The 144,179-nt window shown below is 45.7% G+C and overlaps 6 protein-coding genes across 12 annotated transcripts in view; 3 read left to right on the forward strand and 3 right to left on the reverse strand.

The window, feature by feature from the left end:
* The first annotated feature begins 4,442 nt into the window (after positions 1-4,442).
* On the forward strand, positions 4,443-74,030 carry LOC137437560 (cyclin-Y). 2 transcript variants are annotated; one of them, XM_068131988.2, is made up of 10 exons: positions 4,443-4,958; positions 40,240-40,410; positions 51,202-51,236; positions 52,426-52,526; positions 52,679-52,714; positions 54,639-54,693; positions 63,794-63,913; positions 64,886-65,052; positions 71,634-71,796; positions 72,088-74,030. In XM_068131988.2, the coding sequence occupies exons 1-10, from the start codon at positions 4,799-4,801 to the stop codon at positions 72,202-72,204; spliced, it is 1,125 nt and encodes a 374-aa protein (XP_067988089.1). In that variant the 5' UTR covers positions 4,443-4,798; the 3' UTR covers positions 72,205-74,030. The 2 variants fall into 2 exon arrangements, with proteins under 2 accessions (XP_067988089.1, XP_067988090.1); XM_068131989.2 differs by having other exon boundaries at positions 4,486-4,958; positions 40,240-40,314.
* LOC137425851 (uncharacterized) lies at positions 25,785-37,044 on the reverse strand. The gene is made up of 4 exons (XM_078766381.1): positions 36,044-37,044; positions 35,741-35,913; positions 35,365-35,608; positions 25,785-25,818 (listed from the first exon to the last, which is right to left on the reverse strand). The coding sequence occupies exons 1-4, from the start codon at positions 37,042-37,044 to the stop codon at positions 25,785-25,787; spliced, it is 1,452 nt and encodes a 483-aa protein (XP_078622507.1).
* Positions 74,031-84,415: 10,385 nt separating the features above from the next.
* On the reverse strand, positions 84,416-89,141 carry LOC137437561 (cAMP-responsive element modulator). The gene is made up of 3 exons (XM_068131990.2): positions 88,913-89,141; positions 85,410-85,560; positions 84,416-85,282 (listed from the first exon to the last, which is right to left on the reverse strand). Exons 1-3 carry the CDS (start codon positions 88,938-88,940, stop codon positions 85,138-85,140), a joined length of 324 nt encoding a protein of 107 aa, XP_067988091.1. The 5' UTR covers positions 88,941-89,141; the 3' UTR covers positions 84,416-85,137.
* A 10,023-nt stretch (positions 89,142-99,164) lies between these two features.
* LOC137437565 (dipeptidyl peptidase 1) lies at positions 99,165-140,695 on the reverse strand. Of its 4 annotated transcripts, none has more exons than XR_013620952.1 (10): positions 140,614-140,695; positions 132,923-133,104; positions 129,202-129,347; positions 124,692-124,852; positions 123,157-123,312; positions 117,383-117,501; positions 112,749-112,880; positions 102,346-102,578; positions 100,481-101,163; positions 99,165-99,989 (listed from the first exon to the last, which is right to left on the reverse strand). XR_013620952.1 is itself a non-coding variant. In XM_068131996.2 (9 exons), exons 2-9 carry the CDS (start codon positions 133,080-133,082, stop codon positions 100,894-100,896), a joined length of 1,377 nt encoding a protein of 458 aa, XP_067988097.2. In that variant the 5' UTR covers positions 133,083-133,104; positions 140,614-140,695; the 3' UTR covers positions 99,165-100,893. The 4 variants fall into 4 exon arrangements, 2 of the variants coding, with proteins under 2 accessions (XP_067988097.2, XP_067988096.2); XR_013620953.1 differs by having other exon boundaries at positions 99,165-100,016; positions 100,452-101,163; XM_068131996.2 differs by having other exon boundaries at positions 99,165-101,163.
* Positions 118,999-120,457, forward strand: LOC137437631 (SCAN domain-containing protein 3-like). The gene is made up of 2 exons (XM_078766382.1): positions 118,999-119,687; positions 120,057-120,457. The coding sequence occupies exons 1-2, from the start codon at positions 119,048-119,050 to the stop codon at positions 120,455-120,457; spliced, it is 1,041 nt and encodes a 346-aa protein (XP_078622508.1). The 5' UTR covers positions 118,999-119,047.
* Positions 140,696-141,127: 432 nt separating the features above from the next.
* Positions 141,128-144,179, forward strand: part of EDEM1 (ER degradation enhancing alpha-mannosidase like protein 1) — a 58,027-nt gene continuing 54,975 nt past the window's right edge. For all 3 annotated transcript variants that reach the window (XM_068131992.2, XM_068131994.2, XM_068131993.2), the window contains exons 1-2: positions 141,128-141,500; positions 141,803-141,875. In XM_068131992.2, the coding sequence (XP_067988093.2) occupies positions 141,205-141,500; positions 141,803-141,875 (369 nt within the window). In that variant the 5' untranslated portion in view covers positions 141,128-141,204. The remainder of the gene's footprint in view (positions 141,501-141,802; positions 141,876-144,179) is intronic.

Here is a 144,179-nt window from a genome sequence, read left to right on the forward strand (position 1 = left end):
CACGAGGCTCGGCAGTGTCGCCCGCCGTGCTCATTTGGCAGGTCGGGAAACGCCCGGGCCGGCCCTCGGTAGTGGCACTGAGCGCCGGCCGTTCAAACAGCCTACTGTTCATAACGGACACCTTATCCGGGCACCGTTACCTGTGCGACACGGGAGCGCAGGTGAGTGTCGTTCCCGCCGGTACGTCAGACAAGCAAACCGCGGGCCGGGGCCCCGCGCTGCTTGCTGCCAACGGTACGTCCATACGCACATACGGAAAACGCTGCCTCTCTCTGTGGTTCGGAGGGCAGGTTTTCCGGTGGTCGTTCGTCACTGCCGACATGTCCATGGCACTGCTCGGTGCGGACTTCCTGCGCGCTAATGGGCTGTTGGTGGACATAAAGCACAGAAGGCTCGTCCAGGCCGAGACGTTCAGCTCCCTCGCTTGCGCGCTGCCCAGCTCGTTGAGCAGCTCACGGAGCGGCTCATCGAGCGGCTCGCCGAGCGGCTTGCTGAGCGGTTCGGTTCCGACCAGGTTGATCTGTATGCTTCCGGCAGTGGACGAATTCACCCGCCTCCTCGCCGGCTTCCCGGCCCTCACGCGGCCCACCTTCTCGGCGGGGGCCGTCAAGCATGGGGTGGAACACCACATCCCTACCGGTCTACGCCCGGGCACGCCGCCTCGAGCCGACGAAGCTCGCGGTAGCTAAAGCGGAGTTCGCTACGCTGGAGCGGCTCGGCATCGTGCGGCGCTCCGAGAGTGCTTGGGCGTCGCCGCTCCACATCGTGCCAAAGCCCGGCGGGGGATGGCGACCGTGCGGGGACTACCGGTGCCTCAACGACGCCACCAACCCCGACCGCTACCCCGTCCCCCACATCCAGGACTTCTCCGCCCGGTTGGTGGGCATGTCCTTCTTTTCAAAGGTGGACCTCATACGCGGTTACCATCAGGTCCCCGTCAGGCCAGAGGACATCCCAAAGACGGCGGTCATCACGCCATTCGGACTTTTCGAATTTCTTCGGATGCCCTTCGGGTTGAAGAATGCGGCTCAGGCGTTCCAGCGACTAATGGACAGCGTCTTGCGCGACTTGGATTTCGTGTACGTCTACCTGGACGACATCCTCGTCGCCAGCGCGTCCCGCGAAGAGCACCTCCACCATCTCCGCACGCTCTTCGAACGCCTGGGCCAGCATGGCCTCATCGTGAACCCCGCCAAGTGCCGGTTCGGCGTCGCCGAAATCGACTTTTTGGGGCACCGCGTCACCAGGCACGGGGCCGTCCCCCTACCGGCCAAGGTGGAGGCGGTGAAGGGGTTTCTGCGCCCCCGCACGATCAAGGGGCTCCAGGAGTTCCTGGGCATGGTAAACTTTTACCATCGGTTCCTGCCCCTCATCGCCCAGCTCCTGCGCCCCCTGCACGAGGCCCTCCGGGGGAAGCCGGGCAAAGGTGACGTTACCTGGACCGAGCAGATGGACGCGGCATTCGTTGGGGCGAAGCTCGCCTTGGCCAACGCCACCATGCTCGCGCACCCGGCGCCCGATGCACCGATCGCCCTCACCACCGACGCCTCGGACTACGCGGTGGGCGCGGTGCACAAGCAATGGGTGCGTGGTGCTTGGCAACCGCTGGCGTTCTTCAGCCGGCAGCTTTGCCGACCCGAACGCCGTCATAGTACCTTCGACCGCGAGTTGCTCGGGCTCCACCTGGCGGTCAGGCACTTCCGCCATCTGCTCGAGGGCCGTGCGTTCATGGCCTTCGTCGACCACAAGCCACTGGTCTTCACAATGGGCAAGGTCACCGAGCCGTGGTCGGCCCGGCAGCAGCGTCACCTCTCAGCCGTGTCCGAATATACGACGGACATCCGGCACGTCGCGGGGAAGGACAACCCGGTGGCGGATTGCCTTTCCCGGTCCGTCGCCCATGCAGTCCACCTCGGCATCGACTATGCCCGGATGGCGGCGGACTAGGCCGCGGACCCCGACGTCCAGGCCTTGCGGACCGCCGTCACGGGCCTCCGCGTCACCGAGGTGCCGTTCGACGGCGCGGGCACGGCCCTCTGGTGCGACATCTCCCTTGGGCGGCCTCGCCCCATCGTGCCCGCGGGCTTGCAGCGCCAGGTTTTTGACGCCATCCACGGCCTGTCCCACCCGGGCACGAGGGCCTCCCAGAGGTTGGTCGCCGACAAGTTTGTCTGGCATGGCCTCCGGAAGGCCGTCCGCGGCTGGACCAGAACGTGCCTCGCGTGCCAGCGCGCGAAGGTGCACCGACACACCCAGGCCCAATTGGCCCCGTTTACGGTGCCGGAGCGTAGGTTCGACCACGTTCACGTGGACCTGGTGGGACCTCTGCCCCCCTCGCGGGGTTTCACCCATGTCCTCACAATGGTGGACCGCACCACCCGGTGGCCGGGGGCCGTGCCTTTGGCGGCGACGACGGCGGCGGACGTCGCGCAGGCGTTCATCGCCACCTGGGTCGCCCGGTTCGGCGCCTCCTCGGACATCTCGTCCGACCGCGGCCCCCAGTCACCTCGGAGCTCTGGGGGGCGGTCGCGCGGGGGCTCGGGGTCCAGCTGCACCGAACCACGGCCTACCACTCCCAGGCCAACGGCCTGTGCGAGCGGTTCCACCGCTCGTTGAAGGCCGCGCTCCGGGCCACCCTCAGCGACGGCAGCTGGGTCGACAGGCTCCCCTGGGTCCTGCTGGGCCTCCGAACGGCGCCCAAGGATGATCTGCGCGCATCTGCGGCGGAGTTGGTCTTCGGACAACCGCTGCAGGTGCCGGGCGACTTCCTCCTCGACCCCACGGCACCATGGTCCGCGGCGCAGGAGCGCTCCGCGCTGCAGGAGACCGCCCGGAGGTTCGCCCCGGTGCCGACGGCGCACCACGGGCACCCACCTACGCACGTCGCCCCGGAGCTTCGCACCGCGGAGTACGTCTTCGTCCGCCACGATGCCCACCGGACACCACTGCGGCCCCCGTACGACGGGCCTTTCCGCATGCTGGAGACCGGGGTGAAACATTTCACCTTGGACATCGGCGGTACTCCCGACCGCGTCTCAGTGGATCGCCTCAAACAGGCCCACCTCGAAGTGGACCACCCACTGCCGGTGGCTCGGCCCCCGCGTCGAGGCCGCCCCCCTGCGGGCGGACCCCTGGCACCGCCCAGCCCCGCCGGCACACCGCCCCCCGGTCCGGCACCCATCCCGGGCGCAGCCAGAGGCATCCCGGCTGGCATCCCTGCACCCCGGACGCCGCCAGTCGCCAGAGGGCGCTTCGGCCGGGTCATCCGTTTGCCCCGCAAACTGGCCCTCCAGGTGCGCGGGAATTCTGGGGGGGCGCGTGTGGCGGACACAAAAGCTCACTGGCGTGATGGCATCATTCCGCGCACCAAGTGGGCGGCGGCCACGCCCGAGGGGTAGGCGTGGCCTCGGGATATACACCGGGTGCGCAGCCTGGAGCACTCCAGTGCTACAGTGGAGCTCTTGCAATAAAGACTCTTTTAACTTACCGCATTGTCCGCTTCCTCCTTGCTAAACAAGTAGCGCTCGTAGCACCGCGCTTCAAGCTTTAGGTATTATTACTTATTTTGTTTAGCTTTAGGGATTGTTACTTGTTTTTTTTAGCTTTATGTATTGTTACTTGTTTTGTTTCGCTTTAGGTATTGTTACTTGTTTTGTTTAGCTTTAGGTATTGTTATGGCATATTCTGTAATCGTGTATGTTTGATGCCATTGACTGCCTGTGTATATTTTGTCATTGACTGCCTGTGTAGATGTGAAGTTATACTGACTGCATGTGTATATATGATTTTGCTGACTGCCTGTGTATGTTTGGTGATATGAATTATTGTGACACATTTTGATGTTATTAACTGCCTGTACAAAATGATAACATGTATTTGATTATGCAACTTATCGCGAATATAAAGACAGTATTTTGCAATTCAAAACCTTTGATTCGTGTCTTACCATTCCCCATAGTACTAATTTGATACTTTCATTGGATTCCTTGTCCCTGAAAATATAGGTTTAGTATATTTTAAAAAGTTTTTAGGGTAATTAGAGGCAGAAATAGAACAAAATATGTATTTTACAGTGGCCATTTTGAAAATCCAAAATGGCCGCCATACAGGTATCTCTCCAAATGTAAACATTGATTTTTAGTTTCCTTATGCTATAACCTTTCCAAAAATGTATAGGTTTGCTAATCTACCATGATTTTGAACGAAATATAATTTATTGACATCGTGAACCTGACTATGGGTGATAAAGGAGAAAGGAGTAACGAAAATATCAAAAGTTAACGGACGGACATCACGACCCATTTCATAACTTAATCTGTTCGAGAATCGAGAGGAGATTACCGAAAAAATTGCTTTCCTCGTGGATCATGCTTTGGGCGGTGTAAGAGGCGTAGTTTCTAATGGTTATGTACAGTGGTTTAAAATTTTTATTATTATAACCTAAGTATAAAACTGTACTGTGTTATTGCAATATATCGTTACAGTATAGGGAGCGTTGTATTATGTAGAGGAAAGCCAAATTGCGTGTTGTCGGATTTGCTTTGCATGATATTATACTTGAACAAAGTGCCGGCAACCAACTGATGTACTCCTCCCGGAAAGGGTACGTGGTGTCGCATTATTGTCCGTTCTGGGTCGCAGCACGTTGGAGGATCTCCACTCAAACGTCCACCCAGACTGTCCATTTCTCCGTTGAGTTCGTCAGTTCTCGGCCGCTCGGTATGCTGCGGTAGCGGATCGCAAGGAGTAGGCCTGGGGCGCTTGAACCGCCGGGGCTCGGCTGGGGCGGCGGCCGGTCATGGGGAACACTGCGTCCTGTTGCGTGGCCGGGAGTCCCAAGACCAGGCGGGGCCGTTCGGGTTTAGGGGTCGATGAGGCGTACAGAGCGACCGGGGAGCTGGGCCGTGACGACACCGCGTTTAACCTGCAGCACATCAGTGACAGGGAAGCGCTGGACGGTAAGTGTAAAGGCCTGAGATGAGGATTGCGTCGTGATTGTGTTTTTTCCCAATGGATGCTCGTCTCCACGTCCCGCTCTTCTTCCCTGACAAATACTCCTCCACGTCCTGCTCTTCTTCCCTGACATTCTCATCTCCACGTCCCGCTCTTCTTCTTCCCTGACATACTCGTCTCCACGTCCCGCTCTTCTTCTTCCCTGACATACTCATCTCCACGTCCCGCTCTTCTTCTTCCCTGACATACTCGTCTCCACGTCCCGCTCTTCTTCCTCCCTGACCTGCTCCTACACGTCCCGCTATTCTTCTTCTTCCCTGACATTCTACTCCGAGTACTCATCCACGTCCCGCTCTTCTTCCCTGGCATACTCGTCTTCACGTCCCGCTCTTCTTCTTCCCTCGCATTCTGCTCGTCTCCACATCCTGCTCTTCTTCCCTGGCATTCTGCTCGTCTCCACGTCCCACTCTTCTTCTTCCTTGGCATTCAACTTCAACTCGTCTCGCCCCGCTCTTCTTCTTCCCTCACATACATACTGTTCGTCTCCACGTCCTGCTCCTCTTCTCCCCTGACATTCTACTCCTACATGTCCCACTCTTCTTCTTATTCCCTGACATTCTACTCCGAGTACTCATCTCCACGTCCCGCTCTTCTTCTTCCCTGACGTAGAGATGAGTTAGGCATTCTACTCGTCTCCACGTCCCGCACTTCCTCCCTGGCGTTCTACTCGTCTCCACGTCCCGCACTTCCTCCCTGGCGTTCTGCTCGTCTCCACGTCCCGCTCTTCCCTGGCATTCTACTCGTCTCCACGTCCCGCTCTTCTTCTTCCCTGGCATTCTGCTCGTCTCCATGTCCCGCTCTTCGTCTGCCCTGGCATTCTGCTCGTCTCCATGTCCCGCTCTTCTTCTTCCCTGGCATTCTGCTCGTTTCCACGTCCCGCTCTTCTTCCCTGACGTGGAGATGAGTTAGGCATTCTACTCGTCTCCACGTCCCGCACTTCCTCCCTGGCATTCTGCTCGTTTCCACGTCCCGCACTTCTTCCCTGGCATTCTGCTCGTTTCCACATCCCGCTCTTCCCTGGCATTCTACTCGTCTCCACGTCCTGCTCTTCTTCTTCCCTGGCATTCAACTCGTCTCCATGTCCCGCTCTTCTTCTTCCCTCACCTTCTGCTCGTCTCCACGTCCCGCTCTTCTTCCCTGACGTGGAGATGAGTTAGGCATTCTACTCGTCTCCACGTCCCGCACTTCCTCCCTGGCATTCTGCTCGTCTCCACGTCCCGCTCTTCCCTGGCATTCTACTCGTCTCCACGTCCTGCTCTTCTTCTTCCCTGGCATTCTGCTCGTCTCTACGTCCCGCTCTTCCCTGGCATTCTACTCGTCTCCACGTCCTGCTCTTATTCTTCCCTGGCATTCAACTTGTCTCACCCCGCTCTTCTTCACTGGCATTCTGCTCGTCTCCACATCCCGCTCTTCTTCCCAGGCATTCTGCTCGTCTCCACGTCCCGCTCTTCTTCCCTGGCATTCATCTCATCTCGCCCCGCTCTTCTTCTTCCTTGGCATTCTACTCGTCTCCACGTCCCGATTTTCATTCCTGGCATTCTGCTCATCTCCACGTCCTGCTCTTCTTCCCTGTCATTCTACTTGTCTGCACGTCCCGCTCTTCTTCTTCCCTGGCAATCTGCTCGTCTCCACGTCACGCTATTCTTCTTTGCTTTCATTCTCCTTGTCGGTCTTTCCTTGTTTATAACTTCTTTATCAGTTCTTGGATTTATATCTTTGCCAGTTCAATGTATTCCTGATGCCCATTGGTTCCAAGTCCAGGATTTGGGTTTCCTCCATGTTGTCCATGTCCTGCTGATGAGGGCACTAAGGCAGTAATGGTACTGTTTGTTGGGATCTCTATGAATGTCCACGTGACCATAGCACACTGCCGCCTGAGAGTGGTGTCCATGGTAACTCGCTGTGGAGACCTTACTCTCTCTCTGCCCTTGTAGTGTAGCAGCATAGCAAACCTGTTGTGCATTTTGTGATACAAGCACCAAATTTGGCACAAATGTACATTAATATGTTGCGAACATTTTCAGATATTGGGCCACTTGAAATTCCGTAATTTTTTTTTTCAAATTTTTTCAAATTTCGTAATTTCAAATTTTTCGGGTGACACCGTCACAATTTCGGTCTTCGAGGCCGGCCGATATAGTGGGGCGGCTTAGCCCAAATATTCAAAAGAATTGTGCATTTTGTGATACAAGCACCAAATTTGGCACAAATGTACATTCATATGTTGCGAACATTGTGTGGTCAGCAATGAAGACGAGAGTCTGAATTACATGTATGCAAAAGACCTTGTGAACCAGTGAAGCAAATACACCGGTAAGCATGAATTAAATCTAGGGCATGATATAATTTCCATGATGTTTACCTCTACACTCAATGGTGGAAGGAGGTAATGTTTTGATCCCAGCTTGTCTGTATGTCTGTTTGTCTGTTAGTCCACAAAATTCCAGACAAAGCTTGTAGTAGTGGTAGTTGTAGTGGTAGTGGTGATAACAGAAATTGTTATATAGAACTGAACTTATATTATTATTATATGCAGAAAATAACTTCATTTCTATATGCCCTGCAGTGGACAGGTTAATTGGTTTATGCACTGAAGGGGTCACCCTGGTGTGCACTGCTGTGTTCTGCCTCACTGAGTTGTTCAGGTATGATGTACTCAGCACAAGCTTCCGGTCGGCCCGGAGGTGGGTGTGCGGGGCCTGTCACGGAACGTCAAAACAAACGGCCTGCCGGGGCCGCCCAAAAGTCGGGCGTGAGGGGCGCGTCCACTAATGGAACGCCTCTCGCTTCCCAGATCGAGGGCCACGTGGTCAGGAGAACCTCGTCCCTTCCGGTCACACTTTGCCTATCGGCCGGCCTCGAAGACCGAAATTGTGACGGTGTCACCCGAAAAATTTGAAATTACGAAATTTGAAAAAATTTGAAAAAAAAAATTACGGAATTTCAAGTGGCCCAATATCTGAAAATGTTCGCAACATATTAATGTACATTTGTGTCAAATTTGGTGCTTGTTTCACAAAATGCACAATTCTTTTGAATATTTGGGCTAAGCCGCCCCACTATTGGCCAATGAAAATGGGTTTGTATTTGACCAATGAGTTAGTTGCCTGTTTGCTCGATTAGTTAAAGACCCGTTTCTTTCTCTACTGACTGGTGTGGGTTCGAATCCCATGGCTGCTCGCCTTCACCAAGATGCACCTGCACACCTGACAAGTTTGGCCAGCCACGGGTTTCGGAGGGAGGTCTTAGTCCTGCCACGGGATGAAATGTGTCTATTCAATGTTGTTGTTTTTTTAAACTCAAATTGTCCAGTGTACAGTTCTCTTGAACACGTGAGGAGGTTTAGCCAAAGCAATCTTGCAACAAGGAATGCAGTAGGTGGTTTGCCATTGCTTTCCACCATGATCTGGATTTGGAACCTGCAATTGCTGGTTTTCCATTGCCGGTCCATTGGTGGTATTGTGAGGTCGTTAGTGTCATATATTGATGGCATTGCTTCGTATCGGCCTGTCTAGGAGAGGGTTCAGTTGGGTTTGTGGGAGTAATGGGGGGTGGGGGGAAGGAGGGTTGTGAGACAAGATGGTGATGTAAGCTTGGAAAGCCTGGAGGGAAGAGCGCCAAACGTATTATAGAAACGCATTTTATTTTTCCATATCCAACTGAATTAGTGTTTTTGTAAATAAATTTCAAGGTGACTGTTTTTAACTGTGATGACCTTGAACTAACTCGATCATCAATTCCTTTTTGATAATAAAGGTGAACCAAGTGTTCTCCATAAACCTTTACATGATTTCATCGGGCAGGGCCGCCTGCATTTAAATGGAGTCCGGAGACGTGACCGCTCCAGCACACGTTGCAATGTCTGTGCTCCGGTTTCTGACAAAGCCCGACATTCCACTCGCTCTAGCTTTGTCTGCCCTCGGACAGGGAGCGAGGCGAGTCGAGACTTATTGTTTTTCCTTCTTTCCCACAATTACAATTGTGCCCCATTCCTGCATTTCTGAGCCAATTCTCTTTGAATTTGGCATGAAAATGCCTTGTCCCAATACACCAAGACTCATATTTATTTATTTTCGATTTGGGTCCCTGTTCTGGTTTTGAGGGGATAAAGGTGAGTGGTTAGGTTTAGGGTTAGTTAACACTAAAAAGACGCACATTTTGCCCTGCCATTCCCTTGCATTTTCAGAGTTGATCGCGCTGGAAGTTTGCATAAAGGTTTCCTTCAAACAGCTCATACAGGGATTCTTAGAAAACCTTCAGATTTGAGATGCATCGGTCTGGTGTTTTTTCTATATACAGGGTCAAAGGTCGAAATCTGATGTGAAATGAAGATTCCCTGGGTGCCAAGCAGCCAAATTGTCCTAGCGGGTGGGGGCGGGTTGACCCCCGGTCAAAACACCAGACACGTTCACTTATTTATTAGATTAACCTGCCATTATTGCTCGCAGGATCGTCTAGAGGTATGCGTGTTTGCTTCTAAGCGGTTCCCAGCCCGGCTACAAACTCTCATCCTAGAGTTTCACAGGCAGGGTGATTCATCAATGTGCATGCCGCCTCTCAGATGGACATTAAACACGCGTTCCGTCTGCCAGAATTAGTTGGTGGATGTTAAACCTCCCACGGTGCCCTTCGCAAAGAGTAGGTGGGCTACCACTAGCACCCTAGAAACAGATTCCAATTTTTGCTCTAACCTACAGGGCCACCATCAGCGTACTGGTATACATTGCAATATGTTTGCATCGAAACATCCTCGCAGCAAAATCTGTCTATTTTTATTTATTTATTGTTTTTAATAATAATGGTCTTTTTCTTTTTTCCTCGCAGAGGGGAGGGCATGGAGTCGGGAATAATTTCATTTTTCATTTCTAGTACAATTGAAACTTTGCAGTGGAGCAATTTGGATCCCTTTAAGACATAGCAATAGTGCCTATGCTCTGCGGGCATGCTTACCTGCTGCTGTAGTCATGTTGTGAACACGGTAGTTTGTGGGCGATATTGTGAACTGTCAGTGGTGCTAATGGCCTGCTGACGGTTAAAAATACCTGTGATGATAGTTTAACGTGAGAAATAGGTTAGTCACATTGCTTTTGATGTAAGCCAGCATTCAATGCCAATACCAGAATACAGTATCGTCTTTTCCAAATCGATGATTGTTGTTTTTGTATTTTCTGCCTTTTTTACATCTTTAAGATATAATATTGGATTAACTCTTTTTTCGGTGGCAGAGGTTATGTTTTTACTCCTGTTTGTCAGTCTGTCTGTTTGTGAGCAGGGTGTTTCAAAACATTCTGCATGTATTTGAACGAAACTTGGTGACAGGTTGGGTGTATGACAAGAACGAATTGATTAGATTTTGGTGAAGATCGGGATCTGTATATGAGAAGTAAAAAAAAAAAAAAAAAAAAACATTCGGTGATTCTTCACCATTGAGAGATGGGGACCAAAAGCGATTATATAGCACGTTATTTCAAAAAGTTGTGGACGAGTTGTGACAAAACTAGGTGGATGAGTTAGTTGACAAGCCGATTCGATTTTGGTTCAGGTCCAGATCCGACCTATTAGTGCGATACAAAAGCAAACTGTTCATCTTGGCGGAGGTATGCGCCCCACCGAGTGCCATTTCGAGTTTATTCTTATTTTCACTTGCATACAACAGGATTTGCATTTGCATTTGTACGTTGTGGTTTGGGCTTGCATGTCCAAGCACCACTTACCGGTTTATGTTTACCTACCAGTGATTATGTGGTTTTGTAAATGAGCCGTCAACACGTCACTCCTTTTGAAAACTCTGTAGTCCATTATTTACTACTACTAAAATTATTCTCACCTTGTGGGGTCAGCCAGGGAATAATTTGGGCCCTAGTCTTTCAGAAACCAGGTGGGCACACCTGATGTTTGACTGAAGGTCAATTGGGCAGTAATTTGTAATTTGCTCAGAGTGCCGGCAATAACTCGCCTTCGCTTCACTCTGTCGTAAAGTCCTTCTTCGCGTCCTCACTACGAAACACCTCCCTTGTAACTGGGTAAAGATTTGAACAAAGGCAGCTCAAAGGTGAGTGCACACACTTCGAAGGTATAGGCTACCCTACCAGCCCTTGGAGCACATAAGGTGATCCAACATAAATTTCCACATTTTCTCACCAACCTCTTTCACATGCCTGCCAATTTTATGCTAATCTTTTTTTTCCTTTTTTGTATACAAGATCGAGGCTCGTGAAAGAGCTAATATTAATCACACAAAAATCAAACAAACAGACATAAAACATATAATAAGGGGAGCAGTAGACAAGATGGGGAGAGAGGGGGAAGCACACAAACACAACATTTGAGAGCAGGGACATCGGGAGATCTGTGGGAGGGAGAGGGCTTGGGGGGAGGAGGCGTGGGATGGGATGGGGTGGGGGGGGGGGGGGTGGGGAGAAGTATAAAACACATGGACACTGCAAGGACTTCCAGGAAAGAAGTTGGTATTTCAAAAATTGGATCTGGGGTGAATTTGCATGGGTAGAGAATATCAAGGTTTTGGATGGGGGAAGATAAGAGATGGTGATGAACAACTGTTTTAAAGACCTGGAGAGAGGAGTGGGATTGAAGAGAGTGAGGGAGTTTGTTCCAGAGGCGGGAGAAAAGAGGAATACAACAACAACAACATGCATTTTAAGGCCAGCGGGGGTTAGCCTTGCGGTCCCCATGACAATCTTCTCCATCTTACCCTATTTTCTGCATCTCTCCTTGTTAACCCCCTTGCCCGCATTTCTTCTTCCGCCATCTTTGGCCAAGTCTTTCTCGGTCTTTCTCGGTCTTCCCCGTCCTCTACTTCCTTCTACATTCATTTCCATCACTTTTCTCAACCAGTCACTTTCATCCTTCCTCAACACATGACCAACCCATCTCAACCTGTTCCTCTTCACAACATCAATCACAGGCTCTATTCCCATCATTTTTTGCAATTCATCATTTGTCTTCCTCTCTCTCTCAACGATACTCCGCACATCCATCAAACCATTCGCATTTCCACCCTTTTCAACCTTCGTTGCTGCTCTACGTTCATTACCCATGTCTCGCTCCCATAAATCATAACACTTCTCACACATGCAGCATACACCTTTCCCTTCAGCTTCAACGACACTCCCCTCCTTATCAGCACGTCACTCAGTTCCCGAAACTTCTTCCATGCACATCTCACTCTAGCAACCGTTGCCGAGTCTGATCCACCTTCTCCATTCAGCATGTCTCCGAGGTAGCAAAATGTTTTCACACCTTCCAGCTTCACGCCGCCTCCAAGATCCAACTCAACATTTCCTCCATCTGCAGCTCCCTCTGTGCACACCTTACATTTGAATGTAGCTGCCACACTGGTTAATGACCCTCTCAGGCCACTACATTTTTGATGAACCCACTCAGCGCACATTGTACATTGAATGGAGTTCGCTCCGACACCCTTCCTGCACACAGCACAGAGCCACTTCCCAGTTCTTTCCACCTCATCACATGCTTTACCACTTGCCATCACCTTCGTCTTTCCGATATTCACCTTCAGACCTTTTGTCTCCATACATTCCTTCCACTTGTTCATCTTTTCCTTCAGTCCATCCATACTTTCCGCAATCAACACCAGATCATCTGCATACAACAACTCCCACGGTAAACCCTCCTTTACGTTCTGAGCCAGCACCTCCATCATAGCTACAAATAGTAGTGGACTTGGTACCGACCCCTGATGCACTCACACCTTCACCTCAAACTCACCACTGTTCCCGTCCTTCGTCCTTACAGCTGTGCACGCTCTTTTGTACATTGCCATCACTACTCTGATCAACCATTCCTCCACTACTAACTTCCTCATTGCCCATGTCAATACTTTGCGTGGAACCCTATCGAATGCTTTCTACAGATCAACAAACCCAAGAAACAACTTCTTCCTCTTCTCCATGTACTTCTCCTGCAACTGCCTCGCAATTAAAAGCACGTCTGTCGTTCCTCTTCCTGGCATAAATCCAAACTGCATTTCGTCGATCTTCACTTTCTTCCTTATCCTCCTCTCCAACACCCTTTCCAATACCTTCATTCCATGCTCCAATAACTTTATCGCTCGGTATGAGCCACACTCTCGAGGGTCACCTTTCCCCTTGTATAGAGGGACGAGAGTACTCAGTTCCCAATCCACTGGAATGCGGCCTTCTTTCACCGCCAGATTACAGATCTCTGTCATTCTCTTCACACCCCAACTTCCTGCTGCCTTCAACATATCTCCCACAACTCCCGTCGGCCCTCCCGGTTTTTTTTTTTTTTTTTTTTTTGTATACAAGATCGAGGCTCGTGAAAGAGCGAACATTAATCACACAGAAAGACAAACAGATACACAAAACAAATAACATCGGGAGCGGTAGACAAGATGGGGAGAGAGGGGGAAGGACACAAACGCAACATTTGAGAGCAGGGACCGAGAGACATGGAGACATCGAGAGAACTGTGGGAGGGAGAGGGCTTTGGGGGGAGGCATGGGAAGGGGGGTGGGGGGGTGGGAGAGGTATAAAACATATGGACACTGCCAAGACTTCCAGGAAAGAAGTTGGAATTTCAAACAAGGTGGATCTGGGGTGAATTAGTGGGGGTAGAAAAGATCAAGGTTTTGGATGGGGGAAGATAAGAGATGGTGGTGAACAGCTGTTTTGAAGACCTGGAGGGAGGAGTGTTATTGAAGTGAGTGTGGGAGTTTGTTCCAGAGGCGGGAGAAAAGAGGAATGAAAGAGTGAAGGTGAGCAGAGAGCCGAGATTTCGGCAGTTTAACCATCAGAGGGTGGCTGGCAGATCTTGTGTGACCTTTCGGAATATTTGGGGGACAGAGCACAGAGAGAGCTGGGGGAGCAAGGCCGGAGAGGATTCGGTAGAAGACAGAAAGACCACCTACCTGCCTGCGGTGAGTGAGTGAAAGGCCCTCAGAGATAGCTTCATCGCGGGAGATTCCAATGATTCTGAAAGCTTTGGATTCAACAGCGTGAAGCCGAGCCAGGTGTGAGGCAGGAGCACCAGCCCATAGGGGAGAACAGTATTCCATTGAGCTGCGGATGAAAGCCTTGTATGTGGTGAGGAGCTCAGGTGTGCCTAGGAAGGACTTCGCACGACGGAGGATGCCCAGTCGGCGACTGGCTTTGGAGGCCAGCTTGGAAATGTGGTTTTCCCAAGAAAGATCATGGCAGATGGTGAGACCCAAAAGCTTGAGCGACAGAACTTCTTGGAGAGGATTGTTGAGAAAGTAGATGGGAGGGTTGTCCAGTCGATCTTTTCGGAGAGACATAGTAAGAGTGTGAGATTTGTCAGGATTGAAAGACATGTTCCACATGTTTGACCAGTCTGTGATTTTGTCCAGGTCTTCAGAGAGTGAGGAGGCTGCAGACTGCCGATCTGAGGGAAGAGGAATGGAGCGGCAGAGAGTGGAGTCATCAGCAAAGAGATACAGAGGATTTTCCAGAGAGTCGGAGAGATCATTGATAAAGACCAGAAAAAGCACAGGGCCCAGCACACTGCCTTGGGGAACTCCAGCCTGAACGGGAAGGGGAGATGAGAGAAATCCATTCAGGGCCACACGTTGACTACGACCAGAGAGGAAGTCCGCAAGCCATGCATGGAGATATGCATGGCTTGCGGACTACTCTTCATTGCTTTTATCGCTTCCTCAACTTCCTTCTCAGTTATCTTCTCTGCCGGTCCTAACACTGGGTTACTCTCTATGTTGCCATCCCATTCATTCTCTGTATTCAACAGCATTTCCAGATATCTTTTCCATCTTCCTTTAATTCCACCTGGGTCCACAACGATTTGTCCCACTTCATCCTTCAAGCAACTCACCCCCATCACATCACACCTCTCTTTCGCTATCTGCTTTGCAATCCTGAATACTGCTCTCTGACCCTCTTCCGAATCCAAGCGTTCTCCGAACATTTTCCTACATGCCTCCTGCGCCTTTGCTACCTCTTTCTTTGCAGCCTTCTTGGCTGCCTTATAACTTTCATGCTCTGCTGTTTCTGCTCCCGTACCCTTCGCCTTCTGCCACTCCTTGAACTTCTTCCTCTTCTCGTCAATCCTCTTTCCAACTTCATCATCCCACCACCATGTTTCCGAGTGCCTCGGTGGTCCTTTTGTCTATCCACATACCTCACCAACGGCTCCCAACAGACTAGCTTTCATTGACATCCAACCACTTTCACGCTCAACCACATCATCCTCTACCCTACTCAGCCTCTCTTTTAATGCCTCCCTTACTGTCGCCTCTTTCAACCTCCACACCTTCATTCTCGGTTGGTACTTCACCTGCCGAGCTCTCCTCGCACCTTTCACCCTTATGTCGCAGACAACCAAGTGGTGCTGTGAAACAGCCCCCTCCCCCGGGATCATCTTTGTGTCCCGGAGGTGCCCTCTATCTCGCCTACGCACCATCAGATAGTCAACGGTTGTCGTCGACCCACCTGACGTGTATGTAACAAGCTTATTATCCTCTTTCTGGAACTGAGTATTACAAATCAGCTCCATCAGCAAACTCCAAAATCCTTTCACCTTCTCCATTTCTCACACCTCTCCGTAACTCCCATGAACTCCCTCAAAACCATCCATACTCCTTCCCACATGTCCATTTAGGTCTCCTCCGACCACAACAACTTCCTCATCTTTCACGTTTTCCATCGGCTTCTCTATCACACACCAGAACTTGTCCTTCTCTTCATCGCTCCGACCAACCTCCGGAGCATATCCCGAGATGACGTTCACCAAGAGCTTTCCAATCATTTTCACCATCATCAACCTATCACTCACTCTAGTCACTCACCACACTGTCTACAAACTCCTCAGAAAACAGGACACCAACACCATTCACGCCCTCCAGGCACCCTTGCCACACAAACTTGTATTTCTGTCCCTGCCTACCCTTCACCATTCTCACACCACTTCCCTTCCATCTCGTCTCTTGCACACAACATATGTCCACTCTTCTTCTGACCAATACTTCCACCACTTCTCCTGATCTCCCTGTCATTGTCCCTACATTCCATGTCCCAAACCTCAGAAACCGATCTCCACTTCAGGCTGTACCCTGCCCATATGTAGTTGTAATTGTCATGGTTCTCTTTTTGAGGCAATGTTTTTATGGCCGGATGCCCTTCCTGACGCCAACCCTCTTAGTCGTCTCTTACGACACGCAGGGATATGGTGTACCTATTCGAATCCAGGGTACACACTGGGAAACGTTTAAAACATGGAAATTCTGGGGGGGTGGGGGGGGGCATCACGGCTGCGGGGGCCCCGTCAGCACCATGCCACGTTCAGGGGTCGAATTACTCTGTAGGGAGGGCACAGCAATGTTTGCCTTTGATGACTTCAAATTTTTTGGAGCACCAAGGCATTTTATTTTGGGTTTGGAGGGCACCAAGGCATTTTCTTTTGGGTTTGGGGGGGCACCAAGGCAATCAATAATTATTCTTGTGGGCACAAAGTTAAAGTGTGTCGGTAACTTAAACAGGCTGGGAAATGTTACTGACAGAACAAGTAAATCAACTTAAACTTTTTAATAATGTATTTTTAGAATATAAACAGTTTCAGAAAACTCAACTCAACTCAGAACTGCATTGTCATCATGGCCATGTAACAAAGTTTAACCTTTGACAGAACAAGTAAATCAACTTAAACTTTTTAATAATGTATTTTTAGAATTTGAATCTCAATAACAGTTTCAGATTTCATATCTCTCAAAACTCAACTCAACTCAGTCAGAACTGCATTGTCATCATGTCCATGTAACAAAGTTTAACTTTTGTTTGACAGAGTTGAACTTTTTTCATCATCATCATCAGACATCATCTTTACTCAATACTGATTCAGTCTTGAGTCAGGTATACATGATTACAATTCAATCACCCTTGGGGGAGAGGGGTGTAGTATCAGGCCTACGTCCAAATGCACTCATAGAATGCCACCTGGCAACGCTACGTGTAGGATCAAAGTCGTCGGGGTCGGGCCCTTCTGTGCTGATGCGCAGAAGGTGTTCCTGCATACCCAACCCCAGTTTTAGCCTCCAATCCCCAAGAATACACTTCACTGCTGAGAACTGCCACTCTACATGTGATGTTGATTTGAACGGAATAATTCGATCATTGATTTGAAAAGTGCTGAACACAAGCCAAACTTTCGAGCCGATCGTATAACAGAAATTGAAGAGGTCTCGTGTAAATTCGAAAACGAGGTTAGAAGCGCGAACAATTCCACTACATCATCGGCTATGACGTACGCGGAAATACCCTCCAACCGCCAATGCAAAACCTGCATTTCCTGGAGATCCCTACAGCCTCTCGTAGACATGTGCGCACAGGTTCAGCGGCAGATGTACACCACCGCTGACCTTGCGGGATTGTAACATACCTATAGTCGGGACGGAAGCAATCGGAAGGCCGTCCCAACCATGAGTATTACCCCCGCTAATACAGCGCGGTTGGTAGGCAACGACGTGGGTGTGCAAACATCGGCAATAATAGCCACGCTGTAATTTATGCGCTCATAGTAGCCCATAATGCTTTGCGTTTCATTGATGATGCTGGATGACGTATGGGATGACGAATGGTCGTAGGCGGGGCAAATAGAAATTATGGGATGCCCTTGAACCTCGTTTCCCGTACCCAAGGACGATAGTAGGACTGCAACATTCTGTATTCAGTAAGAGAACGGGAAACGAGGTAGCCTAGACAATGTATATGCTTACTACGCTAATGTTCCGACATGCACTGAGAAAACGAAAGCTGACGAAGACAGTTTGTTGTTTTCATCATTACTTTATTCATACTTTGGTCTCTATTATTATGCTTTATTGACAAAAAGGGCACAGCAGCAACTGAAGAAAAAGGGCACTGCAACTCTCTGCCGTAGTGATCATGAAAAGTTCGGGGGCAGCACGGCAAATAGCTTGGGCACGCCAGCTTTTGCCGTCGATGCCGTCGATAATTTCGACCCCTGCACGTTTGCCCGGTCAGCACCACGCCCTTGGAAAGGACTTCGATGCACGTCGGCCCAGAGCCTGGCGCGAAGTCCAAGGACATCAGCACGTCATCCGAAAACAGCTCCGGTTGGTGCGAACTACTCGGTCAATGGCGCGAACCAGGTCCCGACACGCCCTTGCTCGCTTGGCCCCGATGAAGGCCTCGCTGGGTGTTCTCCAAACAGGGGCAAAATCGCCCAAGCCGCGCTGGATTTCGGCAGCGGAAGCCTTGCTCGCTCGGCCCCGATGAAGGCCTCGCTGGGTGTTCTCAAAACAGGGGCAGAATCGCCCAAGCCGCGCTGGATTTTGGCGGCGGAAAGCAGCCACGAAGCGATGATATTCGGTCGGGCTTTTCGTTGTCTATGCTGCTGAATATCACACACGTCGGCCCGGTCGGCCCAGAGCCTGGCGCGAAGTCCAAGGACATCAGCACGTCATCCGAAAACAGCTCCGAAAAACTCTTCCTCCGAGCTGCTCTTGAACCTCGTCAGGAATCGTCCCAGTTCGTCTCAGGCCTCCACGTCCTAGCGCAGGAAACCGCAAGCTGCACTGAGCTGCGAAAACTGATACCAGCCACTGAGCCCGCACTTTTCTCCACTTTTTCCCGGGAGAAAAGAGGAATGAAAGAGTGAAAGTAAATAGAGTCTTGATTTTGGCAGTTTTAACCATAAGAGGGTTGCTGGCAGATCTTGTGCGACCTGTAGGAATATTTGGGGGACAGAGCCCAGAGAGAGCTGGGGGAGCAAGGCCGGAGAGGAGTCTGTAGAAGACAGAAAGACCACCAAACCTGCCTGCGGTGAGTGAGTGAAAGGCCCTCGGATTTAGCTTCATCACGGGAGATTCCAATGATTCTGAAAGCTTTGGTTTCAACAGCATGAAGCCGTGCTAGGTGTGAGGCAGGCGCACCGGCCCAGAGGGGAGAACAGTATTCCATTGAGCTGCGGATGAAAGCCTTGTATGTGGTGAGGAGCTCAGGTGTGCCAAGGAAGGACTTCACACGACGGAGGATGCCCAGTCGGTGACTGGCTTTGGAGGCCAGATTGGAAATGTGGTTTTCCCAGGAAAGATCATGGCAGACAGTGAGACCCAAAAGCTTTGAGTGACAGAACTTCTTGGAGAGGATTGTTGAGAAAGTAGATGGGAGGGTTGTCCAGTCGGTCTTTTCGTAGAAGCATAGTCAGTGTGAGATTTGTCAGGATTGAAAGACATGTTCCACTTGTTTGACTAGTCTGTGATTTTGTCCAGGTCTGCAGAGAGAGGAGGCTGCAGACTGCCGATCTGAGGGATGAGAAATGGAGCGGCAGAGAGTGCAGTCATCAGCAAAGAGATAGAGGGGATTTTCCATAGAGTCGGAGAGATCATTGATGAAGACCAGAAAAAGTACAGGGCCCAGAACACTGCCATGAGGAACTCCAGCCTGAACAGGAAGGGGGAGATGAGAGAATTCCATTCAGGGCCACACGTTGACTACGACCAGAGTCCACAAGCCATGCGTGGAGATTTCCATTGATACCATAGGAGGAGAGTTGGTGAGCAGAGTGGGGTGCCAGACCGTATTGAAGGCATTATTAATAACAGGAAGTATGAGTGCATACCTCAGCTTGCATTCAAGCACTCATCTGTTTTTAGTGAGACATTTTAGTGAGACGCAACAAATAACATTATCTGAAATATGACTTTCACATCAATTTTGAATCCTTCAGAATCTTCAGTAAAATTATTGTGAAATGCTTCTATTATGACTGATTTTTTTTTTTTAGTTTGGTTGCATGATATTGCTAACATGACTAAATACCACGTACCTTATATTCTTCTGTACATGAACTCCGTTCACATGGTGATACTAGCATGATACTCGATTGATAAACAAACTGCAAGGGTCCAATGGTGCAGTCGATGGATTTGTTTGGAGTCCATATTCACACTGCAAGACAAACTATTATGATCTTTATTGAAGACCCTTTTGTTCTCAAATGGGTATACTGCACAGGGCATGCTGAAAAGTGATGCCTCTTATTCTTTTTCTCCAAAATAGGTAAAGATATTTGAATGAAACAAACAGGTACTGTCTTTCCCTCGTGGTCCCCCTGTACTGTCTTTCCCTCGCGGTCCCCCTGTACTGTCTTTCCCTCGCGGTCCCCCTGTACTGTCTTTCCCTCGCGGTCCCCCTGTGCTGTCTTTCCGTCGCGGTCCCCCTGTGCTGTCTTTCCGTCGCGGTCCCCCTGTGCTGTCTTTCTGTCGCGGTCCCCCTGTGCTGTCTTTCCCTCGCGGTCCCCCTGTGCTGTCTTTCCCTCGCGGTCCCCCTGTGCTGTCTTTCCCTCGCGGTCCCCCTGTGCTGTCTTTCCCTCGCGGTCCCCCTGTGCTGTCTTTCCCTCGCGGTCCCCCTGTGCTGTCTTTCCCTCGTGGTCCCCCTGTGCTGTCTTTCCCTCGTGGTCCCCCTGTGCTGTCTTTCCCTCGCGGTTGTCAGATCTTTCACGAGCCTCGATTCAGTATACAAAGATACGAACATCGATCTTTATTACCTCTGCCACCAAATCTGGATGGAGGTTATATTTTCACCTCTGTCTGTCTGTCTGTTTGTCTGTTTGTCGGTTTGTGAACCAAATATCTCAAAACGTTGTGGACCGATTCGGACGAAATTTGGCAGAGATGCAGTGTATGTGACAAGGACGAAATTATTAGATTTTGGTGAAGATCCGGATTCGGATCCGGCTACTAGAATTTTTAAAGTGGTTCTTCACCATTGGGCGATAGGGCCAAAACGATATACGGCAGGATATCTCAAAAAGTTGTGGACGGATTTGGACGAAACTTGGTGGAGAGGTTGGGTGTTTGACAAGGACGACTTGATTCGATTTTGGTGAAGATCTGAATATGGATTTGGATATGAGAATTATTTAATTTCTTAAGTGATTCTTCACCATTGGAAGATAGGGCCATAAACGATACATCGCAGGATATCTCAAAAAGTTATGGATGGATTTGGACGAAACTTTTTGGATAGGTTGTGTGTGTGACAAGTAAGAATCGATTCAATTTTGGTGAAGATCCGGATACGGGTCCAGCTAGTAGAATTTAAAAAAGTGATTCTTCACCATTGAGTGATATGGCTAACCAGGTGGAGGTATGCTCTCTACTGAGTGCCATTCTATTTCTACTATTCTAGCATAATTAATTTTCATTAATCACCACAATCTTTATATCTACCATGCTTGAGTGACACATTTGTTTGCTTATCACACTACTTGATCAGTGGTTTTCACATCACCATGGGAAGAGACATGTTCTCCACAAAGGTGTTCTTTAGTTTTGGGGAAGAGATGAAAACTGATGGTCAGGTTGAGGCTGATGATCCACTGTGGCGGTACTCCAGATCATAATGATGCACTCGAATCTCTTCCCCTGTCGGTCATCCCGACTCTCGTCCCCCAGTCGGTCATCCCGACTCTCGTCCCCCAGTCGGTCATCCCGACTCTCGTCCCCCAGTCGGTCATCCCGACCCTCGTCCCCCAGTCGGTCATCCCGACTCTCGTCCCCCAGTTGGTCATCCCGACTCTCGTCCCCGTCGGTCATCCCGACTCTCGTCCCCCAGTCGGTCATCCCGACTCTCGTCCCCCAGTCGGTCATCCCGACTCTCGTCCCCCAGTCTGCCATCCCGGCTCTCGTCCCCAGTCTGCCATCCCGGCTCTCGTCCCCAATCGGCCATCCCGGCTCTCCTCCCCAGTCGGCCCTCCCGGCTCTCCTCCCCGGAAAAGGCCAGTGATAAAAGATTGCGGAACGCCAATTGGAACCACATAATTAATGGCCTTTACTGTCTATACTTCAGCACGTCATGCATCCCTCATAACTTTTTACATTAATATTTTGGTTCTTTGTAAGTACTGAATGTATTGAAACATGCATCTCGAAACGTGCATCTCGAAACGTGCATCTCGAAACGTGCATCTCGAAACGTGCATCTCGAAACGTGCATCTCTAAACGTGCATCTCTAAACGTGCATCTCTAAACGTGCATCTCTAAACGTGCATCTCTAAACATGCATCTTTAAACATGCATCTTTAAACATGCATCTCTAAACATGCATCTCCAAACATGCATCTCCAAACATGCATCTCTAAACATGCATCTCTAAACATGCATCTCTAAACATGAATTAGGTACATGAACAACTGTCAAGGAATATATTGCTACGTTTGTGGGGGTAGGCAATGATTACCTTCGAGCCAGGTAGAATTGTATGGATTACCGTGCTCCCTCTGTCGCGATGAAGAAGAAGAACCCCCCATGTTCCATAAGTAGGGAATCCGTTTAGACGATGTCATGTAAGAGTGTATAATTGTCCCCATGACAAGGAGTGGGGGTTATGTTAATTAGTTAGGGATTAAGGGTAATTAATCCCCTGTATGTAATCGCCTCTGTTATTTCCCCTCTGTTCCTTATGACAATACAGCACACACACACACACACACAAAGCCAACAATCATGCATTAAGACACTAAATAAAAACTAACCGGAAACAGGACATTGAGCACCACCGATGATACCACTGACCTAGTGATCACAAAGGCACAGGAGGGGCGGGAGGCCATGCCCCCGCAGAGCAGCGATTGGTTAGGACGGTTATGGAATGAAGAGATGGACTCGCTGGTTGGAGCAGGCACGAGCGGCGTCGGATGATGTAAGGGCCTGGTGAACAAAAGACTGTGTCCTGGCATTCTCTCTTTTCTTTGGGTTCCAAGCTGATGAAAAGGTGTCACAGTTCGTCTTCTTCTTGGTTCTGGATTTCATTGTGAACAGTCCCATTTTCCTTGTCTTGCGTTGGGACAGGGACATTGGTGTCGTGCAGTCGGACATTTGCGCTTTTTGGTCCGGGTGATCGGTTCGAGCGGCCGCATTTTCTTTTCCCTGGCTCGGTGCTGACGGTGTGGCAGCTGTCCGCGCTGAGACAACGGTGCTGTGTGGAGCAGACAGCAAGTGGACGGGCGCGGCCTGCTCACTTCGCGCTCGGCGGTTGGAGGAACGAACTGCGCTCAGACATTTTCCCGCGCACGGACTTCGCGCCAGGGCGTGTGTTTTTCCGTGCAGATACGCCGGACCTTCGATGGTCACGGACGCCAGGCGGAGTGCAGGCAAATGCACCTCACAAACACTACACTTTATTTTCACATTTATTTTATCATCCCCTTGTGTTGTATACGGGTCTGCGTGGGGGGCGCTCCATTAAGGAATTTTAGTTTTGCTGTGCATTTTTTTTTGTTACCAGCATTTATTTCATTAAATCCGGTATTTTTTGTATTATAATTCCTTGTCAGTTTGAGTTGACTACCAGGGTCGAAGACATCCAGTGGGATCCGTACAGGTAAGAGCTTTGCTACCCTTTGCTGCCGTCATCCCCCGTGCGTATTCACACTGCCATTGGATTGAACGCCTCGGAGTGTAAAGCTCGATCAGTTACCCGTTACCTTGGAGGATCTTAATCCCCAGGAACACGACAATATAACCGTAACTCAGTGGTTAAGGTGTGTGTGAATCCTATTATTACAATGGGATGTGCAGCGAAATGCAGCGAAACTAACACCTCAGTTATTGCTATCTCACTCTGAATCACTCGCAAAACACTCATAATTCTCTCGAATGTGTTTCCGTCGCTAATTTTGTCTCCAATAGTTTCTTCAAAATACAACTCATCAGTTTCAACATACAGAGAAACTTCAGAGTTGGTAATGACGGTGAAATCGGTATCGGAATCCGAGCTTGACCTGCACTGTTTCTCTATCTTAATCGCCATTCAAAATAGGTACTTTCTTTCTTCTCAGAAACTACACATGCAATTCTGATGAAACTTGACCACAACCTTAATCACCCGTGTTGTACCAAAGTGTGTTCCTGGCATTTAAAAAATCTGGGTCTAAGGTGGTCTATGGTGGGTGGGGGGAGGGGGGGGGCTTGCCTCCCAAAATAGGGTATTTTTTGTTTGTTTAAAGTCTTATGATTATGTTAGTATGATTCTACATGCTGCCCTGTCTTCTAGCAAGCATTGAAATTGGTTGAAAAGACCTTTAGTCAGTGCAGTGCACTGTTTATACATAGTCGAGGTTCGTGGAAGATATAGTACACTGAGCAGATCAAGATGTAATGGACAAAACCATGATGCAAAACATGCATGCATGGGCTTTTTCATTTTTGGCCTTTAAAAGCTCACAAATTCTTCAAGCAGTCTATCTGAGACATGCAGGCCTGCCTCTCCCTCTAGCGGCCTAGCCCCTCTGCTCTGCACCCGACCATTAGTGTGCATACATTATTTTATCAATGTTCTGTATTGACTTGTTTAATTTTAGTTTCTAATTTCACATCGTCCCTTATTCATGATTGCTGTGGTTGTACGTTAACAAACTCGTATGAAGTTATTTGATCAAACATATTGACGTCTTATTGCTCATCTGGAGTTACTTTAACATAAACTAAATCACTCGCCTCTGCTCACCTACGATAACATTTTGGAGAGTGATCACTTACTCCCTGCATATTGCTCATGTTGAGCTTTGTTGCATCATGTGTTGTTGCAACTCCAAAGGTGGACGTATTATTCATATAAAATGTGCTTTCATACTCTGTGAAGTAACTTTATTACTTCTGCCATCGAAGATGGATGGAGGCTATGTTGTCACTTGAGCAGTATGTATGTATGTATGTTTGTCTGTAAGCAGGATATCTCAAGAGGATATGGTGGACAGATGGGGTGTGTGACGAGGCCAAATTTTTTGCTGGAATTGTGTGTACTGTAATTTTCCATGAGTTGCCAAATACCAGCATGTTTTTATTCTGCTCCATCAGGAAATGTTGGTGTAAGATATGGAAAATATGTCAGTGCAGTGTGCCATTAGCTCCCAGTGTTCTCCATAAAAGCCTGTGGTTTGCGTACCCCGACTGAACAGTGTACCACCGGCTGTTTTTTTTTTTTTTGCCGAGTTAAAGAAATATGTTGAATTTTGTTTCCAAAATTATTTGAAAAACCTTGTTTTCATTTTTAGCTCACCTGGAACGTAGTTTCTGGGAGCTTATGGGATGGAGCGTCATCTGACAGTCTGTCAGTCCGTAAACACTTAACTTTTTCTCTGAAATTGTTGATGGGATTGTGACCAAACTTGGCTAAAATGATATTTGGCATGTTGCGACTAGTTTGTTCATGGCTAAAATATCGAGGTTTAAGGGGGTGTGCCAGACGTCAAAGTGGGTCCAGGTTTGAACCCCACAAAATAGGTATTTGCTTTCTTCTCTGAAACTACACACACTATTTCGATGAAACTTAACCACAACCTTCTTCACCCATGATTTACCACTGTTTGTTCATGGCATTGAATAAATCTTGTCCTGCAGGGGATTTACAGGGACGAGGGGGTGCACCTATTTTACTTTCTGTAATTGTACAAGGATGTAAAAGGTATCGTTTTGTATAGAAAGTACGATTGCAAGAATTGTATAGGAACAGTTTACGTGGCTCAGCATTTGTATTTCGGACATTAGCAGAATGGACCGATCTGAGGTGTAGATCATCGGGGATTTGTACGAGTCCTGGATATGAGACCCCATTCACTAATTACCACTTTGGTCCATTTTTATTTCGCTTGGTGTCTTGAAGCTTGGATATTTTGTCATAAAAGGTGTGGGTTTTAAGTGGTTAACCAACTATTATTTGTTGTTGATGCATTGAAACATTGTTCCTCTCAGCAAACTCCTGATAATCATACTTTTTCAACATGTGATTGCTTCATCAAAACTATGCAACCTGAACAACGATTGGGAAATGTAGAAAAATGGTTACAGCTTTCCAAATACAGTAAAGCAAAAATATAAATGATCAGTCGATCAACATTTCCAATACTGACTTTTTTTTTTCTTTTCTTTTTTGTATACAAGATCGAGGCTCGTGAAAGAGTGAACATTAATCGCACAGAAAGACAAACAGACACATAAAACAAATAACATCGGGAGCGGTAGACAAGATGGGGAGAGGGGGGGGAAGGACACAAACACAACATTTGAGAGCAGGGACCGAGAGACATGGAGACATCGAGAGAACTGTGGGAGGGAGAGGGCTTTGGGGGGGAGGCATGGGAAGGGGGGGGGGGGTGGGAGAGGTATAAAACATATGGACACTGCCAGGACTTCCAGGAAAGAAGTTGGAATTTCAAACAAGGTGGATCTGGGGTGAATTAGTGGGGATAGAAAAGATCAAGGTTTTGGATGGGGGAAGATAAGAGATGGTGGTGAACAGCTGTTTTAAAGACCTGGAGGGAGGAGTGTGATTGAAGTGAGTGTGGGAGTTTGTTCCAGAGGCGGGAGAAAAGAGGAATGAAAGAGTGAAGGTGAGCAGAGAGCCGAGATTTCGGCAGTTTAACCATCAGAGGGTGGCTGGCAGATCTTGTGCGACCTTGTGCGACATTTGATCAAACTCGGACATTTTGAAGGTTGTTCTGGATGCGGCAAAATCTAGTGTTGGTTTGAGTAAAAGGCAAAATCAGGACTGGTTTGATGATTATTCGGAAATTCAAAACTTGTTAGAAATTCGTAATGTGTCACGTCAAATAACTATTACTTGTGCAAGAAGAACAGCAACGAACGATTTCCATGTGGCGCAAAAAAAAAATCTTCAGTGCTCCACCCGTTTTACAAAAAAAATCTGTGGTGGAAAAACAAAGCAATTTAAATCCAACATCTCGCCGATTCTGGCAGTTTACAGTACTGTGCTACGAATTTTTCCCGAGCAATAAATATATATTTGGTCTGCTTAAAAAAAAAAAAATCAAACTCCTCACTGAAAATGGTGATGTTTTAACAGGAAGTCTCAAATTTTGCTGGAATGAGCATTTCTCCAAGCTTTTCAAAGCTAATGATTTCTCAATTAGCATCTTGGACTCAATCTCTCAACATCCTGTTGTAGAGTCTAGCCATTGCACCATTAATCTCTGAAGTGAATGATGCAATCAAGCAAATGAAAAACAACAGAGCCAGTGGCCCTGATTCTATTTCAATGGAATTTTGGAAAATTGCCCACTTCCAGACTAATTTCCTTTTTCGTCTTTTCTCTGCTTTTTGGGTTCATGAGTTTTTACCAAGCGATTTCAAGAATGCAAATATTATTACGTTTTTCAAAACGGGTGACTGGTTGAAGCCAAGCAACTATCGTGGAAATAATAAATAGGAAATCAGCTGCTGTAAAAAAAATTTGTCAAAATGATAGTCGTTCGTCTCTTTCAGCGAAATAATCTTAAGTGAGTCGCAGTATGGTTGTCACAAAATTTATTCGACTATTGATGCAATCTTTCTGTTTGCGTCAAATCCAGGAGAAATGTCGAGAGCAAAACCTTCCTCATTTTGCCGCTTTTATTGATTTTACCAAGGCTTTCATTGATCTAAAATTTGGACCATCGAAAGCTTTGGTAAATTTGTCACAATAAAGATCGATTCAGACTTTTTTTTTTTTTTTTTGAAATCGATCTTTATTGTGGCAAATTAGGGTCGATTTTTTTTTTTTTTTTTTTTTTTTTTTTTTTTTTGTTTGTATACAAGATCGAGGCTCGTGAAAGAGCTAACATTAATCACACAAAAAGACAAACCGACACAAAACACAAAAAACAAGGGGAGCGGCAGACAAGATGGGGAGAGAGGGGGAAGGACACAAAAGAGAGGGGGAAGAGGGGGAAGGACACAAACACAACATTTGAGAGCAGGGACATCGGGAGGACTTGGGGGGAGGTGGGAGAGGAATAAAACATATGAACACTGCAAGGACTCTGGGGTGAATTACCGGGGGTAGAAAAGATCAAGGTTTTCGATGGGGGAAGATAAGAGATGGTGGTGAACAGCTGTTTTAAAGACCTGGAGGGAGGAGTGGGATTGAAGGGAGTGGGGGAGTTTGTTCCAGAGGCGGGAGAAAAGGGGAATGAAAGAGTGAAGGTGAGCAGAGAGCCTAGACTTTGGCAGTTTAACCATAAGAGGGTTGCAGGCAGATCTTGTGCGACCTGAAGGAATATTGGGGGGACAGAGCACAGAGAGAGCTGGGGGAGCAAGGCCGGAGAGGAGTCGGTAGAAGACAGAAAGACCACCAACCTGCCTGTGGTGAGTGAGTGAAAGGCCCTCGGTGTTGACTACATCGCAGGAGATTCCAATGATTCTGAAAGCTTTGGCCTCAACAGCGTGAAGCCGAGCAAGGTGTGAGGCAGGAGCACCAGCCCAGAGGGGGGAACAGTATTCCATTGAGCTGCGGATGAAAGCCTTGTATGTGGTGAGGAGCTCAGGTGTGCCAAGGAAGGACTTCGCACGACGGAGGATGCCCAGTCGGCGACTGGCTTTGGAGGCCAGCTTGGAAATGTGGTTTTCCCAAGAAAGATCATGGCAGATAGTGAGACCCAAAAGCTTGAGCGACAGAACTTCTTGGAGAGGATTGTTGAGAAAGTAGATGGGAGGGTTGTCCAGTCGGTCCTTTCGGAGAGACATTGTAAGAGTGTGAGATTTGTCAGGATTGAAAGACATGTTCCACTTGTTTGACCAGTCTGTGATTTTGTCCAGGTCTGCAGAGAGTGAGGAGGCTGCAGACTGCCGATCTGAGGGATGAGGAATGGAGCGACAGAGAGTAGAGTCGTCAGCAAAGAGATAGAGAGGATTTTCAAGAGAGTCAGAGAGATCATTGATGAAGACCAGAAAAAGCACAGGGCCCAGAACACTACCTTGGGGAACTCCAGCCTGAACAGGAAGAGGAGATGAGAGAAACCCATTCAGGGCCACACGTTGACTACGACCAGAGAGGAAGTCCGCCAGCCATGCATGGAGATTTCCATGGATACCAAAGGAGGAGAGTTTGGTGAGCAGAGCAGGGTGCCAGACCGTATCGAAGGCACGTGAAATGTCAAGGGAGACGGCTCTAATTTCCTGTTTGGCATTGAGGACCTCCATCCATTGTTGAGAAAGCAGAAGCAGCATGTCCAGAGTAGAGTGACCAGGTCTGAAACCAAATTGATGATCAGAGATCAAGCCATTGGAGAAGAGGAAAGATTTAATATCTGAAGCAATGATGGATTCCATGACTTTGCTGATAATTGGGAGAAGGCTGATTGGTCTGTAGTTGCTGGGATCTGTTTTTGCACCTTTTTTGTGCAAACCGGTGATGTTGGCTGATTTCCAAGCAGATGGCAGATGACCTTGAGCAAAAGAGAGGGTGAAGAGAACAGAAAGAGGGAGTGAAAGAGCAGAAGAACATGATTTTAGGACCCGTGGGCTGATGCCGTCAGGACCAGTTGCAGAATCAGAATCAGAGTCGAGGGTTGACAGAAACTTTTCCACCTTGTCAGGAGGAAAGGACACAGAGTCCAGGAGCAGCTGGGTACGACTAGGTACGGTGGGTACAGAGAGGGATGGGTTTGGGACACAAGATTTAGAGGCAAACACAGAGTTGAGGCATTCAGCTTTTTCACGTGCGGAGTCAGCCGTTAAGCCGTTTGAGGTGAGGGAGGGGATGGAGGGGGAACAAACACCAGAAACAGATTTGACCAGACACCACCAGGATTTGGAAGAGGGAGACAGATAAGAGAGTTCGGTCTTGAGAATGGTGAGATATTGTTTCCTGGCTCTCCTGAGGGTGGACACACACTTGTTTCGGGCTTTGTGAAAGGAAATGAGATTTCCTTCCGTTGGATTTGCTTTCCAGGAGACGAAAGCAAGTTGTTTCAGGGCAACAGCCTCACCACAAGATTCCGTGTACCATGGACGGGAGGAAGGGTATGACAACTGAAGACGAGATGGTATAAATCTGTGCATGAGAGAGAGCAATTTACTTTGAAAGAATTCCCAGGATGAGTTGATGTCAGAGGCGGTAGAGATGGGAGACCAGTCCAGATGATTGATGACTGCTTGAAGACCGTGCCAGTTGGCCTGAGTGAAATGCCAGACTCGTCGACGCTGAGGAGGCTCTCTGAGAATGGTCAGAGAGATGTCCACTTTGACAAGCACATGATCAGATGAGCAGATTGGAGCAGAAGAAGCGCAGCAGACATTTTCAGGGAAGTTTGTCATAAACAAATCCAGAAGAGAAGATGCTCTGTTGACTGAGATCCGGGTCGGGAAATTGACAGATTGTGTCAGTCCCAGTGAGTCGCAGAAGTCCTTTGCTGAAGAGCCATGGCTGGTGAGAGAGGTACCCACACCCAGCCAACTGGCATGGTGACAATTGAAATCACCACATATGAGGAAGAGAGAGAGTTGGGATGGGTAGATAGAAGTTGGTCCATATTATCAGACAGTGAGATGTAGATGGAGTCATCGCTGTTTGGTGGACGGTACAACACACATATGAACAAAAGGTGGGAGCGAAGGGGAAGCCGTAGCCAAAGGTATTCCTGGGGGTGAGGTGGAGAGAGGGCAGTGGAGGGCGAGTGAGGAAGAGTTTTTTATAAAGATAGCAACCCCACCTCCAGGACGAGGCTCAGGTCTATCATACCGGAGGAGGGAGTAACCTGGGAGAGATACCAAGGCATCAGAGACATCATGAAGGAGGAAAGTTTCTGTTAAGCAGATCACATCTGGTTTGTCAGAAGCAACCTGAATGGAGAGGTCAGTCAAGTTTGAGCGAAGGCCCCGGATGTTTGAGGTCCATACCGTTAATGAAGAGGAAGGGGGAGCATCGGGTCCAGAACGGGGGGGGGGGGGGGGAGGGGTAGGGTAAGATGTGGAAGAGGAGGAAGAGGTAGGGAGAGCTGTTGAAGGTGTGTCAGAGATTTCAGAGATTTCAGAATAGCTTGGAGAAAGGGAAGAATGGGCCGGACAAACGGTTTGATGGAGATTGGGTGAGGCACAGTGAGGTGTTATTTGAGGAGGGGGAAGAGCGAGGCAGAAGGTTTGGGGAGATGAAGGTGAAAGTTGGAAGGGGGAAGAAGCAGGGAGGATGCTTTGAGGAGGAGGGGTGAGAGGGGAGTCTAGGAGGGGAGGAGCGAGGGAGAGTCTCGGAGGGGAGGGGTGTGGGGGGAGTTTAGGAGGGAAGGGGCAAGGGGGGAGATTTGAAAGGGATGGGTGATGGGGAGGATTTGGAGGGGAGGGGTGAGATTCGATTTTGAAAAGTGTACGATTCATGGGAAACGAACATTTTTTGCAAAATGAGTTTGAGACCTTCGAGTCAAAAATACGTTTGAGGACACTGGAGGAGGGGTGGAGTTCTGGATAGTTAAGGGAATGTAGAAAGGAGGAACTGTAAGAGATGGTATTATATATATTTTTTGGAATGAATAGATTTGGTGAGCAAGACGAAAGCATCCTTTTGTAGGAAAAGAAGAAAAGGGTGTTATAATATATGAGAGAAAATAGTTGTTCAGGGGAGAGATAATACATTTCTAACCGCGTGATCGCGAACGAAGAACGAACGAACAAAAAGAACAACAAATAAACGAATAAGACCTGGGAAGGAAATGTTTTTTTTGGGGTTTTTTTTTTTTTTTTTGTGAGTACAGATATTAAACAAGGAGGTACGGGGTGAACGACTGGTACGAAACGGAGAACGAAAAATAATTTCAGCGCATTCGACGAATCGCTGAGAGAAAAACGAAACCACAAGGTCGGAGACGGTACGGTAGTCTAAGCCTACGAGTACTACTACTAGGCCGCAGAATACTCGATACCATTAACCGACGATTGTGTATACATGTACGAAAAATTTGCACCGAAAATTTTCCAAAAGATACGCTCTAGGTACACACACCGAAAGATAGATACAGTCTCGACAAAAACACGATTGTGATAGATCACTTAGCTTCGAGAGCGTGAGCGCATGGAGCAGCTTCGAAAAGACGTGACCTCGCCATGATCTCGCGAGATTTGGTTGTCCTAGCAATTTCTTCGTTTATTTCCGAGTTGATCGTAGTTTAATTTCCTAGCAAGTGGCTTAAGCACTTCAGCAAACACAATGGCTGGCTTGGCAAGCGATTCGTACTTATGAAGATCAGGCATTCAATGATTTGTGCTTGTAGTTCACTTGTCTCGTTGCTTTACTCATTGTAATTCTCCCATTATGTCCATGGTTCTTTTAATTCAATCTTTGATTTGTTTTGCCTTCCAAACTCTGGAGATTCCCCCATGGAGTACCTAAGCACGGCTGAGGCAGCCTTCACGATAATCCTGCTGGTTAATTATTTTCGTTGCCCTCAGTAAAGTTGTACTTTCGGCATATTCTTTAATATTTTCTTCACTCAATATAATTGTGGGAAGAGTAGGAAAGGTTAAGTTTAATGCTTTGGTAATATGGAGGCGGAAGGACAGCCCTGCTTATTAAAGCTTAGTTGTAAGATACGCACTTGGTTATAAGAATCAGTAATCCTTACTATAATTCATAGACCAGTGTTTGTTTGTGTGTTTGCATGTTTGCCACACTACTCCTCTAACAGTTCTGGGCCATTTCCATTCAGACTTGCTACATAGGATTGGCATGACCCCAATTAGTGCATAGGGGTGTTTTTATCTTTGCTGGTGATCTTGGGTGTGGAAGGGTGGGGGCTGGAGGGAGACGTAAATTCTCTATGTAAATGTGTCTCATTTCGCGCCTCTTTCAGGTGTGAGAGGGTATTACAAGTCCCTACCCTTTGCAATAAAGTATTCCTGTCCCCACATTTTCCAGTGCAGTGGGGTGTTTTGAATTATGCAGCGAGAGGTATTTTTGAGAGGTATTTTGAATTGCACGTTTGAATTATGATAATAACATAACCTAGCTGGCTGCTCTCATCAGGAGCAGATGCTTCTTGTTGCTTAACATTTACAGATTTCACTCCAGATTTTGGCACTTATTTAGTCCTGGAGATCTTGTCCTCAAATCCGAACCCAGATGTCGATGATATACTTTAATTTGTCCGTGGGAGTAGATCGTGTTTCCAAGGCCGAAGCAAAATTCACGTTTGAATCGGCCGAAACAGAATGGCAGCTTAAGGTGGGTTTTCACGGGACACGCGAACGGTTCACGAAGGATACGAATGTCGAAAAAATGGCAAAGTCCAACATTCGTATTTTAGGCTCCAAAAGTTCGCCAAACATGCGTGGGCGTTCGGAAGCGTCGTCAATTGTTCGCAGGAGTCGTTTTTTGTTCGGCGGGTATTTCAAAAATGTTTGAAATATCTTGTCCATTTCCGCTTTTATTTGAAATATTTGAAAATTTGAAAATGTTTGAAATATTTTGAAAAAATTGAAATTTGAAAAAATTTCTTTGAAAAAAATTTTTTATTTGAAAAAAATGTTTGAAATACCCGCCGAACAAAAAACGACTCCTGCGAACAATTGACGACGCTTCCGAACCCCTGCGCATGTTTGGCGAACTTTTGGAGCCTAAAATACGAATGTTGGACTTTGCCATTTTTTCGACATTCGCATCCTTCGCGAACCGTTCGCGTGTCCCGTGAAAACCCACCTTTAAGAACCAAGCAATGTGACAGAGAGGTTACACCATTCTGGTAAGGCTTATTTTGATGTTTTTTCTGATGAGCATCCTCTAAATTATCTTTATCTGGCTGGCCTGCACAGAGCCCTGACCTCAACCCCATCGAACACCTTTGGGATGAATTGGAACACCGACTGCGAGCCAGGCCTAATCGTCCAACATCAGTGCCCGACCTCACTAATGCTCTTGTGGCTGAATGGAAGCAAATCACCGCAGCAATGTTCCAACATCTAGTGGAAAGCCTTCCCAGAAGAGTGGAGGGTGTTGTAGCAGCAAAGGGGGGAGGGGACCAATTCCATATTAATGCCAATGATTTTTGAATGAGATGTTCAATGAGCACATACGGGCTTGATGTTCGGGTGTCTACATACTTTTGGCCATGTATTGTATATTGTTGGACGTTTTAAAAAGTTATTTTTTTGGTTGTTAATCTTTTTATGCACACAATTGTTTTGGTGATTGTTGGATTATAACGACGTGATTTTGAATGCCTTTTGTACATTTCCATCATGGAGTAGAGGCTGAGATCCAATTGATGTGATGCAAAATGGAGGCTTAGTTTGTCACGATCAAATAAAAGTGCCTTTGCCTGTCCCCTCGCACTACATTGCTGGTGGTTCTTTATGATAAGAAAGAGAAGCATTGGCTGCTATCTTCCCCATCGCCTTATCCTTGGAGAGGTTGGAACATGTACGGATGGATGGCTTGATATTCGATGATGATTTGAAATAGGAGAAAGATCACTCAGGCCAACAAACGTCCACAAAGCTGTTCTCTGTTTATTTCTTTAAAAACTTGTGCGTATCTATAAGCACATTTGCTTCCTTTATTTTATTTTTTCTCTCTATTGGCAATATTCACCACTCTATGATCAGCTAGATTTGGCATGAGTATATCCAAAGAAAGCAAAAATAGGAAGACTATGATAAACGTATTGAGAGAACCCCTGGTATAAGGTATAGCACAGAGGTGAGCAACTTCAGAGGGCAGCAGGTCCAAACCCTCGAACAACTCCAAGGGCCCCAACACCTCCCTCCTATCCCCTAGTTGTAAAAACTGGGCTAGCACTCGGTGTATTGCTTTTAGGCATTAAAAAAAAGACCTAGCCCCTATGGCCGGTCTACAATGCTCTATAAGTAAATTTGTATCGTATAGCACCACCTGGTGGAGGCCTGTATTACAAGTCCTAATAAAATATACCAGAGACATAAAAGTGGGAAATGAACCCGTCCGTAAGGACAGTAGTCTAGTAGGAAGACTAGGTCCCCCTGCACCCCCTGGAGATATACTTCTAATCAGTGTTTCTAGATTGGAAAAAATGTGTAGAAAATGACTAGCTATGGCCCCAAGCTGAAAAAATGTCCCACATACCATTTTTATGCAAATTACTGCTGCCATTATCAAAAAAACGATTTTTGACATATCTCAGCCAATATTGCAGATAATTGAAAAATGAAGGTGTCTAGACCCATGTTTTGAAGGGCATAGATCATGATAGAACTATTCATAACATGATTACATGTGTCTATGGTATACTAGTATGCTAATTAGTGCTTTATTTACAAAATAATCACAGTTTTACGAAATAATAGACTCATATTAAGGTCCGTCTACACAGACGTTAACACAAAGTTTTATTTTTCTAAATATTACAACTGTCAAAATAGTCCTAGCACTCAATGTGACCACTCTTCTCTTGCTTGTTTTAGATAAACATCATTAGCATTAGTGATTCTACACTGAGTCAGTCATCATCATTTTCATCGAAATCGTCAGAGTCAAACTCTTCTTCTCCTTCCTCTTCCTCCTCCTCTTCGTGCTCTCCTGTGTTCAGAAGATCCACCAGTGAGGTTGGTAGGATGGGACCAATCAATGATGGTGAACGGATTGGTGAAGTTCTTGATAGTAGTTAGGGTTCGCTGAACGGCCTCCTCGCCTTTTCTGATCTCTGCCTTCTCTAGTTCACGATGTCTCCCTGCTCTTGGGCAGTCTGGGTCATCGATGAGATCCACCATCTCAAGGGTCTTTTCATAGAACTGTGCCCGTGCTGTGGTTGTTCGGCACCATCTCTGGTATGCCCCAAACTGACTGTACAGGCCAGCAAAGCCACCTGAAAAGTGAACATATTTTAATTGCATAACCCAATCATTAAAAGGGAAATGTTTTGTAAGAGCAGTTTACATCATATAAAGCTGGTTTCTACAGTTTCAAATGTATAATGTACTGAAAGAAAATGATGTACCTGATGATTTAGCAAAGCGCATGAACGTTTCTTCCATTGTCTTGTCGACAGCACTGAGTGCCCCTGGTATCATCGAGCGAGCCACTGCGATTGCACCCATAGTAAGCAGGTCCTTGGCCCCTGGGTGCGTGCTTTCCAGATTTGTCAGGTGGACTTCCAGCCAAGTCAGATATCTGTAAAGTACAGAGAGGGAAATACTGTGGACATTTATTGGAATAGCTCCTCTCATAATACATGAACCCAAGTATCAATTAAAATCTACTCAGTGATGGTTATACATTTTACCATGTATGCTACACAAACCTGGAGTAGTTGTGTCCGTCAAAGGCGAAGAAGATATCTGCCATCTCTCCGTTACACTTGTGAAACAGCTGGAGGTTGTTGGTCTTCACAGAGTGGAGGAGCATGAAGACAAGATGGCAGTGGGTAATGAACGACATCCAGAAGGCAGCTGTCTTCCCCAGGTGGCCCTTGCGCACCTTTTCCTCAAAGGCATGGTACTTTTTGATGAGGAGTAGAGTTGAGGGGTCTTTGAGGGCTTCATCGAGGTGCTCTCGGTTGCAAGACTGGGTCATTCTGAGAAGCACAGCAGGGTCAGAGATCATGATGTTCTCCTCCTCAGTGAATCTCTCCATCAACAGCCTCTCCATTGCCTCACACACTGTTTTGAGGCAAAAGAGGGACTTTGCGTAGGCCTTTCCACTGAGAACACCTTTGAGAGATCCACTTGTTACTAGTTGTGCCTCAAAGAGAATCTCTGCATATCCAGAACCACGCATCTTGTGTCCAGTGAGCATCCCGATGTAGTTCATGGATGTGTGGAAGGGTCCAATCGTTACTACATGACTAGCAAATTCATTTGGCCAGCGCCAGATGATGGGAAGGGCTTTCATGCAGACACCCAGATCAAATGTATTCAGGACCCATCTCTGACCCACCTCAGCAGTTGCTGCCTCGGAACGCTTCAGTAGCTCATGAACAACTGCGTTGTCTGTGATCGGTTGGTGGATAGGCGTGCAGTAGTCGACTGTTGATTTGCTGGGTGGGGGAGAACCAGTTGCAGAGGTGAAACCCCCTAGCCCAGGCACAGGCTGCAGGCCACAGCTTCCGATGTATCTGATGAAGAGCCAGATGTAGTACTCTTGCATCGTAGTGGCATAGACTGTGTCATTCTCTGCTGGCGGTGTGAATGATGAGCCTTCAGGGAACTTCGGGCCAACGCGAGTAAAGTGCAAGGGTGGGAGAGTTTTTGGTGTGTCGACCTTCAGGCTACGCTGTTGTGACCTATTGATGGTAGGTAGCATTCGGTCCTTGCTGCTCTCGAACCCGGGCTTGACCTCCTGCACCATGATTCCTCCAGCACTGTTTACAATGTTGCTGCCGTGCACACTGGTAGTGGTTTTATTCAAGTTGTCCCACTCACAGTGGAATACAAGGTTGCCCTCTCCTGTCACAATTTGTGGTGTACGATAAGTTGAGACTTCATCCAGGACCTTGGCGAGAGCAGTTTCCAACTCCAAGGCGAAATCGTAGCTCTCAGAGTGTCCAAGCCTGTGTAGTATTGTGGTGAGCTGTTTGCTTCGGAACAGGTGCCTTACAGTCACACAGAGGAGAATGTGCTTTGGTAACTTCCATTTTCCATCTGACACTGCACGGCACAGATCTTGTCCAATGGAGAAGACCAGACGCTTCACCTTTTCTGTCTCGATGCCCTCCTTGCCAGTCATTAGCACGCTGAGAAAGCGGACAAGGTCTGGAGGTAGGATGTCTTCAGGATTGAGCTCCATGTCTTCAGCTGTTGGTGGCCATGGTTGGTCTTTACACTCTCTGAAAGCCTGTAGAATACCCTGGCGAAGTTGGAGGGCAACATTTTGGTTCTTGTTTGTGCTTCCGAGTGTGAATGCTCGTGCGAGAGCATTGGAAACTGTTATGTTTGAGCTGTGCACAAGCCAGAAAGAAATGACATCACATTTGTCATGATCAACCTTCGTGAAGTGGATATGCTCCTTGATTGGGTCATTCTGTAGGCGTTTCAGTAGTTTCTCTGACCGATAATTTGAGTTCTCATATCCATTCAGTTTCAGTTCCTCGACATAGAGCAAGCGCAAGGAAGAAAGCTGTAGAACTTTATTCTGCTGGATGACCTGGGTTTGAATGTGTTCCAGTACTGAGTTGAATGCCTTTTCATGGGCGGCTGACATGCAAGCCTGCTCCTTTGGTGCTTCGGCTCTGTGAATCGCACGCTCATAGTTGTAGAATGCTGTGCGGAAAGCTTTAAAACATGACGGATGGTGTTTGGCCTCACATGCAAAGAGGTCTTTGTTTTTCACCTTTCGATGGAGTCGATAGAGACCCATTTTCTCAGCCCGTGTTTCGATTTGCTCCCATGCATTTTCTTTGTTTTTAAAGGATGGGAAGGTTGTAGGCCTCTCAGTATTGCGATGAGCATCTTTGGTCTCAACTTTCTCACAAAATATACACTCTGGCGGGAAGATGGGTTCAGCAGAACCTCCTGGTTTACGAGGAGAGTGATGCCATGATGAGGTTGATGGCCCTGGTTCTGTATCATCTCCCAGACGATGAAAGTGGCGGACAAAGTGCTTATAACACTTGCTGTGATATCCTACTCTTTCTAGGTCATCAGGAAGAGTTGCCGGGATCTGATCACATACTGATTGCATACGACATGGGGAGTCATGCGGTTGGTTGAGACGTCTATCCCGGATCTTTTGAAGCAGTTGCAGTTTTTCTGAAGCAGATCCTTTAATTTTACGGAGGGGCGTGAAATCCCCATGATCAGACATGGATGGTACATGAAGGATGCATGTAGGAGGAGAGCTTTGGGCTGCAGGTTCTACACTCCGTTTTCTTTTGGGCATGCTTGCTGTCGATGTCTACCATCACTGTTAAATGACAAATAAGAAATCACGAATGATGTTAAAAGTGCCTGTGAAAGGAGGCTCTGAGTTTTCAGTGAGGTAACAGAGGTTCTGAGTCATGTTCTACACTAGGGTACTTTTTAGCTGACTAAACCATGTTTAGTGGCATCAAAAGTGCTAATAGCTAAAACATCTAAATTCTTCCACACTAACGTTAGCTATCTAGGCCAATGAAACATTGTGCTAAGTTACTGTAGCTAGCTCAGCTGTCGTGCCTCTTTCTGGTTCAATTCATATACAGAAGTCAACAGATATGTCTCATGTTTGGCATTAACAAAAGTTTAAGTTACACCGACATTAGGAACATACTGTACATAGATGAGGCTAGCTTTAACGTTAGCTAACATGGTGCTAGCTGGCTCAGCTGTTATTCTGCCTGTTTATGATTTCATGCAGAAACTGAAGTCAAGAGTGTGAGTAACATTATAGTTAGCATCTTACCTGGCTAGATTGGAGGATGAATACCAAGAACAACACACAGATGGAATGGAAGACTGAACTTTCAACTGAGGTATTCAATAACATCAACGTTACCAATTGATACGAGCGCGCGACATTACCAATTGATACGAGCGCGCGAGCGCGCATGTTACATGGATGGAAATGTAAAATGGCAGCTATAGCAGCACTAATTTGGATCTCTAGTCTGTCATTTCTGCACTGTGATTGGATAACATAAAAAAATATGTTTGGGAGTTAACAGCAGGAGTTGGTAGATTTTACGTGGGCTGGGTGAGAAACCTTTAAATAAGCAAGTGAAAATCTCTCGCAATACAAAGTCAATGGTGGGAAGAAAAGTTGAGTGGTACCAATGTTACTGCCAATGTCCCGCCCCTATGCAAGACTCAGGAGCATCTTGTTGACATTTAACCTTGAAAATACCTGGGTTTAGACCCCTTATGTACCATGTTAAGTTATCTGCAGTATTAACGTATCCTTATCATTTGTAAAACTGATTATTTTGTAATTACAGCATTAATATGCATACTAGTATACCATAGACACATGTAATCATGTTATGAATAGTTCTATCATGATCTATGCCCTTCAAAACATGGGTCTAGACACCTTCATTTTTCAATTATCTGCAATATTGGCTGAGATATGTCAAAAATCGTTTTTTTGATAATGGCAGCAGTAATTTGCATAAAAATGGTATGTGGGACATTTTTTCAGCTTGGGGCCATAGCTAGTCATTTTCTACACATTTTTTCCAATCTAGAAACACTGATTAGAAGTATATCTCCGGGGGGTGCAGGGGGACCTAGTCTTCCTACTAGACTACAGGTTCTTTGTTAATCTGGTTAATCTATGTACATGTCTCTCCAGGAGCCTTGAAATTGGGTACGGTATTCCATTTTCAAACTTGTATAAGAAAATATTTTTCAGTCTTTGCATACTTTGTTGTTTAGGTTTAATTTCCAATTTCACTTGATATTCTTTTGCAACAAAAAATGAAATAAATATTTTTGTACTGTTCCAGGATCATTTGTTAACCTTTATCTCACCCCCCCCCCCCACCCCCCCCCTCTTCCCACATGTATGGTTGTTGTCTGACAGACACTGGGGCCGAGTGCAACCCATCTGATCACGCACGGGTCAGCACCATCTTTCTGAGCAAGTCCCAGACAGACGGTGCGAGCTCTGGGTGCACAATGAAAAACCATATTCTACAATTGAAGGCACACAAGGTTCCTGGGCTGGATGCAGCTGCAAGAGCAAGGCTTTCTGGTTATAATGTTAGCTTTTATGCAAACTTGCAGGAATTGCTTCCTTGCATTCTGAGAGTTTGGGTTTATTACCAGCTAGTTTGTCACCACAAGGACCTGCCACTCCATTAGCTGACATTTTGGAGCTCTGCGGTAGTGAAAATTAGAATATCAGGTGCAAAATATATCTCAATTTGTGATTGCAGTTATTGAAAATGGCATGTACAAGTACAGATACATTTAAAGTACACCGCTCCATGCCAAATAAATAAATATGCTTACACCGCCCCCATGCCAAATAAATAAATATCCTCCAGCGCGGCATTGCCGGGGCTCCCCAGGCGCCCGGCAGTGCCGCTGTGCAGCACATAGATACGGTATTGAGAGGGAGAGGTGTACGATAAGTGATTGATTAATTGCATAATTAAAATAAAAAAATAGTAATAAAATAATTTCCTAATCAATTGGCTAAAAGCATACATACCTTGACCACCAGTGTTTCATCCGAAGCTGTAACTTTTAGAAAATTGATAAAATGAGTCATTAATCGAAATAAATAAATAAATAATGAATCAATAAATAATAAATCGATTAAATGATTAATCAATAAATCAAAAATATCCTTTATAGCCACATCACTTGGTCACTGTCGTGTCCGAATATCAGCTTCACAGCTCAAAAGGTGATTGAGATATTGCCCAGATGAGACAGAAAATAAATAAGTGATTAATAATGAAAATAAATAAATAGTAATGGTAAAATAATTAAATTATTAATCAATTGGCAAATAGAATACCTAAACCACCACCATTTCATCTGAATCTGTAACTTAAAAAAATTAATTAATGAAGTCATCAATCGAATAATTGATCAATTAATCAATAAATCAAAAATACCATTTACTGCCAAATCACTTGGTCATTGTCATGTCCAAATATCAGCTTCTTAACTCAAAAGGTGCCTGAGATAATGCCCAGAAGAGAAAGGAAATATATAAGTACTTAATTAATCGATAATAATTAAGTAACTAATCAATTAATTGATTTATCAAAAATGCGGTTTTTGCCAAAGCAGTTGCTCACAATTGTGCTGAAATTTCAGCTTCCTAGTTAAAAGGATGGCTGAGATATCGCCCGGACAAACAAACAAGTAAACAAGAAAACAAACAACCGGAGTTAAAACTGAGTTAAAACTAAAACTCACGCTGCCTTCAGTGCCTGGCGATGACGTCATGCAGCGCCTGGAGACAGAATTGGAAAGGAGCGGTGTACAATTACTAAAATACCATGATTTGAGAAAAATTAACTTGAAGCGATCAGCCAGAAAACTTTATACTTGTAAAGACGATAAAAAATTGTATTCAACTCAGGGGTTTTACCGACACTTGGACATCAGCAGCTTGTTCCACCAAATTAGTTAAATGTCATTGTGGTGAAGAAGTTTGTGGTGCTGCAACAACCATAACAGTTTAGGGTTGGAGAAGGTTTGACGAAGGACTGCTTCCGTTCTGTGGACAGTAGTAGATCTTCCAGGGACTAGTCATGCCTAGGAGAACCCAACTCCACAGGCCCCTTGTAAAAATGAAGTGTTCATAGCAGACTCGCATCCGTCATGGTTCGGACTTTCTACAGGAAGCAGCAGGTTAAAATTTTCCATATTAACAACTTTGAGGCTTCCTCTTGTTTTAGCAATTCCGCAAGGTCTTTAACATCCAAAAGAAAGTGCAAGTAACGGGACAGTTCTCCCAGCCCCACACTTCCTCCAAATAATTACTCTATCCCACAATGCATTGCTCTTACCGTCGCATCACAAAGCCCGTTTTGTTGTAAAATTGTAAGCCAGGCATCTATTTAAAGCATTGTCTCTATTTTTTGTATGTAATAAGCAGGTGCGACTGTTCTCTGTGTGGCAGACTGATTGACTTGGTGTGTTTCATTGATTGATCCCTCTTGTTTTAAAATTTTAACTGGTTGGAAATATTGCCACTTGTCATCACCTCCTCGTTGGATTGAATGATCGAGTTAGGCAATGCAGTGGTGGCCAACACCACTTAAAAATTTGTCATTTTCAAAAAAAATCCCCAAAACACATTGCTTCCATCTCTTGAGTATGTAACCAGGCCTGGAATTTTCAACCTTTCACTACAAGCTGAATGGTTAACTGTCAGTTCAATTGACCACTCTCTGCAGGTGAAATGTCTTTGTCAGTCAATAAAATATGTAGCACTTTGAATCTTTATTCAGCAAAAGCCCCTTTTTTTTTTTCATTGGATAACTTATGGTTGCATCCACCCACTCCATTGGTTGTGTTTGTGCATGCTCAAGGTGCGTTCAAATATGAAGGTCTCCTATTTTGTAATTGCCGACTGCGTGCATGTGAACTGAATGACAATCAAATACGTTTATTAAGGGAGCGTTTCCCGCATCATTGAATGTGTGGCAGTGGCGTATGTCATGCGGTGTGTCGTTGGTGGCGTTTTATGTGCAGTGAATAGTTGTGCACTGGAAAATGGCCGCTCTCTGCTTGCATGAGTCAAGCTTTGTTACCCTCGCCAGAGGAGAGGGTATTGCATTTGAGTCTTTTTGTCTGTCTGTCTGTTTGTCTGCACAGAATAAATATGATATTTCTCTATCAATAAATAAATAAATATGAGCCAGGCCAGATGGGAGAGCAGTATTCCATCAAGCTGCGGATGAAAGCCTTGTAGTTTGATAGAGGTTTAGGTGTGCCAAGGAAAGACTTTGTATGACAGCATGCCCAGTCAACTACTGGCTTTGGAGGCCAACTTTGAAATGTGTTTTGCCCAAGAAAGACCAATGCTGAGAGTGAGACCCAAGAGTTTGAGTGACTGAACCTCTTCGAGGGGATTATTGAGAAGGTAGACCTTACAGTGATAGAGGGAGAGAGCGATGGAGAGAGATGGAGATGGATAGATTTCTCAGGATTAAAAGACATATTCCAAGTGTTTGACCATTTTGTGATTATTGCCAAGGTCTGCAGAGAGGGAAGAGTCTGCCAGTCTCTATCTCTTTTTTGATGACTCCACCCTCTGCCTGTCATGGCAGAGGGTGGACTAATCAGCAAAGAGATAAAGAGGATTTTCCAGAGTCAGAGATCATTGATGAAGATTAGGAATAGGATGGGGCCTAGAACAATGCCTTTGAGCACTGCAACCTTGCCCTGGGGCAATGCAGGGAGAGGAGATTAAATGATTCCATTGAGAGCCACATGTAGGCTACGAGAGTGGAGAAAGTAATCCAAGAGTGGAATTGACTTTAGTCACCATAGGCAGAGAGTTTGGAGAGCGAGGCCAGATGTCTGACTATTGAAAGTTTAACATATGTCTGGAGAGATGGCCCTGATCTCATGTCAGACATTGAGGGCCTCCATACATTTTAGGGAGAGTCGTGGCAGGATGGCTTAGGTAGAGTGACCTGGTCTGAAACGGAATTGGTGATGTAAAATGAGATCATTGTAAAATAGGAATTATTTTGTGTCAACTGTGTGCTTTGTGTGCTTCCCCTTCTCTCCCCATCTCGTCTTCCGCTCCCTCTTTTTTGTACCCCGTCGCTCAGCGGAGCGAAAGGGGGACTATGGCTTTCCCCTCCGTCCGTGCGTGCGTGCATGCGTGCATGCGTAAGCGAAGGACCGCATTCGAATTTGGTGTGTGGGTGCAACCCACGTCCAAATTCAAGATGGCCGCCGCCATGTATGTCTGATGCCATGTATGTCTGAACCTTGTAACCTGCATATCTTGAAAAATAAGCGAAGTACCAACTTCTAATCTGGTGTGTGGGTGTATCTAGGCATAAGGAAGAACGCTATTGAAAATTGGGTCGCCACGTCAACATCCAAGATGGCCGCCGCCATGGATGTCTGAACCTTGTGAGATAAATATCTTGAAAAATAAGCGAAGTACCATCTTCTAATTTGGTGTGTGGGTGTATCTCGGCATAAGGACGAACGCTATTGAAAATTGGGTCGCCACATCAAAATCCAAGATGGCCGCCACCATATATATGTCTGAAACTTGTGAGCGAAATATCTCGAAAAATAAGCGAAGTACCAACGTCTAATCTGGTGTGGGTGTATCTCGGCACAAGGAAGAATGCTGTTTAAAATCGGGTTGCCACGTAAAAAGCCAAGATGGCCGCCGCCATGTATGTCTGAAACTTGAGATGAATATCTTGAAAAATAAGCAAAGTACCAACTTCTAATCTGGTGTGGGTGTATCTCGGCACAAGCAAGAACGCTGTTTAAAATTGGGTCGCCACGTCAAAATCCAAGATGGCCGTCGCCATGTATGTCGGATGCCATGTATGTCTGAACCTTGTAACCTGCATATCTTGAAAAATAAGGGAAGTACCAACTTCTAATCCAGTGTGTGGGTGTATCTCGGCATAAGGACGAACACTATTGAAAATTGGGTCGCCATGTCAAAATCCAAGATGGCCGCCACCATATATATGTCTGAAACTTGTGAGCAAAATATCTCGAACAATAAGCGAAGTACCAACGTCTAATCTGGTGTGTGGGTGTATCTATTGGGTCGCCACGTCAAAATCCAAGATGGCCGCCATGATGTATGTCCGAACCTTGTGAGATGAATATCTTGAAAAATAAGTGAAGTACCAACTTCTAATTTGGTGTGTGGGTGTATCTCGCCATAAGGATGAACACTATTGAAAATTGGGTCCCCACGTCAAAATCCAAGATGGCCGCCACCATATATATGTCTGAACCTTGTGAGTGAAATATCTCGAAAAATAAGCGAAGTACCAACTTCTAATCTGGTGTGTGGGTGTATCTGGGCACACGGAAGAACGCTGTTTAAAATTGGGTCGCCACGTCAAAATCCAAGATGGCCGCCGCCATGTATGTCTGAATCTTGAGATGAATATCTTGAAAGATAAGCGAAGTACCAACTTCTAATTTGGTGTGTGGGTGTATCTCGGCATAAGGAAGACCGCTATTGTAAAGTGGGTCGCCACGTCAAAATCCAGGACGGCCGCCACCATATATATATGTCTGAACCTTGTGAGCGAAATATCTTGAAAAATAAGCAAAGTACCTTCTGGTGTGTGGGTGTATCTAGGCATAAGAAAGAACGCTATTGAAAATTGGGTCGCCACGTCAAAATCCGAGATGGTCGCCTCCATGTATGTCTGACCCTTGTGAGCGAAATATCATATCATTGCATGTTTTCTGCGTGTTCCACTTTGTCAACTCACATCACTTCCCCGACGGGGGACCTAGGCGTAACGCTTGTATATATTTTGTTTGTCTGGTTGATTTGTTTGTGAAGTAAATGTTAGCTCTTTCACGAGCCTCGATTCAGTATACAAAAAAAAACAAAAAAAAAAAACTGTGAGGATTGATTGATTCCCTGTTCTTGCTGATGAATGTGTAGAAATTCAGTTGTGCAAATTGTTGTACACTGTATGCTGTGCTATAACAATCCAGACATAATAATTCCAACTCACCACAAGTATGAAGTTCAGCTAACCCGTGGTCGAAGATCCAAAGATGTAGCGAAAAGATGTAGCGAAGCACAGAGCAACTGATTGGTGTCCAACCGTGGTCCTTCATTGTGCCTAATCCTGTCTGTGTGGCGATGGTCAGGAAGAACTTGATATACAGATACGACATCCAGTTCGCTGAAAGCAATCGACAAAAATAAGTCAAATTAATGGTTCTTCAAATTAATGAGTATTACCCACGCCAAAAGGCGGCAAAATCAATCCAGGATGGTGGAGTGTCCGACGAAGCACGAACACGGCAGAATGTTAGTTTGGTTATATATAGAACAGAATGTAAAAGCCAAATACATGAAGCCCCCTCATTGTTCACTTAATAAGAACAGCTCATGGAATTTGAAATAAATCTTGTAAAGCCTTCATCAAAATGCTGCCGAACTGCAGAAGCTTCACTCCCTGTGTCCGAGCGTCCAAGAAGCAACTCTCTCATTGGTTGTGACATGGAACCAAAAATAATTGTCTATATGAGACCGGCATGTGATGTACGGACCGTATGGCTTTACTTATGCTCAGTGTTGTAAGCCAGTCATGACAAATGGAGGTAACCTAAATGGTCTGGAGTTAAAGGAATCGGTTTTTGCCCCCTTTTTAATGCAATGCAATAATGTTGGCTGACTTCCTATCTGATGGACAATGACTTTGGGCAAATGACAGGGTAAAAAGTGCAGCGGAGCAGATTTTTACCTGTGAAATATCACAGGTCCACAGGAGCTACAGGTGGCTGTCATGGATGAGAGGTGTCAAGTTAATCTTTTAATAGCGCATTAAATGCGTGTTTCCCAATCGGCCCGTTATTTTGTCACAGGTTATGACCACGGTGCGGTCATTCTTGTTAGGTCACATGAGCTGATGCTGTCCAGTTCAGTTGCAGTATCGGCGAGGGGTTGCCAGAAACTTCACCTTCTCAGGTGCAAAAGACAGAGTCCAGGAGCAGTTGGTTATGACTGGGAAGGGGTTGGGTACAGAGAGAGGGGGTGTTTGGAGACGCAAGATTTTGAAGCAAACGCAGAAACAAGTCATTGGGTGCTCTCATGAGCAGAGTCTGCTCTGGTGCTATTTCTGAATAGGGAGTGGATGTAGGGGGAGCATACACCAGAAACAGACTTAACAAGGTGACACCAGGTTTTAGAGGAGAGAAAAGTTTGAAAGTTAAATCTAAGGTTGGACATATGTTGTTTACTGGCTTTCCTGAGAGTTGGCAAACACTTGTTGCAGGTTTTGCAGAGTTATCTTAGGTTGCTTTCTGTTGGATTTGCTTTCCAGGAAGAGAATGCAAGTTGTTTCAAGGCAACTGTCTCACCACCGGATTCGGTGTACCATGGGTGGTAGAAGATGAGTGTGATAACTGGAGAGAGCATTGGATGAATCTGTGCGTAAGTGAGAGAGCAGGTTACTGTGGAAGAATTCCCAGGCTGTGTTAATATCAGGGGCGGTAGATATAGTAGACCAGTCCTGAAGTGTGATGGCTGCTTGTAGTCCCTGCCAGTTTGCCTGAGTGAATTTTCAGACTTGTTAGCACTAAGGTTGTTCTCTGAGAATTGCTGGAGAGATGTTTACTTTTACAAGGACATGATCGGATAAACCAATTGGGGCAGAGGAAGAGCAAGAGACTTTTTTTTTTTTTTTTTTTGTATACTGAATCGAGGCTCGTGAAAGAGCTAACATTTATTTCACAAACAAATCAACCAGACAAACAAAATATACAACAAGAGGGAGCGGAAGACAAGATGGGGAGAGAAGGGGAAGCACACAACCACAACATTTGAGAGCAGGGAGAAGTGTGGGAGGGAGAGGGCTTGGGGGCAGGAGGCGTGGGAGGGGGAGGGGGGGCGGGGGGGGGGAAAGGTATAAAACACAAGGGGACCGAAATTAGCGGGGGTAGAAAAGATCAAGGTTTTGGATGGGGGAGGATAAGAGATGGTGGTGAACAGCTGTTTTAAAGACCTGGAGGGTGGAGTGGGATTGAAGAGAGTGAGGGAGTTTGTTCCAGAGGCGGGAGAAAAGAGGAATGAAGGAGTGAAGGTGAGCAGAAAGTCTTGATTTTGGCAGTTTAACCATAAGAGGGTTGCAGGCAGATCTTGTGCGACCTGTAGGAATATTTGGGGGACAGAGCCCAGAGAGGGCTGGGGGGGGGGGGGGGGGGCAAGGCCTGAGAGGAGTCGGTAGAAGACGGAAAGACCACCAACCTGCCTGCGGTGAGTGAGTGAAAGGCCTTTGGAGTTAGCTTCATCGAGGGAGATTCCAATGATTCTGAACGCTTTGGTTTCAACAGCGTGAAGACGGGCTAGGTGTGAGGCAGGAGCACCAGACCAGAGGGGAGAGCAGTATTCCATAGAGCTGCGGATGAAAGCCTTGTATGTGGTGAGGAGCTCAGGTGTGCCAAGGAAGGACTTCGCACGACGGAGGATGCCCAGTCGGCGACTGGCTTTGGAGGCCAGATTTGAAATGTGGTTTTCCCAGGAAAGATCATGGCAAATAGTGAGACCCAAAAGCTTGAGTGACAGAACTTCTTGGAGAGGATTATTCAGAAAGTGGATGGGAGGGTTTTCCAGTCGGTCTTTTCGGAGAGACATCGTAAGAGTGTGAGATTTATCAGGATTGAAAGACGTGTTCCATTTGTTTGCCCAGTCTGTGATTTTGTCCAGGTCTGCAGAGAGTGAGGAGGCTGCAGACTGCCAATCTGAGGGATGAGGAATGGAGCGACAGAGAGTAGAGTCGTCAGCAAAGAGATAGAGAGGATTTTCAAGAGAGTCAGAGAGATCATTGATGAAGACCAGAAAAAGCACAGGGCCCAGAACACTACCTTGGGGAACTCCAGCCTGAACAGGAAGAGGAGATGAGAGAAACCCATTCAGGGCCACACGTTGACTACGACCAGAGAGGAAGTCCGCCAGCCATGCGTGGAGATTTCCATGGATACCAAAGGAGGAGAGTTTGGTGAGCAGAGCAGGGTGCCAGACCGTATCGAAGGCACGTGAAATGTCAAGGGAGACAGCTCTAATTTCCTGTTTGGCGTTGAGGACCTCCATCCATTGTTGAGAAAGCAGAAGCAGCATGTCCAGAGTAGAGTGACCAGGTCTGAAACCAAATTGATGATCAGAGATCAAGCCATTGGAGAAGAGGAAAGATTTAATATCTGAAGCAATGATGGAATTCCATGACTTTGCTGATAATTGGGAGAAGGCTGATTGGTCTGTAGTTGCTGGGATCTGTTTTTGCACCTTTTTTTGTGCAAAGCGGTGATGTTGGCTGATTTCCAAGCAGATGGCAGATGACCTTGAGCAAAAGAGAGAGTGAAGAGAACAGAAAGAGGGAGTGAAAGAGCGGAAGAACATGATTTTAGGACCCGTGGGCTGATGCCGTCAGGACCAGTTGCAGTATCAGAGTCGAGGGTTGACAGAAACTTTTCCACCTTGTCAGGAGGAAAGGACACAGAGTCCAGGAGCAGCTGGGTATGACTGGGAAAGGTGGGAACAGAGAGTTCTGTTCGCTTTTTATTGTGAGGCAGTTGCAGGAGAAGTACATGGAGAAGAGGAAGAAGTTGTTTCTTGGGTTTGTTGATCTGGAGAAAGCATTCGATAGGGTTCCACGTGAAGTAGTGACATGGGCATTGAGGAAGTTAGGAGTGGAGGAATGGTTGACCAGAGTAGTGATGGCAATGTACAAAAGAGCACGCACAGCTGTAAGGACAAAGGACGGGAACAGTGGTGAGTTTGAGGTGAAGGTGGGAGTGCATCAGGGGTCGGTACTAAGTCCACTACTATTTGTAACTGTGATGGAGGTGCTGGCTCAGAACGTAAAGGAGGGTTTACCGTGGGAGTTGTTGTATGCAGATGATCTGGTGTTGATTGCGGAAAGTATGGATGGACTGAAGGAAAAGATGAACAAGTGGAAGGGATGTATGGAGACGAAAGGTGTGAAGGTGAATATCGGAAAGACGAAGGTGATGGCAAGTGGTAAAGCATGTGGTGAGGTGGAAAGAACTGGGAAGTGGCCCTGTGCTGTGTGTAGGAAGGGTGTCGGAGTGAACTCCATTCAATGTACAATGTGCGCTGAGTGGGTTCATCAAAAATGTAGTGGTCTGAGAGGATCATTAACCATTGTGGCAGCTACATTCAAGTGTAAGGTGTGCACAGAGGGAGCTGCAGATGGAGGAAATGTTGAGTTGGATCTTGGAGACGGCGTGAAGCTGGAAGGTGTGAAAACATTTTGCTACCTCGGAGACATGCTGAATGGAGAAGGTGGATCAGACTCGGCAACGGTTGCTCGAGTGAGATGTGCATGGAAGAAGTTTCGGGAACTGAGTGGCGTGCTGACGAGGAGGGGAGTGTCGTTGAAGCTGAAGGGAAAGGTGTATGCTGCATGTGTGAGAAGTGTTATGATTTATGGGAGCGAGACATGGGTAATGAACGTCGAGCAGCAACGAAGGCTGGAAAGGGTGGAAATGCTTATGGTTCGGTGGATGTGTGGACTGTGGAGTATCGTTGAGAGAGGGGAAGACAAATGATGAATTGCGAAAGATGATGGGAATAGAGCCTGTGATGGATGCTGTGAAGAGAAACAGTTTGAGATGGTTTGGTCATGTGTTGAGGAAGGATGAAAGTGACTGGTTGAGAAGAGTGATGGAAATGAATGTAAAAGGAAGTAGAGGACGGGGAAGACAGAGAAAGACTTGGCTAAAGATGGTGGAAGAAGAAATGCGGGCAAGGGGGTTAACAAGGGGAGATGCAGAAAATAGGGCAAAATGGGGAAGATTGTCATGGGGACTGCAAGGCTAACCCCCGCTCTTGCAGGGAAAATGGCCTTAAAATGCCTGTTGTTGTATATAGTCAATGCGGCGCTGGTGCAAGGCAGTGTTTGCTGTCACAGGTAGGCATACCTGGAATTGAGGTGGTTACATCCACGTTTGATCCCTATGTGAAACATTCAACCGAAGCAGCATTACATCTTGACGTCACAATGAAATGGACATGTAATTAATTATTCAGCATTTATTTTTTAAGAGGTTTGTACCTCATGTGTGTCCATAGTGTCAGGTAAATAAATCGCATCAACAACTATCACATGTTCGGTTTTTTAATGGCAGAGTGTGTCCTAGGAGACCTTTTGTATTTTAACGCACCTCGTATATCCAGCAGAAAGTTCATTGTTTAATACAAGTGTTTTGTGTTGAGCACCAACTGTTGTAAATGTACTGAGCATAATGGGTGAAGCACTGTTGGGAGCTGTTGATCTTGTTTTAATGTGGTTGGGGTTTTTTCTTCTTCTTCTTCCAGTGAGAGACAAGCGAAGAAGTGCACACATTAACCACGTAAGTTTCGAATTTTTATTTTTGTTACTGTCATGTTACTGCAGTGTCCAAAGGTTACAATGTTGCGGTTCAAGTCGATGATCACCTCAGCCAAAAGAGCCATTATGTGTCGTATACTTCCGATCATCCAAATATTGAGTTGAGGGAATGAAACCCCTCTTTTCCCACCCCCTCATTCTTTTCCCCAGAATGGTTAACACCTTTGGCCTATCATGCCTGTATATTATTTGCTTAATTTGTGCATCCCATTATGACAAGTACAGTATAATGAGACTTTTTTTTTTAACGTGGAATTTTGTTTTATGTATTTAATTTTACATGGTCTTTCAGGGCTCAACATTAACTTTTTTTTCCCCCAGCCTGTCCATGGGACAGGTAGGTTTTAGATTTTACCTGTCTTGTCAACCATTGTGATTGCACCAGTTCAACTATTCATACTGCGATAATGGGGGGAGCGTTGGGAGGGGGGAGACATCATTGTGTTTCCAAATTTTCGCCCGCATGCCGGGGGTTGTCAGGTCTAATAAATTGATCCTCTTGGTCGCTGCTAATCAACGCGGCTTTACCACGAAAATAAACGACTACATTTCAGGTTATGATATGTCAAGTTAAACTACCTGGTGGGAAAATTTACCTGCCCTTAGGACGGGTTTATTGAGGTTTTCAACATCAACAATTGCCTGTCAGACAACTGGACAGTCAGACAACTATTGATGTCGAGCCCTGTCTGTGATCACAACACTGAGACCACCTATTTTTATGTGAACAGTGCTTGTGTATTACCTGTATGATTGCAGATAGGTGTGTTAATGCTCCCCCTGAGGATGACGTGATTCACAGTGCTGAACACAGCGTAATTATACTGCAGCAATTTTTTTGGCTAGACTATTCCAAGCATTTAACTTGGAACGAGATCCTGGATGAGCCTCGATTTGTATCTTTTAATATTCTGAAATGTTTCATGTTTATACTGTCAAAACGTCGGTCAGTGCTTCTAGCAGTTGAGGCAAAATAGGCCAAGATTAAGATTTCACAACTACAGACCATGTGTAAATACAGCTGACATTTTCATTTGCACACCAAATAAGCCCCAATAATGTTTGATGATTATTTAAGCAATTTAAGTGTTTATAAAAGTTTGTTTCCGTACACATTACCGAGGGATCACATTTCCATATCTTTGGGCTAGGTTTTGGAACCTCCACTGTTGAAAAAAAGCAGCTCCTGCTCAACAATATACCTGGATGACAGCACCGTGAGCCAGCCAAACCTGAAGCACACCATCAAGTGGTGAGTTGAATTGCACCCGCCACACCAGCTTGCACGTGCATTGCGCAGGTGTTTTGCTATCACTATATCACACTGATTTTCTTTTGAGTTTTTCTTTTGAGATTTTCTTTTTCCTCTGTCCTCATGTAGTTTTACCCTTTTTTCTCTTCCAGTGTGGCATTGGCAATATACTACCACATCAAGAACAGGTACCCTCCCCATCCCACCCAAATCCCATATGTGCACTGTTTTGGGTTTGAGGTTAAATGTTGCAGAAAACTGTTTCCTTATTCTCTTTACTGAATTATATGTCTACTTTCTTCATTCTGAATGTGCTGTATTAGTTTTATGGTTTCAGCCCGAACACCTCACCAATTGGAACTAAATATTTGCGATCGCCAAGGGCATGCCTCCCTGACCGGGGGAGGCTTACCTTTGGTGATTGCCTGCGACTTCCCTTTGACCCACGATCCAATGAAGGCCATATGTTTTTTTTTGGACCACAATATGACCTTGACCTTCAAAATTTATGAAAAGTGGGCAAATTAAGAAAATGGGTCCCATCTTCAATCGATCCATAAAACTCAACATGAAAATCAGAGGAAAAATTATTCAGGTTCTGATCAAAAATGTATTTTTTTGGGGTTAATTAGATCACAATCTGAAAAAAGTAGATCAAGGTCATGAATCAAAGAACAGGTGCACAACTTCAGTGTAGATCCACTATTAAAATGCAAGAACATCTTTGAAGGCCAAGTGGTCTTTGAGATTCCGCATTGGAAAAATAGAGCGATGACAAAAGACGTGTTTGAGTGCCATTTGACCTTGACCTTTAACCCGAAGGGGTATGATGTAAATGAAGCCTCAATGCACCTTGCTCTGGGCCATTTGTTCCGATCAGATAAGCCTTAGTCGAGTTTTGGTGAAAAATGTTAAAATTACTAATTGTCATGACCTTAAATTAGGTCAAGGTCAAAAAATTATGTCAACCCCACGTACTTTCTATTGACATTATTGATGCAAAATTTCATTCGGAAAGCCCCAGTCAGCTTTGAGATACAGCTCGGAAATTGATGCACTTTAGTACTTGTAGGGATCTAAGAAACTCTGTGGTACTATTAAAAATTGTGGTGCTAATTGTCGAAACAAACCATACAACAGCTGTAAGCCTTCCCCTATACTATATATTGGGAGTGGTGGTGGGGGGGTTAATGACTGGTTCACACATATTTGCCAGGTGAGTATTTTTGATTATCTGTGCATTCAGGTAAATTTATATATATATACTGAACATCAAAATAAACTTATCATTTTCATTTTTTGAAATGTGCAGCTTTACAAACACGTTTCTTCAATTGTAATGGCTGATTATGTAACAGGAACTTCACTTCAATCACCTGGTTGATCAACAATGGCATGCTTGAGTGGTTCTGTGTAGGGATTTTTCCCTTTAAATAATGACCCTCATAATGAAATCCTTCAGTTCTCATGGTTAGACATTCATTTACTGCTGTCTATAGTCACTCTGGAGGCTTCTGACAGGGAAAACAACAAGAAAATTCAGATGCCACACCTGACATCTGAACAGCGTTTAAGGGCAATTGGGATGCTTTAGGCTGGTGTAAACCAGCGAATAATTGGTTGCACGTCTTGGTTGCTCCCAGCTTGCAATTTCTAACCTGGCCAGGTGTTATGGTGAATTATGTTACGGTGAATATGTCTTAACCTCTACCTCTTGTGCTTAACCTCTACCCTAGATTTGCACATCTTGAACACAATCATAGCTCCTTTAATGCTTCCTTTCGGAGCTAGGAGTTGTGATGATGGTCAATTTGTGCAAACTGAGGGTTGAAGTTGAAAGCTGCCATTTAAAATAAAATGTAATTTGTTGATGTTTCCATTATTAGACTTGCCCATGACGTTTATTGTCAGTTTTGGACTCTTCATTGCTGTAATCTTAATGAAATGAAGCGGTGGCTGAGTTGGACTTGAAAATATACTCGGAAGAATGATTCACCACTTGACTTAAGTTGTGCAAAGATAGTAATTGCTTCCTTGCTCAGGGAGCTATTTATGTTCCATACGCACCTGGTCCCAGTGCTCACCGTTGGCTCCATCCCTTCTCCATCACAGGGACTCAGATGTACGGTTACTCGACATATTTGATGAAAAACTTCACCCACTGTCGGTACGTTTTCCTTTGAGGCTGGACGCTGGGAGTTGGTATCTCTTGTGATTATGGGTGGAATATGGTCCTCATTCGGAGCTTGAAAGTGCTAGTCTTCATGTTTACCATAGTTATGTTTATCATTGTGTTGATGCTTTGTTCTGTGCCACTTTTATAGAGTCATGGTATCACTGATTTATCACATTTGGCTTCTAATTGGAATTATTCTGAGAGGTTAAAATTACCTGCTCTTTTGTTAAATCGTTTTTCCTACTTTTCTCAACCCCTCCACCTCACTCTCCTATTCTCCATGTAAAGTCGAAGGGAAGATTGCTGATATATGTGCTAATTGTACAAAGCAACAACTCGATACAATGCACACAAATTCTGGATGACATACCATAATATTTCCCATGAAACCTAACAGGAAGCAGTTTTGGAAAAGCTGTATGCAGACACAGTCATATATGCTTCATGGTTGAATGAGAAAGTAAATGTACATAAAAAAATTTTTAAACCATAATTGTGAATAATGAAAAAATTCATACCTTCTTTGTGTTTTAAAGAAAAGTTTGAGTTTTGTAAAATACAGTACCTATAGAAAGTCTACACCCCCTTTCAAAATTTTCACCTTTTGTTGCCTTATAGCCTGGAATTAAATTGCATGAAGCAAGACTTTTTACACCTTTATTTGCACATCGTAACCCACAACTTCCAAGTGAAAAACAAATTCTACAAATTCCAGAAAATTAAAAATACAAAACTAGATATTGTCATGCGACTCCCGGTTAACACCAGAAGGTCGCGGATAGGCCTAAACAGTTTATTCAGAGGCAACAACCAAACACGGATTTTACTATGTCGCACAGGAGGAAGAAGGAAAATGGAAGCTCGCAAAAAGCTTACCTTGTGCGCCGACTGCAGCTTCAATCCTGCAAGGAAATTAATTCAACCGGGCACAGGTTTAACAGGGAATGGAAAATAATACAAGGGTTTATTGCAAAGAAAATCGGGACAGGGAAAAGCACGTGTCGGTAATAAATATCCAAATCGGGACATCCCCACACACAGATTTCAGAAACAAGACACAGGAAGATGAATTAATAAAAAGAAAAACGTCCGTTATGTAATTGTAAAATGTTCTGCGGATGCGGCCTTATCTCGTCTGTCGTCTTGCGTCTCCAAGCTCCGCCGCACACCACGAGGCCCCTCGCTCCAGCACCACAGCACCGCGAAGGCCCGAGCCAACGCCCACTCCGTTCGCACACGAGGCCCCAAAGCAGGAAAAGCACCGCGCGTCCAACGCAGGCTAGCGGCTCCAAGCGAGGCCAATCGTCACACACGATCGGCCGGCCACGTCCCAGTCAGCTCTCCCGAAGCAAACGTGCAAGAAGCCAGCGAACTCAACTCGGGCTATGACTCAACTCAACTCGGGCTGCGCAAGACGAAGACGAAGAGGAGGAGAGAAGAGCTGCAAGACTGAATGATGTCCAAACACCAAGAGAGCAAATGGCGTTCGGGGCTCCCTTAAATAACCTTGTCGGTGACGTCGGCCATGGCGAGCTACCAACCAGCGACTTCCACCGAACCTTCCAGCTTCGCGCCTCTCGCACTGGTTGGCTGGAGATTCGCGCCCGGCGCGCCGACCAATCACTGGACCGTAGCGTGGCGATAGCTCGTAGCATGTAGTGTGGTGACAGCACGTAGCGTGTAGCGTGGTGATAGCACGTAGCGTGTAGCGTGGTGATAGCACGTAGCGTGTAGCGTGGTGATAGCGCGTAGCGTGTAGCGTGGTGATAGCGCGTGGCACTCGATGTGGTTAGGCCTGTCGGAGGTGTAATTGGCAGCGGCCATCATCGGCGGTGTCTTGGCTTGGTTTCCTTGCCTGTTCCTTCCGAAGTCACTGTCAGGGAAGGGCGTTATTTCGTGTTGCGCTAGGGACCTATCTATGGTGTCTACAGGTGTGCATTGCCATAAGGGACAAAGGTTTGGCTGACCAGGTGAGACATACAGGGGCTTTATTCTTTAATCCCTACTCTACTTATCACTCGAACATCCTGGTATGCTCACAGGTATACTCTTAACCGACAAAATGCCTACACATGAAACTTATTACAAGATAGATTCCTTACCGCGACAGACGAAGCACGTTACCTACACAGATCTATCTGGCTCTACATATCACTACCCTACCGACATAACAATATCTTGGTTGGATAAGTGTCCACCCCCCTTATACAAGCAATTGTAAATTAGCTGAGGTGCAACCAATCACCTTCAAAATCGAACACCAAGTTAATTGTTGTCCACCTATGTTAAATTGGAGTGATTATGACTATTTCAGAATAAAATCAGCTGTTCCTCTAGATTTCCTCTGCTGGGTAGTGCATTTCACAGTAAAGAATCAACCATGAGCACCAAGGACCTTTCAAAAGACTTCTGAGATAAAGGTGTGGAAAGGCACAGATCAGGGATGGGTATAAAATATTTCAAAGGCGTTGAATATCCTTTGGAGCACAGTCAAGATGATCATTAAGAAGTGGAAGGTGTATGGTACCACCAAGACCCTGCCTAGATCAGGCCATCCCTCCAAACTGGTTGACCAAGCAAGGACGAGATTGATCAGAAAGGCCACCAAGAGGCTAATGGCAACTTTGAAAGAGCTCCAGGCCTTTATGGCAAAGACTGGTCACTGTGTGCATGTGACAACAATATCCCAATCACGCCACAAGTCTGGCCTGTCCTGTACATTAGGGTGGCAAGAAGGAAGCCATTACTCAAAAAGCCCACCTTGAGTCCCGTTTGAGGTATGCAAAAAAACACTCCGGATATTCTGAAGCCATGTGGCAAAACGTTTTGTGGTCTGACGAAACCAAGATGGAACTTTTTGGCCTAAATGAAAAACGTTACGTTTGGCGCAAACCCAACACAGCACATCACCCAAAAAACACTATCCCTACTGTGAAGCATTGTGGTGGCAGCATTATGTTATGGGGATGTTTCTCATCATCAGGGACTGGAGCACTTGTCGGGATAGAAGGGAAAATGGATGAAGTAAAATACTGAAAAACCATAGAGGAAAACCTGCTGCCCTCTGCATGAAAGCTGAAATTGGGACTGAAGTCATTATCCAATCAAGTGCCCACCCGCCATTATCTAAATCGAGACACTTATCCAATCAATATATTCTAGTTTTGTATTTTAAATTGTTTTTCTGAAATTTGTAGAATTTGTTTTTCACTTGGAACTTGTGGGTTACGATATGTAAATCTGTTTATCTGTAAATCCGATATGTAAAAAGTCTGATTTAATGCAATTTAATTCCAGGCTATAAGGCAACAAAACATGAAAATTTTGAAAGAGGGTGTAGACTTTCTATAGCCTGTACTGTATATATACAGTCATACCCCGTTTTACGCCATTTCGACCTATGTCAAATCCGACTTTACGCCACTCTTCTAGAGTAAATTTCAGTTCAGCGAACGTCATTATGTGCAACTTTACGTCACTCCTACGGACGTGAAAAAAATTAATTTTTCCTTAAAAATATATTTAAAATAAATAAAATAGTACATAAATTAACAATAAAAGAAGCTAAAAAACAATTTAAAATACAATAAAAAGCACATTTAAAATATTTTAAAATGTACGTACAGTATACTGTACGTACGCGTAGCTGCTGGTTCTCATTCAAAACAGAGGCGACGTACAGTATTCCTTTACTGTGTCTGTGTTAGCCATGGGTCCTAAGAAGGATAGTGCTCGTGTTTCCAAGTGTAATGTGGTTACGATGGAAGATAAGTTAAATCTGATTAAAAGGTGAAAAAGTGTCGGTGATAGCGCATGCCTTAGGGCTGCCATGGTGGACGGTATCGACCATCATTCATGATAGGGAACGTATTCTCGCATACGTCACTGAAAAAGCGCCGCCGGCTAAGACTGCTGTCATGAATGTGAAGAGGGGTCAGATTTTCGACGAGATGGAGAGACTCCTTTCGTTGTGGATCGAACGCCAGACCCATGAACGCATACCAACGAGCCAGCTGCTGATACAGGAGAAGGCGAAGTCTTTGTTCCAGCATCTTCTGAAGAAGTACCCGGAGGATAAGGACACAACCTTCGTTGCAAGCTCTGGATGGTTTGCACGCTTTAAACGGCGCTTCAGCTTGCACAACGTCAAGATTCAGGGCGAAGCCGCAGCTGCCGACACCATAGCCGCCGAGGAATTTCTTGCCACATTGAAGAAGATCATTGAGGACGAGGGATTCTTGCCCGAGCAGATCTTCAACGTGGACGAAACGGGCCTTTTTTGGAAGAGGATGCCCGACAGATCCTTTATCTCGAAGGAGGAGAAGACCATGCCAGGCTACAAGGTCACGAAGGAGCGGCTAACGCTAATGCTTGGGGGTAATTGCACCGGCGACTTCAAGCTGAAGCCGCTCTTGGTGTATCATGCGGCGAACCCCCGGGCACTTAAGAACATCCCGAAGGCGTCTCTTCCCGTCATTTGGATGAATAATATGAAGGCATGGGTAACCGTCATAATTTTTGAAGAATGGTTCATCAATCATTTCATCCCGGCTGTCGAGAGCTATTGTCGAGAGAAGAAAATTCAATTTAAATTAAAATTTATTTAAATTAAAATTTTTAAAGTTCAAGACCAGCCTCATCTCCATCTCATCTGCTCCATCATTTGAACACCTGGCTTTTAAACTCTCTGGTCACACACAGTCAGTCATGGCTGTCGTCTACCGCCCTCCCAAATCACACCCATCATTCCTGTCTGACTTCTCCTACTTTCTGACCCAGCTCTGTTCCCTCTCCCCCTCAATCCTCCTCCTCTGTGATTTCAATATCCACATGGACTCCACTGACTCCACAATAACCACCGACTTCACTGATTTACTCACCTGCTTTAACCTCACTCAACATGTCAACTTTCCTACCCATAACCGTGGTCACATTCTGGACCTTGTCTGCTCTACTGGATTAATTTTGCACCATCTCTCTGGCTCCGACCTCACCCTCTCTGACCACTTAGCCATCACTATGATCATCAACATCCCCACCCCAGCACCAAGGCATTATCGCACTATCAACTTCCGTAAGCGAAACGCTCTTTCACCTACCTCATTCTCATCCACCCTCTCTGAAAAAATGTCCACTTCTCCCTTCGTTGACCTCCACACCCCTTCTGACCTCACTGACTACTACAACCACACTCTCTCCTCCTGCCTTGACCAGCTTGCGCCTATAAAAACCAAAACGGTTTCTTTCACCCATTCTGCTCCCTGGTTTACCCCTGAACTCCGCCTGATGAAAACTCGTGCTCGCCAACTTGAAAGACTCCGCAATAAAACAGGTCTCACAATTCACTCCCAAGCCTACAAGGACCACCTACAACACCACAAAGATGCCCTCCCCCGTGCCCGCTCCGCCTACTACTCTCAAATTATCCACTCTGACTCCGGAAACCCAAAAGCACTCTTCTCTACAATAAACAAACTCCTCAGCCCCCTGAACACCACCACCCAGTCATTCACAGTAGACAACTGCATCTCCTTCCTTTCATTCTTCCAATGCAAAATTGACAACATCTACAACAGCTTAACCACCACCGCACCCGCTCCCCCTCAAACCACCTGCCCCCCCTTATCCTGCCAACCCCTGTCTCAATTCTCCCCAGTCTCCCCTACTGACCTCTCTGAACTCCTCATAGGAATGAAAACTGCCACCTGCACTCTTGACCCCATCCCCTCCAGCTTTGTCAAGGCCTCCCTTCCTGCTCTCTCTCCACTTATCACTGCAACAATACACTCCTCCCTGTCTACAGGCATCATCCCACCATCCCTCAAAATTGCTGCTGTTACCCCCATTCTGAAAAAACCTGGACTCAACCCTGACACCCTAAATAACTTCAGACCCATCTCCAACCTACCCTTTCTGTCAAAAGTTTTGGAACGCGCTGTAGCCACTCAACTCAAACATCACCTCTCTGCCAATAACCTGTATGAAACATTCCAATCCGGATTCCGCTCCAACCACAGTACTGAAACTGCTCTCCTCAAAATCACCAACGACCTTCTCCTCTCCTCTGACGCTGGCAACCTCAACATTCTCATCCTCCTCGACCTCAGCGCCGCATTTGACACCATCAATCACACCATCCTCCTCACCCGACTTGAAACCACCTTTAACATTACCCGCACTGCCCTCTCTTGGATCAAATCATACCTCTCTGACAGACGCCAGTTCATCTCCATCAATAACTGCAAATCCCCCACTGCTCCCCTCCCCCAAGGTGTCCCCCAAGGTTCAGTTCTTGGCCCCCTCCTCTTCATCCTGTACCTGTCCCCCCTTGGTCACTTAATCCGCCGTCATGGTCTCCAATTCCATGCTTCGCCGATGACATCCAGCTTTTCATCTCCACCAAGTCCATCTCCACCGCCACCCACTCTATCCTGACAAACTGCATCACTGAAATATAATCCTGGCTTCAAATCAACTTCCTCAAACTTAACTATGATAAATCTGAAATAATCATCATTGGCCCAAAAACGCTCACCAAATCCACCCATAACTTTGCCCTCAACATCGACGGTTTCCCAGTATCCACCTCCCCTCACATCCGGAATCTTGGCATCATCTTTGACCAAACCCTCTCCTTCGACAAATACACTAAACAGATCACAAAGACAGCCTTCTTTCACCTGAAAAACATCGCACGTCTCCGTCCACCCCTCTCCTCCACGGTTGCAGAAACCCTCATCCACACCTTCATCACCTCCCGTCTGGACTACTGCAACAGCCTCCTCTATGGTTCACCCTCAATAATCACCAATAAACTCCAATACATTCAGAACTCCGCTGCCCGTCTACTCACCCATTCCCGGACCTGTGACCACATCACCCCCATCCTTTACAAGCTTCACTGGCTCCCCATCCCCCAGAGAATCCAGTACAAAATCCTCCTCTTGACCTACAAAGCCCTCCATAACCTGGCCCCATCCTACCTGGCTGACCTCTTCTCCAGACACACTCCCACCCGCAACCTCCGCTCTGCTGGTACCAACCTCCTGACCCCCCCCCCCCCCCCCATCCGGACCAAATTCAGATCCTGGGGGGACAGGGCCTTCTCCATCGCTGCTCCCACCCTCTGGAACTCACTACCTCACACCATCAGAGACTCCTCCTCACTCACCACATTCAAAACATCACTCAAGACCCACCTGTTCAACACTGCATTCAACATTTAACCCACAGCATTTAACCTCTGACTATCTCTTCTCCTTCTCCTTCCTTTTGCTTTGATTATTTACCTATTGATTTTTGTCTTTTTGCACTCGTTTTTTGTACTCTGTCAAAGCGTCTTTGGGGTTCTTGAAAAGCGCTATATAAAATAAATGTATTATTATTATTATTATTATTATTATTATTCTTAAATTGCTGCCGATTTTGGACAATGCATCTGGCCATCTCACTAACCTCGGTGATTTCGACCCCAATGTGAAGGTGGTGTACTTGCCACCCAACACCACATCGCTCATCCAGCCTATGGATCAGGGTGTGATAGCGCTTTTTAAGCGCTACTATCTCCGCTGCACTCTTCGTCAGGCTGTCGATGCAACGTCGGAGGAGGAAGGCATCAACATCCGGCAGTTTTGGAAAAACTATAACATCTACCAGGCAGTGCTTAACATCAATGCTGCATGGTTGGAGGTTACGCAGTCGGCGATGAATGGGGTGTGGAAGCGTTTGTGCCCCCACCTTGTTAATGATTTAATGGGGTTTGATGCGCCAGTCAGGGCTGTGTCTAAAAACTTGGTTTCCCTCAGCGCTGACCTGGAGATGGACTTGGAGGAGGAGGATTTCGACGGTTTGATCGAGGCAGACAAGCAGCCTTTAGCTAATGAGGACTTAATCGTGTTGAAGGAAGAGCGCCGCGAAAAGGATGAGCTCCAGAGCCAAGGAAATTCACCGTAGCCGAAATGCAGAAATGTTTTTATCACCTTTCCAAGTGTCTTGCAATATTTGAGGCACAAGGCCCAAACGCCGAGCGTTTCGCAAAAATGATGAATGGCACCAGCGACCTTTTTCTCCCGTATAGGACCATCTTAACTGAGAAGAAGAAGCGCACAATTCAAGGGACTTTGGATCAGTTCCTACTTAATGTTGAGAAACGCAAGGCCTCTACTAGTTTTGATGAGTCGCCGAAGAAGCCCTGCACATAGTGTTCATTACTCTTTAAAAAATATGGCTAAAATGTGTTTTTTGTGTTCAGAAGAGACGCCATGTTTAAGGTGAATAACATAATCTTATTAATTTTATTCATTATTCTTTACAAATTCATTTATTAATTGTGTTCATTACTCATTAAAAAATATGACCAAAATGTGTTTTTAGTGTTCTTTAAGGTTTAGCGATAGTTATATACTTTCGCGAGTTGTTTACTCTAGTTTTACGGTGTTTGTCTTCATTTTAAGGCATTTTTAAGACTACGCCCGGTTTACGTCAAAAACCGAGTTACGTCGTGGCTTATGGAACCAATTAATGACGTAGGCCGGGGTATTACTGTATGTGTGTGTGTGTGTATATATATATATATATATATATATATATATATATATATATATATATATATATATATATATATATATATATATATATATATATATATATATACACACACACACACACACACACACACATCAGTTGCTTTTTTGATTTTATAAAAAGAACTTGAAAGCAGCATTGGTAAAAACACTGGCTCTTTGATGTGAACTAGCTAGAATCCCATTGCTGAACCAATTACAATGAAAATTTCTAAGACTAACTCCCCTTCCTCCCTCTTCCCTTCTTCACTATTGCCAATGGGCATGGAGATATTGGGTTTATTATTATTTTCAATTTTAATTGAATTATCAAGCAAATGAAGATAAACTGTGCGGCCAATGGATGGCTGTTGGCATGCACGTGTTGCTTTGTGTAAAGTGAAATGGCGAATCATTAGGATGCTGACGTAAGCATGACAGTGTAAGTGGATAATGGTGATTGGAAAACTACTGTGCCTTTTGTTTGACGCTTTGATCCGGATGAAATGCCATGATCTGTGTTTGTACAGAAAAGTGAAGTGCCTGGGGATTATGACAAACATGAACCAGACCACAAACAGATTTACCGGTTTGTCCGTACACTATTCAACGCTGCACAGCTGACTGCGGAGTGTGCCATCGTCACATTGGTGGGTGAGAGAGCTATAGATAGAAGGGTGGAGGGAGTGGAAAGAGAGGGGGGGGGGGGGGGTAAAGGATGAAAGCAGATAGACAGAACAGAGGATGGGGTGAAAGAAATGGGCATGAGCAGGGGAGGGAGGAGGTAGGTGGGCATGAGCAGGGGAGGGAGGAGGCAGGTGGGCACGATCAGGGGAGGGAGGAGGCAGGTGGGCAAAAGCAGTGGAGGGAGGAGGCAATTGGGCATGAACAGGGGAGGGAGGATGCAGGTGGGCATGAGCAGGGGAGGGAAGAGGCAGGTGGGCATGAGCAGGGGAGGGAGGAGGCAGGTGAGCATGATCAAGGGAGGGAGGAGGCAGGTGGGCATAAGCAGGGGAGGCAGGTGGGCACGATCAGGGGAGGGAAGAGACTGGTGGTCATGAGCAGGGGATGGAAGAGGCAGGTGGGCATGAGCAGGGGATGGAAGAGGCAGGTGGGCACGATCAGGGGAGGGAGGAGGCAGGTGGGCACGATCAGGGGAGGGAGGAGGCAGGTGGGCACGATCAGGGGAGGGAGGAGGCAGGTGGGCACAAGCAGTGGAGGGAGGAGGCAGTTGGGCAGGGGAGGGAGGATGGATGCAGGTGGGCATGAACAGGGGAGGGAAGAGGCAGGTGGGCATGAGCAGGGGAGGGAGGAGGCAGGTGAGCACGATCAAGGGAGGGAGGAGGCATGTAGGCATGAGCAGTGGAGGGAGGAGGCAGGTGGGCATAAGCAGGGGAGGCAGGTGGGCACGATCAGGGGAGGGAAGAGACTGGTGGTCATGAGCAGGTGAGGGAAGAATGCAGGTGGGCATGAGCAGGAGGACAAGAAGAGTTTCAACTCAAAAATACAATATTATATTTCTTATTCCAAGAGTCAGATTTGTTAATTCTAATCTTAATTTCATGCAAAATATATATATATATTTTTTAACCATTCTGTCATGTCATTTTCCTTTTTGACAGGTGTATTTGGAGCGATTGCTAACATATGCAGAGCTTGCATTGAGCCCAGCTGCGTGGCGCCGAATGGTGCTGGGGGCAATCCTCCTCTCATCCAAAGTGTGGGATGACCAGGCTGTATGGAATGTCGACTACTGCCAAATCCTGCGAGATATCACGGTGGAGGACATGTGTGTCTTGGGTGAACGAGAGGGGGGCGTAGCTCGGGTTGAACCATGATTTGTCATCTACAATGTTATTGTTAGAAAATGATCCTTACAAGTTTCATTGAGAAAGGTGCTTTTTCTGTCAACAATCGATTCTAAGCTTGTGGCAGTAGTTTCCGTAAATATTCTTACTCATTATAACTCCCTACCAAGTGTTTCTGCTGCTATCTTAACTGGTTCCTTCCCCTGCCCCCCCTCACCCCCCCCCCCAACTGAGACAGTTAATCTATCTATAATTCCAGTAATCTCTGTGTGTATGTATGTATGTATGTATGTATGTATGTCTGTGACCGCTGTTTCTCGACAACCACGGGTCCGATATACTTTAAACTTGCCAGGTATATTGCTGGGGACCCGAGGATGTGCCTTTTCAAGGTTTCATATTAATCGGACAAGTAGTTACCGAGCTATGTCCAAAAAACGATTCAACCAATCAGAGAGCAGCGAGCTATCACGTGTGCCGAACGTGGCGAACAGACTCTGCCTCGGACGGCACATTTGAGAGCGTATTCATTTATTTCACGTTGGAAAACTATGTTGCCGTTAAACTATGTTTTAAAACTAAATAAAACTAATTTGCGATTCATCGTAACTGCGATTTGCGACCTTCCGGACAGTGAAGACTTCACTTCCGGCAGCCAATCACAGAACGCGTTGTTGCGAGCCGAGCCGAGCGCGTGCGCCATTACGGTTCGTAATTCGATTTCTTCCGGAGAAAATAATAATTTCTCGATTTCTTATGCGCATTATTTCTCCCAGAGCGAAGGGCGGAAGCGAAGAACGTTGTTTTTTTTGTTTACGGGCGTACGGGCGTACGGGCGGGGTAGAGCGTACGGGTAGCGTTTTTGTTTTTTTTTGGCAAGGAACGGGCACCCACGTACGGGCATGCCCTAGTCTATCTATAATTCCAGTAATCTCTGTGTGTATGTATGTATGTATGTAGCCTATGTATGTATGTATGTATGTATGTATGTATGTCTGTGACCGCTGTTTCTCGACAACCACGGGTCCGATATACTTTAAACTTGCCAGGTATATTGCTGGGGACCCGAGGATGTGCCTTTTCAAGGTTTCATATTAATCGGACAAGTAGTTAGCGAGCTATGTCCAAAAAACGATTCAACCAATCAGAGAGCAGCGAGCTATCACGTGTGCCGAACGTGGCGAACAGACTCTGCCTCGGACGGCACATTTGAGAGCGTATTCATTTATTTCACGTTGGCAAACTATGTTGGCGTTAAACTATGTTTTAAAACTAATTAAAACTAATTTGCGATTCTTTCGCTTTCCTGCGCGTTTGTGCACGTTATGGCGATTTCTTTACCAAACTCCGCAAGCCGTTCGCTTTGGACCAAACCATTTCATGTAAATAGAGGGGGGGGATTGTCACCGTACTCGCAAGCCGTTCGCTTTGGACCAAACCATTTCATGTAAATAGAGGGGGGGGATTGTCACCGTACTCGCAAGCCGTTCGCTTTGGACCAAACCATTTCATGTAAATAGAGGGGGGGGGGGATATAATTTTAGATATACAGTATATATAGTACGGGCATGCCCTAGTTATTCAAATTTTAACAACAAATCACCACTGCTTATTGGCAGAACTTGCACTCATACTATCTTTATTTGTAGCTTGGAGTCCAGCATTTGCCAATAAATCTTCATTTAGGAAAATGTAGTTGAGACAGAGCACGAGTCCATATTGCCAATGACTAGCCCTCACATACGTAGGTGTTGATTGTAAGCAAAATTACTCGTGTAGGCTACTTCTCTTTTCCCCACACCACTCCCCTCTCCCCCCCCCCCCCCCCCCTCTTTCTAACTTTAAAACATTACCTGCATGTGCTTGATGACTTCACATTTGTCCTATTGTGTGAGTAGCAAATTAAAACCACTAGCAACGGTACCCGCCCTACGGGTGGCGCTTCAATTGGGAGGCCCAAATGAAAAGGCAAAATATCAGAAATTGAAGGCTTTTTATTTTATTTTAAACGATTTATATAAACATCCGTTAAATCATATCACACGCAAATCATCAAAATCTAAACGGTATTTGTAGAATTTCAATAAAAGCCACATCACTGTTCATATCGGTAAATATTATTCCATCGTGTTTGGAAAAACTGGGAAAATTGGAAATTGGAAAAACAATCTAGCCTATTTTACTCCAGGAGGTCCCAGGATTACCCACCCAAAATTTCGCTGCGATCGGTTCAGCCGTTTTTGCGGTACATTGGAACAGACGGACAGACATTTGGTGACTTGTAGTAAGATGCTGGAGAAATGAGCTGTAGTGCTTTGTGTAGCCTTCCGGACTTAATTCATTATTGGAATGTTGCATCATCTTATTCTTGAAATGCCTGAGGTATGACCAATCATTATTGGACGTTTAATATCATTTTTATATTATTGGTTTCAGTCAGTTGTGTGATACTCTCCAATTTGTTCTTTGGCATCGGGTAACTGTTTCCTTGTAGCCAGAATGAAGCTTATTATGAGGAGCCAAAATCACAAACTTCCCATGCACACTATTCCATCTGACAGACATGGTTTTCATGACTCGTCTCTGATCCTGTGAGCAATAAAATTTAATGGATTCAACCAGGGACAGCAAAACAGTCTATTATAACGAGAACAGACTTGTGGTATCTGTATGGAGGACATCTCGTAATCCTTTATTTATATATATATATATATATATATTGTCGCGCGGACCCTTCGGTTAATACCAGGGCTCGCGGATGGACCGAAACGGACTTACTTGAGGTGACGATCAATACGGATTTTACTATCAAAGGCGGGAAGAGAAGACGGGAAGAGGAAGAAGCGGGAGCGCATAACTGTGGAAGGCGAATGAACTCAAATGGCACAAGATTTGCAGGGAACGGAAAATAATGCAAGGGTTTATTTGCAAAGGTCGGGACAGGGAAAATGCGATACTAAATAAAAGTCCTAAATTGGGACGTCCCCACAACTCACTTCAGAAACGAACAAGGGAAGATGAATTAATAAAAGGAAACGTCGTGTACTTGTAAATGTGGGGTGTGGGTGCAGCCTTATCTCGTTTGTCGTCTTGTATTGTCTGCCGTCCAAACACGGCTCTGTTCGGCCCCGCTCGCGCGCCACCAGGCCTCGCTCCAAGCTCCAATCGATCGCACACCACGAGGTCCCTCACTCCGAAAGCACCGCTCCAAGCACCATGCGGATGGCGAGCCAAGACCACCAGGACCTCTCAAGACCAAGAGAAAAAGCGCAGAGAGCACAAGACAGCCAGGGAGGGGCGTGCTGTGCAAGAGAGTTCGAACTGCCAGAGAGACGTGCTGCGCAAGCAAGAAGAGCGGGATGTGCAAGACGAACTGCTGGATCTGCAAGAGAGCAAGAGCGAACTCGATGTGCCAGACTTGCAAGAGTGAAAATGTCGTTCGGCACGCCCCTATATAACCTCGCGGCGGTGACGTCAGCCTTGGCGCGCCATCCAATCAGTGCCCTCCACCGAATCGCAGGCCTGTAGCGTGGTCATAGCTCATGCTACTCGAGGCCTGCCGGAGGTGTAGCTGTCTGCGGCCCATGCGGCGGTGCCCTGAACTGGCCTCTTGCCTGTTTTCTTCCGAAGTCCTTGTCAGGGAAGGGAATTATTTAATGTTGCGCTAAGGGCCTGTCTCAGTGTTTAAATGAGTGCATTGCCAGAAGGGACGAAGGTTTGACTACCAGGTTTGACACACAGGGACTGTTATCTTTAATCCCTAACTACCTAACACTCGAACATCCTGGTATGTTCACAGGTATACATCTTAACCCGACAAACCGGACTACACATGGAACTTATTACAGGCAGATTCCCTATTGCGACAGACGAAGCATGTTACCTATTCAGATCTACCTGGCTCTAGATATTCCTTTACCCTACCGACATAACACAATATATATATATATATATATATATATATATATATATCTATAATTCCAGCAATCTCTGTGTGTCTGTGTGTCTGTGTGTCTGTGTGTCTGTGTGTCTGTGTGTCTGTGACCGCTGTTTCTCGACAACCACGGCTCCGATATACTTGAAACTTGCCAGGTATATTGCTGGGGACCCGAGGATGTGCCTTTTCAAGGTTTGAAATTAATCGGACAAGTACTTACCGAGCTATGGCGATTTAGCCGTTCGCCGTTCGCTTTGGCGTTGCGAATGGACCAAACCATTCATGTAAATAGAGGGGGGGGGGGGGGGGGGTTCTGTGGTCGTTCGCTTTGGCTTTGCGAATGGACCAAACCATTCATGTAAATAGAGGGGGGGGTTCTGTGGTCGTTCGCTTTGGCTTTGCGAATGGACCAAACCATTCATGTAAATAGAGGGGGGGTTCTGTGGTCGTTGCGAATGGACCAAACCATTCACATCGAATCATCGAATCACATCGAATGGACCAAACCGTTCGCTTTGGACCAAACCATTGCATGTAAATAGAGGGGGGGGGGTTCTGTGGTCGTTGCGAATGGACCAAACCATTCATGTAAATAGAGGGGGGGGGGGGGGTTCTGTGGTCGTTACTGCCACGTGGTTTCAAAGTTTTTTTTTGTTGTTGTTGTTTGCACGCATGTTTTTTTGCACCCACGTACGGGCACGCCCTAGGATGTTTACACACACACACCCCTACACAAATTTTTTTTTTTTTTCTTTTTTGGCAAGGAACGGGCACCCACGTACGGGCACGTCCTAGCTTATATATAGTACGGGCATGCCCTCGTATATATAATATATATATATATATATATTTATATATATATATATATATAATGAAATTGATATGAAGAAATTAAGCCTTGTGAAATATAATGAGATTAAGCCTGGTGTTGGCTTAACAGTTAAGGTGGTTGGCTTGAGATCTTCGGGTTTTGAGTTGGAGCCCATGTTGTGCCAATAACTGAACACCAGGTGGGTTGACTCAGCCTGCCATCCTTTCGAGGTTGACAAAATGAGTTCCAGCTCGCTGTAAACGGGGAACTGCATCGGCAGCACAGCCGCACTCCCAGGAATGATGCAACCAGCAGCCACAGGCTGCATATGAAATGACGAGAAGGAAACAAAATACTTTTGATACATTTTCCATGCACTTATTGTACAGTCAAATGCACTGCTTATTGCTAGAATATCACGTGGGTACTGACACACAATGGTGTCAATCTTTTCACAAAATATACCATGCGATATTTAACATCCACCTCCTAAATGCAGATGGGACAGCTGGTGTTTTGCACAATGCAGCACTTTGCTCCTTCCTCAAAAGAACGGCAGTACTTTATTTAGATAATTCAGAGCTACCTGGGCTTTGCCTCTACTTGATGGCAAGTGATTCATTTGCTGGAACAACTGAACTGTACAGAGGTTCTGTGTCTAAACTACGAAGAAATAACCCCGAAATATACGCCTTATACCGTCTATATATCCCAGCTAATATATTTCTGCATCGGCCTGCATGTGCTGAATTCTCAAGGCATTGCATTTTGGGTTGATGCCATTGAGTGTGGTTTTCGGTTGAACCCTAACAGCATGGAGTGGCAGGGATGCAACAGAGGGATTTAGAATGACTATTTGCACACAATGGGAAGTTGAGGATTAGCTAACGCAGTGTGGGTACAATACCACCACGCTAGCGGAGATGATGCGTCATTGGCAAGCATACTACCAACTGTTATATCCTGCCACCTGTTTGTTTATCAGGCTGAAAACCCATAATAATGGCATTTTGTTGTTTTATTTTACACTCAGAAATCCAGCTTGGAACAGACAACTTAAAAGTGAACTATTCCTGCCACTCCCAGTACAACTTTAGTGAAGCAGCTTTTGATGTACAATGCTTAACTGATAAGGACATAACCAACTAGAACAGCACCCGGTAGAGCGCATACCTCCGCCAGGCTGAACAGTTTGTTTTGTATCCCACTGATAGGCTGGATCTGGATTCGGACCTGAACCAAAATCGAATCGGCTTGTTCTTGTCACTTACCCAACTCATCCACCAAGTTTTGTCATAATCTGTCCACAACCTTTTGTAATATTATGCTAATTCCTTTTTTGGCCTCATCTCTCAACGGTGAAGAATCGCTTAAAACATTCTCGGAGCCGGATTCGGATCTTCACCAAAATCGAATTGATTTGTCCTGGTCACACACCTAACCTCTCCACCAAATTTGTCCGAAACTGCCTGCAACTTTGAGATATCCTGCTCACAAACAGACAAATAAACAGAGGTGAAAACACAAGCTCCATCCTCCTTCAGTGGCGGAGGAGGTTTTTTTCAGGATGGTCCCCGATTGGTCCTGATCATAATTGCAACCTGAGAGGTAATGCAATGCAATGCCACTCGTTGCAATGATAATGAAAACGTTAAATGTACTGGAAAGCAGTTTGAGAGGTTCACATACCAGGTAGACATAACCAGCCCACCAAAGGACCGTGCAGGTATTCCTCTGCTGGTAGCAACAAGAACGCTATACTGCTTTGTCTGGAGGACGAACAATGATGCTCCTTTTGTGTTCTTTTTCAACAGGAATGAGCTTGAGCGCCAGTTCCTCGAGCTATTGCAGTTCAACATCAACGTGCCAGCGAGCGTCTACGCCAAATACTACTTTGACCTGCGTTCCCTCGCAGGTGCCAACAATCTGAGCTTCCCGCTTGAGCCATTGAACAGGGAAAAGGCACAAAGACTTGAGGTGGGTTTGGCTGAGCCTCCTTCCAACACTAGGGCCCTCCCACTTGTAACTCATGAATTAAGCTCCCGCCCCAATTGCCTCACCTTTCTTGTGCGCCATTGTTTTCAAATACATTGTTGAGTTGAATGGGCTGATGCAGGAAAATCACTGGTTTCCTGTCATCTAACCGTCTGTGTTGGCGGTCTGGCAATAATGGGATTTCTATCAGATAGGTTCTGTTCATTCAACCCATTGCTGTCACACTGCTTTCTTTTCTTTCACACACACTTTCTAAACCCTACCTGCCCACAGGCCATCTCTCGTCTTTGTGAGGACAAGTACCGAGACTTGAGCAAGGTGGCGGTTAGACGCTCTGTCAGCGCGGATAATCTCATTGGATTACGGCATACGGCTGTGGTTCTTTCCTAGATGTTCTGGATCCACTGCTCCAATCTCATTGTCTCCATGAGGACTGCTTTTATGCCTCTGCAACTTGCCGGACCTCTGTTCATGTTCTTCATCATGAACGACGTCGATTTCACCTCTGAAAACGTTCCTTTTAAGTAACATTGTTTTTATTCCTTTTAAGTAAGTCAGGATGATCAAAGCATCAAATGCTTTGATTGGCTGGCAGCCAGGATGAGCAAAGCATCGAATGCTTTGATTGGCTGGCAGCCACGATGAGCAAAGCATGGAATGATTTGATTGGCTGGCAGCCAGGATGAGCAAAGCATCGAAAGCTTTGATTGGCTGGCAGTCAGGATGAGCAAAGTATCGAATGCTTTGGCTGGCAGCCAGTATGATCTGGCTGGCAGCCAGAATGAGTAAAGTATCAAATCTTGATTTGCCTCTGTTTCCAATAATTAGTAATTGTGTAATTGGTTGCTGTGTAGCCAAAGGTGTATTTGGAAGATGGAAGATGGAAGATGCCTCAGCCAACATCCCATGAGGTGATGTCCCTATCAATATTGTCCACTTGGCATGGTAGGGCAAGGCCGGGCTCGGATGAACGTAGGAGACTCTCATATTCTAAAAACATTACTTTTTATTGGGCTGTGCGGACACATCACTGGCTCAACCACTCCTCTGGGAATAGTTTGTGGTGTGTGTGTATGTGTGATTGTGTTATCTTGGCACTGCAACAACATTGGTGATTTGTCTTATGGATCATATTAGGTTGCCCGGCCATCACGATCGGTGTCATCGGTGAAACCTCCGTAAGCTTTCGCGTGACGTAATTATGTCCAATATAATTTTTGTTTTTGTCCATCTCATCGGTAAAGCAACTTGGATTGGTGCTCTTCCACTCATGTAAAATATCGTTTGACATCACCAATCAGAGTGCACCACCTCTCTCCACGCACTTCGGCCCAGTATGATCATCGTGCCAAGATTTCGCAATCCATTCAACACTTTCCAAACTTCATACGGTTGCACCTGCTCAAACGATGCCTTTTTGTTTCGCACGTCTCCCTTGTTTGGAGCCTGAGCAGATGTGGCCATCATCCGTCTTGTGGATCGAAAAGGCAACACGGCCTCATTCGCCCCTTTGTGCGTACCTCTCGGCACCCTCTCCACCCGCACGCAGCGCCTATTGGGGTCGAAACCGATGAATGTTGCGGTAACACTAAGCTGGAGAGTTGTTCAGCATTAAACCTCAATGTAACGTCCGACAACCAGTTTTTTTTTTTGTTTTTTTACCATTTTTATTTTCAACTTTGAAAGCTTCATTTGTCTTGGTTTTTATGTTGTAACAAATAATGTGAAATCTTTTTTATTTTATTTTGTTTGTTTTCGATAACTGCTGTGATGCGGATGTTATAAAGGAGTCCTAAAGTCACATATTTTGAATCTGCATTGCAAGTCCGCAGTGTGTATCGTGCCACAGCTTGACCGCATCGTCGGTGAAATGAGGGGTGGCTGGTCGGACCTCCCTCATTGTCTTGTGGAGGAGGTGAGGAAATGTGGTTATCCCTTTAATTTGTTAACTCCAGCAACTGCCATGCAGCCCTTGCTGGTTTGACAGCATTCTGAGGTCAGTGACTCGAGCTCTCTCCTGTAATTTAATGCCATCTTGGTCTCCTTGTACTTTTGTCCTGTTTGGTTTTTTTGTTTTTTTTCCCCCCTTGGCTTTTTATAAATGAGTTATGGATGGTTAAAATTGGCATTTTCCTGCTTCATGACAGTATTCCTGGATATAAAAGTATTTTTGTGTGAATTTTGGGTATTTTATTAAAGATGCGTTGTCAAAGCAATGACTTTGGATTTGGGAGAATTGTATGAGTTGTGTTAAGTTTGATACGGAAAGCAATGGCACTTGTTCATCCATCTACGATATCAGAGAGATTTCTGTCTGTGTGTGTGTGTGTGTCCGTCTGTCTGTCGGTGTCGCCATTTTTCTCAGAGATGGCTGAACGGATCTTTGTCAAACTTTCAGAGGTTCATCAGTGAGTGCCTGGGAGTGTTTTAGGCCAAAAAAAAATTTATGAAAATAAATAAATCGTTTTTTTGGAGTTTAAAGAAAAAAAAGCTCGATAGTGCCTAAGCTTTTTTAAATTAATGACAGTTACATACAAGTACATATTCGCATAAATAAATACAAAACAATTACCAGACATTTGAACACAAATAATCAAACAATTCCGGAAGTGTACGAAGTTGGTAGTACGGCTTCTTATTCTTCCTGATCGGCATCACACTTAACTCAGAAACGTGATGAACGCCACATTCACTCCATTCACCTACCAGCATATATATTGTTGTGGATATGAGAATGTTGTTTTTTTATTGTTGTGTAATGAATTGTTGTAAAATGTCACCCTCCTTCCTGCATTTGTTGTTGTATAAAGGTCAAAGGGCGTTCCCGTAGTTAATTCCATAAAACATACACGAAGGACACCATATATCCCTGTTCAGTAGTTATATCCTTATTATGTGTATTAGTGTAAGGCTGTGTCTTCCATTAATTTAAATACTCCATTGCACCAAGTGAAATAAGAGTAGATCCCCTTTCATTCCCATTCCCAAAGCCGCAATTGCCAACTGTTCCCTCCGCGACTCCATTCGCCACGAGGTAGGCTCGGAGAAGAAGGGCGTGTCTCCACCTCGTCATAGAGGGGAGGAGTGAGCCAGCCCCGAACAACCAACCAAGCACGAGGGGTTTGGTTTGAGAGGGCGGAGGAAGAGCGATCGGGGAGGTTCGAAAAGGTTCAAGGGTGGGGCTATATATAACCCATGGGAGACGCCCCCACAGATGAGTTCTGCAAAGAGACGAGCTTCAAACAGAAGTGCACAAGGAGGGAAGAAAAGCGAAAAGGAAGCCTTTAACAGAAGTGCGCAAGGAGGGAAGAAAAGCGAGAAGGAAGCCTTTAACACAAGTGTGCGGGGGAAGCCTTGAGAGAAGTGCACGACGTCACCCTGCTCGCTCCCAGCCTGACGAGGCCCGGCTTGCTGTGCGCCCTGCAAAGCCCTCCAGCTTGTGGTCCGAGCTGAACCTTCCTCCCGGTCCAGCCAATCGTTCCTGCCTCCATTCCCCATTCGTGTGAGTCCGTCTTTGTTTGTTCTGTCCAGGGTATAAGTTAAGCCTGTTTAGATAAGCTAGAATTTCACTGTCACCTTTCCTCTTCTGTATTTTATTTTCTTATCCTTCCTTCTCCTTGGTTTCTTTGATTGTGTAAATAGTAGGAATAAATTTAGTAGCATTTCCAACCTTTTTGCTTTGGTGTTCTTCTTCTTCACATCCTTCGTTTTAGTCTTTTCCCCATTGAATATCTGTGGCGCGATTCGGCCAACGATCAGGAATCGGGTTAGTCGCCAGTCGGGGTAACTGTTCGGGCACGGCGGCCATCCGCTCGGCAAACAACATCCTCGCCGCGGTCACGTAACAATTGGTGTCGGGAGCGAGATTGGACCCGAAGCGTGCTTAACGCGCTCAAAATTACGAGCGGCCGAAATTGTTTTGTTTTGTTTTAGAAAAACCCGAACTTTGAAATCGTGCCATGGCTAGTCAAGGCGATCGGATGCAGGTGGGTGAGCTAGAAGAGGGGTTAGGGGTAACACAGGACCGCAGGGAAGAAATGGAGGAGAGCAATGATGATGTGGTTGAGGAGGTTTCGGGCGCGCAAAATGGCGCCCTCGCGCACGAGGTTGCGGGCGCGCAAAATGGCGCCTCGCACATGGTTGCGGCGGCCGCACCCGCTGCACAAGTGGGAGGGATGACCCAAATGCAGGCCCTCATGGAGCAATTTATGGCACAAATGCAGGTGTCCCTGAACCTGCAAGGGGATAAATCAAGGGCGGAAAGCAGAGACATGGGACAAATGATGGAAAGGAATAGTGAGCAAATGGGAGCAATGAGGGACGAAGCGAGGGGTACCGGTGAATGGTTAAACAATAAATTTGAGGGGCTCGGAAGCAAATTGGAGGGACTTGGAAGCAAATTGGAGGGGCTCGGAAGCAAATTTAAGGGATTCGGAAGCGGATTAGGGGACAAACTGGGGGGCATGGTTGGCCAAGCCAAAGAAATTAATGAGGGGTTGGAGAGGGACAGAGACCGCAGGTTGAGCGAAACGGTCCCAAGGGTGCACGACGAGGTAAAGCAGGTCGAGGAGCACTGGTTGAGCGAAGTGGAGAAAAGCACGGGTAACTGGACCGGGGTAGAAATCGCGACCCGGGGTAAAGGGCAGCCGGCGACCGTTGAGGTAGAAGAGGGAATTTTATTAAAGCCAGCGGTCGTCGTGGTGAATAAAGAGAAAGCAAAAGTGCTGGGAATTAAAATTGTAGAAACGACAGACGTAGAAGAGCAACAGTCGGAGGAAGGAATGGAAACTGCTCAAAGTCTGAATGCACATCCTGATGCCGTACTTGCTAATCCTTATAAAGATTTGCAGGTGCGCGTGGAGAAGGGAATCCCCCAGGTGAGTCGTGCTGTGTATTGTGCGGGGAGATTTTGCAGGAGGATGTTTGACGACAAGAGAATTGTCGCGCGATTGGGATCGAGGAAGCACCCGGGCGTTGGTGAAGGGTCGCGTGTGAAAAAAAAGTGTGCGTCAAGGGGTGAGCATGTTACGAAGCGCGAGTGTGATACCGAGTGCGAGCGAGAATGCACGTCGGGGTGTATGGAGTGTGACACAGGGAGTGAGAGCAATACGGAGTGTACGTGTGAGGGTGAGTGTGACACGGAGAGTAAGGTGATGGTGGAACGTGTGCGAGGAAGCACACCTGAGTTGGTCGTGGCGCGGGTGTGGGAGAGCCCATCTGAGCACGTTAGTGGGTGGATGCAAGAGTGCACGCCCATGGTGAGTGGTACGGGGTACGTACCGAGGGGGGAGAGTGCGCAAGACGGTGCGCGAGGTGTGTTAAGGGAGTGTGCGAACGGCGAGTGTGCGCGAGAGGTGTGGTGTGTAACAGGGAGTGCGTTGGTGGAATGGACGGAGTGTGTGGAATGTACGGACGGCGTTGGAACGCCGGGTTTTGTGAGTGTCAAAAGGGTCGCGTGTGCGTGTGGGCATGCGAGTAAAGCATCGACGTTGAACGGGGCAGCGTTTAGGGCGACGGATAGCCGATGCGAGCACTCGGGGCGCGGTGCGCTTTGTTGGATGCCAGGCCCGGCACGGATCGATGCTGCGTCGCTTCTCTTCGAAGCGTCGTTGCTGATTCGGGCTTGGCCCCGCCCTGCACGGTCGAGTCCGGGCCTTGTCGGGCGAGGCGACCGGTCTGGTTCAAGGGCGAGTGGGAGGAAGCGGAACGGTGCCCCCTGGCGGGGGCGGGGTTCCGACCGGGCGAGCCTCGGTCATCGGGCCCGGGACCGCAAGGTACCGCGCCGAGATGGTGCGTGGAATCTCGGCCCGACCAAACCACCTCCCTTGAACCGAAAGCCGGACGGATTCAACTTGCAGGCGACCAAACCACCCGAATTCATTGCTCGGCTTTGCGAAGCCGAGTTTAATGAAGTCATGACGCACCGAGGCTAGGATATAGCGGACTGTGATGATGGTGATACTGATAGTGTTTTTGGATTCGAAATTTTGGAATAGAAAATTTTTGATTGGTTGGAATTTGGAGAGCAAAATTGGTAGTGGAAGATGCCCGATGTGGTGGGATGGCAACTTTGCCATCTCTCACAGCGGGGGCAAAGGAGCAATAGAGTTATGGGGTTTATGGCAGTGAAAACTAGCCCGGGAGGGTTAGGATATTGTGTGTAGGGACCTAGAGAAGATGACCTTAGGTAACGTTAAGATTAGGTAGTGACAATGATACCTGTAGTGGGGACGCAGGTAGATTAGTTTGGATGATAATGACGTGGTATGTGCTTAGTTTAAAGGGAGGACGGGGAGCACTAAGTTAGCAGGGCAACAGGTAGTGCAGATGATGCCGTGTGTGTGGTTAAAAGGTGTGATTGCACAGGTGTGCAATGACAGGTGTATGGAAAATGGTTGTGTGGAAGACATGGAGTGTGGAGTATATGGAGTATTGGAATGGATGGTCGTGGAGTGAGTATGGTGAAAACTGTGGAGTGGAGTGGATGGTGCGAAGGTGTTGATGGGGGAAAGGAGGATGGACCCCCATCACGAATACCCGGGGAGGGTAGTGTAAGAGTTAGGTAGAGGGTACAGGTAAATTGGGGTTGGATATTGGCATCTGTGGTGCGTGGTGGAAGAATGGAGTTTGGATGGGTGCATTAGTGTTGTGGAAATGGCTGGGCGTGTAGCCTGTTAGTATGTGTAGTTGATTGAGCACTCCACCACTGTGAGGATGTCGGCCAGGTGAGGCCGCAGGTGGGCTCTGAGAGCCGGTAGAGTTGTTGTGGATGGGGCCCGAGGATCCGGAGAACGGACCCGGGTAGCCCAGTGCCAGAGGGCACCAAGGGGTGACAGAGCCAGGAGGGGCCTTCCCCAATTAGATAGGTTAGGGTGAGGAGCTAGGTAAGCTCGGGTGGCAACTACAGTGGTGGAGGTGTGCAGGTGGGTAGACCTGCTGGGAGAGCTACACGACCCAGCCCGAAAATTGTGCAAGGGCACAGGGAGATGAATCGGGGGAGTGAGACCCCAAATTGAGAAGCACCACAGTTTGGTCAATGGGAATTGGTTTTTAGAACCCATAGTGTAAGTTGGCCAATGGATTGGCAGGGAAAGACCCCGGGTAGTGTAAAGTGTGTTAATGTCATTTAGAAAGTAGTTAGGATGAAAATCTTAGGATCTGTAGTTTACTACAGAACTACTACAGATCTGATCTGTAGTAGTTTTTTAGGATGAAAATCTCCTTGCACCATCTACATCCACTCACCTGAGGTAACGATGGTACTCCACACCATGCCAAGTTGTTTTTATTATTTTTATTGATGCAAATGTTTGGAATGTGAGACGCATCATGACGTGGGTGTGACATTGTGCTGATGTTCCATCTCTTCCTCCTTATGAGGATTGATGATGAATTGGGTGATGGCAAATTTTGGTTAGAGGGATTGTGGTGACGAATTTGGTATAGGAGAGATATGGGGAGACGTGACAGTAGTGACGAATTTGTAAATGTGTAGATTTTGTACATATGGGGTAAGGGCAAGGGTAGTGTAGGTGACAGGGGGGGGTGACGTACGGTAGGGACGAGCTTTTCTCCGCTCCGTCTCCATACGCACCTCGCCTTGCATTGCCTTGTTTGATGTGTACCCTTGTGACCTTACTCCTCGCTCATCTGTCTTTTCCCCCCTTGTCTCCCACATGAGGACTGTGCGCCACTGGGCGCCGAGGAGAGCGTGCGTGAGTCCGCCATTGGGCGCCCGAAACTCTCGCAACCACAGCTGTCTGCATCGATGCACCACCTTATGGACCACATGTCTGTGGCTGAGCACCACTGATGGACCCCATGGGTTGGGGCATGGCCCCTCTGCTGGAACCGGCCATGAAGGCCCGAGATCTTGCTGGCGGACCTTGGCCACAGGGCACCTATGCCCCACAGGTGAACCACACTAGTCGGCCCTGTGGGCCCTAAATAAATGAAAATGGACATTGGACACGTTCTGTGCAAGTTTCATTTTATTATTGCAAATAGGCCGCCAGCAAAGAAGATGACAACACCTGGAAGATAGCAAGAGCCAGCAGAGGGAGCCGAAGAGCAAGAGACCACCAGCAGGGTTTGGGGTTGTTTGTTGTTTTTATTTTATGAACTATGATGACTGTGCACCGATTGGTGCTTGAGGGTGTTTTGGTGCGTTTTGGGTGCTTTCTGTTGCATCGATGCAGGGCAGACTGTCTCCCCCCCCCCCAAAAAAGAACGATCACAGGTCCTGGGTTGCGTATTGTAAATAAAGTAGAGTCATTGTAAATAATGCGCCCCCACCGTAAGTGTTTTAGTTTGAAGACAATTCCGCAATTCGGTTAGCTGTGGGCGTGAATCTGTTAGGTAGGGTGCAATGGAGCAGCGGGACATATTTATTTATGTTTTAAAACTGCCACACTCAGGTTCAGGTTAAATGTAGAGGGAACTACACCTACGTGCCACACTAAAAGCTAAAGTTCATCGGCCCGGGACGTGCCTAAGGGGAGGAGGGTGCAGTGTTGTGGATATGAGAATGTTTTTTTTTTTGTTGTTGTGTAATGAATTGTTGTAAAATGTCACCCTCCTTCCTGCATTTGTTGTTGTATAAAGGTCAAAGGGCGTTCCCGTAGTTAATTCCATAAAACATACACGAAGGACACCATATATCCCTGTTCAGTAGTTATATCCTTATTATGTGTATTAGTGTAAGGCTGTGTCTTCCATTAATTTAAATACTCCATTGCACCAAGTGAAATAAGAGTAGATCCCCTTTCATTCCCATTCCCAAAGCCGCAATTGCCAACTGTTCCCTCTGCGACTCCATTCGCCACGAGGTAGGCTCGGAGAAGAAGGGCGTGTCTCCACCTCGTCATAGAGGGGAGGAGTGAGCCAGCCCCGAACAACCAACCAAGCACGAGGGGTTTGGTTTGAGAGGGCGGAGGAAGAGCGATCGGGGAGGTTCGAAAAGGTTCAAGGGTGGGGCTATATATAACCCATGGGAGACGCCCCCACCTCAGATGAGTTCTGAGTTCTGCAAAGAGACGAGCTTCAAACAGAAGTGCGCAAGGAGGGAAGAAAAGCGAAAAGGAAGCCTTTAACAGAAGTGCGCAAGGAGGGAAGAAAAGCGAGAAGGAAGCCTTTAACACAAGTGCGCGAGAGAAGCGTGGGGGAAGCCTTGAGAGAAGTGCACGACGTCACCCTGCTCGCTCCCAGCCTGACGAGGCCCGGTTTGCTGTGCACCCTGCAAAGCCTTCCAGCTTGTGGTCCGAGCTGAACCTTCCTCCTGGTCCAGCCAATCGTTCCTGCCTCCATTCCCCATTCGTGTGAGTCCGTCTTTGTTTGTTCTGTCCAGGTTATTAGTTAAGCCTGTTTAGATAAGCTAGAATTTCACTGTCACCTTTCCTCTTCTGTATTTTATTTTCTTATCCTTCCTTCTCCTTGGTTTCTTTGATTGTGTAAATAGTAGGAATAAATTTAGTAGCATTTCCAACCTTTTTGCTTTGGTGTTCTTCTTCTTCACATCCTTCGTTTTAGTCTTTTCCCCATTGAATATCTGTGGCACGATTCGGCCAACGTTCAGGAATCGGGTTAGTCGGGGTAACTGTTCGGGCGCGGCGGCCATCTGCTCGGCAAACAACATCCTCGCCGCGGTCACGTAACAATATGAACCCCCTTCCTCTCCTGCCTCCCCCCCCCCTCCCGTTCCCCCCCCATCTCCCCCCTCCTCCCTCCCCCTTATGCCCCCGCCCGGCAACGCCGGGTACTTCTGCTCGTGTCCAATAATCAAGGATTTGTTTTTAATGCTTGTCTGACTGGAGTTTTAATTCTTCCACAGGTTAACTCATTTGCTTTTCTTGACCAGCTTGTTGATACCATTGGTATCAACTAGGGCATGCCCGTACTATATATATATCTAAAAGTATATCCCCCCCCCCCCTCTATTTACATGCAATGGTTTGGTCCAAAGCTAACGGCTTGCGAGTACGGTGACAATCCCCCCCCTCTATTTACATGAAATGGTTTGGTCCAAAGCTAACGGCTAGCGGAGTTTGGTAAAGAAATCGCCATAGCGTGCACAAATGCACAGGAAAGCGAAAGAATCGCAAATTAGTTTTAATTAGTTTTAAAACATAGTTTAACGCCAACATAGCGGCAACATAGTTTGCCAACGTGAAATAAATGAATACGCTCTCAAATGTGCCAAAAAAAAAAAAAAACGCTACCCGTACGCTCTACCCCGCCCATACGCCCGTAAACAAAAAAAACAACGCTCTTCGCTTCCGCCCTTCGCTCTGACTGAATTGGGAGAAATAATGCGCATAAGAAATCGAGAAATTATTATTTTCTCCGGAAGAAATCGAATTACGTACCGTAATGGCGCACGCGCTGGGCTCAGCATCAGCTCGCTCTCACATCGGCCACGCCTACGCAATAACGCGTTCTGTGATTGGATGCCGGAAGTGCAGTCCTCACTGTCCGGAAGGTCGTATATCGCAGTTACGATGAATCGCAAATTAGTTTTTATTAGTTTTAAAACATAGTTTAACGGCAACATAGTTTGCAAACGTGAAATAAATGAATACGCTCTCAAATGTGCCATCCGAGGCAGAGTGTGTCCGCCACGTTCGGCACACGCGATAGCTCGCTGCTCTCTGATTGGTTGAATCGTTTTTTGGACATAGCTCGGTAAGTAATTGTCCGATTAATATGAAACCTTGAAAAGGCACATCCTCGGGTCCCCAGCAATATACCTGGCAAGTTTCAAGTATATCGGACCGGTAGTTGTCGAGAAACAGCGGTCACAGACATACAAACAAACAAACAAACGTACAAACAAACATACACACAGAGATTAGTGGAATTATAGATAGATGTCCACTGGATAACACAAGTATAACTCAAAAATTGCTTTTGATGCCGACAGTCTCTGGAGGCATAGATTTCGGGTTGGAACGCTGAATGGATGAAGAACAGCTGAATGGATCCAAGTCAAATTTGGTAAAAGTATGTATAACGATACAAAAGGTAAACTTATTAGTTTAATGGGTCAAAAGATCCTTTTCAGTAAAAATTCTATTCCGGCGCTAACTTGTGAACCGGTGATGTGATTTTGACCAAACTATGAGTATTTATTGTGATTCAAAGATGAACTGATTCGATTTCGGCGTCAGAGGTAACGTCAGGTAAAAATGTGATACTTGAGAACAGTTGAAGGGGTTTAAATCAAACTTGGTACAAGTATGTATAATGATGTAATAATATGGACAGAGGCATATTGGTCGACGTCGAAGAGTGCTGCTCTAGTTACCCTGCACTCGCGAAGCGAAAAGTGGGACTAAGCATTCAGTTACAAACGTACGTGTGCCGTGTCTGCATTTTAAAAATTCATTTTCTCGGTAAACGTTGGTCTGATTGAGATGAAATTTTCACCATAGGAGCGCCTCCTCCTGTATAATATTTTAATGATCATGGCGTCATAGCTCACGTGGTACAGGCGCCATCTTGGAAAAACTTCACACCTCTATATCTCTGAAACCACTCCATGGAAAAAAATTGAGACCTGGCTCATTGTCGACTACTCCCCATGGGGAATAACATATGTTAATGATGATGTCATCGGTGCCTTAGTTATGACATCATAATTCGAGAAGTACAACACTTATCCATCCGATCATTATTTAAAAAAATTTCAGCAACTGTTGGTCTGATGGACACTAAATTTTCACCATAGGAGTGCCTCCTCCTGTAGAATCTTTTAATGATATTCATGACGTCATAGGTCATGTGGTACAGGCGCCATCTTGGAAAAACCGAATGTTGCCCCTCTATCTCCAAAACCGCTGCATGGGAAAATTGAAACATGGCTCATTGTAAAGAACTCCATATGGGGAATAGGTGTTGTTAACGATGACGTCATTGATACCATAATTATGACGTCATAATTCGACAGGGAGAACGCTTAGTCTGATCAGTTTGAAATGCATTGCAACATTGAAATGCATTGAAGCATTGAAAGGAGCATTGAAATGCATCTATGCAACAATTATATTAGACAATATAAATTTATGATGTCATCACTCACGTGGTCTGGCAGCCATATTGGATCAAAGGAAAAAAAATGTTCAAAAACAGAAGAGTTGGCTCGCTATGTTGACTGCGCAGGGTAAGTATTCTATGAATACCATCTAGTTATCATATATTATCTGGTTTGGGGACCAATGAACAGTTATCTTAGAGCGCCGGTGCTGGCGAAGCAGTTTCTTGGAAAGGTTTATACTGGGTGGTTTGCCATTGCTTTCCCAGCAGTAGTTTGGGCAGGAATATGTAATTTGCTCACCTACTCTTCGTGAAGGGCACCGTGGGATCTTTAACGTCCACCAACGATTACCGGCTGACGGGCCACCGAGGTCAACGTCCATCCGAGGGACGGCATTTTGAGGAATCACCCTACCTGTGAAACACCAGGATGAGAGTTTTCTTTTTAATAGCTGGGCCAGGATTTGACCTCGTCTAGACAGCTTCGAGTCGAGTGTGTGTTCCTCGAGGCAATCCTCCCAACCCATCGACACATTACCAATGAAAAGGGGAAAGAAGGCAAAGTTAGCACTTTGTTCTGTTTTCTCATTTAATGGGAAATAAAACTGATAAACTGCCAGGTAAATATCTCTCCTTAACGTAATGTACACTTTTTTGTTTATTTATCACAAGCGATCGACGCTCAAGATAAAAGTAGATCAACTATATGGAATATGAATGTAAAAATGGCAAAGTTCAAGTAAGTTTGTGGTGTTTTCCAGGGTTCGAGGAAGGGTGGGTACAGGTGAGCAAGAAGTTTGATTACGAGTTTCTTTACTTCTGTTTCGTCAACGAAATCGTCGTTGTGCAATCGGAGCGAGGTTCGAAACTCGTTGCGTGTCCAAAATCATCCAGGACTCCGCATACCGATGCTTTAAAGCCAGGTAGATTTAGACGTCCGAGAGGATGGGACAAAGGTGTGCAAAATGGGTCCTGTGACTGTGCAATTAAATGCCCCAAACAGAAACATTTTCACCCCTGTCTGTTTTTTTTAAAATATACTTTGCTCCGATACCAGTATTCCATTAAAAAAAAAACCCTAAATCGAAACGCCATGCACAATGTGTTACCTTCTGCAATACGGATTGTTTTTGGAAGAATAAACTGCAATGCTCTGTTTCTGTACCCAACTGGTTAACCCTGTCCGAATTAAGAGGCGGAAAGCAAGTCCTGCAGTCCTTCCATCAGGAGGGAAATGGGAGGGGGCGGACATTTGTATGAAGTGCTGAGACGTTCCTCCTCCATCCTGACACGTTACTCTCCCTTGGAGCAGTAGGCCTCCTTCAGTGCTTGCAGCTCCTCTATCAGCTGCTTGTTTTGGTTCTCGAGCACGCTCACTCGATTCTCCAGACATTTCACATATTCCTTTTTCCTCCGACGGCACTCCTTCGCTGCTTCCCTGTACGACACAAGCAACGTTAGTTGCGCAAGACTAACGCCTGCACACGTAAAGATAGGCCGAGTGTCCCAAGCGACGCGCCTTTTGTTTCCTGCCCTTTGAGAAACAGCTGTTCAAGGGTTAGTACCTGTTTTTCAGCAACCGGAGCTCGCGTTTGCATGTTGTGTCATCCCAAACGTGCTGTCGGCCTGGCAGGCCTGAGGGTTGGTGGATGACCACGCCGATGGATAAAGGAAGGCCGCCCTGGGGGCTCCGCAGATCATATTCCTGGGGGGATCCTGCAACGGGAAGGTGAGATGGTAAGAGTCTGGGGATCGGGATCTGACATTATGGGGTCACCTTTATTGTTTAAATATTTTAAGATTGTCTCTCCGACCCCCAGTCAGTTAAATTTATCAAGAAACGCGTTTTTTGAGTTCGAGTTGGGTTTTCCTGTTTATTACAAACTCATAATTACTCCCGCCAGGGAGTAATGCATTCGATCGTGTCCGTGTGTTCGTGAACAAGATATCTGGAAAAGTTCTGCACGGATTTGGATGAAAGTTGGTGGGATGATTGCCCTTGGGATAAGGAAGAATTGATTAGTTTTTGGTGAAGCTCACGATATTATTCCGGATCCAGGAATTTTTACCATTGGAAGATAGGGCTCAGCAGTGGCCACCCACGGCGGGAGTATGCGCCCTACTGAGTGGCGTTCTAGTTGTCTTTGTGAAGCTCTGGAGCCAACTTCAACTCTCCCAAGAAATCATTTCTCCATTGTTTGTAACTCCGTCACCAGTGTCAAAGCAACCTGCAACTCCCGACCCCTCTCCCCCAACCCCCCCACAACTCCAATTGCCAACCTCCCCCACCCACTGTCGAATCACCCCTCAATTCCCGAGCCATCCCCAACCCTCAATTCCCGACCCCCATCCCCGCATCAATTCACGACCCCCATCCCCACTCTGCCTCAATTCCCGACCCCCATCACCGTCTCAACTACCCACCCTGCCTCAATTCCCGACCCCCATCGCCGCCTCAACTCCCCACCCCGCCTCAATTCCCGACCCCCCCCCATCCCCACCCCACCTCAATTCCCAACCCCCATACCCACTCCAACTCCAACTCCAGACCCCACCTCAATTCCCGATCCTCGACCCCACCCCAACTCCTGAACTCCCATCCCCACTCCAACTCCAGACCCCACCTCAACCCCTGACCTCCAACCCCACTCCAGACCCCACCTCAATTCCCGATCCTCGACCCCACCCCAACTCCTGAACTCCCATCCCCACTCCAACTCCCGACCCCCACTCCAGACCCCACCTCAACCCCTGACCCCCAACCCCACTCGACCCCACCTCAATTCCCGATCCTCGACCCCGCCTCAACTCCTGAACCCCCATCCCCACTCCAACTCCTGACCCCCACTCAACCCCTTACCCCCATTTCCACTCCAGACCCCGCCTCAATTCCCGATCCTCGACCCTGCCTCAACTCCTGACCCCCATCCACACTCCAACTCCGCCGCCCCCCCAATTCCCGACCCCCATACCCACTTCAACTCCCCACCCCACCTCAATTCCCGACCCCCATCCCCGCCTCAACTCCCCACCCCACCTCAATTCACGACCCCCATACCCACTCCAACTCCCGACCGCCATATCCACTCCAACTCCCGAGCCCCATACCCACACCAACTCCCGACCGCCATACCCACTCTAACTCCAATTCCTGAGCCACCCCCCCCCCCCAATTCCTGACCCCCATACCCACTCCAACTCCCGACCGCCATATCCACTCCAACTCCCGAGCCCCATATCCACACCAACTCCCGACCGCCTTACCCACTCTAACTCCAATTCCTGAGCCACCCCCCCCCTCCCCCAATTCCCGACCCCCATACCCACTCCAACTCCCCACCCCACCTCAATTCACGATCCCCATACCCACTCCAACTCCCGACCCCCATACCCACTCCAACTCCAACTCCAATTCCCCCCTCAATTTTCGCTCTTTCACGAGCCTCGATGTTGTATACAAAAAAAAATATATATAATTCCCGAGCCAGCCCAACCCTCCATTCCCGACCCCCATACCCACTCCAACTCCCCACCCCACCTCAATTCCCGACCCCCATCCCCGCCTCAACTCCCCACCCCGCCTCAATTCACGACCCCCATACCCACTCCAACTCCAATTCCCCCCTCAATTCCCGAGCCAGCCCAACCCTCAATTCCCGACCCCCATACCCACTCCAACTCCCCACCCTGCCTCAATTCCCGACCCCCATCGCCGCCTCAACTCCCCACCCCGCCTCAATTCACGACCCCCATCGCCGCCTCAACTCCCCACCCCGCCTCAATTTCCGACCCCCCATCGCCACCTCAACTCCCCACCCCGCCTCAATTCCCCACCCCCATTGCCGCCTCAACTCCCCACCCCGCCTCAATTCCCGACCCCCATCCCCGTCGCAATTCCCGACCCCCATACCAACTCCAGACCCCACCTCAATTCCCGATCCTCGACCCCACCCCAACTCCTGAACCCCCATCGCCCATCCCCACTCCAACTCCCGACCCCCACAACCCCTGACCCCCATCCCCACTCCAGACCCCGCCTCAATTCCCGATCCTCGACCCCGCCTCAACTCCCGACCCCCAAACCCACTTCAACTCCCCACCCTGCCTCAATTCCCGACCCCCATACCCACTCCAACTACCCACCCCACCTCAATTCACGACCCCCATACCCACTCCAACTCCGGACCCCCATACCCACTCCAACTCCAGACCCTGCCTCAACCCCCGACACTCCATCCCCACTCCAGACCCCGCCTCAATTCCCGACCCTCATCCCTACCAACTCCAGACCCCGCCTCAACCCCTGACACTCCATCCCCACTCCAGACCCCGCCTCAATTCCCGACCCTCATCCCTACCAACTCCAGACCCCGCCTCAACCCCTGACCCCCGACCCCCATCCCCACTCCAACTCCGGACCCGGCCTCAATTCCCGATCCCGCCCCCCCACCCCCCAATTCCCGATCCCGCCCCCCCACCCCCCAATTCCCGATCCCGCCCCCCCACCCCCCAATTCCCGCGATCCCGCTACAAGCCACCACCCCCCAATTCCCGCGATCCCGCTACAAGCCACCACCCCTCAATTCCCGAGCCCCTCGAGAGCTCCCACCCCAGCTCCATGCAACTCCTGGCCCTCCCCCAACTCCCGAACTCCCTACCCCGCACACACAAACTATCCTTTATAGAAATCGCAGCGGCTCCGACCTTACACAACACCAACGGTCCAATGGTGTCCTTCGTACTCGGGCGTTCGCTACTCGGTACCACTTGGTCTTGACACGATCGTTTGTGAGCAAGTGAACGTACATTTCCAGGACACCGAGAAAATCAATCCAGACGTGCGGAACTGACGACTACCGACGTCTCGCACAACCCGAGCGTTCATCATCATCACCAATCGCAGGGAAAGCAACAGCGACGTAACAGACGCTCAACGGGGGTTTAAATACAAACTTTTGGAGCGTTAACAAACAGTTTTGGGGAGGAAGATGCTATCCGATCACGTCATCGTGTCCCGCTGGAGACGCGACGGGTTGTTAAGGTTAAATGCGTCCGGTAGAGGCCTCACCCTTCTCCCAATCCTGCGTGACGGCCATGGCGGCAGGTGACGATCGGCAGAGCAGCTTTCGAATCCCGGTTTACCGAGGAAAACGACTTTAAAACGAACCCGGCCCGGCCTCGCGCCAAATGTCATTGAGCGCGCTGGTGACGTCATTCCGGGGAGCGTCAACCGACGTCACAGCGCGGCCATATTTAGCAATCGGTGACGTCACTTCGCCACTACGCTAACGTCACGTAGCCTTGATTGCTTGACGACGGGTAACACTGTTTTTTTATTTATTTATTCATTCTCACAATGGAACATTTGGAAGAAAACAAGATTGTACATGTTAAATATTTCATACAATGGTGAATAAGTCATTCTAGAGCTGGATCGGAAAATATTGTGCATTTCATGACGAGATCACGGCGCGGTCGTTGTGGTTCGACATTAACGGTGTTTACGAAATACGAACAGAGCACGGATTATATATCCGAAGCCATTCAGGGGATTAAAAAACCCAATTCGCCATATATCATTTACATACATGATGTGATTCACGGAACGCAGTGTATTTAACTGTGTAAACGTTTATTGGTTGTAGGTTCGAATTGTTAAATTGCAATGCAAGCCGACATGATGTACAATGGTGGTAGATCGTTGTCTCTTGGGTTGTACAACAACCTCCATTCCCTGACGAGGCAAACACTTTACAACTACAAGGGGCGTTGCCACCGCAATGAGCTCCGCCCGCTCCAGCTCCCCATTGGCCGACGCCGTTTATCGCGTTTCCCTATTGGCCACGCGCACAGGCAAAACGGAGGAAAATGTGTCCGATGTTTCCACGACTTTTCCACAGCACAGCACTTCGGACGACGCACGTTGTGGATTGATTACACGTGGGTCGTGGGGTGGGGTGCTGTAAACCGGGCAACCTTGGCACGGCTGGCACAAAACACGTGACGCATCGATCAGGCCGACTATAGATTGGGCAGCGTTAGGAAATTCTAAGGAAATGTCTCTCCAGTCTCCAGTAAGTGGCCTTAACAGATAAAGTATTGCTTCGACAGACGGGACATTTTAGGGGTCGTACACATAGTACATTGACGCATTGTGGGAGTGGGTTTTTACCGGAGTGTCACGGGAGGGGACGTTTGGGTCTTTTGGGTCCTCGTGGATTTTGGGGTGCTCATGGATTTTGGGGTCCTCTGGGTCTTTTGTGTCCTCGGGAACTTTTGGGTCATCCGGGTCTTTTGGGTCCTCGGGGACTTTTGGGTCCTCGTGGATTTTTGGGGTGCTCATGGATTTTGGGGTCCTCTGGGTCTTTTGTGTCCTCGGGAACTTTTGGGTCATCTGGGTCTTTTGGGTCATCCGGGTCTTTTGGGTCCTCGGGGACTTTTGGGTCCTCAGGAACTTTTGGGTCTTCGGGGTCTTTTGGATCTTACGGGGTCTTAAAGGGTCTTCAAAGGGCGAAGGGGTCTCAGCAATCTAAAGAGTTAAAAGTACATTTCAATAGTACGTAATACGTAATTAATGAATAGAAGTACGTAATTAATAGACACAAAAGTATAACACACACTTTTTTTGTATACAACATCGAGGCTCATGTAAGAGCTAACATTAATCACACAAAAAAACACAAAAAACACAAGATAAAGGGAGCAGGAGACAAGATGGGGAGAGAGAGGGAAGCACACAAGTACAACACAGTAGAGAACAGGGACATCGGGAGATCTGTGGGAGGGAGAGGGCTTGGGGGAGAGGTGGGGAGGAGGCAGGGGAAGGGAGGAGGCAGGGGAAGGGAGGAGTGCGAGAGGTAAAAACAAAGAGTTACTTGTAAGATTTCGATATTAGTGGTCAATAGAACAACATGCAAACCGAAATATCGTTAACTTTCTCCTCTGCTAACACTGAAGGCCTGCCAGGCCATAAGGCATCCACAACGGAACCAGTCTCATGAAATGTGGAAACTAACTCCCATACGGTGTTACGATGTGTAACATCACTGTCAGGAATTTTTCTGCAAACTCCTGTATTACCCTCAGTATATTCACCTGCACTACAAAACACAAACACACGTTGTGTGTGCCTCATGTAGCAAAACCGTTTTAGAACCCAATCCACTTACTTCTTAAAAACAACTAGCTTACAACAATGCAAAGGGCGGCGTGAATTCCTGTTCTGGCTAAATTGTGAAAGAGGACAAAGACCCTTGGCTGAGCGTTGAGATAGCTGATCAGGTCCTCAGAGTGCGTGTTATGTTGCTGTAAGATGAACACTTTGCTCTGAACAAGTGTAAACGCCATTCAGTGATTCTTATTCATCGTTTATGCCGTGAGCCTGGTCTGGCTGGACACCGGGTTCGTGTCAATAACACACCGCAGTAATGGACCAAGTGGAGTCTTGCTGTAGTGACACAAACTTGTTCATCAGTTAGACTTCGGCTTTGTAAATACACCGTCACTTGTTCCTAGTCACTGCAATCATCATCATCATCATCATCATACTAAAATACGCCATTTGTGTCTGTCTGTCTGATGAATTTTTGACCCCAATACATTCTGTCGTTACTTATCCAATCTCAACCAAACTTGACACGATGACCAAGGGTTACATAATGAAGGTTGTAGCGCATTCATTTGCCCCCCTCCCCAAGGGGGTTTTCTCCCCCGAGCGGCTTTTCCCTGCCATTGCCGTCAATGGGTTGCGTGTTGAGGTGCATATAAGTGTTAAATTAGCTTTATTGTCGCGTTTTTCCAAAGACGCTTTTAATAACAAAATTAATGATAATCGCATATTGTTAATGTTATTACAAAACAATATTAATACTAATAATAATGTCCCACTTCCCCAAGGCGTTTTTCCTGCAGTGATAACGTGTATAAATCGCTTATCGTTATAATGGCGTTTCTGTGGGAGCAACGGCTTCTACAGGAAGTAAAAATATTATAAACCACAAACACGTATGCTTAGCTTTTAAAACAGTTGCTAATGCTCTTTATAACACTAAATGAAGAAATTTGGAGGAAACCAGACATCCGTGAAGTAAGGTTTACTTACAGAACTGAGCGAAGATCTACTGTACTCTATATAACCCACAAATGTTGGGTTAATAACATGGCCCTTTCTGCCGCGACCATGGCATTTTTCGTAGCGAACTTTTGAAACTTGCTCCTGCTGTTTCATATGAAACTGAAAGGGAGAAGTTCGGGTTGTGCTCATTTACCAAGCAGCTAGCTAGCGCTTGCCAAGCCAGCCATTCCTTAACGGTTTTGAATGGAGTGCTTGCTCAAATGCGTGAACCACTTGGCGATCTCTCCAAAAGAAACTTGGTAAATGAACACACACCCAATGTTCTTGAAACCCGATCATAGATCGACTGTAATCTATGTACCCCAAAGAGGATTGACTCTTCCTGTCCCTCCCGGAGTCTACGGGTGTACTCGTCACTGAAATGTAACAACTGCCAGTTGAATGTATACCTTATTCAATTGAACACTTTCAGATGATACTCTCAGATGTCAAAATTAATGGATATGTGTATTTCCAACACTTAATTAGATCCAAATGCACAAGGGAGAAAATCCAGAACCAGAGAGGTCAGAGGGGAGCAGCTACAATCTGAGGTATCCATTCCTTCAGCCTTCCATGGAAGTCTCCCTTCCAAGTACTCAACGGAATCCACGGACAGCATGTTGAGTTTTGCCAAACAAACTGGGGCTTGTCTGGATGTTCCCGAGTTGCAAAAAACTGGTTGTAGTTGAGAAGATGCACATTCAAAAATGAAAGCACCATCATCGAGCACAGCGTCCATATTTGTCTGGGCATATACCGAGTAAAGCTAACTTTCCGTTATGATTACCGTATTTCCGGTGTATTGACAGTGCTTTTTATCTGCAAAAAAGTTAGAAGTGGGGATGCGGCTAATACACCGGAAAATACGGTAGTTATACAATAAGTATAAACTGCATTTGTTTTTTGCTTACATATTTGTCTGTGCAGAGGCAGAGTAAAGCCAACTTTTCTTTGATTACCGTATTTTCCGGTGTATTAACCACGCTTTTTTATCGGCAAAAAAGTTAAAAGTTGGGGGTGTGGTTAATACACGGTTGTGGTTAATACACCGAAAAATACGGTAGTTATACAATAAGGATAAACTAAACTTGTTTATGGTGGTTATACAATAAGGATAAACTACATTTGTTTATGGTAGTTATACAATAAGGATAAACTACATTTGTTTACGGTAGTTATACAATAAGGATAAACTACATTTGTTTACGGTAGTTATACAATAAGGATTTATGCCAGTTTAGATTTATGCCAGGAGGAGGAACGACAGATGCACTCTTTATTGTGAGGCAGTTGCAGGAGAAGTATATGGAGAAGAGGAGGAAGTTGTTTCTGGGGTTTGTTGATCTGGAGAAAGCATTTGATAGGGTTCCACACAAAGTATTGACATGGGCAATGAGGAAGTTAGGAGTGGAGGAATGGTTGATCAGAGTAGTGATGGCAATGTACAAAAGAGCGCGCACAGCTGTAAGGACGAAGGACGGGAACAGTGGTGAGTTTGAGGTGAAGGTGGGAGTGCATCAGGGGTCGGTACTAAGTCCACTACTATTTGTAGCTGTGATGGAGGTGCTGGCTCAGAACGTAAAGGAGGGTTTACCATGGGAGTTGTTGTATGCAGATGATCTGGTGTTGATTGCGGAAAGTATGGATGGACTGAAGGAAAAGATGAACAAGTGGAAGGAATGTATGGAGACAAAAGGTCTGAAGGTGAATATAGGAAAGACTAAGGTGATGGCAAGTGGTAAATCTGTTTCTGGTGTTTGTTCCCCCTCCATCCCCTCCCTCACCTCAAACGGCTTAACGGCTGACTCCGCACGTGAAAAAGCTGAATGCCTCAACTCTGTGTTTGCCTCTAAATCTTGTGTCCCAAGCCCATCCCTCTCTGTACCCACCGTACCCAGTCGTACCCAGCTGCTCCTGGACTCTGTGTCCTTTCCTCCTGACAAGGTGGAAAAGTTTCTGTCAACCCTCGACTCTGATTCTGCAACTGGTCCTGACGGCATCAGCCCACGGGTCCTAAAATCATGTTCTTCTGCTCTTTCACTCCCTCTTTCTGTTCTCTTCACCCTCTCTTTTGCTCAAGGTCATCTGCCATCTGCTTGGAAATCAGCCAACATCACCGCTTTGCACAAAAAAGGTGCAAAAACAGATCCCAGCAACTACAGACCAATCAGCCTTCTCCCAATTATCAGCAAAGTCATGGAATCCATCATTGCTTCAGATATTAAATCTTTCCTCTTCTCCAATGGCTTGATCTCTGATCATCAATTTGGTTTCAGACCTGGTCACTCTACTTTGGACATGCTGCTTCTGCTTTCTCAACAATGGATGGAGGTCCTCAACGCCAAACAGGAAATTAGAGCTGTCTCCCTTGACATTTCACGTGCCTTCGATACGGTCTGGCACCCTGCTCTGCTCTCCAAACTCTCCTCCTTTGGTATCCATGGAAATCTCCACGCATGGCTGGCGGACTTCCTCTCTAGTCGTAGTCAACGTGTGGCCCTGAATGGGTTTCTCTCATCTCCTCTTCCTGTTCAGGCTGGAGTTCCCCAAGGTAGTGTTCTGGGCCCTGTGCTTTTTCTGGTCTTCATCAATGATCTCTCTGACTCTCTTGAAAATCCTCTCTATCTCTTTGCTGACGACTCTACTCTCTGTCGCTCCATTCCTCATCCCTCAGATCGGCAGTCTGCAGCCTCCTCACTCTCTGCAGACCTGGATAAAATCACAGACTGGTCAAACAAGTGGAACATGTCTTTCAATCCTGACAAATCTCACACTCTTACAATGTCTCTCCGAAAGGACCGACTGGACAACCCTCCCATCTACTTTCTCAACAATCCTCTCCAAGAAGTTCTGTCGCTCAAGCTTTTGGGTCTCACTATCTGCCATGATCTTTCTTGGGAAAACCACATTTCCAAGCTGGCCTCCAAAGCCAGTCGCCGACTGGGCATCCTCCATCGTGCGAAGTCCTTCCTTGGCACACCTGAGCTCCTCACCACATACAAGGCTTTCATCCGCAGCTCAATGGAATACTGTCCCCCCTCTGGGCTGGTGCTCCTGCCTCGCACCTTGCTCGGCTTCACGCTGTTGAGGCCAAAGCTTTCAGAATCATTGGAATCTCCTGCGATGTAGTCAACGCCGAGGGCCTTTCACTCACTCACCGCAGGCAGGTTGGTGGTCTTTCTGTCTTCTACCGACTCCTCTCCGGCCTTGCTCCCCCAGCTCTCTCTGTGCTCTGTCCCCCCAATATTCCTTCAGGTCGCACAAGATCTGCCTGCAACCCTCTTATGGTTAAACTGCCAAAGTCTAGGCTCTCTGCTCACCTTCACTCTTTCATTCCCCTTTTCTCCCGCCTCTGGAACAAACTCCCCCACTCCCTTCAATCCCACTCCTCCCTCCAGGTCTTTAAAACAGCTGTTCACCACCATCTCTTATCTTCCCCCATCGAAAACCTTGATCTTTTCTACCCCCGGTAATTCACCCCAGCGTCCTTGCAGTGTTCATATGTTTTAATCCTCTCCCACCTCCCCCCAAGTCCTCCCGATGTCCCTGCTCTCAAATGTTGTGTGTGTGTCCTTCCCCCTCTTCCCCCTCTCTTTTGTGTCCTTCCCCCTCTCTCCCCATCTTGTCTGCCGCTCCCCTTGTTTTTTGTGTTTTGTGTGTCGGTTTGTCTTTTTGTGTGATTAATGTTAGTTCTTTCACGAGCCTCGATCTTGTATTAAAAAAAAAAGAAAAAAAAAAAAAAAAAGCATGTGGTGAGGTGGAAAGAACTGGGAAGTGGCCATGTGCTGTGTGCAGAGAGGGTGTCGGAGTGAACTCCATTCAATGTACAATGTGCGCTGAGTGGGTTCATCAAAAATGTAGCGGTCTGAGAGGGTCATTAACCAGTGTGACAGCTACATTCAAATGTAAGGTGTGCACAGAGGGAGCTGCAGATGGAGGAAATGTTGAGTTGGATCTTGGAGGCGGCGTGAAGCTGGAAGGTGTGAAAACATTTTGCTACCTCGGAGACATGCTGAATGGAGAAGGTGGATCAGACTCAGCAATGGTTGCTAGAGTGAGATGTGCATGGAAGAAGTTTCGGGAACTGAGTGGCGTGCTGATGAGGAGGGGAGTGTCGTTGAAGCTGAAGGGAAAGGTGTATGCTGCATGTGTGAGAAGTGTTATGATTTATGGGAGCGAGACATGGGTAATGAACGTAGAGCAGCAACGAAGGCTGGAAAGGGTGGAAATGCGAATGGTTCGACGGATGTGCGGAGTATCGTTGAGAGAGAGGAAGACAAATGATGAATTGCGAAAGATGATGGGAATAGAGCCTGTGATTGATGCTGTGAAGAGGAACACGTTGAGATGGTTTGGTCATGTGTTGAGGAAGGATGAAAGTGACTGGTTGAGAAGAGTGATGGAAATGAATGTAGAAGGAAGTGGAGGACGGGGAAGACCGAGAAAGACTTGGCTAAAGATGGTGGAAGAAGAAATGCTGGCAAGGGGGTTAACAAGGGGAGATGCAGAAAATAGGGCAAAATGGAGAAGATTGTCATGGGGACCGCAAGGCTAACCCCTGCTCTAGCAGGGGAAATGCCCTTAAAATGCATGTTGTTTGTTGTTGTAGTTATACAATAAGGATAAACTCCATTTGTTTACGGTAGTTATACAATAAGGATAAACTACATTTGTTTATTTTTGGTAATTTGACACTTCATAAGCTGTAAGTGGGTTATAGAGATTTATACCACCACATGTTTATTTCACATATGTGATATTTCTATCAAACACATAACGACGAGTTCCAAGATGAGTTCTGGTATGTCTGAATTACACAATAATGCGTGAATTAATCAAATTGGTAGAAGCTTTGAAAAACCGCTGTGTGTTGTGGATGCAATATTGTTCCTCAGTCAAGGGCAGAAACTGTCATGACCCATATTTATTATCCGGTACAATAATACATGATACTTTATCCATGATTCTGTCCCAGGAAATAATTGAATCTCATCCAATAAGCACTAAGCATGAAAACAAAACTGTCACCGGATCATGTTTAAGTGAAGGCAATTATTACAAAAATGGAACAATTGGTTCACAAAAAGAATGCAAACAGGTGAAAATAATTGTTTTGAAAAAATTAACAAAATAAAGATGTCTCACAATACTGCAAAGTAAAGCAACAAGGAAAGGATACTTGCTGAATAACAAGATTCAACACCATTTGCATGTATTACACTGACAGGAGTAGCAGCAGCACGATGATACTGTGCTCCTAATTCTATTATGTATTATGTATATTGTTATATTATATTATACAGACTTGGCATTTAATATGGAATATTTTTTTTTTCTTGACTTGGGTTTACTTTCTGAACTCGGTATATCAATCTGGTGAGATTCTTTTACGCTTCGGTGATTTCTTTGTTAAAAGAACCATGTCACTGATTGTCTGTCGCAGCAAGAAGTCAATAACAGGATTATATCACAGGTGGCGTGACAAAATGTACGGACAGACCGTACATTTGACGATTGGCTTCACAATCGGGTATATAAGGGTTGTTGCATTCTGTATTAGTGGAAAACAACTGCTGCACGTCTACAAAAGTTATTGCCGCTTCCCCTGGAGATGGTCCGTCAACTCGACAATGCTGTTTGTCATTTAGTGGTGGCTTTACGAAATTCCGGCATGAAACAGCGTGCTATTGCTCGGCAGTATGGCATCACTCAAGGTCAGGTATAAAAGATCCTGAAACGAAATGCTCAGAGGGGTGTCCCTACTCCAATACCGAGGTCAGGATGTCCCCGCAGAACCACAAGGAGGGATGATCGCCAGCTGCACCGGTTAGTCCGCAATAGCCATACCAAGTCAGCTAATCGGCTTAGGGCTGAGTGGCAGCAACTGACAAATGTGCCTGAATCCAGAAGGCTAGTCAACCAACGACTGGTTCAAGCAGGCTATCGTGCCAGGCATCCCCTGAGAAAGCCACGTCTGACCAGACAACACCACCAGCGCCGATTGCAGTGGGCCAGAGAGCACCGTCAATGGCAGCCAGGACACTGGAATCACGTGATCTTCAGTGACAAGTCTAGATTTCTGGTCTATCGTCAATATGGTCGCGTCCGAGTGCGCAGACAAGTGCATGAAGCCTACAACGAAGATTGTATAGTGCCAAGAGTCCAAGCTGGAGGTGGTGGGGTGACCATTTGGGCTGCTTTTCATGCAGGGGGCAAAACTGACCTGGTTGTTCTGAATGGAAACCTGAACCAGTTCAAGCACAGGGCCATTCTGGAAGAAACATCGCTTCCATTTGTTCGTGGAGCCTTTCGAGGAAACTTTGTCTTCCAAGATGACAATGCACGGCCTCATCGTGCTCGCATGATCCAACACTTTCTTGTTGACCGTGGTGTAGTGCATATGGAGTGGGCTGCCATGTTCCCGGATATGAATCCGATAGAGAACTTGTGGGCAGAATTAACGCGTCAAATCGACAACTTGGACCAGCAGCCTGCCTCTGTGCGTGAATTGCAGCAGGCTATTGTAACTGCATGGCAAGCGATTCCTGTCCAAACCTTGGCAAATCTCGTGAACAGCATGCCGCAACGTGTACGTGCTCTCCTGAATGTTCGTGGGGGTTACACGAAGAACTGAACTGTAATTTTACTGTCCGTAATCCCAGTCGTAATTTAACTTTTGTTTAAAAAAAAAATTTTTTTTGGCGAATGTGCAAAATAAAGAGATACTTCTGGAAAACGCACAGAAGTTTAACACAGTACTGTCCGTGAATTGAGTTCGATATCAGTTTACATCACTTTCAAGGATCAATTTATTTGCTTCGAAATGTCAAATGTGGTTTTTGTTTCTTTTAAAGGTCACATCAACAAAATCTCGAATAATTTCAACATAATTCCAATGAACTTTTGGTTCTAAGTCATCTTGAAAAGTAAGTTCACCCCCACAAAAAAAATATTCCATATTAAATGCCAAGTCTGTATGTTATGCTTGGACATGTTTGGGTACCAAAGACAGCTTTTACTCTTGATGGAATAACTGTAAACTTTACGATAAAGAGCATGCAGCTTCTTTTATGGGGTTCCTGAGGAATGAGACTTTTGTTTTTTCTCCGGAAGAGTGATGCTCATGGAAGAGCAAGGCTTGTAATAAATGCCGTGTTTCGAGGAAAAAAAACTCAGCAAAAGATGTGAAACAAGGCAGAAAATGTCTAGTACTGAAAATTTATTTTTTACAATGCACAGAAAATGAAATATCTGCGATCACAAAGCGAACTTCAATGGTAAGCCTCCCCCGGCTGGCACCTGCGATCCAATGATGGCCATATTGTTTTTGGACCGCCATATGACCTTGACCTTCAACATATAGAGATTATGTATTATGGGAGACAAAATGGCGTGTTGGATTTTGCCATTATGCAATTATCGATCCCTTGTTTCTTTATGTTTTGGCTTTGAGAGCAACCCCGACATGATTTTAAAAACAATTTTGTTACCTTAATAAAACAGCTTATCCAAGCTAAGGGCACAAATGCAAAAACTACGCAAAACAAGCAAGTTAATGGATAAGGTAAATGCAATAATTCCAAAGCCAATGTAGTTGCGATATCAGTAACATTAATCTGATTGGAGCAGCTTTAATATCCTTCAAACATCAATCACTGATGAAACTCATATTTCCCCATTCAAAAAACATTTACCGTACTTTTCCCAAATATAATGTGCACCCCTATATTTGTTATGAAATTTGTTTGTTACCATGTATAATACGCACCTCGACTTTTCCAACACTGGTCAAAGTAATCCTTGGATGACAAGACTGTTAGTGTCTCCATAAATTGCTAATTGCGAGTTCACCTTTGCGCTTGCTATGCTTTAAATTGTGGCAAATAAACGTTCTTAAATATCTATTGTAACATTTCCTCACTACATTGGTGTAAAGATGGCTGTTTTTATAAGGCCGATTGAAAAAAATGGACCAATAAATCAAAGCCTTTCCCTCAGGTAAAGCCGTGTTGGCTGTGTTGGAGGAATACTCAAGGGTCTTACCTCAAAAGACCACCTGCTCAAAAGTTCATTGAATCGTTTTATTAAAATATTCATTCAAAAAAAACATTGTACCAATCAACAATGTAGACATATGAGAGTTGAGCATGATGTCTGCTTAACATCATAGCCCGCTCTAACTAACAGTCTCAAGAAGCAGTCTTTATATCCCTCATGATCCCAAATAGGGAGGGGGAAGGGATATTTGTATAGCTGTTTGGAAAAGCACATGTTTGGTTTTCACCACATGTTTGTAAAGGAAAGATATGCAGATTGCAAAACAATGGGCAGAGTAAGGTTGCATTCCAAGTAATTGACCTCTAAAAGTTACAATGGTCAGTTCGACCTTCATCTAAAAGTTACTCAAACCTGGCTGCATCATTTTTTTGAATGAATATTTTAATAAAACGATTCAATGAACTTTTGAGCAGGTGGTCTTTAGAGGTAAGACCCTTGAGTTTTCCTCCAACAACTGTTTACAATCAAGTACTGAAACTTTTTTTCGGTCCTGTTTTGATTCAAACTTCTTGATCATTTTATTTCTAAAATCCTGTTTAAAGATACTGAAAAAGAATGAAAACAGGAGACAATTCTCGTATTGCATTAGAAACAGGGAGCATTAGTAAGAAATACCATCAAAATGTAACATTTCCAGTAAGTATGCATTATCGTTTACAACGTGTGTCGTAAATGATGTTTTGGTCTGGTGGCAAAAAAAAAAAAAACATTTAGATTTGTTACCCCAACTTATAGATAATATTTTCGTGAAAAAAATGCGTATTATATTTGGAAAATTACGGTACAATACTTTACATTTTCAGATTTCTTTGATTTCCCAACGCCACTGCAGCTCAATGCTGCCAGGATCACCATGTTCCGCCGCCTTGACCTTTCTACAATAACTGTGGAATGGGTGTTGCAGCCATGGCCAGACTTTCAAAGGCGCATTCATCATTGCCTCTACGGATACGGAAATACCCATCCTCGCCCCACTCCTCGCCCCAGCTGTTCTTCACTGTCCAGAAGTCCAGGCCTGATGTGCTATCATGACCATAGCCCACGATCAACACTGCATGGTTTGTTTGCTCAAATGGGTTGAAGACGTCACGAAGGCCTGTATGGTGGTAAATTCCACTGGAGTAATACATGAAGTCATCATAAACCTAGCACAGGAAAATGAGGGTTAAGTTTTACGAAACACAATACCACTACATTTGAGATTAATCACGTGTGTAATGATTACCATCAAAATGTGAAAATCTAGATAGAAAGGAGACACCATTGTATAAACCTTCCCCTGCAAGTTTGTCATGGATCGACAAGATCTACACTTTGGACAGCAGATTGGCCTCAGAGCTGAACTGGCAAGGCAAGGCCAAACATGAGTGAGGCGCACACATTCAGTGTAGCCTCAGCACCTGTAGACTGGCCGAAAAAAACATAGGCTAGCACCTGCACCTACCTGCCTGGTTGCAATAGCTGGTGGTTCAAATTCAGCTTGTGGCTGCATTATTTCCTGGGGGAGTGGCTGTGCTGCTGAATGCATTACCTATCTGAATTTCATTAATCGAGTATTTTGTTACTTTAGTTTTAAGCTGATCAGCTATTGCTACTGCACCTATTCTTCCAAGGAAAGGTTTCCCTCGGAGGGTGAAATAAGCTGTCATTACACCTTCCATCCGGAAGTTAAAAAAAAAAAATCGCCATTGGTTAAAGCACTTGCACTATTCCACACGTATAGATGAAAATTGCAAGTGGTCTCTGTATCCTCCTCGCAAGGGGGTGGAGAGGGATTCTTTTGTGCCCGTGACTTGACCCTGGGTATCCCGATCACGTAAACAAAATTTGGTGCAGATCGATCGAAGCATTTTCGATTCAAGATGGTTCAAACATAAATACCCACCGAGAATTGCCAAATTTTAGAACGATGGATGGATAGAAGGAAAGGGGTAACTTTTCCGCCAGAAACCAAAATGCACAAAGACTCTGATGTTTCGGGTGTCTGAACTTTATCAGAGCAAAATGTAGTAATATCAGCTTTTATTACATCTTGCTCCACATTATATCTCAATATTTTTATGAACGGTAGACACCCAAAAAGTCAGCACCTTTTAGCCATTCGTTTTGCCTGGAGAAAAGGTTAGGCCTTTTCAACCGTTAACCGACCATTGCGGTCTGCCAATGCCGCTTGCTCACTTTTGTGAAAGTATCCTTGTTTTCTAAAAATAAAAAACAAACCCCCCTCATCTTGGTTCCATTATATAACCAAGCATTTTTGTCATATACAAGTTAATTGGTTATAAATCAGTTATCAAGGATGTATCCTTTCCTTTACAATTTCTTACCTGAAAACCAACAGCCACAGGTCCATTCTTGACGAGCTCCAATCGCATTAATGCCTCATTACAAGCTCCATAGAATCCGCCGACATATTGGTAATCGGAGGTGAAGTATCGAGCATGAGGCTGCACTTGACATGGAGCATCTTCCCCTTTATAAGGGCAATATGCTTCTTCAAGCATACCAAATTCTTGGGCGTATTTGCCAGCAATCAGGTATGGGAAGCCACCATCACAACCTAAGAATTTTTAGAAAGAGGATGTTATCGTGAGAGTTGTTAGGGTTCACAATATTTATGCAACAGACTTAGGGTTCAGGATATCAGACTGCTGGGGCAACAACATTTCAACTCGAGAGCCCACCACTGCCTCATGGTCTCTCCTATTTCACTATTGACACACAAACCCTGCACATACCATTCTCTTCCAATTCCCCTCCTTGCGTTGGGGTGCATCTGTTTATCGTCATCGCACTGTTTTCCCTTTTCCTCATTTCGTCTGTTGCTGTATTGCCCCCATCGTTCTGCTCTTCCATGAGCCTCAAACCTGTTATGGGTGCATCACTAACCGGTGTAAAGCCATAAGGCTTCACAGTCACTAAGTTGGAACAGCAATGTGTTGCCCTGACGAGCCCCAAAAAATGACGAAATTAGTCGGTAGCTTCCTATTTCATCTGCTTGGTTGACAGCATTTGATCTTGGCACCTTAGCACTGCAAGAGGCCCTTCTGGGGCTGCAGTCATGACGTCGTCACGATGTTACCGTCACGGAATTCACCTAGGTCGGATAACTCAATTATTCATCTTCATTGAACTCCTAACCACGACATGTAATGGAGATGCGCTTCCTTGTTGGACAACACTGTTATAAAATGTTGTGCTATAAAATGCAAAATAAATTACATTTACACATAGTGATCATTTTTTCTGGGACATATGTACTTGTACGGATGGTTTGGCGGACCACAATGTAAAGTTTCTCGGACTTAAAATACCAAATAATCAAATTAGAAGTTTTTGACACACACACACACGATTGGCGGGTGGTGAAGTTAGACATTTCGTCTGGAATGGAGAAGACCGAAGACTGCAATGACTACATTAGTTTGGAAGGCAGTGAAGACTGACCCGAAAATAGTACTAGCTTTGACGAGACGAGATGCGCACAAGGTGCCCGGTGTCGTGTCATCCAAAATGCAATTTGTGACGCGATCTGGCCATGCAGCTTCGTGGGAGTTGTGGCCCCCATGCTGTCGGGAGGGTAGGGCCCAAGCTTTGGCGGACATCCTCTTGCAGGACTTCTACATTGAGTATGAGAGAGATGAGATCGAGGAACACGCTAATGGGATCAAGTAATGCGCCAAATACAACGGCATTGATGGGAATGAGAGCCGAGCCATGCAAGACAGCTTTGGTGAGGCAAATGGATGTACAAGTGGCGCCCGGAGTCGTGCGGATCGTCTGGGACGTGGCCTGGCCTTGCGACTTGTTGGATTTAGCCGACCCCATCATGTTGAGAATGAAAACCCGAGATTTGGCGACTCCCTTATTGCCATGTTCTGCCTGCATGGAGATCTACCTTCGTGGTATGCAGTACCATGCCGAATACACCGGCTACGTTGGCAGCTTTGGTGGGGGAGGAGTGCGACTGTAGTTGCGTCGATGGACATGCATTAGAGATGCGGCTTGGTGACCTGGCCTTGCCCAGCAGCTTGCTGGGTTTTACCGATTCTATCCCGTCGGGGAGGGGCAAGACAGAGAATAGACTATTGGCCTGTGGAAGCCTGCTGTGAAGAGGGTGAAACGTCGCCTGAGACCGGGTCTGCTCTTGCTTATTTGCTCATTTGCTTAGTTTTTACTTTCTGGTTGGAAGTGCCTTCTTTATTTACAAAAACTTTATATATACTGTGTATAACTCGTATATACTAGTACTCGTATATACTAGTGCTGGGCGATAATCGCGATGGCACTATAATCGTGCTTTAGATTTACTATCGCGATAACGATAATGGAGATTAATTATCGCAATAACTGCTTTTCATGCTGCAGAACGTAAATCACACCTTGAACCCAAATATTGACGGTGTATTGACTGCATTTAGCTTCTCTCAAAAGATATACCTGCATTAAATGCAGCTCTATAAAAGAAAGAAGGTGATACAATGTCGAATGTATATTCTCCAAGATGTCATTTAAATTGTTAATCATTAAACAATAAACGTCGAAACAAAAACAACTACTTGAGGTGCAACGGTGCTTCTGGTATCGAAATGGGTGATCCGTTTGAGTTCGCTTTGTCTGTGTGTGAAGTTAAGCACTGAAGGCGAAATCATCTCAAATATCGAGAAGGTGAGCGCACTCGGGGTGTGGACCTGCACTTTAGTCTGGTGAGCTTATGCAATCGAACAGTGTCCGTAGGTAAGTGAGTGAGTGAGTGTGAGTGAGTCTGTAAACACTTCAGTCATTATCGCTTGAACCAAACACACAATTTTGATGAAACTTGGGCACAAGCTTCATATCTGATGTCGAATGAAGGTGTATTTACCGCATCAAAATCTGCGCTCATTCACGGTGTCTACGGGGAGGAGAGGGGGTGGATTTGACCCCCCCCCCCCCCCCCCCAAATAGGAATTTGCTCTTTTTTTTTTTGTATACAGAATCGAGCCTCGTGAAAGAGCTAACATTTATCACACAAACAAATCAAACAGACAAACAAAATATATCAAAAGAGGGAGCGGGAGACAAGATGGGGAGAGAAGGTGAAGCACACAAACACAACATTTGAGAGCAGGGACATCGGGAGATGTGTGGGAGGGAGAGGGCTTGGGGGAGGAGGTGTGGGAAGGGGGAGGGGGTGGGAGAAGTATAAAGCACAAGGACACCAAGGACTTTCAGGAATAAAGTTGGTATTTCAAAAAAGTGGATTTGGGGTGAAATTAGCGGGCGTAGAAAAGATCAAGGTTTTGGATGGGGGAAGATAAGAGATGGTGGTGAACAGCTGTTTTAAAGACCTGGAGGGAGGAGTGGGATTGAAGAGAGTGAGGGAGTTTGTTCCAGAGGCGGGAGAAAAGAGGAATGAAGGAGTGAAGGTGAGCAGAGAGTCTTGATTTTGGCAGTTTAACCATAAGAGGGTTGCAGGCAGATCTTGTGCGACCTGTAGGAATATTTGGGGAACAGAGTCCAGAGAGAGCTGGGGGAGCAAGGCCGGAGAGGAGTCGGTAGAAGACGGAAAGACCACCAACCTGCCTGCGGTGAGTAAGTGAAAGGCCCTCGGAGATAGCTTCATCGCGGGAGATTCCAATGATTCTGAACGCTTTGGTTTCAACAGCGTGAAGATGAGCTAGGTGTGAGGCAGGAGCACCAGCCCAGAGGGGAGAGCAGTACTACATTGAGCTGCGGATGAAAGCCTTGTACGTGGTGAGGAGCTCAGGTGTGCCAAGGAAGGGCTTCACACGACGGAGGATGCCCAGTCGGCGACTGGCTTTGGAGGCCAGCTTGCAAATGTGGTTTTCCCAGGAAAGATCATGGCAGATAGTGAGACCCAAAAGCTTGAGTGGCAGAATTTCTTGGAGAGGATTATTCAGAAAGTGGATGGGAGGGTTGTCCAGTCGGTATTTTCGGAGAGACATCGTAAGAGTGTGAGATTTGTCAGGATTGAAAGACATGTTCCACTTGTTTGCCCAGTCTGTGATTTTGTCCAGGTCTGCAGAGAGTGAGGAGGCTGCAGACTGCCGATCTGAGGGATGAGGAATGGAGCGGCAGAGAGTGGAGTCATCAGCAAAGAGATAGAGAGGATTTTCAAGAGAGTCAGAGAGATCATTGATGAAGACCAGAAAAAGCACAGGGCCCAGAACACTGCCTTGGGGAACTCCAGCCTGAACAGGAAGAGGAGATGAGAGAAACCCATTCAGGGCCACACGTTGACTGCGACTAGAGAGGAAGTCCGCCAGCCATGCGTGGAGATTTCCATGGATACCAAAGGAGGAGGGTTTGGTGAGCAGAGCGGGGTGCCAGACCGTATTGAAGGCACGTGATATGTCGAGGGAGACAGCTCTAATTTCCTGTTTGGCATTGAGGACCTCCATCCATTGTTGAGACAGCAGAAGCAGCATGTCCAGAGTAGAGTGGCCTGGTCTGAAACCAAATTGATGATCACAGATCAAGCCATTGGAGAAGAGGAAAGATTTAATATCCGAAGCAATGATGGAATCCATGACTTTGCTGATAATTGGGAGAAGGCTGATTGGTCTGTAGTTGCAAGGATCTGTTTTTGCACCTTTTTGTGTAAAGCAGTGATGTTGGCTGATTTCCAAGAAGATGGCAGATGACCTTGAGCAAAGGAGAGGGTGAAGAGAACAGAGAGAGGGAGTGAAAGAGCGGAAGAACATGATTTTAGGACCCGTGGGCTGATGCGGTCAGGTCCAGTTGCAGAATCAGGGTCGAGGGTTGACAGAAACTTTTCCACCTTGTCAGGTGGAAAGGACACAGAGTGCAGGAGCAGCTGGGTACGACTTGGTATGGTGGGTACAGAGAGGGATGGGTTTTGGGACACAAGATTTAGAGGCAAACACAGAGTTGAGGCATTCAGCTTTTTCATGTGTGGAGTCAGCTGTGTAGCCGTTTGAGGTAAGGGAGGGGATGCAGGAGGAACAAACACCAGAAACAGATTTGACCAGACGCCACCAGGATTTGGAATAGGGAGACAGATAAGAGAGTTCGGTCTTGAGAACGGAGAGATATTGTTTCCTGGCTCTCCTGAGGGTGGACACACACTTGTTTCGGGCTTTGTGAAAAGAAAAGAGATTTCCTTTCATTAGATTTGCTCTCCAGGAGACGAAGCAAGTCGTTTCTGGGCAACAGCCTCACCACAAGATTCCGTGTACCATGGACGGGAGGAAGGGTTTGACAACTGAAGACGAGATGGGATAAATCTGTGCATAAGAGAGAGCATTTTACTTTGGAAGAATTCCCAGGATGAGTTGATGTCAGAGGCGGTCGAGATGGGAGACCAGTCCAGATGATTGATGGCTGCTTGAAGACCGTGCCAGTTGGCCTGAGTGGAATGTCAGACTCGTCGACGCTGAGGAAGCTCTCTGAGAATGGTCAGAGAGATGTCCACTTTAACAAGCACATGATCAGATGAGCCGATTGGAGCAGAAGAAGAGCAGCAGACATTTTCAGGGAAGTTAGTCATAACCAAGTCCAGAAGAGAAGATGCTCCGTTGACTGAGATCCGGGTCGGGAAATTGACAGATTGTGTCGGTCCCAGTGAGTCGCAGAAGTCCTTTGCTGAGGAGCCATGGCTGGTGAGAGAGGTACCCACACCCAGCCAACTGGCATGGTGACAATTGAAATCACCACATATGAGGAAGAGAGAGTTGGGATGGGTAGATAGAAGTTGGTCCATATTATCAGACAGCGAGATGTAGATGGAGTCATCACTGTTTGGTGGATGGTGCAACACACATATGAACAAAAGGTGGGAGCGAAGGGGAAGCCGTAGCCAGAGGTATTCCTGGGGGTGAGGTGGAGAGAGGGAAACATACTCTTGTCCGAAACTCTTGTCCGAAACAACACATACGATTTCAATGAAACTTCACCACAACTTTCATCGCCCATGATGTACTAAAGTTTGTTCATGGCATTAAAAATATCAGGGTCTGTGGGGGGGGGGTTTGTGACTGTTGCTCCTGATCCAGGTGAGCTTCAGGAACCGCTGTCCTATTTTTGTCTCGACATAGGATTGCTTGGCATTTATTATTCGCGAAGTTCCACATTCAAAGACAATATTTTAAATGTCTGAAGATAATCATGTCTGACTTTCTCCACAAATGTCCCAATTGGCAAGCAGCTTCCTCAGTGAGTTCCGTTAGCAAGCAGCTTGCTTGGTGTGTTCCATTATCAAGTAGCTTGCTATCGCTTGCCAAGCCAGACGTTCCGCATAAACCACTTTACAAACTGCTCGCCCAGTCGCTCGGCAAACGGAGCAAAGCAATTTCGTCCTGGCAAAATGAGGTTTGACTTTAAACAAATTACAACAGAATTATGAAAGAGTACGACCAAACACACATACCTCGATGGGTATTCAGGTCGTTTCTATGTGTATTGTTATTGTATACTACATGGCTCTCAAGGTGCTAATTACATTATTTATATTAGGCCAAAAAAAATATTGCTGGTCTCTGGTCAGACCAAAGTTCCAGAATGATGCGGCGATGCGTTTTTTTTTTCTTTTTTTGAAAAGCATGGATTGCACATATAAAGGTGTTTTTGTGTCCTCATGCCTTGCGGTGCTCCTCATCTGCTGTGGCGCCGTCCAGAGAGAAATTAAAGACAGCCAATGGGACTTGTCGGCCTTTTTTTTTTTTTGTAAATAATGAACACAAGCTTAAGTTATTTTAAAATGTATTTATTCTGAAAATCATTAAGTTCTTCAAGCATATTATGGAATGCCATTTCGTTCTCGAGATCGCCTCGCCGTACCGTCAAACATTCCAATGCGTCGATCGTATCAACACTGTGCATGCGCAAGTGGTCTAACAGGCCGATGGTCTCCCACGATCTCTTCTCCCAGTCCACCAGATTATCACAGATACTTACAACTTCATGACAAACGAGATAGGATCCAGGCCTAACTAACGAGACCACCCGCAGCTCTCTAGGCCTTCTGGTTGCTTCACACGAACCCGACAAAGAACGTCTTCGTTTCAATAAATGACAATATTTAGCCGATAGAGGCCTTGCATCGCGTGAGCGTCGTCCATGGCAACCGGTTCCGGCCGCCATTTTGGGTGGCATAAACAACATGGTGGGAAAGCTGTCGTTTGATCAGACGGACCTGTCAGTTTACGCCCGTAGCTTGCCCGTTGAGGCGTTTTCGCGGTATTGCGAGAAACTGAGGCTGTGTCATCTGCCTGTGGACCCGTGTGGACCCACAAGTACGCCACACACACTCCACAGTCCACACACACTCCACACGTATGCCACAAGTACGCCACACACACTCCACAAGTACGCCACACGTACGCCACACGTACGCCACACGTACGCCACACACACTCCACACATACGCCACACGTACGCCACACACACTCCACACGTACACCACAAGTACGCCACACACACTCCACAAGTACGCCACACGTATGCCACACACACTCCACATGTGCGTAACCAAATGCCTAATCCTGCTTTTCGCTTCGCGAGCGAAGGTAACAACCTCATGAGCCATATGCTCACCTGAGAGCTGCAGTCAAGGCAGCTATGAATCCGTTTTCGCATTGTGTCGTTCGGAAAACGGTAGAATGACAAGCCCGATCCCTTATGAAATCGGGCTGTACATCCGACAGCACAACAACTCTTTACCATCGTGTAGGGGGCAATTTATATGTGAGACGAGTTTCAAATTGCCGCCATTACGTATGGTGGCATAAGCAATGTTTTGCCACCCAAGCGGTCACGTGACTAAGACGGTGACGTCACATGCAACTTCCCTATTGGATTCATGACGTCACGGCACACAAAACTACTCATATCTTTGGAACGGCTGGTTTGATCTGGACAAACTAAACGCAGTTTTGTAGGGGAGAACAGTGCGCGAACGTCGATACCAAATAAAAAAAATAAAAAAATTTGACGCGCAGGGTCAAAATCGATGCGCGCGCTGACCAGAACCCGGAAATATACTTTTCTCGGCCTTATCGCGATAATCGTGATAATGAGGTCCATTATCATGATATAGGTTGATACATTATCGCCCAGGCCTAATATATATACAGTATATATATATATATATATATATATATATATATATATATATATATATATATATATATATATTGTTACGGTTTTTAGAACCTTCACTTTGTAAATTTTGGTAAATGTTCCCTTATAAATAATCCCCTGTAAATATTCCCATTTTTGGTAAAGGTTAAAGATCGCACCCTAGTTAGTCCATGTACAACACGTAGAACACCATAGGGCCTCTCTGTAGTTATTTCATTATTATGTGTTTTAGTTAAGGATCTGTTCCCAATAGTTGAATCTGCGTTGCATTAATCAAATAAGATAGGCCCCTTCAATTATCCCCAATCATCTCCCTCTCTTCAAAGTGCAGTAGCGGTAGGGCAGCGTTCGCTGCCCCTTGTCTTGGTTTGTTTGCTGGCCCCAAGCCGCCATTACGCACGCGGTAATCTGGAGGAAAAAGGGGAGGAGAGGGTTCGAGCACCAGGAACTAGGCGTGGCCTGTCAATGTCTCCTCAAGAGGTGGATCCAGCGAGCCCTCGCCGGCCAACCAGGGCCGAGGTGAGCCGACCGGTAGGCGTGTCCTAGGAGCCGGCGGCTGGATACAAGAACGCCCAATAAAAGCGGCTGCGAGGGACTGCTTTGAGAGATGAGTGAGAAGGTCCGAAGTACGAGGTACCAGAGGAGAACACGACGAATCGTAAGGCAGGAGAGTGGGTCCGTTGACGACGACAATACCGCAGAATATACGCATTGTCCGACTGCGTGAAACCGATACGTGCAGCTGCCGCCGGGTTTCGCCTCAAGCCCGGAGCGTGGACTGGAGCGTGGACTGGAGCGGACCTCGACGCTGCGCATCTGCCCGGACCTTCCTGCCCTGCCATCTGCTTGGACCTTCTCCCCCTTCCAGCCATTCCTTCCTGCTATTCCCTATTCGTGTAAGTCTGTTTGTTTGTCCAGGGTTGTAAGTAAGACTGTATAGTTAAGCTTGCCCTGTGTCCTTTTGCTCTGTATATTGCTTTCATTTCCTCTTCTTTTCGGTTTTTGTATATAATTAATAAACCCACTCTTTGTTCTTCCCTTACTCTGGTTTCCTCTCATTCGATCGCCTCCGTTTTTTCTTCTAATTGAGTGCCTGTGGCACGATTCGGCCAACGCTCGGAATCGGGTTTAGTCTTTTGTTAACGGCCCGAGTCGCAGCTCGCTTCGCTCGGCGCATCCATTCACGCTGCGGCCCGGGTGGGAGTATCTCCTCGCTTACGGCCGGTGGTGGTAATTAGGTAGTAGGACGGATTGGGCTTCCAACCCTACTCACCACCGACCGGAAGTGACGTCATACCCCCAGGACCGGCGGACGGCCAGCTTAACAGGACAAGGGGATTAACCCCCCCCTTGCTAACGGGAGTGCCGTCCCCCGGATCCGTAACAATATATATATATATATATATATATATATATATATATATATATATATATATATATATATATATATATATTCCAATCAGGTTTTCACTTGCCGAAAGCATCCTGATCAACAAGAGGCAGAGACACTTGATTCACTTTCCAGGGGATGCATACGGCAAGGTCAACATTTGAGTGCACGTCGGGGCCCAAATTGTCTCCTTCTTCCCTGCTCTTTGTCTCTAACTCTGTTGTGGCCCTGACTTTGTTAAAGGTGGGGGTACACCATCCTGGATGTGGGGGATCTCTGGGTCGATCTTGGGAGATCAAACGGCTGTCTCCGTCCCACGGGCTTGTTCAAGAGAACTGTCTGGAGCTATACAACTACAACAATGACTTAATATTTTAAAATATTTTTGGTCTTTCTTTTGGTCTTTTTGGTCTTTTTGGTCTTTCCCTCGCAGTCCCCATGTGCTGTCTTTGTCTTTCCCTCGTGGTCCCCCTGTACTGTCTTTGTCTTTCCCTCGCGGTCCCCATGTGCTGTCTTTGTCTTTCCCTCGCGGTCCCCATGTGCTGTCTTTGTCTTTCCCTCGTGATCCCCATGTGCTGTCTTTGTCTTTCCCTCGCGGTCCCCATGTGCTGTCTTTGTCTTTCCCTCGTGGTCCCCCTGTGCTGTCTTTCCCTCGCGGTTGTCAGCTCTTTCACGAGCCTCGATTCAGTATAGAAAAAAAAAAGAAAAAAAAAAGAAAAGTTAAGCGATGGACTTGAAGCACTTATGGATACCATCATCATAATCAGTGAAGGTAATGAACCCTGACAGAAAATATTGGTGAGGATTGTTTAGAGATCCTTGAGTTTTGTGTCCAAATGGGATGGAATGAGAGAGAATTGGGGAGGTAGGTAGATGGTAGGAGGAAGACCGAAGGAAAGGGTGTCTGGGGAACAGGCGTATATGTTTGTGGGAGAGAAAGCTCAGTGTGAAAACAGGAATGCAAGGAAAAGAGAGCCCTGGAATTGAGACAGGAATGAGGTGTGTACACTGAGGAGGAAGAGCATGGCTGGTGTTCCAACAACAGCAGAAGCACAATCTGTCCTTCATGCAAGATCACTACTGATTACACAAACTGCTGAGTTAGGTGGATGTTTCTAAAGCAATGAGAAAAATAAAACTGAATATTGTTTGCATGATATTTATTTGGAAGTCTTTACCTCAATAATCATTAAAAAAATCACTTTCCTGTTCTGGATGCAAAAGGAATCATCATACCTTGTGAGTAGTGACAGCAGGAGACAATTTGCTGTGGGCTGAGGATGGGCTGCTGTGTGTTGTTGGTAATTATTCTGAGACGAGATTCCAACATGGCCATGGAGGCAAAAGCATAACAACTGCCACATCCTCCTGCAGGGCGTGGCATGCAAAGAACAAAACAGGTAAATTGCCATAAACTGCCATTAAAGTTGTGCAAACATTTATTTGGTGTGATTACAATGCATTGTAAGTAATATACTAAGAACTGAACATGGTTTTTAAGTTTCAATGATTTTTTTTGGAGGAATTAAAGTTAAAAAAAAAAAAATTCTGGCCGGTACCGCCCCTAAAATGAGGCCATTGCGTAATCTGTGTGACGTCATCTCAGGAATGATTGTTTCAGTACCGGTACTGCAATGCATAGACTTGCTGTTGTGCATTATCAACGCACAGTTCCGGTGAACTGCGCTAGGAAATGGCAGCATGACTCCTTTCAGCATCAGACACCAGGAAGTGAATCTGAGGAAGTGTTTTCCGATGTAGAATCTTGTGACGACGATGCTGTAATAGGTGCTGTGATGTATTATTATTACTATTATTAGGTGCTGGAAAGCCAATTAAGCCACACATGTATGAACCCGAGATAGAAGGTGGATAGCGCAGAGACGATGAAATACCAGGTGTTCAGAACAATCAGGGAGACACTGAAGAGAGACTCGGCATTCATATCTGGTAAGTGGTATGTATTGATATAAATCATTGATTTCAGTTTGGACGGTGGAGTTAAGTCGTATTTTGAGTTTACCGTTTTCTGTCATTCTTGTATAGTAAGCTTGTTGTTGGTTTAATGGTTAAGGTGGCTGGCTTAAGACCTTCCGGTCTCGAGTTTGAGCCCCCTTCGTGCCGTTGACTTGCTCTAAGTGGGTTGACTCAGCCTGTCATCCTTCCGAGGTCGCCAAAATGAGTACCAGCTTACAGGTAACAGGAGTACTGTAGTAGCAGCACAGCCGCACTGAGGAAATTGTTTGCTTGACGGAGTGCCTCGGCGGTACACAAACCTTTCCTGGTACGAGTATGTCAGGTCACGTGGCAGCATCTTGATCGACACATCATGAAATCAGGTATGTTTCTTTTCGGATTTATCTGTCTGATTATAAGGATTCATGACAACTACTGGCCAGAAAATCCAAAACATAGTACACATGTCCTCCGCGAATGCCGAGAGATGCGTTCCTTGAGATCGTCGGTATTAGTGAACTATTGTTTCAATGGAAAATAAAGGGTTTCGTTCAGAACCCTTCACCAGACCCCCGATTGTCAACACATGCACAGTAAGACACCACATATTTGAGGTTCGGTTTCAGAAGACCTCGGTAAAATAGAAACGCACAAATATGGTAACCGTTTATAGGTATACTATGATTAAAAACTGTTTATAGGTGTACTACTGTCCTGTGGATGACTCTATTAAGACAGAGTGTCCACGGATGGCTAATCGAGCTTACTTTGAGGCGTTTCCAATTGATGGCGGACGATACGCGACCAGCGGGGGTTTGGGGAGGATGCCGACTTACCTGGGTGGCCCCGACGATGTCTTCACCCTTTGAAAAGAAACTCACAAAAACAAGAATTGAAGGTACAAAAATAAATGCGGCTTTATTGCCGGACCCCGAGAAAAAAGAACGTGACGGTAATAACTAAACCCCTATATCGAGACGTCCCCACACCAGACTTCTACAACGGACACAGGAAGAATGAATAAAAGAAACCGTTGTGTTTGTGGATGCGTCTTATCTTTCTGGGTGCAGCGTCCGTCAGGAATCGTCGGCTTCCGAGCTCGCCATCCGACCACAGCTCCAGTTGGTGCGAACCGCTCGGGCATTGGCGTGAACACCGGCCTCGCTGCACGGTCCGTCCCACACCACAGCACTCGCATGCAGGCACCATGAGCCAGAACACCAGGGGAGGATGATCGTTGGCACCCCACCATCTTTCCAACGTCCAACAAGCGAAAGTCCAAACGGGAACGAGAAGGCAAGAAGGGAAGAGAGAGAGAGAGGTCCGGCCAGGAAGAATCCAAAAACGAGAAGAAGCAAATGTCGGCCAGCAAGCGGTTTTACTGCCCGTCCCGTGACGTCAGCTCTCCTCCCCTCCAACCAGTGCATTGCTTCTTGGACGTCTTTCACGCCCTCGCAGTCGCCGGCACTTCTCCTTCAATCAGCGCGTTGCTTCCTGTGGTTCTTTCGTGCCCTCCTCACTGATTGGCCTTGCGCGTCGCGCCTTTGGTGTTACGTCATCTGTCGGTGGCCAATCAGTGTGGCACGTCCTTCACCTTCCTTACTCCAATCAGCGACCTGCTTGTTACTCGCCCCTCCTCTGGCCAATCACGAGTTCTCCTGGGCGTGGCTCTCGGCCTGCCTGTTTTCAGTGTTTGCTTGCCATGGTGTACTACTGCGCGGCCGCTTCCGGTCTGTTCTTCCGGGTGTTTTATTATCATCGTGGCGGAGGGGGGGATTAATTAATGTGGTGCGCTATTGGGCCTAACTAATGTATATGAGTGCATTGCCATGCGGAACACCGGAATGATCACATGTTCGACATACCAGGGAGTTAACATAATGCCTACTCTACCTATCACAGGGCAATCCTTGAATGACCATACACTTAATCCGACAAACCGGGCTAGACAGGTCCCTGACTTACTTACATCGAGATGGTTCTTCTTCTTCGCGACATCGGAGCACCTACCTATGCAGACCTACCTGGATCTAGATTTGTCCCAACCGAAATTCATGACACTACCAAACCACTCGACAAATTCTCAACCTTATTGATTAAAAATGATGTATGAATGCTGGTAACACTGCTGATGTATGAATTCCAGTCACACTGCTGATGTATGAATGCCTCTGTAGAGTAGACTGTTACACCTATGGTCATGCTGTTCACGGAAAACAAGATGGAAATGGAGAGTAGGAAGGGTTGTGTGTGTGCACATGGGCCAAGGCTGTAAAAAAAATGCTTATATGCTGTCAGCTTCCACCGGCTGGGAGGCAAAGAAGGATGAAGGATGAAGGAATGAAGGGAGGGAATGAGGAAGAATAAGTAAAGGAACGAGGGAAAGTAGGGTGTGATGACATATGGTAATTGTGTGGGTCTTATCAGAGCTGTCAAAACAAAGTCGTAAATGCAGCATGGAAAGCGGTAAATCATTCATATGTGAACCATCCAGGCATTAGTGAATACAACAACAACAGGCATTTTAAGGCCATTTTCCCTGCTAGAGCGGGGGTTAGCCTTGCGGGCCCCATGACAATCTTCTCCATTTTGCCCTATTTTCTGCAGCTGCCCTTGTTAACCCCCTTGCCCGCATTTCTTCTTCCACCACCTTTAGCCAAGTCTTTCTCAGTCTTCCCCGTCCTCTACTTCCTTCTACATTCATTTCCATCAATCTTCTCAACCAGTCACTGTCATCCTTCCTCAACACATGACCAAACCATCTCAACCTGTTCCTCTTCACAGCATCCATCACAGGCTCTATTCCCATCATCTTTCGCAATTCATCATTTGTCTTCATCTCTCTCAACGATACTCCGCACATCCACCGAACCATTCGCATTTCCACCCTTTCCAGCCTTCGTTGCTGCTCTATGTTCATTACCCATGTCTCGCTCCCATAAACACTTCTCACACATGCAGCATACACCTTTCCCTTCAGCTTCAACGACACTCCCCTCCTCGTCAGCACGCCACTCAGTTCTCGAAACTTCTTCCATGCACATTAGTGAATGGAAGGGCATTAGTGAATATTTGATGTTAAAATGTAAATCGTAAATCCTATAGTCAAAGATGAAATCTCCATTGTAGAGAGTGCATGGGCGCTATGCAGTTCTACTGTGATACACTTCCGGATGTAAGAGCATTCTGGAGATGACATAAAAGGGTCACATGATGTTCTCCGTAATCGGGATCGATTTTGGAGATGAGAAATATGGCCACAAAATGCATCTAAAATACACTCAAATATTCGTTCTAAGTTTAAATTCAAGAAACCAGCAATACGTGCTTATTTAGAGAAAATGAACACGTGTTTAAAGAAACCAAACATGTGCTCTATTTCAGTGGATCTTCAAACAAACAACTTATATTCATTACCTCCACCACCAAAGGTGGATGCAGGTTATGTTTTCACCCCTGTTTATTTGTCTGTGGGCACGATATATCAAAACGTTTTGTTCAAATCCGTCCATAACGTGCTTTGTGGACAGGTTGGTATGTGACAGGGATGGATTTATTCAATTTTGGTGAAGATCCGGATCCAAATCTGGCCTATCAGTGGGGTACAAAACGTAAACTGCTCAGCGTGGTGGAGGTATGCGGTCTACCGAGTGTCGTTCTAGTTTTGAGACTGTGTCAGGAAGGTATTTGGTTTAAGGGTATGGTAGGAGATGGTATAACTGAGCAATAAATTGAAATAATAAAATGAAGGTAAGAGTTCGAGCACAGAGAAGTGGAAGAGATGGAAGGCATGAGTCGAAGAAAGGATAGGATGAAGGGACCGATTTGGGAAGAGAGTGGGGATGATGATAATAACAAAAATCTACCATTTTTAGAGAAGTTATATGAAGAGACTCAGCTTCACGAACCCTTACCTTGGTTACGAACTGGTGACACAAAGTTGATCCCATTAACATCACGCCAGTCCAGGGTATCTGGCAGGCTGCTTGCTAGTCGCTTCATATCCTGTGTTACTGGAGAAGGACCAGGAGGCCTGCGAGCAAAATGTCACCACAAATACGAGTGAACACGCAGTTGTGCAACACACAACAATGCAACACGCAGCAATGCAACACATGGCAATGCAACACAGCAATGCAACACGCAACAATGCAACACACAACTATGCAACATGCAACACTCAGTAATGCAACACACAGCAATGCAACATGCAACAATGCGACACGCAACATGCAACAATGCAACCTGCCAGATACCCTGGATATACAGCAATGCAACATGCAGCAATGCAACACGCAGCAATGCAACACACAGCAATGCAACACGCAGCAATGCAACACGCAGCAATGCAACACGCAGCAATGCAACACGCAGCAATGCAACACACGGCAATTAAACACGCGGCAATGAAACACGCGGCAATGAAACAGGCGACAATGCAACATGCGACAATGCAACACACGGCAATGCAACACACGGCAATGCAACACGCAGAATGCAACACGCAGCAATAAAACACGCAGCAATGCAACACGCAGCAATGAAACATGCAGCAATGAAACACGCAGCAATGAAACACACAGCAATGCAACACGCAGCAATGCAACACGCAGCAATGCAACACACAGAAATGCAACACGCAGCAATGCAACACGCAGCAATGCAACACGCAACAATGCAACAATGCAACGCACAGCAATGCAACACCAATTTTTATCTTTTTTTATTTAAGTACGAGTATCATTTGCTTTGGTAGAGGAGAATGGGAAATTATATAAATAATTATATTGGCAACAATTTAAAATTACCAACAACTGTAATCATAATGTCTTCATCTGCTAGTTTCTTTTTGACCTTGCATGCAATCTCTTGCATGACAATTTTAACGGGAAGCATGGGAAGTGGGAACCTTCATGCACAGTCCCATGGCCCATGGAGTAGGTGCTCTAATCTGTGGGTTGGTGCTGCAGCATCTCTTCTTCATCCTTGTGAGTACTGATGCCCAAGGCCTTGTTGGCTATTGATATCTCATGGTAGGAAGCTGATATACATGTCTTGCTTCTTTTCCGTCACAGGAAGTTTGGTGACCTAGCTGGCCAGTCTCTATCACCTCACCTCAGTACTCTGTTCCTCCCCAGCCACTCCTAGTGGTACATGGCCGCGATGCTCTTCCTGATACGACTCCCAAATCTTCTAGGCTTGTCACCTATGCTCCTTTGCCCCCTTATCTAATTTGAAAAACCACTTCAGGGTCAGTACAGTCAATTTAGTCACTCCAGTCTACAAAGATGGTGATCTACTGCCATCTCAGGTAGTACCCATGCCCACCTATGACCTGTTCTCCACCCAGTATTTCCAGTGGCTTTTTGAACATATTGATTCAAATTGTCTGCTTGTCCTGTCTGCTTTATCCCAATCTACTGATATGTCCCTTGTCCATCTTTTCCCTCTAACCCACTGCTGATGAACTGACTTCACATCCTCCAGTCATCAAGGTGTTCCATGAGTCTGAAACATTGTTGGTCAAATACAAGTTGTCTTACCTCCATTTGTAGAAATTTTAATCAACATCCTTTAGCATGACGTTCCGCAACCTATGGGTCGCGACCCAATGTTTGGGTCGCGAAGGATTTTCAATGGGTCGCACGATCGTTTCAGAATCGCGGGAAAAAAACTTTATCGACGATTTACTTCTCCCGACTGAACAGAACAGAGATCAAACGAACGCCGACACAAACTTTATAGTGTGGACTCTTCTACCGCGCTGTACCGATGTACCGCGATGTACCGCGCGTGCATCCGGTCAGTCAGATCATACGTTTAGTTTCCGACATGCGAATGTCCATTGCTTTTCATTCGAAAGATTGAGCTGTGAGCGTAAGGTACTCGCCATGGCTAGAAAGTATCAGCCTGTGTTCCTGAACTATGGGTTCACCTTGAATATCGATAAGCACAATGTTCATCGACCACAGTGTGTGATATGCCTTGACGTGTTGGCCAACGAGTCCCTCAGGCCCCAAAAGCTGAAACGGCACCTCGAGAAGAAACATGGAGATCATGTCAACAAGTCGCGGGAGTTTTTTCTCCTGAAAGAACGCGAGATGAACAACAGCAACTCAGTAATGAGTTCGGCTGTTTTTCCGTCGAAGGGACTGACCAAAGCCAGCTGCCTGGTGGCGGAGAAGATAGCCAAAGAAAAGAAACCGTACACTATTGCGGGTAAGTTTTTTGTTTTTTTTCGTAAAAGTATTTCACTGCATTGGCGGTTTGTAGGTTCATAAAATAATACATGGCGCTGTAAGTGTAGTTCAATTTGGTTTTTCATTTCGTCTTTAGAATATTGATGTGTCGGGTTATTGCTTACTATTACTCGTGCCATGTATACGTTGGTACATCACAACTTCTTAAGTTTTATTGTTTGTTGCAATACAGCCATTCTTAAACTTTGCCTCTTTTTTAAAAGTACGTACGGCAATCACATCGTACATATTGAATTTTTATAATGCCTTGGAGGCTTGGAACAAAATCAAGATTAATCATAAAGTGAAAGAAATGTTCATGTGTTATTTTTTTGCTCTTGTATTGCAGAGCAACTCATCCTGCCATGCGCCAAGGCGATGTGCAGAGAAGTGCTTGGAGAGACGGCGGCTTCCAAGATAAGCACCATTCCGCTTTCTGCCGACACGATTCGCCGACGGATAATAGACATGGGCGAAGACATCGAGCACCAGCTGTACGCAAACCTCGAGGCCAACAAGTTTGTCATCCAGTTGGACGAGTCAATGGACATCGCACAGAAGGCGTTGATCCTCATCTTTGTTCGTTATCGGCATGGCGATGATTTTATGGAGGATCTTCTGACATGTGATGAGCTACAGACCAAGACCAATGATGAATTTGACATGTTCGAAAACCTGGATGATCTGCTCAGCAAGAGTGTGGACATTAAGGATGTCATCGTCGAACATCTGGTGAACCTGCGCAAATGATTTGACGAATACTTTCCTGTTGATCCACTTGTGGAGAAGAAGTGGATCCGAGACCCTTATTCAGTCGACGTTCAGCAGTGCTGCAACTTGTCCAACAGATTGAAAGAGGACTTGATCGACATCGTATCCGACGGTACACATGAGACACTGTTCAGGAAGGACACTTTAGTAAAGTTTTGGCTGACAGTGTCTCATGAGTACCCAGAGGTTGCACATCTCGCGATAAAGTTCCTGATGCCATTCACGACGACGTGGATGTGTGAGGCAGGTTTCTCAACGGTGACATATCTGAAGTCAAAGTATCGAAACAAACTGGAGACAGTGGCCCTGTGCGCCAACCTGAGAATCGCATTGTCGCCGCTTCAAAGCCGAATCGATGATCTCGTAGCCAATATGCAAAGTCAACCATCGCACTGATGTGGATAATCCACATCTACAATGTTGCTAATGGAACATTTGAATTCGGCTTGTAAGTTTCACTTTCGGGTTTAATCAGTGAAAGTTGTTTATTAGCCCCTACCGGTGTACACCGGAGGGGACTAAAGGTTTGCACGCCGTCCCCTCCGTCCGTCAGTACGTCACGCAACGAACAGTTTTCCAGACGTTTTTTCTAAACATTTAACGCTGATTCCAAACTTGGTACCTGGTTTCCTCATGATAAGTTACAGATCAAGTTCGAACTTCACGACGTTTCGATCATTTTTGACAAAGTTATGGCAATTTGAACTTTGGGAATTCTGATAATTCTGATGATCCTTAACTCAGTGCCATTTTAAGTTTTAATTTCCTTTAAAAAATATTCTCTGCAATAATTGGACCGATTGAGATCAAATTTTCACCGTAGGAGGGACTCGGTCTGTAGAATATTTTAATGGTAATTATGAAGTCACAGGTCACGTGGTTCGGCCGCCATATTGTTTTTCGTGAAAACACGAAAACCTTTTTTCTCTGCAACGGCTGAACAGATCGAGGCCAAACTTTGCAGGCAGAATCGCATACCCATGACGAACAAAAAAGTCAGCGAGAATGATGTCATGCATCACATGGTTTCAGAGTTATGACGTTTTTAAGCATGAACCTTTAAAACCGAGCCGCTCCCTCATTTTTGATCCAATCGAGGGGAAACTTCACAGATCTGTTCATCATGTCAATCTACTAAAATGTCATTTTGGAATTTGCGATAGGGCACGTGGTTTGGCAGATATCGTTACTTAAACGAAAATATAAAAAAATGGATATCTCTTGTTTATTCTAGAGTTCTCCTCAAGCCGCACCGCGTGCCCTCAGCCTCGTCTGCGAACGTCAAAAGCGCGACACAGCACGCACTTTCGGGAGGGGCGGAGCCAAGCCGAGCTACATATATATACACATCGATCATTGATCGTGAACCAGAAAATATAATAAATTACTGATATTTAGCGACTCGAAAGGTTCTTTATCAACAACTTATTTTCTCATGCTTCTGCTGACCTGTCTGCAAGGTGTATAAATCGAAGTCCCGAGTGCAAATCACAGGTGAGCCCGTCCTGAGGTAATTAGCGATTGGGAACGATTCAGAACCTGTGGGTAAATAACCCTTGGTAATTTCCCCAATAGTTTTCCGGACGACCGACTGCCGGTAGGGGACATGTATTGCAGCGCAATACTCAGAATGCTTGTTTAATGTTGTTCATGATAACGGAACATTGAACCTGGATATAAGTTCAGATGCATATCGGGTTTTTTCAGTAAAAGTTATTCTTGTTTTGTTTATCAGTTCATGTTACATTTTAAGTTCATCATCTATTCACGATGAAGATTAAAATAAAGTTCAAACACCTTATCTTGGCGTGTCACTTTAATAATTAAAGTTTTATTCTATTTCACAAAAGATAGATAGAAAGGATAGAAAGATAGAAAATAGATATCTTTAATGAAAAAGATAGAAAGATTTCACGCCAATTAATGTTGAGAGATTCATCTTCATCTTCATCATCATCTTCATTTTTTTCATTAAATCTTCATCCGGATTCATTGTAGGGGCGGATTCATCTCTTCCGAAGCTGCTAACAAGGCAGGGAGTTTACGCCTGATTGGCTGACAATAATATCAAGTGGGCGGTGTCTGTGATCAAAGTCGCTGCTCATTCTCAAGGGGGGCGTGGTCTCTCGCTCTCTCTCTCCTCAAGGTCGTTGAGATCCGTACAAAATAACAACAAAATAAGCACAGTGTTTGGTATGATTGTCGTCACTTTGCTTTATTGTTCAATAATTACGAATTGTACGACTGTACAAAGATGATGAACCGAACCCTTACCAAGATATTAACGTCGTGACTGGATGCCTGGGTTTTTTTTATTGGGTCCTGGGCTAAAAAGGTTGCGGAACGCAGCTTTAGCATGTTTTCATGACCATCATGAAAATGAAATCGCAATTTTTCTATGACATGCAAACCATTTTTTATCCATAAATTTCTTTTCACATTATTGAGGCCAACAATAATAGACAATATAAATTATAAAGGATGGATTTTATCCACTAAAGTTTGACAAGGAGTTGGTCAACACAATGGGAAATGATAAACATTTCTGATAAAGGGCTAATTCTTGAAACGTCAATCACATCTCATTTATCAAGGTGTTAAACCACCTTTATTTGAGCAAATCCAAACTAAAAATAGACTGGTGTGTTCATTTGGTCATATCCGTAAAGCAGCCTTACGTAAGAAAGCGTGACGTAGAACCACCAGCTCGTTTCTCCAACATCTCCAGGGGCTTGTCCTGATACTCAGGGTACTGCCGTGCCTTCCATTTTGTCTGGATCCGGTTAATGGCATTGACAATGTTGGGGTTGTTTTTAAACAATTGCTTTGCCACTCTGAAAAATAAAACGTACCAGAAAGTACCGTCATCAAAATCTGAAAACATGAACAGGAATGAAATATACCAAAATTGAAATTCGAAATCACTAAAGTTTTCGACTTGATATGGCAGATTAATCAGGAATCTTTCAAGAACATTGTATGGAAGTCGACTCTCTCGGCATATCACCGAACGACTGCTCATGGCAACGGTCGAGTCCATCCTGCTTTATCGTAGTAAAGCATGGACCCTCACTGCGACCCGTGAGAAGGGGCTTGATGAATGCTACACTCGACTTCTTCGATCACCTGTCAATATCCATTGGTATATATAGGAGAAATGAAGAGCTCGATGGATCTCTTCCAAGGATATCGATTGAAATTATAAGAAGACATCCCAGGCTTGTTGGGCAAAGTTATCACTGCAAAAACGAAACTGTTTCCAATCTTATACTCAAAACACCTAAATCTGCTGAAGACAGCTCTCTCTGTCTGTCTGTCTCTACCTCTCTCTCTCTCTGAAAGGACATTCTGACAGCTCCCCCCTACCACCCATCTCCTTGTTAACAATCTTCTTGAGGAAGTCCAGTTATTCAAACTCATGGGTGTCACGATCAGCCATGATTTTTCTTGGGTAAACCACATTTCAAAGTTGGCCTCCAAAGACACTGGGCATCCTCGGTTGTACAAAGTCCTTCCTTGGCACACCTAAATTCCTATTCACCAACAAGGCCCTCATCTACAATTTGATTGAGTACAGCTGTCCCCTCTGGGATGACTCCCCTGCCTCACATATTGTTCAGCTTAACACCGTGGAAACAAAGGCCTTCAAGATCATTGGATCTCATGCGATGAGGCTGACATTACGGGCCTATCACTTTCTTTCGCATTGTCGACAGCTCGGTGGTCTCCCTGTATTCTACCGTCGCCTTTCTGGTCTTGCACCCTTTGCTCTTTCCTTGCTATGTCCCCCTCCCCTCACCCAGGTTTCTGCAGGGCACACACAGTCCACCATCAACCCCATTCTGGTGAAACTCCCAAAATCAAGGATCACTGCTCACCTCCACTAATTCCTTCCTCTTTTTTCCCCCCATTTGTGGGACCAACTCCCCCATTTTCTTCAATCTCATTCTTCCCTCCAGGTTTTCAAAACAGTGGTTCAGCACCATCTCAGATCATCCTCCATCCAAAACCATGATCCTTTTTACCGAATTGTGCATTTATGAGCTTGCAGCTGTCTGTTTAATAATTAATAATAATGAAAGCAGAATTGATCCTTCATCAATTACCTGGGCATAAAGTCTTCTGGTTGACAAACGTGGATAGCATGCTCCACTTCAGTATATAAACCTATGTATTGTCCACAAACAAAAAACAAACACACACAAAAAAACACCTTTTTGAAGAAAGGCCAGTGAAGATCAGAGGAATTTTATTTGCTGGTGGATCGATGCGTTGCCCGTAGAAACAGCCCCACTGCCGAGCCAAGACATCGTGTACCCATCCTGGTCCGGCCTTGTCACAGTAGCTGATGACTGTCCCATTGCTTTCTGAGAACTGTCATTAGAAACGAGCGAATTAAGTACCTGTAGAACATTATTTTATAAACATAATGATTAATGTCTATGAAGTTTGACATGACATCAATGTAATTTATAGGTTGGAAGCAGAGCACCTACTCAATGATACCAGTTGTCTGTGAATCAAAGTGTGAATAATGTGAACGTGAAATGTAATGGTGATTGCTTGGTAACTAAGGACACTCAGCTGGTATCCAAAGGTTGCATCAACTTCGGCTGAAGATAGCATCATGTATGAGTGTATTTGGATTTAAAACTTCCTTAATATAACCCAACCAAGTCTCACGGACAATTAACATGTCACTATCTCATCGTCAGTAAAACCCCCAATCTGATTCAGTAACAACCTTCATGGAGGGGGTAATTTGCCTGCCCAGTATGGTCTATACATGTGACTTCAGTCCACAGATTGGACTGACTCTTGATATCCACAGGACAACCTGGGATGGGCACTAAAATGCTGGCTGAGAAATGGTAGTGCTACCCAAATTTCCACCAATGGGAAAAGTAACAAGGAGAAAAAGACATAAAATATCACCGCTCCAGTGGTTTTAGTAATTTTGCTGTACGGAGTTAAAGGCCATCGGTCGGCCAACTTTGGTCAGATTACAAAACAAAATCTTCTGCATATGTATACTTTAATGTATTGTCTTTGTGCTAAGTTTGAACAAAATCTGTCCATGTATGTCCGAGAAATGGTTGGGGACACGTTTAAGTACCAAAAGGGCCACCAGTCAGCCATCTTGGATCTGATCTCAAAACAATGCCAAAATGACGTGCACAATGCCATCATTGTAATTGTAATGTTTAATTGTGTAATTGTAATGACATTGTAAGCCATCATTCATTTGCTGTGTGCAACGTTTGAACATGATCGGTAAATGCATCTCCGAGAAATGGTTGAGGACGTGTTCAACATCAGGATTTTTACAACTAAAATGGCCACCAGTCGGCCATCTTTGATCGCATCACGACATAAAATGATGTGCATATGTATACCGTCATGTATTGTCTTTATGTCAAGTATGGATAAAATCGGTCCATACATCTCCCAAATATTGTTGTGGACACACACACGGATGGACAGACGCGACCCAATTCATAAGCCCCCGTTTCTGACTAAGTCCAACGGGGCTAATAATATTGCAATAAAACACCTTTGGAATCAAACAAAATGTTCAGCTCCTTGTCCTTCACTAAACATTAATCTACAACAGGGGTGTGTTCAGCTACCAAGGAACTAGCTAGCGCTTGCCAAGGCAGCCGGTCCTTATCAAAGGTTTTGAATGGAGTGCTTGCTTGGGTGTTTAAGCCACTTGACAAGTGCTCTACAAGAACCTTGGTAACTGAACACATCCCAGATAGAGAATACACCCTTTGGGAATGTGACATGGGAGCGAAATTGTATTGGGAATACACCGGCGGCCCACCGGCCAATTAGTAGAGCATCAACAATTACCTGATAATCTTCATGCAAGGTTCTTCACTACAAAGTGGTAGTACTATGTCTATGAAGAGATGGCAGTCAAAAAGTAGGTTGATCCTAGACAATGTATAAGCATGGACTGGGATGGTCAATCCCTTTGCAATTCTCATTGTAAGTAAATTGTTTTTTGTTGCTATAGATTCAGACTAAGAGAACTGAGGTATTGTCCCCAAAATTGATCTGTTTCCATTGATTTTATGAATGTGGCCTCGGAAATGCTACCAACTGCATGCGGTATGAGATGGACCATACAAGATGGACCACTTTTGAATACTATCAGAAAACACAGCATACACAGTACAGGTAAAAATGCTTGATGCAAATTGTGAAGAATCTTAAAATTCCATACATCTAGAAAGTATGTACTGTGTTGAAGCAAATTATCATTGTGCAAAGTTACAATGGACCCTGAATATGCATTTTGCGAAGACATAAATACAAAGCTGGTATGCCTCTACTGAGTGCCCATCTATTTTTCCATTGTACTCAGTTTTCCACTGTGTATATGCTTTGGTTAACTATGCATTCATGCACTTGCCTGGTCTTTTTGTGCATCAGCAGGCAGCATGAGGGATTGGGGGTATTTCGCCAGAAGGGGGTGAGAGGTGATGTGAATATGTGACTTTCAAAATGACGTAACCCACTCCAGAATGCTCAGGTCGCATGTACAGAAACCCCAATAAACAGTGGTCATCGGGGCAAGCTAACTATATTGTGGTGCGATATAAGGCTCGTCACCTGAAATGGCTCACATAGCTTCTAAAATAAGCCAAAATACCTGGAAAGTACTTGCGAGAAAGGGTTGTGCCTCCGCAACAAGGAAAGAGTTGGCTAAGTTTCTCAGCTTCCTGAAAGGGCTGTGATTTTGCAGCTTCTCGTACTGCAGATTTCGACGATGTGGTCGTGCGTCTGCAGCGCAAAGCTATAACTGTGGACGGGCGTGTTCTACCCAAACCCTTGCCCATCACTACCAGTGAATGGACTTTCACCCTTGAGGGAGTGCCTCCTGTGAACATGGCAGGCTTGGTGATTTATTTAAATGACGTCTGCAATTGGAAAGACGTTTTGTAAAGGCCCAATAGAATAAGGATTACCTTGTGCATATTGTATTAGTCACCCTCCTCATGACACCCATCACTATGACCCTTACCATGTTTCATTTAGATTGAGTCAGTAAACACACACGTACAGAAATCGCTGGGTGCACAGAGGCTTTGATGGGGCAAAGGGCCGAGCACGTAGCATCCAAGATCACGTGGATCGTCTGGCATGCAGCCTGGCCTGGCAGCTTGCTGGGTTTCTCTGACTTCGTCTTGCTGGGAGCACGGGCCCAGGATTTGGCAACTCCCTGTTATGCCTGCAGGGAACCGAGTTCTGTGAGATCCAGTAATGTGCTGAATACAACAATTTCGTGAGCGGCTTTGGTGATACAGCGGGAGGCGTCTGTGGCTTGATGGGTTTTGCTGACTTTAACCTGTCGAGGAGGACATGCACGTGTGCGCAGGGAGAGGGGTCTGAGATTTGGCGGACCAGAATGGAAGGAGGGCCTGAAATTTGGCGGACCCAAGTGGAAGGGGGGGGGGGGCTGAGATTTGGTGGTCCAGAGTAGCAAGGGGGCCTGAAATTTGGTGGACCCGAGTGGAAGGGGGGCCTGAGAAAAATGAGTACCGGTGGCATTGACGCACGCATGCATGAATGGATTGTGATTTGCATATACACATGCACAATTTATGGTTTATACAGGTTTGGTGTTGCTTTTGGTTTTGGTTTGACTTTGGCATGTTTTTTTTTGCTTTGTGTGGCATAATATGCTGTGTATTGTATGCACACGTTATTTTTATGCATTATATACAGATATGAGACCACCTTTAGAGGCCATTTTTCCCCGCAAAGCAGGGGTTGGCCTTTTTTGAGTACTGTTGCCCCCTTTTTGAAGCGATGTTTTATGGCCGGATGCCCTTCCTGCCGCCACCCCTGTTAGTCGCCTTTTGCGACACACAGGGAATTACCAGTGAACTGGTGCTCAATTTGCCGACCTCAGAAGGATGACAGCCTGAGTCAACTCCCCTGGCATTAACTCAGCGATCGACGGGATTCAAACACAGGATCCTAGGATCCCAAGCTGGCACCCTAACCGCTAAGCCAACACCAGGCTCCCATTATATATACAGATATACAGTATAAATATTGTGCACATGTATTGTATCCATACATGTGCGTTACACGTTGTGTGCACACGTCTTGTGTGTGTGACATGTTGCACATATTTTGTGCACACACATGGGCGCACACGTACATACGCGTGCACACACACACACACACACACACACACACACACACACACACACACACACACACACACACACACACACACACACACACACACACACACACACACACACACACACACACACACACACACACGAATGTTGATGAGAAAATGATTTTAGCGATGAACGCCCATTCAAGGAATAAACCTTCTGTGAAGCAGCCATATTGGATTCCATTCCCCCCATGGCTGCAATAATAAATGTTTGCATTTACGTATAGGCAATGTACGAGTTACTCAAACTTAGTTACTCGCACATTCGGGTTACCCAAAGCACTATTGCAAGATATAGTTTTTCGTTTCGGGAGATTGATTTAGCAATCAAAGAACTGCTTGGTGGGAAGCAGGGAAGAAGGGGTGAGGTTATTCAAACACTGCAATGTCCCAAAGGCTGATCCTTTAAGAAACGAGCCGTGTATCATTAAAATCTACGTGTGAATAGACATGACTTTGGTTGTTAAATTTTAAAAAAAACTGAAAGTAGTACAAAAACAAAACAAATTTGACTTACAGGGAAGAAAGCGAACCACTTGTATCCGGCCACCTCGACTTCAAACCCCTGATTGTAGATGAGGGTAAAGGTTCCCTCGTTTCCATGCTCATCGATGGCAATGTTGAGCTTTTGGAGCTTAATCACTTCCTGTTTGTTCTCAGAACCTGCCAGATGGGGCAATGAAAGCAAATAGTAAATGGTGACCCTCTCAAAACTTCCTTTTCAGATATCAAGATAAGCATCAATGTAAAACAAACATTGATTAATAGCAAGGGTACCCCGACATTGCCTGGTGGGTGCTGTTCTAATCCTGTTTGCATTTTGAAGAAATCCTTTTTTTTCTATTTTTATTTGGGGGGCCTACCTAAAACACTTCCCTTCATCCACTAAGGAATGGGGTTGGAGATCATTTAATATTACCTTTCATAAAGCTACAAAGTCTTCGGCACTATATGGTGATTTAGAAAAATCAAGACAAATCAAACTTTTTTCAACCATTTTTACACACACACACACACACACACACACACACACACACACACACACACACACACACACACACACACGTTGATGTTGAAACTGAAACCAAATTACTGATGAACCTTTGAAAGTTTGCCGATGATCCGTTTAGCCATCTCTGAAAAACATGGTGCCACCGAGATAGACAGACAGACAGACAGACAAACATCCCTCTTATAGTATAGATTAGAAATGATGTTTCCTGCATTGTAGAATCTTGGTAAACTAGAAAGCATCTGAAAATGCCAAGCCGTTCCGCGTACATTTGTATTCAGATGTCTTCTTCTTCCATATGCTCAAAATAACGAAAACAGTTAAAAAAATACAAAATGAAAATTGACGATTCTATTCAGCCTTGACCTTTTGATCTAAAAAAGACAATCAGCATCCAGCTTTTGATTGGTGAACCAATTATTTGACCCACCATGCAAATTCTGAAAATTGCAGGTCAAGAGGACAAAAATTGATGATTTTATGCAACGTTGACCTTTTGATGTAAAAATAAACAATCAGATCCTACATTTTGATTAGTGAACCAATTCAGTGACCCGATATGTAAATTCTTAAAATGTCAGGTCAATTGGATGAAAAATGACGATTTTATGTGACGCAGACCTTTCACCTTTGACCAAATTATTAATTTGCCTGTTCCACATCCTCATGATAAAGTTTTGTTGAAAATATGATGACAAAACTCAAATGATAAATTTAAATTTCAGGTCAATCGGATGAAAATTGATGATTTTATGTAACGCTGACCTTTGACCTTTTGACCAAATTATTAATTTACCTTCTCCATATCATCATACTAAAGTTTTGTTGAAAATTTGATGACAAAACTCAAATGATAAATTTAAATTTCAGGTCAATCGGATGAAAATTGATGATTTTATGTAACGCTGACCTTTGACCTTTTGGCGAAATTATTAATTTACCTTCTCCATATCATCATACTAAAGTTTTGTTGAAAATTTGATGACAAAACTCAAATGATAAATTGAAATTTCAGGTCAATTGGATGAAAATTGATGATTTGAGGTGATGCTGGCCTAAATTTTTTGACCTTTTGACCAAATTATTAATTTACCTTCTCCACATTCTCATGATAAAGTTTTGTTGAAAATATGATGACAAAACTCAAATGATAAATTTAAATTTCAGGTCAATCGGATGAAAATTGATGATTTTATGTAACGCTGACCTTTGACCTTTTGACCAAATTATTAATTTACCTTCTCCATATCATCATACTAAAGTTTTGTTGAAAATATGATGACAAAACTCAAATGATAAATTTAAATTTCAGGTCAATCGGATGAAAATTGATGATTTTATGTAACGCTGACCTTTGACCTTTTGACGAAATTATTAATTTACCTTCTCCATATCATCATACTAAAGTTTTGTTGAAAATTTGATGACAAAACTCAAATGATAAATTGAAATTTCAGGTCAATTGGATGAAAATTGATGATTTGAGGTGATGCTGGCCTAAATTTTTTGACCTTTTGACCAAATTATTAATTTACCTTCTCCACATTCTCATGATAAAGTTTTGTTGAAACTATGATGACAAAACTCAAATAATAAATTGAAATTTCAGGTCAATTGGATGAAAATTGATGATTTGAGGTGATGCTGACCTTTGACCTTTTGACCAAATTATTAATTTACCTTCTCCATATCATCATAGTAAAGTTTTGTTGAAAATTTGATGACAAAACTCAAATGATAAGTTGAAATTTCAGGTCAAAAAAAAAAAAAAAAAAAACACCTTTAGAGGCCATTTTTCCCCGCAAGCGGGGGTTGGCCTTTTTCGGGAACTGTGGTTGTTGTTGTTTTTCGGTCCCCTTTTTGAAGCAATGTTTTACGGCCGGATGCCCTTCCTGACGCCAACCATTTTTGCCGCCTTTAACGACAAGCAGGGAATTACCAGTGAACTGGTACTCAATTAGCCGACCTCGGAAGGATGACAGGCTGAGTCAACCCCCCTGGCGTTAATTCAGCGATTGACCGGGATTCGAACCCAGGATCCTAGGATCCTAAGCCGGCACCCTAGCCGCTAGCCCAACACCATAAGTTGAAATTTCAGGTCAATTGGATGAAAATTGAAGAATTTAGGTGATGCTGACCTTTGACGTTTTGACCTTCTGACAAAATGATTAATTTGTCTTCTCTGTATTATCATCATAAAAGTTTCATATAAATTTGATGTAAATAGCACAAATGGTAAAAAAAGGTTACGGCCCAGATAGACATACCCACAGAAGTGATTGCAAAATCCTGTCTCCTGCTGCGCAAGGGACGGGCTAATTATTGGCAAGACAAACTGCTTACTGAATGATATATGATTTACGCTTAATCATCCACCCAGCAATCAGTCCTTCAAGCAAATAAGTAAATGTTGCCATTTTTGGTGCCCTTTTGTGATGGGCAATTGTTGGTGAAGTCACCGGCATGTGATACATGAAGAACGAGGTTACAATTGATTTATCTCGGCTAACTCATCTGGAAAACAAATATCCTTAGATGCTATCCATTGAATCATGGTGTGTAAACTACAAATGAAGGTATAATAAAAGCACTCACAAGTCACAAATCAAGTAATTGTACAAACATCTCCTTGATAGGTCCACTTGAAAAACTATTCAAGGTCAAGGCAAATGGCGAGTCAGAAGCAATGAAAAGGTGGGACAGAGGTGTATCTGGGGGGACACTGATGTTTAAGCCATGCATCGTAAAAGGCAGCTCATAAACAGGTTTTATAGTCCGTCTTGCCTGATGAATGAGTTGAAAGCCTGTCGGAAAGAGGACGAAAGGACTAGAGGCCAGAAAGTTGAGGAGGTCTGTTTTTTTAAAATATGATTTTCAGACATACACCCATACACACAGAGAATTGCCTTATTATAGGAACAGTACTTCATCTAGCTGCAGATGAAGGCCTTGTAGGTAGGAGTTCAGATGTGTCAAGAAATGACTTTGGATGACGCATGATGCCCAGTAGATTTTTGCATCTATTGTTAAAAGTGGTGTGTGTGTGTGTGTGTGTGTGTTAGTTATATGCACAGCCGCCGCTCGCTTGTTTCTATAAGAGAACACCCTTATAGTGTAATAATGAAAAGTCTATTTAAAATATTGAATCACAAATAACATGCAAAAAATGCTTCCGAGGAGACCACGCAGCATCATCGCGTTCCAAGCCGGATTCATGGAGACCCACCCGGTCCGGCCGAGCAGTTGCTGTAGCGACCCAAGGGCGCCCTGGAAACGAAGAAACGCCAGGAGCCCAGCACGTTCGAGTACATGCAGCTCACGGGGATGTCGGTTGCTGCGGGTGGCGCTGCGAGCCCCAGGAGCATCAAGAGCCATAACGCATTCATCCTCTTCACCCTTCGCTGTGTGCTGTAATGTTGAAAGACAATGTGCAATCACTTTTCTTAGAATGTGCCAGAGATAATGTATCTGCTCCGCCTCTTTATTACTCAAGTCTCCCTCTATATGATAGTGGGAGGCTTATAGCTGCTGTCGGGTTTGTTTCTACAATTCGCTCCCCAAATTACTAATGGTACCCCAGAGTTTCTTAAACCACTAGGAGTACTAAACCACCATTTAGGGGTTTTTTTTCTTCCTGAATTCCAAATTTCCGAGCTGTATCTCGGAGTCAGCTCGGACTTTCGGAATGAAATTTTGTCTCAATAATGTGAATGTGAAGTTTGCGGGGTTGACATTATTTTTTACCTTGATCTAATTTTAAGGTCATGACCCATATTTTTTTACCTTGATCTAATTTAAAGTCATGACCCATATATGGGCATTTTGACATTTTTCACCAAAACTCGGCTAAGGCCTGTACAATCGGAACTTAACTGCCCTCTCTGGATAGCCCTTAGCCCTTAAGGCTATGTACGTTTAGGTTTAGTTTACATCATACCCCTCCAGATGAAAGGTCAAGGTCAAATGTCCGTTTGGGAAAAAAACTAGTTTTTTGACATCATTTAATTTTGCCAATGCGTATTTTGCCAATGTTTGGCACCTGGTATTTAATTACTATCCTTGACCTACTTTTTTAGGATTGTGACCGAATTACCTAAAAACACCTTTTTGATCATTATAACTTGAATAATCTTCATCTGATTTTTATGATGTTGACTTTTATGAATAGATTGTACATTGTGACGCATTTTCTTAATTTTCACTCGATCGCTAAATGTTTAAGGGAAAGGTCATACCGTGGTCCGAAAAAAATATGGCCATCATTTGATCGTTGGCCAAGGGTAAGTCGTGGGCAATCACCAAGGGTAAGCCTGGAGCAGGAGAAGCTTGCCCTGGGTGATTGCTTTGTGATCGTAGATATCTAGTTTCAACTTTGTTATTTTACTCTCCATCCAACCACATATGAAACATTTCTAATTCTATGTTCCCAATTTATGTTCCTGTGTCGAATCGGCGGAGGTTTGAGGGTGACATATTATAATTTTATATTCTGTATGACGCGGGACTTTGGAAATTATGAACTAGTGCCAAACAAGGCCTTTCTCTGATGTCCCGTGTGTGCGTTTTCAGGGGCTCGCTTCTGCTGGTGTGGGCATTTTAGCATGCCGTTGCTAGGTAGAAATGTGTAAGTGAAATAATCTTTTAACAGAATTTTCAGCATTTAAACAAAAGTGTTAATTCTAAGATGGTGAACAATAATTTTTGTGTTCCTGGATGAAAATCGGACTCACGAAAATGCGAGAAATGTCTGTGGATGTGAGGTGTCGAGTTCCTACCATTTCCTGTTTATACAAGCGAGCGGTGGCTGTGCATATAACTAACACACACACACACCACTTTTAACAATAGATGCAAAAATCTACTGGGCATCATGCGTCATCCAAAGTCATTTCTTGACACATCTGAACTCCTACCTACAAGGCCTTCATCTGCAGCTAGATGAAGTACTGCTCTCCCCTCTGGGATGATGGCCCTGCCTCACACCTTGATCAACTTGAAGCCCTGGAAACCAAGGCCTTCAATATTATGGGAATATCTCACTATGAAGCTGAGCCTATGGGCCTATCATTTTCCAATCGCAAACAGGTCAGTGGCCTCTTTGCCTTTCTTCTGGTTTCGCACCATCTGCTCTTTCCATGCTTTCTCCCCCCAAGGTTTCTGCAGAGTGGACACATCCATCAACAACTCCCTACTGGTGAAACTCTGAAAGCCCTAAATCATTGTTCACCTCCACACATTTGTTCCTCTTTTTTCCCACCTGTGTAACCAGCTTCCACATTCTCTTCGATCCAATTCTTCCCTCCAAGCCTTGAAGACAACTGTTCTCCAACACCATCTCTGTTCTCCATCCCCCATCCCGAACCATATTTTCGAGCCTGTTAACCCACTGCCCTCCAACTTCCAAATTTCCTGTTTTGCCTTCTAGAGTGTTTGCTTCTGTATCCATCCGAACCACCCCACGTGCCCTCCCCTACCCCATCATTCCCCTCCACACATTCTTTTTCCAAGTCTAGCTCTATTTGGTCTTCCGAACATGCTGTTGGTGTTTCCCCCTCTTTCTATTGTTCCTCTTATTCTGTTTCCTCCTGATCACTTCAGTGTTATAGCTCTTCCGCAAGCATTGGTTCTGCATACAAAAAAACTGAAGCATTAAAATGTTTTAAAATGCTTTTAATCACACCACCATAAACCGAAAAACACCAACTTCTTTCGGGAGCAATCGTTTCAGTGCATGATCACGACTGTCTTCGGTCACGTGACCCTCTGTGAGCAGGAATGAAGCTATCGGCCGACTTTCATGCATTTTCGTTTATGGACGTATAGAAACCGATGTGATTGGTCCGGGAATATTAGCTTTGAGTTACATGAGTATGCAACATTTTATCTTTCTAACCGACTTAGAAAGTACTAAACATTAAGATGAATAAGTGAGTGGGTGAGTCAGTTGTTAGAGAGAGCCTTATACATTAGATTTATATAATATCAAGTGTAACTTGAGCGAAGTAGATGGCGACTCATCGTAAATCTCCACGCTTCTGACCTAAAGGAAAGTTGGAAAGATGGCAAAAAGTTCGACCAGGAATGTCCCAATATCAAATTTTGAGTTAATTGTTTTCCTCTTTTGACCCTTGTGAGTTTCCACCCCATAGGGCCGTGGTTCTTAACCTGGGTTCGACCAAACCCCAGGGGTTCAGTGAGCCAGTCTCAGGGGTTTGGCGGAGGTCCTCTGAAACGCATTGCAATTTTTTTTATTTTAGTTTTGTATCAATTTTGAATCTATGTGTAATTACGCTTATCTATATAATAATAGCGTAAGGACTCGACTTTGTTATCCCTTTTACGCCGCACCCAGTGACCCGATGCCCACGGCACTAATGGATTTACGATCTACGAACCGCACTCTTTGTTTATCACGTACAGCCATACTCAAAAAATCTGAATTAGCCGACGTTGGGGCCCAAAAGCATCCGATTAACTGCCGATACGACACCATCTTACGACGCCATCGTATTGGCGTCTGCTGGGCGAAGGCGAAGCAAGCCGTCCGCTGATTGGACAGTCGAAGGCGAAAGCAAGCCGTCCACTGAGTGGACAATCCAGAGCATGCATTTGTGCCGGTGTCGGCGATTGTTGTTCATATACGCACTCTTCATTCTCATCTTTCTTCCTAACTCTTACTCGGACAAGCAAATCCCCTATGCCATCCATAATGGTACACTCTATCCATACACCACATCCTCCCTTCCGTGGATGTTCCACGGGTTTCGGCTAGTTATTAATATTATTATTATTTTGCTATGTATGTTACGAACGAATGGAAATGTTATTTGTAATTGTATTCCCATCCCATTCATGGTTTCTCTGGTCTGTGTTTAAGATAGGTTGTTTCACACTGACTGTAGTAAGTTGAATCAATGAGCAACTTGCTAATTATTCTGTTGATGGTGCTTACTTGCTTACTTATTTGCTGGATTTTGGACTTTACAGGTGTTCGGAAATTCCAGTGAATAGCCTCGATTAGCTTGCCGTGTGCCGTGCGTCATTGGTCGCGCCTTACTTTGGAGTTACTGATTAATTGAAAAGTAAGTTGGAAATGTTTGTGGATATGCAGGGCGGGTTCAGAGTTATATTAAAGTCAAAAGTGGATGGTGATTATAAAATATGATTGAATTACTCAGAAAATTAGGTGGAGGTGATATAACTCCTTTGGTCGCAATTGAAAACTAACAATTCGCAGTTTTCTATGTAATATTATAATGGGATTTGAGGTGACATATAGTTGAGTAGATAATAAATCCCGTCATCGTAAATATAAGTTATGCTTTCTTCGTCAAAATTTCTCAGTTTTCAGAGGGGTACTGATTATATTTAAGCATGTTCCTTTTTAAATTTTTGTCATATAATTATTAGCCCGAACTCAATTAAGATCAGTTTGTTACTTTTTTTTTTTTTTGCAGGATGTCGAGCAAAAAAAGGAAGTGGTCGGACGATTACGTGCGGTACGGGTTCACGTGTTTGACGGAATGGGACGGAAGTCAGCGTCCTCAATGCATGCTTTGAAATGTCAAGTTGAGCAACTCCAGCCTAGCACCAGCAAAACTACGGGAACACTTCAAAAAACTGCACGGCGAGGGGCAGTACAAAGACGCAACGCTGGATGAATTCAAATTGAAGAGAGTCCGATTCGACATGAAGTACTACCTTGCCCACTCTCGGCTTCGTTCCAATTGACAAACCGATCCTCACCACGTCGTATGAAGTTGCGTACCTGATCGCAAAGCAGGGCAAACCGCACACCGTTGGCGAGACACTCGTCAAACCGGCCGCGTTGAAGATGGCCAACATCATGCTGGGAAAAGCTGCTGAAAACAAGTTGTCTCTCGTTCCACTCTCAAATGACACCATCAGATGCAGAATCGACATGAGCGACGACATCCTCGCCCAGGTAGTTGCAGATTTAGTGGCGAGCCCGACGAAATTCAGCCTTCAACTCGACGAGACCACCGACGTTTCGAATTTGAGCCAGCTCATCTTATTTGTGCGTTATGTCAAAGGAGACGAGATCAAGGAAGACTTTCTGTTCTGCAAGCCTCTCACAACAACGACGAAGGCAGCTGATGTGAAGAAGCTTGTGGACGACTTCTTCAGAAGCTTGTGGACGACTTCTTCAGAAGCAACGGCCTCTCATGGAACATGGTGTCTGCAGTTTGCTCGGACGGAGCTCCAGCCATGCTGGGATGCAACTCTGGTTTTGGAGCGCTGGTGAAGGCCGATGCACCACACATCATCGTCACGCACTGCGTCCTGCACAGACACACGCTGGCATCAAAAACCCTGCCTCCAAAACTGGCCAATGTTCTGAAAATCGTCGTTGAAACTGTGAATTACGTGCGAAGCCGTGCTCTGAATCATCGCATCTTCAAAGAGCTGTGCAATGAAATCGGCTCTGAATTCGAAGTCCTTCTCTACCACTCTAACGTTCAATGGTTATCACAAGGGAAGGTAGTGAGCCGTGTTTTTGCATTGTGTGTAGAATTAGCCCTGTTTTTGCGAGAACACCAGCATTGCCATGCAACGCACTTCCAAGAGTCAGAGTTCATCCTCGCCTTGGCGTACTTGGATGACATCTTCGACGCACACAATCATCTCAATTGCCAGATGCAGGGCGGTGGAGTGAATGTCATCGAATCTGAAGAAAAGCTGAGCACTTTCCGAAAGAAGTTACCGTTGTGGAGGCGGCGAACAGAGAACGCAACTTCGCGAACTTTTCGCTACTGGACGAGTGCGTGAGCGGGATCGAAGATGAGTCTGAAGTTGGAGGCACTGCTGTACCGGGGGAGCTGAAGCAAGCGATTGCCACGCACTTGGATGAGCTGGGAAAGTCATTTGACGGCTACTTCCTCGACCAAGAGCAATACCCAGCATGCAGCCGTTTACTTTCGACGTTGCAACGGCAGATGTCAACGACCAATACCTCGACGACCTCATCGAACTTCAGCAGAGCCAGACTCAACAACAACTCTTCGGCACAACAACGCTCTCAACGTTTTGGTGCCGCCAAATGGAAGGGTATCCTCACATCGCTAAAATTGCCCTTGAGATCCTCACGCCATTCGTTACAACGTATCTCTGCGAGCATGCGTTTTCGAAACTGGTGGACATTAAAACAAAGAAAAGGAGCAGGCTGCATGCGAAAATGATTTGAGGGTGGCCCTTGCCAAAACAAAACCACACATTTCCTAGATCGCCTCCCGAAAAGAAGAACAGAAAACGCATTAAGATGCAATTCTTCTTAATTTTTTGGTCAAATTTGAGGGGTTCCGCGAGTGTTCGGTGGGTTTTGTTAGGGTTCGGCGCCTTTAAAAAGGTTAAGAACCACTGCCCTAGGGCATGAATCAGGGGTCAAATCCAAAAATTCGTTACATATTTCATGTGTCCTCCAATGTTTATTGCATATACAAAGTTTAGTTTTAAAAATGTTGAAAAATGTGTCCGTAATTGCAAGTTTTGGTATTTGCCAATCATGCCTCTACTTCCTCATGAGTTGGTCGAGACATGTCATATAATCTCAGTATCAAGTGAACGTAGTATTATAAACACTGTTGTGAGATCCACGGATGGTCTTATACCATCCGGCTTAGAACGGTCTCTGTTAACGGGCCCTCTGATGCGAAAATACTTTTTGGCATTTTATGAGTGAATAAATTGTAAAAGAAAACCTACATCCTTTTACATTAAACATGTTTTTATGACTTCAACAGAATGGCTTGAATGTCACTTTACCCTTTTCCAGTAAAGCATTCGTTCTTAAAACTTTTAATATACAGGTTTTATTCTGCAGTACGGTACTTACAATAATTAATCGGTCATTGTATCTGTATGCATTCCATCAGTCTCTTACCCTTGACCCGTGATCCAATGACAGCCATATTGTTTTTGAACCCCATATGACCTTGCCCTCAACATTTAGGGATAGGGTGTAAATTAAGAAAATGTGTCTTAATCAACAATGTATCCATAAAACTCAACATCATGAATATTGCAGGAATTTGTTTTTCTTTAAGTTATGATTAAAATTGTATTTTTTTTAGCTAATTAGGTCACAATCTTAAAAAAGTAGGTCAAGGACACAAATCAAATATGAGGTGCACAACTTCAATGTAGGTAGACTATTCTGATGCAAAAACATCTTGGACGTCCAAGCAAGCGGTCTTTGATATTCCACATTGGTAAAATTAAGCGATGACCAAAAAAAGACGCGTTTTTGTTCTAACCGCCATTTGACCTCGACCTTTAACCCAGAGGGGCATGGTGTAAATCGAGCATAAAGGTGACTTGCTCTCAACTATCCAAAGAGGGCAATTTCATTCCGATCGGCAAACCTTGGGCGAGTTTTGGTGAACAAAAAGTTAAAATGTCTAATTAGGTCATGACCTTAAAATGAGGTCAAGGTCAAAAAAGTCAATCCCACATACATTATATTCACATTATTGTTGCAAATTTTAATTCAGAAGTCTCAGCCGGATCCAAGATACTGCTCGGAAATTGGGAGTGTAGGAAGAAAAATAAACCTTAGGAAATAAAAAAACATAGTAGACAAAACTCATCGACCTGGTATACAAAAAATAAATAAACAAACAACCCCCCCCCCACCAAATGGTGGTTTAGTACTCCCGGCCCCCTGGTCTAAAAGTAAAAGAGGAGTAAAAGAGGAAAATGAACAAAAATAAATGAAAAAGCAAGAATTAGCACCAATAAAGGAAAGATAAATGTAGAAAGGTTTAGAAAGAAATGTTAAAGACTGAAGAGAGACGTGAAAGAGAAAATAAGGAAGATCAAAAATATCGGGAACCCGGAGAGATCATTTTCAGCAATTGCTCTCAGAGAATCACACAAACAGAAACAGGTACAATCTACCAAAGTTCCCTCAGCGGGGGAAGTATAGGCCACACAGCATCCGGCTATGGCGCTGACGTCATCAAATACTGTACTCTACTGTACCTCGTTGGAGTCATCAGCGGAAGTCATAATTTATACACCGCTTCATACTCTTTGAAATTGAAAAGCAACAAGAGTGACAAAATAAGTTGCTTCTCTTTTCGATTAAATTAGAAAATTAAGATAAGTATTTAAATATAATTTAACCTAACTCATTAATATGTCGTGTTTATAAGTTAACGCATATCCGTTGAGACCACTGAAATGAAAATATATTTTCAATTCAGTGGTTGAGACGGCTTTTGGGCCACGCGCATCATCCCCATTGGGCCTTGTGTATTTCCCGTTCATCCTACACGTTGATTGGTTGTTACTTGGCTCTGACGGACGAAGCCACGACGCCAGGCTGCTCCTATTGGACGATATTCTCACGGCGACACGCCTACCTCGCCATGCTGCTCCTATTGGACGATATTCTCACCGGGGCACGCCTACCACACGTGGCGCGGATACGATCATGGTGCATCTTGATTCATCAACTCTTCAGTAATACGTCAAGCGCGGACCGTCATGCTGGTTCCTGGTACAGCGCTCGTCCTGCTCATGACAATGGGAGCGGCACTCGCTCTGGAGGAGCCTGGAAGCGCCGAGGAGGATGAGGCGTCAGGTCGGGGAGGATATCCTGCTTACGCGGGATTCTACCGACAGCCTTACGGACCTTTGGCAGAATCGCAGCGTCTGAAGCTCCGGGAGGATGCGAGGAAGATGTTTTACTTCGGCTACGAGAACTACATGAAGTTCGCGTTTCCCGCCGACGAACTGAACCCCATTGACTGCTCGGGAAGAGGACCCGACTGGGACAACCCGTGAGTAAATCCCAATGACGAGTTGTCTGAATATGACGAGGGATTGATAATTATGTCATGATTGTGTGTTCACTCTTGTTTATTTGTAATCCCTGTTTAACTCTACCACCACCTCCCCCCCCCCCCCTCCCCACCCCCCCTCCCCAACCACCACCTCCTCCCCAACCACCACCTCCTCCCCAACCACCTCCTCCCCAACCACCACCTCCTCCCCAACCACCACCTCCTCCCCAACCACCACCACCCCCCCCCCCCCCCCCACCTCCCCCCCCCCCCCCAACCACCACCACCACCACCACCAGGTCCAACATAAACATCAATGATGTTCTGGGAAACTACTCGCTGACCTTGATCGACGCTTTGGATACTCTTGCTGTAAGTATCTGGTAGGCTACCTCATGTTACCAAATTACAAAAACCGATGTATTTTGAGGTAATGTTATAAGCTAGAGGGTACACCATTGTGGTGTAGGGAACACCCGGTATTTTTCAATTGTAAAACGAAGTTTAAGTTTTTATTTTATATATATTTTTTAGAGTGTGAGTTCTCTTTCGTTTGTTCCCCCCACGCAACCTATGAGAAGCTTGAAAGTGAAAATCTGGCATGGACTGGAACGGTGCAGGTACAGGGTGTGCACTTTTGGAACGGTGCAGGTACAGGGTGTGCACTTTTGGACTGATGCAGGTACAGGGCATGTGCACTTTTGCAACGGTGCAGGTACAGGGTGTGCACCTTTTGGACTGATGCAGGTACAGGGTGTGCACCTCTTTGGACTGATGCAGGTACAGGGTGTGCACTTTTTGGACTGGGATGGTGCAGGTGCAGGGTGTGTGCTCACTTGGAACTGTGCAGCATTTGTATATTGAGTCACTAAATTGGAAGCCAACTATTTTTAGGTCCAAAGGTCAACTCTAGATCAAACTTCTAAAATCAATTTTCATCTGAAAAACCGTCACTTTTCATCCTCTTGACCCGAGCTCTGATCAAGATCATCAATTTTTATCTTCATGAAATGGACAATTTGATGGATCAATGGAAACCTTTTGGGGGTCCCGTGCCGTGCTCTGCGTGACGTCCTCTTGTGTTTTTTTTTTTTTTTGTATTGTTTTAAATCTGCCATAAATGATGCTGAAAAGCGAAATGGAAAACATCAGAGACGAGAGGTTGTCGTGAAACATCTTGAAATTAGCTGTAAAATGCTGCTCTAAAATGAGATGTGGCAGTGCATGCGATGCCTATTGAAATTGGGGCTAGGCCTATATGTCCTTCCTTGTATGATTGTTCCGTTTTTGTCACTGGTAAATAGAATGAGATTGTACTTTTACTACCTGGGATAGCAATGATAAAACAGTTTGGCTGAGAAAACACATTGATTAATTATTTGATGGCAGTATGGACTTTTTGTACATATGACTGAGGCTTGTGAAAGAGCTTGAGCAGAATGGAAGGAAACAAAATGGAAAGTGGGAAACACCAACAGTGGTGTAGAGTAGAAGGGAGAGCGGTGATGAAGCAAAAGGAACTGGAATGAACGGCACTCGGTAGAGCACATACGTCCGCCAGACCGAACAGTTTATGTTTGTATCCCACTGATAGAGAGGATCTGCATCCGGACCTCAACCAAAATCTAATAGACTTGTTCTTGTCACTTACCCAACTCATCCACCAAGTTTTGGCAATAAACCGTCTCTAACTCTTTTGAAATCTCTCAATGGTGAAGTATCACTGAGAGAATTAAGAACAAAATCTCGTATCGAGATCGTCACCAAAATCAAATCGATTTGGCCTTACCCATCCTGTCCACCAAGTTTTGTCCAAATATGTCCATAACGTTTCCGAATCTGTCCATAACCTTTTGAGATATCCATTCTTTTCGAGATGCCAGACTGTATCATGTGTTCGAGAGATGTCCATAGAGATGGCCCTGAACTCATGACTTGTATTGAGGGCCTCCATATATTGTTGGGAGAGTAGAAGCAGCATCTTCAGGGTAGAGTGATCATGTCTGAATCTGAGTTGATGATCTGAGATGAGGGTGTTGGAGAAAAGGAATGATTTTATGTCGACTGCGATGATGGATTCCATGACATTGTTGATGATTGAAAGTAAGGGTCCATTCGTGCACATTTTTATGTAATGCTATGATGTTGGCTGATTTCCAAGCAGATGTAAGATGGCCTATGGTAAATGTCCGGGTGAAAAGGGCAGAGAGCAGAAGTGCAAGAGCAGTGGAGCATATTTTTAGGACACATGAGCTGATGCCATCTTATCCAGTTTGCAGAGTAAGTGGGGAGGGTTGCCAGACACTTCTCCTTCTCAGGTGCAAAAAACATGGTTCAGGAGCAGTTGGGTATGACTGGGAAGGGTGCGTACAGGGAGAGAGAGGGGATTGAGACACAAGATTTTGAAGCAAACACAGAATCCAAAACCTTGATCTTTTCTACCCCTGTTAAGTCATCCCAGATCCACTTTTTTTAAATACTGACTTCTTTTTTGGAAGTCCTAGCAGTGTCCATGTGTTTTATACCTCTCCCACCCCCCCCCCCCTTCGCATGCCTCCTCCCCCCCCCCCAAGCCCTCTCCCTCCCACAGATCTCCTGATGTCCCTGTTCTCTGCTGTTGCACTTGTGCGCTTCCCTCTCTCTCCCCATCCTGTCTCCCGCTCCCTTTATTGAATG

This window comes from Myxine glutinosa, chromosome 12, assembly GCF_964187855.1.
Source record: "Myxine glutinosa chromosome 12, kmMyxGlut1.1, whole genome shotgun sequence".
NCBI classification, from domain to species: domain Eukaryota; kingdom Metazoa; phylum Chordata; class Myxini; order Myxiniformes; family Myxinidae; genus Myxine; species Myxine glutinosa.

Coding starts and splice junctions, on each gene's coding strand:
- LOC137437560 (XM_068131988.2), top strand. CDS start 4,799: ATGGGGAACACTGCGTCCTGTTGCGTGGCCGGGAGTCCCAAGACCAGG. Junction 4,959..40,239: donor TGACAGGGAAGCGCTGGACG/GTAAGTGTAAAG, acceptor GTTGTCTGACAG/ACACTGGGGCCGAGTGCAAC. Junction 65,053..71,633: donor GATATCACGGTGGAGGACAT/GTGTGTCTTGGG, acceptor CTTTTTCAACAG/GAATGAGCTTGAGCGCCAGT.
- LOC137425851 (XM_078766381.1), bottom strand. CDS start 37,044: ATGCTACCTACCATCAATAGGTCACAACAGCGTAGCCTGAAGGTCGAC. Junction 35,914..36,043: donor GACGGACACAACTACTCCAG/GTTTGTGTAGCA, acceptor TGTACTTTACAG/ATATCTGACTTGGCTGGAAG. Junction 35,609..35,740: donor GCGCTTTGCTAAATCATCAG/GTACATCATTTT, acceptor TTCACTTTTCAG/GTGGCTTTGCTGGCCTGTAC.
- LOC137437561 (XM_068131990.2), bottom strand. CDS start 88,940: ATGGCCGTCACGCAGGATTGGGAGAAGG. Junction 85,561..88,912: donor CACGCAGGATTGGGAGAAGG/GTGAGGCCTCTA, acceptor TTCCCGTTGCAG/GATCCCCCCAGGAATATGAT. Junction 85,283..85,409: donor CTCCGGTTGCTGAAAAACAG/GTACTAACCCTT, acceptor TGTGTCGTACAG/GGAAGCAGCGAAGGAGTGCC.
- LOC137437631 (XM_078766382.1), top strand. CDS start 119,048: ATGACGTTCCGCAACCTATGGGTCGCGACCCAATGTTTGGGTCGCGAA. Junction 119,688..120,056: donor GAAACCGTACACTATTGCGG/GTAAGTTTTTTG, acceptor CTTGTATTGCAG/AGCAACTCATCCTGCCATGC.
- LOC137437565 (XM_068131995.2), bottom strand. CDS start 137,631: ATGTCGTCGCTCATGTCGATTCTGCATCTGATGGTGTCATTTGAGAGT. Junction 117,502..123,156: donor TCTACGTCACGCTTTCTTAC/GTAAGGCTGCTT, acceptor TTTTGCTCGCAG/GCCTCCTGGTCCTTCTCCAG. Junction 102,579..112,748: donor CTGCTGTCACTACTCACAAG/GTATGATGATTC, acceptor AAAAATTCTTAG/GTTGTGATGGTGGCTTCCCA.